General features: G+C 41.1%; 3 protein-coding genes across 6 annotated transcripts; 2 read left to right on the top strand and 1 right to left on the bottom strand.

Annotated features, from left to right (window-relative positions):
• Positions 1 to 12,624: 12,624 nt before the first annotated feature.
• Positions 12,625 to 100,894, bottom strand: CCNB3 (cyclin B3). Of its 4 annotated transcripts, none has more exons than XM_015443647.3 (13): positions 100,692 to 100,894; positions 77,908 to 77,981; positions 77,265 to 77,397; positions 73,822 to 73,929; positions 69,645 to 69,775; positions 60,366 to 63,288; positions 59,238 to 59,336; positions 57,927 to 58,019; positions 24,974 to 25,111; positions 17,699 to 17,854; positions 16,728 to 16,877; positions 13,170 to 13,300; positions 12,625 to 12,934 (listed from the first exon to the last, which is right to left on the bottom strand). In XM_015443647.3, the coding sequence occupies exons 3-13, from the start codon at positions 77,358 to 77,360 to the stop codon at positions 12,865 to 12,867; spliced, it is 4,095 nt and encodes a 1,364-aa protein (XP_015299133.3). In that variant the 5' UTR covers positions 77,361 to 77,397; positions 77,908 to 77,981; positions 100,692 to 100,894; the 3' UTR covers positions 12,625 to 12,864. The 4 variants fall into 4 exon arrangements, with proteins under 4 accessions (XP_015299133.3, XP_005593641.4, XP_073885583.1 ...); XM_005593584.4 differs by having other exon boundaries at positions 59,238 to 59,333; XM_074029482.1 differs by lacking the exon at positions 77,908 to 77,981.
• LOC123570897 (small ribosomal subunit protein eS10) lies at positions 82,627 to 83,250 on the top strand. Its single transcript, XM_045383347.2, has one exon. The coding sequence runs from the start codon at positions 82,665 to 82,667 to the stop codon at positions 83,160 to 83,162; it is 498 nt and encodes a 165-aa protein (XP_045239282.1). The 5' UTR covers positions 82,627 to 82,664; the 3' UTR covers positions 83,163 to 83,250.
• A 5,870-nt stretch (positions 100,895 to 106,764) lies between the features above and the next one.
• On the top strand, positions 106,765 to 114,839 carry AKAP4 (A-kinase anchoring protein 4). The gene is made up of 5 exons (XM_005593583.5): positions 106,765 to 106,973; positions 108,039 to 108,089; positions 108,637 to 108,738; positions 111,186 to 113,318; positions 114,487 to 114,839. Exons 1-5 carry the CDS (start codon positions 106,878 to 106,880, stop codon positions 114,640 to 114,642), a joined length of 2,538 nt encoding a protein of 845 aa, XP_005593640.3. The 5' UTR covers positions 106,765 to 106,877; the 3' UTR covers positions 114,643 to 114,839.
• The last annotated feature ends 18,855 nt before the right edge of the window (positions 114,840 to 133,694 follow it).

Below are 133,694 nucleotides of genomic sequence, written 5' to 3'. Positions count from 1 at the left end.
GGCTTTATGAGGGGAAACAGCCTTGTTGTTGAGGCGCTACCATCAGGGTGGGCCCTGTAATCCACATTAAGAAGTCTGTACTGCACCCTGTAGGCTAGTGAAGGACCATCAGAATTAAATTTTAAGTCTATTTTTCAAATGATCATACAATTGCCCTTTTCTTTTGGTGTAGAGTTCCATGAATTTTAACACATGTAGACATTCATGTAACCACCACCACTATCAGGATACAGAACAGTTTCCACTGCCCCAGAAATCTCCTTTATATTATTTCTTTATAATCACACCTTAACCCTATTTCTAACCACTGATCAATTTTACATCACTATGGTTTTGGGCTTTCAAGAATGTCATAGAATATGTAACCTTTTGAGACAGACTTCTTTAATTCAGCGAAATGCCTTTCATATTCTTTCAAGATGTCATGTGAATCAACAGTTTGTTCCTTTTAATTGCTGAATAGAATTCAATTACATGGATCCACCAGTTTATCCATTCATCCACTGGAGGTCCTTTGGGTGGTTTCGTTTCTTTGACTCATGGATTAAAGGTATGTTATTTCCAAGTGTTTGGAGATTTTACTATTATTCATCTGTTACTGATTTCTAATTTAATTCAATTGTGGCCAAAGAACATACTCTGTGTTTTCTATTGTTTTTAATTGGTTAAAACTTGTTTTATGACCTAGGATATGGTCTATCTTGGAGAATGTCCCATGTGCACTTGAGAAGAATGTGTATTCTGCCGTTTGTTTGGTGAAGTGTTCTATAAACATCAGTTGGATTCAGTTGTCTAATGGTGTTCATTTCTTCAATATCCTTTCTGATTTTCTGTCTGCTAGCTTCCATCAATCACTGAAACTATAATTATGGATTTGTTCATTTGTTTCAATTCTATCAGTTTTTGCTTCTAGTATTTTGAAACTGTTATTACGACACATTTAGGATTGCCGCCTTCTTGGTGAATTGACACTATCAATATATAACATCACTCTTTATTCCTGACACTTTGCAGTGAAGTCAAGTTTATCTGATGTTAATATAGCCACTCCAGCCTTCTTTTGGTTTTCAAATGGCATTTGTTTTCAGGCTTTTACTTTTAACTTACCTATATCATCATATTTGACATGAGTTTTTGTAGGCAGCATGGGGTCATGCTTTTTTAATCCATCCTGACAATATGTCTTTTCATTTGTATGTTTAGACCATTTAATGTAATTACTGATAAGACCGGATTGGGGTTTGCCATTTTAAAATTTTCTGTTTGGTATCTGTTTTTTTTTCCTTCTCTGTTTCCCTTTTCCTGCTTTTTTTAGATTATTTGAACTTTTGGTATTACATTTTAATTTATCTATTGTGGCTTTGATATCTCTCTGTATAATTTTTTTAGTAGTTGCTCCAGGGATAACAAAATATATACTTTTCACAGTCTACTTAAAATCAACATTTTACCACTTCAATTGCAATGTAAAAACCCTACCAGCATATTGAGCCCTTTGTTCTCTCCACTTTATGCTATTACTGTCTTATGTATTACATTTACATACATCAAAAATCCCATCAAAATGTAATTTTTGCTTTCAATCAACAAATATGTTTTAAAAACTTAAGAGAAGAGTAGTCTATTATATTTAGCCAGCTACTTACCAGTTCTATTGCTCTTCCTTCATTCTGGATGTTCCAATTTCCCTTCTGGTATTTCTTTTTTTAATTTGTATTAATTTATGGGGTGCAAGTGCAATTTTATTACAAGCATAGATAGTGCAGTGGTCAAGTTGGGGCTTTTAGTATATCCATCGACCAAATAATGTACATTGTACCCAAGTATTTTTTCATCACCCACCCTTCCGAGTCTCCACTATCTATCATTCCACTTTCTATGTCCATTTCATTTCTGTATGAATAAATTTCTTTAGCAATTATTTTACAGCAGATATGCTTGCTGTGAATTTTCTTAGTTTTCCTTCATCTGAAATTGTGTTTTAAGTTTTACCTTCATTCCTTAAAGTTATATTTTGCTAGATACTGAATTCTGGATTGATCATTCTTTCAACACTTGAAAAATTTTGTTTCTTCCTTCTGGTCTACAGAGTTTCTGATGGTAAATCTATAGTCATTCAAATTGTTGTTCCCCTATGCAGTACATAATGCATCATTTCTCTGTTTTTCTTAGTCTTTTCCAGCAGTTTGACTATGATTTATCTATTTATCCTGCTTGAGGTTCACTTGTTTTCTTAAACCTACAGGTTGGTGTCTTTAACCAAACTTGAGAACTTTTCAGCCATTGTTTCTTCAAATATTTTTTCTGCACTGTTCTCTTTCTCCTCTCCTACTAGGGCTCTAATAGCATGACTGATAGACCTTTTGTTATTGTCCTACAAATCCCTGAGGCACTGTTCATTTTTTTTCAATCTTTTTTCTGTCACACTGCATAATTTCTATTTATCTACCTTCAACTTTACTCTTTCCTTTGTCCCCTCTCTTCTGTTGAGTCCACCCAGTGAGTTCTTAAATTTCAGTTACTGTATTTTTCAATCCTAAAATGTCCATTTGGCTCTTCTAATTCCTATTTGATGAGACTCTATAGCTTAACATGTATATTTTAACATTTGTTCCAAAAGTGTTTGCAATTGTTCATTTTTTTATGGTAGCAGACTTAAAGACTTTGTTGGATAATTCCAACACCTATATCTTTTTGTCCTTGGCTGTTGTCTTTTGCCATGCAAGTTGAGATGTCAATGGTTCTTCGTATGCCTAGTAATTCTGGAGTATATCCTGGATGGACATTATAAAATTGTAGATCTGGTTTAAATTTTATGGAAAATGTATGTTTGCTTTTGCAGTCAATTTGATTAGGTTCAGGACACAGGTTTCCATCTGCCTTCCGTGGGCTGAGGGTTCAACCTCAGTTTTCTAAGCCTTTGCAGTGCTATCTGGATCTGTCTGCTGTGTATGTCATGAAATGGTCAGTCTAGAACCCAGATGGGTGTCAGCTCAGTTCTCAAATTATTTAGTATACTAATTAGGATCTGGATCAACACACGTACAGGTTGAGGATACACACCAAAGAGCACATTAAAAAAAACTTTATGGGGTTACTTTCCCAAGCTCCTACTTCTCCACATTCTCCCCAGTACTCCCCAGTTCCTAGTACTTCCCTTTCAGTCCACTAGTCAGAAACTGTTCATGTCTGCAATTGTGCCACGTCTGGAGATAAGCATTGAGAGAACAGAAAGAGAAAAAAAATCAACAGAATGTGCTTTGCTCTCTTGGGGTCCATCTCTACCTCAAATAGAGATCATGGGTCCATTCCCTGAGAGTATTGGTTGTCGAAGGCTCCCATTGCTATCATTGTTGCTGTTGCTGTATGATTGCCTGAGGGTTGGGATGTGAAGGAAGAGAGAAATAAAAAGATGGGGATTTCCACCTCCCCAACCGCAAGCTTTAGGAATTCCTTCTCTCACTTCTCAAGCCAGAACTAGAAAGCTTCTTCTGGAGCTTTCTGTCTGTACCATAGTGCTCCCTTCAAGGTTTCTGACTGGATTAAGTTGCCAGAGAAAAAAATGTGGGAAACTCGCCATGAGTTTGTTGCTTCTTCACATTCTGCTGTTTTCCAATCTGCTTGCTGCTATTTACTTTTCAGAATTCTCAAATAGCTGTGCCATGCATTCTTTCTGGGTTTTATGATAGTGTTCAGTGGGAAACAAAGGGTAACAGATGCTTAAATATCTTACCCAGAACTGTAATCCTAAAATTGAATTTTAAATAAATCTTTCTGGTGCTTGTATGGAAGGTGAATTTGAAAGGAACAAGATTGAAGATAGGGAGATCACGTAGGAAACTACCACAGTAATCCAGGCAGTAGAATGAGATCTCAAACCTGGGTAGCAGTAGGAGAGATTCTCTATGATGAGAATGCCAATCCAAGAAATATTTGGGAGGTAAAATCAGCAAGACTTAATGATGGCACCCTCTTATAAGGCCATAATTGAAACATGGAAGTCTAAGACATGAGTGGTCAGGCTTTAAGTTAGGAATTGAAGGTAAAAAATCAGTATGATTGAATAAGAGATTATTAGGGAGGGAAAAGAGAGCCCAGATGAACTCCTGAGTGTCTGGTTTGGGTGACTAAGTGGATGGTGATCAAGATACAGAATATAATAGAACCATGTTAGCAGAAAGAAAAAATTCACTTTTGGACATGTTCAGTTTGAGGTAACTGTGTGACGTTCCGGTAGACATGGCCAACAGAAGACAAATATAAGCCTGAACCTAGGACCACAGGTTTGAGCTGAAGACTAAGCCTCAAAAGTTAATGGCTTGGTGGCACTTGAAACTATGGGAGTAGCTGAGATCACTCAAGGAGATAAATCAGAGAGCCAAAGCTGGAAACCAACAGAACACCAAATTTTGAGGGCAGATGGTACAAAAACAGCCTACAAAGAAGATAGAAAAGGAAGGTCAGAAAGATGAGAGAACTAGAAAAACCTAATGGCCCAGAAACCAAGAGGCTAGAGAGTGCCAAAAGGAATGAAAAGACACCAGTGTCACAGGTAGCAAAAGGGTTCCAGTAAGATAAAGCTCAAAACTGTTGACTAGATTTGCAAACCAGAAAATCATCAATGTTTCCGCTAAAGGCCCATCAATGAAGTGCTAGGGGACAAAAGCTACATTACAATGGGTTAAAGGACTGAATGGAACATGAGTTAAGTACAAACAGTGAGTCAGTGTACTTAAAAAGAAGTTTAGTACAAAAAAGAGATGAACTGGACAGCAGGTGGGAGGTGGATGCAGATAAAGAGTTTTATTTTGGCCGGGCACAGTGGCTCATGCCTGTAATCCCAGCACTTTGGGAGCCCGAGGTGGGTGGATCACCTGAGGTCAGGAGTTCGAGACCAGCCTGGCCAACATGGTGAAACCCCCGTCTCTACTAAAAATACAAAAAAAAAAAAAATTAGCTGGGAGTGGTGGCATGCGCCTGTAATCCCAGCTACTCGGGAGGTTGAGGCAAGAGAATCACTTGAACCCAGGAGGTAGAGGTTGCAGTGAGCTGAGATTGTGCCACCGCACTCCAGCCTGGGTGACAGAGTAGGACTCCACCTTGAAAAAAAAAAAAGGTTTTATTTTGTTTTGCTTTTCATTTTGTATGCATGTGGCAAGAGTGTCTTGAGCATGTTTTTAAGCTAGAAACGGAGATTACAAAAGAGGAAGAGGATGAAAGTACAGGAAATGGTGGCAGGGAAAAGCAAGGGAAGGGCTAAGATGAGGGAGAAAAATTGATGGAGAGAAGTCCCAAGGTAGTTGAGTTGCTTTGAACAATAGGTGGGTCAGTCCAACCTTTAAAACAGAAAATAAAGATACTTGAGATAGGTGAAGAGGTAAGTATGTCTGTGGGGAATGAAGTAGGAAATTGAAAGTGATTCAAGACTGATGGCTCAATCAAAAAATACTTAGGATATACTTAGGAAAAGAAGAACAAAACTTATATACTGAAAACTACGAAAAACTGTTGAAACGAACTAAACATGACCCAAATAAAAGGAAAGATATCCATGTTCATAGACAGGAAGATTTAAGATGGTTAAGATGAAAATACTCCCCAAATTGACCTATGAGTTAAATGTAAGCCCTATCACAATCCCAGTGGACTTCTTTTCAGAAACTGACATGTTGATGCTAAAATTCATATGGAAATGAAGGGACCCAGAATAGCCAAAATAAACTTGAAAAGGATCAAAAAATTGGAGGACTTATATCTTTTTTAAATTTTAAAACTTACTACAAAGATACAGCAATATAATTTTTATTTGTCATTGTTTTTAATCTTTGAAAAATTACAGTACTAGCATAAGGCTAGATATCACATAAGTAAATGGAATAAAACTGAGAATCCAGAAATAAGCTCTCATATTTAATTTTCAACAAGTGTATCAAAATAATTATGTGGGGAAAACATAGTTTTATTCAACAAATAGTGCTGAAGCAACCAAATATCCATATGCAAAAGAATGAAGTTGGAATCCTACATACCATATATAAAAATTAACTTAAAATGAATTTAAAACCTAAACATAAGAGCTAAACCTATACAATTCTTAGAATAAAAGGGATAAATCTTCAAGACCTTGGATCAGGTGATGGTTTCTTAGCTACAACACCAAAAGTAAAAACATTTAAAAATGGATAAATTGAACTTCATCAAAATTTGAAACTTATATGCTTTAAATAACACTATGAAGGTAAAATTTTCAAGACAATTGGTATAATCAAATGTTGCTAAATCATATATATGACCCAGAATATATATTAAAAAACTCTTACCACTCAATAATAAAGAGACAAATAACCCAATTAAAAATGTGCAAACAGGAGCTTGAGACCAGCCTGGGCAACACAGCAAGACCTCGTCTCTACTAAAAATAAAAATTAAAAAATTTAGTTGGGTGTGGTCGCAAGTGACTATAGTCCCAGCTACTCAGGAGAATGAGGTAAGAAAATTCCTTAAGCCAAGGAAATTAAGGCTGCAGTGAGTCATGTTTGTGCCATTGCACTCCAGCCTGGCCAACAGAGCAAGACTGTTTCAAAAAACATATATATGGGCAAAGGATTTGAATAGATATTTCTGTAAAAAGGATACACAAATGGCCAATATGCACATTAGAATATGCTCAACATAATTAGCCATCAGGGAAATGTAAATCAAAATCACAAGATATCACTTTGCACCCACTAGGAGGGCTATAGTAAAAATATAATAACAAGTGTCAGAGAGGGTGTGGAGAAACTGGAATCCTCACATACTGTTTATGGGAATGTAAAATGGTGCAGCCACTTTGGAAAAGTATGGAGGTTTCTCAAGTTAAACATAGAGTTATCACATGATCCAGCAATTCTGCTCCCAAGTATATACCTGAGAGAAATGGAAACTGAGGCCCACACACTTATACATGAATGTTCATAGCAGAATTATTCCCAATAGCTGCCAAATTTCTACCAACTGATGACTGGGTAAACACAATGTATATATATCCATACAATGGTATATTACTCAGCAATAAAAGGAAATACTGATACATGCTACGACATGCATGAACCTTGAAAACATTGCTATGTGAAAGAAGCCAGACACAAAGGCCACATATTGTATGATTAAATTTATATGAAACGTCCAGAATAGGCAAACTGATAGAGACAGAAAGTAAATTTCTGGTTGCCTAGGGCTCATGGGGTGTGGGAAAGGAGATTGATTGCTAATAGGTTGGAGGTTTAATTTGAGGGGTGATGAAAATGTTCCAAAATTGGATTGTGGTGATGATTACAAAACAGTTAGGTTTTTTGTTTTTTTGAGACAGAATCTGGCTCTGTCACCCAGGCTGGAGTGCAGTGGCACAATCTCAGCTCACTGCAGCCTCCGCCTCCTGGGTTCAAGCAGCCTCCACCCCCTGGGTTCAAGTGATTCTCCCGCCTCAGCCTCCTGAGTAGCTGGGATTACAGGCATGCACCACCATACCTGGCTAATTTTTGTATTTTTAGTAAAGACGAGGTTTCACCATGTTGGCCAGGCTGGTCTCAAACTCCTGACCTCAAGTGATCTGCCCGCCTCAGCCTCCCAACATGCTGGGATTACAGGCGTGAGCCACCGTGCCCAACCACAAAACTGAATATACCGAAAACTTGAATTACATACCTTTTAGTTTTTTTAAATATTTTTAAATTTTTTGTAGAAACAGGGTCTTACTATGTCGCCCAGGCTGATCTTGAACTCCTGGGTCCAAGCAATCCTCCTACCTCAGTCTCCCAAAGTGTTGGGATTACAGGCATGAGCCACCAAGCCCGGCCTGAATTATACACTTTAAGTGGGTGAATCATATGGTATGTGTAAACCCTGAAGACTCGTCCAAAAAGCTCCTAGATCTGATAAATGAATTCCGTAAAGTTTCAGTATACAAAGTCAATGTACACAAATCAACAGCACTGCTGTACAACAACGACGACCACGCTGAGAATCAAATCAAGAACTCAATCCCTTTTACAACAGCTGCAAAAAATAAAAATAAAATACTTAGGAATATACTTAACAACCATACTGCCAAAAGCAACCTACAGATTCAATGCAATTCCCATTAAAATACCACCATCACTCTTCACAGGACTAGAAAATACAATCCTAAAATTCATATAGAACCAAAAAAGAGCCCACAGAGCCAAAGCAAGATGTTCAAAAAGAACAAATCTGAAGCATCACATTACTCGACTTCAAACCATACCATAAGGGTATAGTTACCAAAACAGGATGCTACTGGTATAAAAATAGGCACATAGACCAATGGAACAGAATAGAGAACCCAGAAATAAAGCCAAATATGTACAGCCAACTGATCTTCAACAAAGCAAACAAAAACAAAGTGGGGAAAGGACGCCCTATTCAACAAATGGTGTTGGGATAATTGGCAAGCCAATTTGAAGAATTAGAAGAATAAAACTAGATCCTCATATCTCACCTTATATAAAAATCATACATCTAAGACCTGAAACCATAAAAATTCTAGAAGTTAACATCGGGAAAAACTCTTCTAGACGTTGCTTAGGCAAATAATTCATGACCAAGAACCAAAAAGAAAATGCAACAAAAACAAAAATAAATAAATGGGACCTAATTAAACTAAAAAGCTACTGCACAGCAAAAGAAATAATCAGCAGAGTAAACAGACAACCCATAGAGTGGGAAAAAATATTCACAAACTACGCATCTGACAAAGGACTAATATCCCGAATCTACAAGGAACTCAAATGAGCAAGAAAAAAACAACCCCATCAAAAAGTAGGCAAAGGACATGAATAGACAATTCTCAAAAGAAGATATACAAATGGCTAACAAACATATGGAAAAATGTTCAACATTGCTAATTATCAGGGAAATACAAATTAAAATCACAATGAGATGCCACCTTACTCCAAAAAAGTCAAAAAATAATAGATGCTGGTGTGGATGTGATGAAAAAGGAACACCTTTACACTGCTGGTGGGAATGTAAACTAGAACAACTACTATGGAAAACAGTATGGAGATTTCTTAAAGAACTAAAAGTAGAACTAACGTTTAATTCAGTGATCTCACTACTGGGTATGCACACAAAGGAAAATAAGTCATTATATAAAAAAGACACTTGTACACGCATGTTTATAGCAGCATAATTCACAATTGCAAAAATATGGAACCAACCTAAATGCCCATCAACCAATGAGTAGACAGGGAAAATGTGGTATATATATGCCATGGAATACTACTCAGCCATAAAAGGGAACAAAATAATGGCATTTACAGCAACTTGGATGGAGTTGGAGAAAAATGGAGACCATTTTTCTAAGTGAAGTAGCTCAGCAATGAAAAACCAAATAGCATATGTTCTCACTTATAAGTGGGAGCTAAGCTATTAGGATGCAAAGGTACAAAAATGATATAATGGACTTTGGGGAGTTGGGGGGAAGAGTGGGAGTGGGTGAGGGACAAAAGACTACCCACATAGGGTACAGTGTATACTGTTTGGGTAACAGGTGCACCAAAATCTCAGGAATCACCACTAAATAACTTATCCATGTAACAAAAAACCACCTGTTCCCCAAAAACTATTGAAATATAAAGAAGTAAGGCTATTTCCTTTCTCACTCTGCCTCCAGCAATAGGTCTGGCAGTAATTTTGTTTCCTTCCTGGCTCCAGCCTTCTTTCATCAGTCCTACCCTCATTGGTCCCAACTGATCACCGGTTCCAAATTCAGCTTATATCCCTGGCATCTGGGGCTCTGGTGACACCACCTCTTGGCTACTGTTCCTCCAGCCCTAAGTATAACAGAAGCTTCACGCTGTGCGTGTGACTTCTTAGCTCTTCTGTCCTTGAGTAACCAATTCCCTGTATTAAATTTCCTCTGTTTGAAATATAACTGGAGTGGTTTCTGTTTTCTGACTGAACCTTGATGGATTATGTCTCCCAAATCAAAACTCTTAGCATAAAAACCTTCAACATACCGATTAAGCCTTTTCTTTTTTTTCTTTTTTGAGAAGGAGTTTCACTCTGTCACCCAGGCTGGAGTGAGTGGCATGATCTCAGCTCACTGCAACCCCCGCCTCCCGGGTTCAAGCGATTCTCCTGCCTCAGCCTCCCAAGTAGCTGGGACTACAGGCGCCTGCCACCACACCTGGCTAACTTTTTGTATTTTTAGTAGAGATGGGGTTTCACCATATTGGCCAGGCTGGTCTCGAACTCCTGACCTTGTGATCCACCCGTTTCAGCCTCCCCAAGTGCTGGGATTACAGGAGTGAGCCACCGTGCCCAGCCAGGCCTTTTTTTTTTTTTTCTTTTTTTTAACAGTCTCACCCCTCCTTACCTCTGTAGCCACTCTGTGCCCCTTCTGCTACCAGAGAGTACCACCACCATTTATTAGATATTTATGCTATGTGTCAGGCATTTTTCTAAGCATGTCACATTATTTCACAAGCTATGTTTGTTTTACTTATGAATTACTGGGCACATTTCTCTACCAGAGTGTTTTTATGACCTATATAGATGATTTTGTGGTTTATTTAAACTTTTAGCATTTTTTAGATTTGTTTTTTAAACTGTTATGATCTTAAAGATATAGGCAGATATAAAGTTATATATATATACAGAAATAAAATAATTTGCATCCAGTTAAGAAAATAAAACTGTTAAAAATACATAAGGTTACAAAGAAAGCTAGTTTTATTTATATGTATAGAGAGAGTCATCAAAATATAAAAGCAAATTTTTTTTTGAAGCAGGATCTTGCTCTATTGCCCAGACTGGAGTACAGTGGCATGATCATGGCTTACTGCAACATCTGCTTTCTGGGCTCAAGTGATCCTCCTGCCTCAGCCTCCTGAGTAGCTGGGACCACAGGCATGAGCCACTATACCTGGCTAACTTTTTAACTTTTTGTAGAGACAGGGTCTCACTGTATTGCCCAGGTGGGTCTCGAACTCCTGGGCTGAAGTGATCTTCCCTCCTTGGTCTCCCTAAGTTTTGGGATGACAGGTGTGAGCCACCTCACTGGGCCAGCAAATTCCTGATAAAGAAATAGATATGCTTATTTAATAAGGCACTAAATATTAGGTTGGTGCAAAAGTTATCCCGGTTTTTGCCATAAAAACCACGATAACTTTTGCACCCACTTTTAACAAGATCCAGTTCTAACAGCTATCTTAATTTTGAAGTAGTGATGAGTGTGTGCAAAATAAATGTTGACGCATTGCAAAAACAACAAAAAATACTGATGGTTTCATTAGCACCTTTAAAGAACAGGGTTGGTAAAAAGGGGGAAATAATTCAACCGGTTAATTTTTTTTCCCTTGACGTAAAGCTCCAGAATTCAAAAGCAGGTACACGACACATCCTTCTAGTAAGGCTGGAGACTTGCAAGATGGCTTCCAGCCTAATGCTTTTAGCATGTTCATGCAAAGTTGGCTGTGCCCGCAGAATCACTGCTGAGCAGCTTGGACCTCTCTGGCTGTACCTTTAGTCATCTTGCAACACAGTGGAATGGGGCAGGAGGAAACCTAGTGATGTCTGGTCTCCAAGGCAAAGCAAGTCAGGAGAAGAATGGGAAACTGATTCAAAGGGAAGGAAAGCGCTGAGACACCTAAGGGCTTGGCATGCTCATCCATCTGTCTCTAACCCATCAGAAAAGGTGATGTAATTACAATAGCATGGAGAGTCTTGGGACAGAACTGAAGAGGCATTTTCCCCGTAACTGCTTCCTTGATTGTCCTCTCCACCAAATGTCCACCCTCCAGGACTGATATTCAAAATATTTGACAAGTGGTAACAAATGGTCACAGACCAATCAGCATAACTGCCAGCTACAATACTAGAATAGAGTACTAGAGGTCTCCTGCTGTGGTAGACTTTACATGTTGGATTGTGGGGAGGTCCTGGGGTGAGACTGAGGAGCGGCTCTTGAACAACTGGCATACTGGATGTTCCACTCCTCCATTAACAACTTAAGTAACTGTCCCAGTACACATCACCCCAAAGGTAGGGCACAGTGAAAAAGAAAGCAGAACCTCTTAATGCTATATGAGTTAAAGATTGGGCAAGTCGTTGATGCTTGCATTTATGGGACACCTTGCCAATTTCACAGGTAGGAATTTCTTCTCTTGGCAGAAGACAAGGGCCAAAAATGATTTCAGCACATACCACTCCAAGAGTGTTTTCAAATTTGGACTCTAAAAAGCTGCCAAACTGAAAGCAAGGCTACATTTGGATTAAAATCCTGATCCCCAACTTTTCATCATCTAGGAAGAAGCAAAGAAAGCAAAATACCTGAGATTGAGACCAAAGGGTATTAGCCTACACTGCCAGCTGCCCAGCTCTGAACAGAGAGGCCTGCCTGTCAGGTAAGGAGCTTTCTCCTTGGACTGGGCACCTCCTTCTGTAGCACCATCCATCAGTTCACAGTTAGCTCAATTCCTCTTCCCATGAGGAGAAGGCTTCTAAACAGAGGAGGGAATTGGGAAACCTAGGCCCTGGGGCCCAGCCTTGACTAGGAAGAAGAAAAGAATTATTCAGCTGTGCATGGGATTCCTGAACAATAAGAGGGGAGATGAGCCATTTTAACAATAACTATTAATTTTTTATTAAATTTGTAGTCAAATATGACAATATTTTTTTCTTTCATAAAAACAAACAACATAAATATTTATAACATTATCAGTTTGGGAAAAGACAAAGAGAGGAAAAATGAATAAAAGCAATCAAAAGACAAATTCAAACACAGAATAAATATACCCTATTAACATGCATGCCTAGTCCTGTGGCTGCTGCTAGAGTACCACGCCCTTGGCCTCACAATCAGCAGTTCAAAATCTCCTCCAGCTTCAACACATCCAAGGCGGGGATTTTGGCGACTTCAAAGAAGACCCTGCAAAAGGAAGAGGGGTCTCCTCAGTATAGAATAGGGCAAATACAATCAGGCTCCATGGAACAAGTGGGACATATGGCCCTTAGTTCCCTATCTTGCTTTAACCCTAGAGTAGAAAGGAAGGTGAAAAGTGCCTGAATCTTTTTCTCCTAAGTGAGGCTAGTCTGGGTCTAGTATTTTAAAGCTTCCCCATAAATGAACACAAACCCAACCTCATCCGGGGCTTGGTACTTACGGGTGAGAATACTTGTAATACACAGCCTTGAGACTATCGTAAGAACTGAAAGTCAGCAGTTTGTTCAGCCGTCTGACCAAAGGGTGAAGCTCAGAGATACTGTAGCCACTGTAATACTCCAGGAAGGGAACCTGGAAGAAGCAGCATGAATAGTGATTTCTACTATAGGAAGCACAATCCTCCCTCCATCTCTGCTATCCCAAGTCTAAGCTTCCCACACATGGTTTAAACAGAGATGACATTCAAAACATTTCAAAGACTCACATAGTATGGATGCTGATCAATAATTATACTATGCTTTACAGAAGAATAGGTTCCAGCCACAAACTACTGAGATGGCTATATCCATACGTACCATTTAGATATTAGCTCTTGGCCAGGTGTGGTAGGGATCATGCCTGTAATCTCAGCACATTAGAAGCCCGAGGCAGGAGGACTGCTTGAGCCCAGGAATTCAAGACCAGCCTGGGCAACACAGCAAGACTCTATCTCTATAAAAAAATTAAAAAATTATCTGGGCATGGTGGTGTGGACCTGTAGTCCCAGCTACTTGGGAGGCTGAGGCAGGAGGATCACTCGAGCCCAGGAGTTCGAGGCTGCAGTGAGCTATGATCGCACCACTGCACTCCAGCCTGGGTAACAGAGCAAGACCCTATCTCTTAACAACAACAACAAAAAAGATATTAGCCCTGGTCACAGATGTTCATGTAAGCAGAAATCCACCAGTCCTAAGGAATAGGACTGATTTTGTAATTTACTCACTCTCAGGTCCAGAGCTAATGGCCAGGTAAACCCTAGAACAAAGTTTAGGTGCCAACTCAACTGCCAACGTGAACTTAAGGCTGATCCTCCTCTCCGACTGTAACAGCTATCATTGCACAGGTTCATTTTCTCACTCAGCTAAGAATGCCTATTATGTGACAGAAGCAGTATAGCAGTGTTTAAGGGCAGAGGTCCTGGAGGCAAAATGCTTCAGGTCAAATTTCAGTTCCCCTAACAGCTTGGCCTGGAGCCAGTTAATTAACCTCTTGGGGCCTCAGTTTCCCAATCTGCCAAATGGGGATTATTACAGTAATTCCATCATAGGGTTAAATATGTGTGTGTGTGTGTGTGTGTGTGTGTGTGTGTGTGTGTGTGTATGTGTGTTTATCATACATAGAACAGAGTCTGGCATATAGTAAGTGCCCAAACAATGCTAACTAGGATTACCAAGCCCTATACGTAGGATCCTGGGAACACAAAAATGAACGAGGGACCTGCCCTTGAGGAGTTTGTAGTCTAGTAAAGGAGACAGATGTGCAAACAGAGTTAAAAATGTGGTAAGTGCTAGAATGGAAGTGAGCATAGGACACTGGAGGAACACAGCAGCAGGACCCACAAACTCTGTGGGGAGAGTCACAGAAAGCTTCACAGAGGAGAGCATGTCCACAATGGTTGGTGAAGTGGGGAGCTCAACAGACAGAGAAAGGAAGAGGATTTGGTGGTTTCCTCAAAATGTCTTATTTTCCTTGAACTCCTCTTTTTCAAGTATCTTACCTGGAAGCCCAAATAGCTTACCTGGAAGTGAGGGTGGGAGCTAAGAAGCCCACGAATTTGGATCCCTTTATCTTTCACATGGTACCTGAGACACTTCTGCAGGAAACCCAGGACTCCCCCAAATACTGTTTGGAAACTACCACCACCACAGGCAAAGGGCGGTCATTGGCGTGCTGAGTAGGGGAGTAACACAAGGGGGTAATGGAGTAGACTGGATGTGTTAAATAAGATTAAAAGGCCCCAGTGCCACTGTGTCAGTTCAGACTCTCAAATGCTTCACCTTGACTATGTTATAATAGCCTGCTCACTGGTGTTCTCTCTCATCTACTCTATCTTCTATTTTGCTACACCACTACTGTTTCTAAAACACACAAACAGGAGCAGGTCAACCTCCCTGCCTAAAAAACCTTCAATGCCTTAGTGTAGCCTTCAAGGCCTTTCTTTCACAATCGGACCATGATCTACCATTCTGGTCTCATCTGTCACTATTAACATCATTAGCACCTCTCCTTTTACAATACTCTCTGCTGTATCCACAGGGGATGCCTTATTCTGCCCTAAACACAACATACTCCCTCCTCAATGCCTTCGTGTCTTTTTAATTATTGCTCCCTCTACCTAGAATGTCTCCTCTCACAAGTTCCTACACACCTTTCAAGACCCAGCTCAAAAGTCACCTCTTCTGTGAAGCCTTCCTTATCTATAGGAGAGGCAGTATACTAACATGGAGGATTGTGGAGTCAGACTACCCGAGTTCAGATTCAGGATGACATTTAGCTGATAAGCCCTGGTTTAGTCACCAAGTGTGAAAACACTGAAATATTTCTATCTTAGTTGGCACACAGTTTGCTGCCCTGGACCCATCAGCTGTCCCCTTCTTGGCCCACTGGATTTCCATGGGATCCAAGGGTCAAAGCTTGGTTCAGCATGGGGCCTCCAGGCCCTTAGCTCCAGAGCTGTGGCCATGCCCATTCTGATTACACAGTTGGTTTAGATTGTGAACACCACTCCTAGTTTCCAAAGCCTAGCTCCACCTCTCATCAGCTGTGTAAACATGGGAGTTATTTCTTATCTGCAAAACAGGGATAACAGTACTATCGTGTGGGGTTATTGTGGAGATTAAATGAGTTAATATGCAAAGTGCTTAGATCACTGTCTAAGCACTCAATAAATGCCAGTCATAATTATTATTTATTCTTTTTCATCATCACTATCATCTATTGAATGCTTTCTCTGTTTCAAGAAATTTTAATATGGCTTGTCCAAGTTCACATAAGTACTTTATGTGGTTCTTTCTCAGCACACAGAGGTTCTTCCCTCAGTGGCTCCAGGATTTTTAGGTAGGAGGAGCTCAGAAGTGGTTGAGCAGAGGGGCTGCATTTGTGAGCATACTCCTGCTACTTGGATTACATATTATACATATCATCAGTAAGAATGCAAAATTCACTAAAGTTGATTTTACCCCCAACTTTTCATACAATTGAGAAAGCATCAAATATGAGTTTTATTTGTATTGGAGCAGGAGGCTTTGTGAGGGCCTTCTTCACAGAAGAACACTATAGTCATGCCCAAGTGCCACTTTTATAGACACAGACGGTTGCTTTCACTACTCTTCTCTGGCTCAGTGCTTTTCAAACCCTGTTCCAACAAGCTCCCTCAGGGGCCAGCCTTGCTGAGGGGATTGCAAGAGACAAGAGGGGAACAGGGCTGGGGATAAGAAGTAGGATCACACTACTCCCTATGACAACCAGAATACCTTCACAGTAATCTGGTGTGTAATATTTGGCTTTCAGGTGAGCTTTCTTTGGAACAAAGGGTACTTTGATTATGAAAAATGACATAATTCAAAACTATTGCTATAGAAGCCCTTGTCCGGTTGTCCAGGTGTTAGAGTTCATAATTGTGAGTATGTGTCAGTTTTGTCCCCAAGAGTTTCCCATGGCCCTAATTTACACCTTCCCCCGAGCTGACCTTGTGCTTTTTAAATCTCTGCCCCCACACCCCTATCTTGCAAGCGTTTACCCAGTATCCGAGCTTCTTCATGTAGAGGGCCAGTAGTAAGGAGGCAGCAGCTAGCTTGGAAGCCTTCTCCTGGACATAGTTGTATTCCTGCAGGGTCATCTCACAGATGTAGCGGGACAAGGTCAGTGTCTTCATGTTGGTGTGGATACACTAAAGGCAATGAGAAGACTGGCTCAGAAATCAATTTAGAAAGCCGGTACCAAGCAGAGGACTCCCTCTCCAGTTACGTCATCCCGAGCCTCAGTGGCCCTCTGTTTGAGTAATGTGCCTTTCTCCTGCAACCATAATTCACCTCATTTTCCCTACCCACAAAAACAGACTCTTTAGGGGGCATTCTGAAACAGTCAGTGGGATTTGCCACCTTTAGGATTTTAATCAAATTATCAACTGTATGTATGGTACTGGCCTACATCCCCCCTTGCTATATAGGTCATTCTTTAAAGAGCCAAAGTTCCTCCCACCGTGACTCTGTTCCCGGTCCTCCCTATAAGGTGTTCCATACTTCAAAACAACATTTTCCCTTTTCTTGTTTAAACTTATTTTTTTTTTAATTACAACCTATCACACACACAAAGAGAAAAGTACATTGTACACATTTGCACAATACAATGAATTATAAAGTGACCTCCCTTGTAACCAATACTCAGGCAAAGAACGAGAATATTGCCAGTGTCCCCCCACAAAGCTTTCCACGTGTCCCCCCCACCGATCAAAGAAACATTTCCCCTCCCCAACTCCGGCCTCACCTCAAAACCTTATAGACACACTGTGGAAATCTGCAACTCACCCCCGCCCACCTCCCATTGTTTCATAAAGATTGCCAAGCTTTAACCTAGGAGGTTGGATGGAAGGAGAATGCTCCCTGCTGCCTGTTGTCTCTTTCCCCTTTCCTACCACTCAGGCAGCTACTCTGGGTGTAAAGGAGACTAACTCAGCAGTGGGAGAATGAAGATGTGTCTCTTCTCTCTTACCCTAGCATATCTTCGCAGAAAATGATAGGCGACCGGAATGTTAATGTCAAATTTGAGGACGTTCAGGATGTCGATTTCCACGTTGAGCATCTCATATCGCTGATAATTATCATCACAGATGTACACAAAGTCATCCACACAAGGTGGGTGGTGCTCCTATGGGTGGAGAGGAGAGGAGGTGACAACCAGGCAGACAGCCCCATCCTTTCTGCTTAGAGGTAAAAGCCAGCGGGAAGAAGGGTGAAGGATTTCCTGGCATAAATCTTCAGGGTAGCTCTGAGACTCAGCTTCTGGTTGATGTGAGTGGCTCATCAGAAAAAGTAAACCAAAGAAAGGACAGAAGAGGCCTGCCCCAAAACTGTACCACCACCACCAGACAGAGGATAGGACCTCCTGGGGGTGGATTCTTACAGTGCCAGAAGCAACATAATGGGGCACAGGATCTAGGAGTAGCAATCTGCCCTCTGAGAACCACGAATGGGAAATCTAAGGCCTGCTCTGGAGGGAGGAACAGAAGGAAGCCACAGAAAGGGGAGCTAGAGATAGAAAATAAGCCTGTATTTTGTGTCCTAGGGTAAGGAATGAGTAAGGATGTTTGAAGAGGGCAATACAAGGTATCCGGCAGTGAGAGAGGGGGAGAGGCAGACAGGCACAGAGGAAACATAAGCAGAAACAAAGGTCTGCAGTGGGCAGAGTGTGCGGAGGTGCCCAGAGGTCAGACAAGGGAGGGCCAGGCCAGGCTGAGGGTAAGAAGAACCTCTGTCCCGGGAGGTTCTTCCAGCGCTCTGCCCTCTGGAGGTCAAACATTGGTTTGGAGAAACAATGAGGACACAGGAAGGCCCCTAATTCTTCTCCCTACCTGCAGCTTACTGCCCACCACAGCCTTCTTCCCCCACCTTTTCCCTATTTTTGGATCACAGACAGGACCAACCCTTTGGTTTGGCAGACAAAGAAACCTAGGCTCAGAGAAAAGTGATGTGCTCAGGTTCACACAGCAAGCTAGTGGCAACACCAGGGCAAGAACCTCTCTCTTCCACTGCTCTGTGCAACGGCTACTGTCTCCTTTCTCTCCTCATGCCATCTCCACACCTCCCCTAAACAAAAGGCTTTCTGTACTTCTTAATCCTGTGAGAGGAAGACACCCCTCCTCCATAGGACTTGGTAGGGGCGCTCTGTCCTAGCCAACAGAGGAGGGGTGCTCCAACTCCCAGGATTTGCTAAGAAGTGCCCACCACTCCCTCCCTCCCTCTCTTTCACTTCCACCCTCCCTTCCCCTTTCTGTCAGCCAGGGACCACCCGCAGTGTTCTTAACACCACTGAAGCTAAGGCACAGCACAGCTCTCCAAGACACAGAGAGAGCCAGCCAGGGAGAAAGCAGGAAACAAAGGGAGGGAACAAGGGAGGTAAGGAAAGAGGAGGGGAGGTGGGCACAGGGTGGGGAGGGAGGGGCAAGAACTGAGTGAGAAAAGCCACCGAGAAAGAGAAAAAGAAAAAGAAAAAGATTGAGTAACTGAGGAAAGAAAAGATCAGTTGAGGAAAGATGGAAGAAAGGAGGAAGGAAAGAGGGAAGGTAGGAAGGAGGGAGGGAAGAAGGAAGTAGAGAGGGAGAACAAAGGGAAAATGGAGTAAAGGAAGGAGAAAAAAAGAAGGGAGGGAAAAAAGGAGGGAAGAAGGGAGGGAAGAAGGAAAAGAAAGGAAGGGAGAGACTGAGGAACAAGGGAGGAGGGGAAGGAGGGAGGGAAAGAAGGAGAAAGCAGGGAGAGAATAAAGGAGGGAGTGAAGGAGGGAAAAAGGAGGGAGAAAGGGAGGGCAGGAGGAAGAAGAAAGGAAGGGAGGCAAGAAAGCAGGGAGGGAGGGAGGGAGGAAGGGTAGAAGGAAAAAGAGAGGGAGGGAGGGAAGGAGAAAGGAGGGAGGGTAGGAAGAAAAGGGGAGGGAAGGAGGAAAGGAGGAAGGAGGGAGAGAGGTAGGATAGAAGGAAACAGAAACAGAGGGAGGGAAGTGGAAAATAGGGAGGAAGGGAGGGGAGGAGGAGGGAGGGAGAAGAGGAGGAGGAGGGAGGGAGGAGGAGGAGGAAGGAGGGAGGGGAGGAGGAGGAAGAAGGGAGGGAGAAGGGGAGGAGAAGGGAAGGGAGGGAGAAGGGAGGAGGAAGGAGAAGAGGAGGAAGAGGGAGGAGGGGGGAGGGAGGGAGGGAGAGGAGGAGGGAGGAGGAAGGAGGGAGGGAGAAGAGGAGGAGGAGGAAGGAGGGAGGGAGAAGAGGAGGAGGAGGAAGGAGGGAGGGAGAAGAGGAGGAGGAGGAAGGAAGGAGGGAGGAAGAAGAGGAGGAGGAGTAAGGAGGGAGGGAGGGAGGAAAGTAGGAGGAAGGAGGGAGGAAAGGAGGAGGAAGGAGGGAGGAAGGGAGGAAAGGAGGGAGAGAAAAAGGAAGGAGGGAGAGAGGGAAGGAGAAAAGAGGGAAGGAGAAAAGAGGGAAGGAAGGAGGGTAAGAGGAAGGAGGGTAAGAGGAAGGAGGAATGGAGGTTGGGAAGAAGAAAAGAGGAACAGAAGGAAGGAGGGTATAGGAAAGAGGGTGGAAGAAAGGAGGGAGGGAGAGGAGGAGGAAGGAGGGAAGAAGGGAGGAGGGACTGAGGGAGGGTAGGAGGAAGAAGGGACAGAGGGAAACAAAGAGAAAGGAGGGAGGGAAGGAAGGAAAGAGGGTGGAAGGGAGGGTAGGAGGAATGAGGGAGAAAGAAAGGGAAGGAGAAAGAAGCGGGGGGAGAGGGTAGGAGGAAGGATGGAGGGAGGGAGGGATAAAGAAAGGAAGAGAAGGAAGAAGAAAGGAGGGAGGACAGGAAGGAGGAAGGGAGAAAAAGAGAAAGAAGGGAGGGAGGGAGGAAGGGATGGAGGGAAAGGGGGGTGCAGAAGGAAAGAGGGTAGGAGGAAGGAAGGATAGGATGAAGAAGGAGAATGGGAGGAAAAGAGGGAGGGGAAAGGAGGGAGGAAGAGAGGGTAGGAGAAATTAGGGACTAAAGGAGTGTAGGAGGAAGGAGGGGAGGAAGGAAGGGAGGAGGAAGGAGGGAGGGCTGAAGGAAGGGTAGACAGGAGGAGGGTGGGAGAGAGGGTAGGAGGAAGGAAGGAGAAAAAGGGTAGGAGGAAGGAGAGAAAGAAGGAACAAAGGAAGGAGAAAAGGAGGGAAGGAAGGAGAAGGGGAGGAAGGAAGGAGTAAGGGAAGGAAGGAGGAAAAAAGGAAGGAAGAAAGGAGGGTATGAAGAAGGAGAGTAGAAGAAAGTAGGAGGAAGGTGGGAGGGAAGATGTGTGGGAGGAAAAAGGGAGGAAGAAAGGGAAGGAGAAAAAAGGGAGGGAGGGAAGGAGGAAACGGAGAAGGGAAGGAGGAAAAGGAGAAAGGAAGAAGGGAGAGAAGGAAGGTAGGAAGAAGGGAGAGAAGGAAGGTAGAAAAAGGGAGGGGGAAGGAGGAAGGAGGGTGCAGAGGGAGGGTAGGAGGAAGGAGGGACAAAGGGAGAGTAGGAGGAAGAAGGGAGATAAGCAAGGAGGGAGGGAGGGAAGGAGAAAGGGAAGGAAGGATGGAGGAAGAAGGGAGAAAGAAAGGGTAGGAGGAAGAAAGAAGGGAGGGAGGGAAGAAGAAATGAGGGAGGAAGGGTAGGAGGAATGAGGGACAGAGAGAGAAAGAGGAAGGAGAGAAAGAGGAAGGAGAGAAGGAGGGAGGCAAGGAGGGAGGGAAGAAGGAAGGAGGGAGGGAGGGAAGCACAAAGGAGGATGAAAGGGAGAATAGGAGAATGGAGGGTGAAAGGGAGGGTACAAGGAAGAAGATAGGGAGGGAGGGTGAGAGAAAGAAGGGAGGGAGAGGAAGGAAGGAGGGAGGAAGGGAAAGAGGGAAGGAGGAGGGAGGGAGGGAGAGGTCCTGTGGGATAGGGAGGAAGAGATGGAGCTAGCAAGGGAGAAAGGGAGTGTGCCAGGGAGAAAGCAAGCCAGGGAAAGGAAAAGAGAGGGAAAGAAGCAGAGAGTGAGCAAGCCACATAGGGAAAGAGGGAGAGAGCAAAGGAGGGAGGGAAGGAGGAAGGGGGAAAGGAATAGAAGGGGAGGAGAAGAGGGGTCCTGTGAAATTCGGAGGAAGGGAGGGAGCAAAGGAGGGAGGGAAAGCAAGCGAGGGAAGGAGAGAGGGAAGGAGGGAATGGGTAAGAGAAGGAGGGAGGGAAAAAACAGGCCAGGGAGTAAAAGAGGAAGGGAGAGAGTGAGCAAGGAAGAAAAAGAGGGAGCCTGGGAGGGAAGAAAGTAGGTGAGGAAGGGAGAGAGCAGGTGAGGGAGCAAGGGAAAGAGAGGAAAGGAGAGAGCAAGCCACGGAGGGAGGGAGGGTGTAGACTAGCCAGGGAGAGAGGAATCTATCCACCAAGTAAGAGAGGGAGCCTGGGAAGGAAGCAAGAGGGAAAGAAAGAGGGAGCCAGCAGGTGAGTGAGGGAGGGAGGAAACAAGGGAAGGAGTGAGCAAGGGAGGAAAAGCAGGAGGAAGGGAGGAGGGAGCAAGCAAGCTGGCATAGGAGGAAGGGATAGAGTGAGGGAGGGAGGGCTCAAGTGAGCAGGTGAGTAAGGGGCAACGAAGGAGGGTGGGGTGGTGAGTGAAGGAAAAAAATCACTGGAGGGCAGGTGACAGGGAAAGAAGGAGGGGAGGAAGGGAGCAAGTTAAGGAGGGAGAGAATGAGGCAGGGAGGGAGGGAGAGGGTAAGAGTCAGTATGTGTCTGGGGAGGAGAGGGAGGCAGGAGCTGGGGAGTGAACCAACACAGAAACAAGGCCACAGTTCTAAAGTTCTTTGAAATCCTTGGTAAAAGTTGCCACTTCTCTGCTCCCAAACCCTAAGGCTTCCTACAACTAGCCTAGCTGAAGGAAAAATGAAAGTTGAACAAGATCATTTAGCACCTAGGGAAGGGGAATCAGAGAGGTTAGTTAGATGGATAATGGTCATGAAGAAAAGGTCAGCTACTCACTTTTATACTGCTACTTCCCAAATTACTATTTCACCTGGACCATTTAGACTCACTGCCATCAACACCAGGCCATTTTCTCTTAAATGTCTCCAGCACCCTGGTTAGGCAATGCTTTGTTATATAAGCAGATTGAGACTCCACCAGATGGGAATGGAGTTGGTAGAACAAGAAAATGGTGGAGGCAGAGAATCATGGACCAGAAGGAAGCTGTAAAAAGAACTGCCCATTTAATTAGGTGGATGCCCACATAATACATCTTCAAATAGAAAATGGAAGAACTTTGCTGATGCCAGGAAACAAATACACCACCATTGCCAACCAACACCAGCTTTTCTGCTTTGGGAAGAGGGACAAAAAATGTGGCAGAAAAAAATTATTTGTATGTATGTAACTGTATACACACACATCAGTACACATATACACAAGTGTATACACATGTGTATATATGTACATATAAATGTATGTATTCACAGTTATGTGTCACTTAACAAGAGTGATACGTTATGAGAAATGCATCATTTTCATCATTGTGGGAAGATCACAGATAAGAGTGTACCTCCAAAAACCTAGATGGTACAGCCTATACACCCAGGTTATATGGTATATAAGCCTGTTGCCCCTAGGCTACACACCTGTACACACGTGACTCTACTGAATTCTGTAGGCAATTATAACACAATGGTATTTGTTTAGCCTATCTAAACATAGAAAAAGTACAGTAACAATACAGCATAAAAGATTTAAAAACAGTACACCTGTATTGGGCACTAACCATGAATGGAGCTTGTGGGAGTAGAAGTTGCTCTGGGTGAGTCAGTGTGTGAGTGGTGAGTGAATGGCAAGGCCTGGGACATTCCTGTACACTGCCATGGACTTTATAAACACTGTACCTGTACAATTAGGCTACACTAAATTTATAAAAAATATTTTTTCTTCAATAATAAATTAACCTTAGCTTACTGTAACTTTATTTTATAAAACTTTGACTCTTTTGTAATAACAGCTTAAAACACAAACACAGTATAAAGCTGTATAAAAATATTTGCTTTCTTTATATCCTTATTATATAAGCTTTCTTTGAGACAGGGTCTCGTTTTCTCACCCAGACTGGAATACAGTGGCTTGAACAAATCTCACTACAGCCTCAACCTCCTGGGCTTAAGGGATCCTCCTGCCTCAGCCTCCTATGTAGCTGGGACCACAGGTATGTGCCACAATACCCAGCTAATCTTTTTTATTTTTTTGTAGAGATGGGGTGTCACTTTGTTCTCCAGGCTGGTCTTAAATTCTTGGGCTCAAGCAGTCCTCTTGCCTTAGCCTCCCAAAGTGCTGGGATTACAGGCATTGAAATACCATGTCCAGCTTTACTTTTTACTTTTTAAACTTTTTTATTAAAAATGAAGACACAAACACACACATTAGCCTAGGCCTAGAAACGGTCAAGATCATTAATATCACTGTCTTCTACCTCCACATCTTGTCCCATTGGAAGCTCTTCAGGGCTCATAACATGCATGGAGCTGTCATCTCCTACAACAATGCCTTCTTCTGGAAAACCTCCCTAAGGACATGCCTGAGGCTATTTTACAGTTAACTTTTTTTTTTTTTTTTTTTAAATAAGTAATAGTATACTGTAAAGCGGGTCAGGCACAGTGGCTCACACTTGTAATCCGAGTGCTTTGGGAGGCCAAGGCAGGAGGATTGCTTGAGGCCAGGAGTTCAAGACCAGCCTGGGCAAAATGAGACGCCACCCCTACAAAAAAATTTCTGAAACTTAGCCAGGCACTGTGGTGCATGCCTATAGTCCTAGTTACTCGAGAGGCTGTGGTGGGAAGATTCCTTGAGCCCAGGAGTTTGAGGTTACGGTGAGCTATGATCACATCATTGCACTCCAGCCTAGGCAACAGAGCGAGACTTTGTCTCTAATACAATAATAATAAAACAATTAAAAGTATAGTGAACACATAAACTAGTAACAGTTTATATCATTATCAAGCATTATGTACTGTATGTAATTGTATGTGCTATACTTTTATGACTTGCAGTGCAGTAGGTTTGTTTACACCAGCATCACCATATGAGTAATGCATTACATTACAACGTTACAAAAGATAAGATGTCACTAGGTGATAGGACTTTTTCAGCTCCACTATACTCTTACAGGACCACCATAGTATAAGCAGTCCATCATTGACCAAAACATTGTTATGCAGCACATAACAATGAATATATATGAATATATATTCATTCACTGGGTTGGACGGAAACTTGATTAGTTCTCCAGGCCATAGGGACTCAGGCTCACCTCAAATTTTGCTGCAATCATAAAGGCAGTGGCTCCAAGGAGTTGTAACTTATCCTTCTTGCATACTGCCTTCATTAGGTAGAGATCCACCAGCTTCACCGCCAAGTACAGGGTCTCATGGGTCATCTCAAAGGACACCTGGAGGAATACACACATGACACAGATCTGCATATTGTCCAGCTCCAAAGTCACCTCCAGACAGATCTAGCTACCTGGACTGTCTGCAACATCAAGAGCAGTCCTGGCTAGCTGGGACTCTTCTACGAATACAGAAACTGCTTTAGCTAGATTCCTGTGTATATCTCCTGTGCCTCTGAGGACACTGGCATTATCTATCCTTACACATTTGGGTAGTTGACCAGCCTTACAAATCAGAGAGAAATGCTCTGCCTTCTCTATAAAAGCCTTGAGTGGACACATCCTCTCCCTTTGATCTCTGATACTTAGATTCTTGCTTTCTCCATTTGCTGCCAACTTGTACAGTGACCTCCCAAAGGAGATGTTTATTTAGCTCTGAAATATGGAAACTCATTTATTAGTTTATTCATGTACTACTTTCTCTTCCCAACTAGATATGCTATTAGAATATATCAATTGGGAGTAGCACAATTCAGAAGTGAGCTAAGGGACTGGAGAAGTCAGACTGGGATTAAAGTATTAATAATATAACCCCCTTCCCTTCTTTTCGTTTTCTGACTCATTTGGTTTCTCTCTCGCTTTTTTCTTAGTCTAGCTTATGGTTTGTCAATTTTATTTATCTTTTCAAAAAACAACGTTTTATTTTGTTGATCTTTTGCATTTTTTTTTTTTTTTTAGTCTATTTCATTTAGTCTTGCCCTGGTCTTTATTCTTTCTTTCCTTCTACTAATTTTGGGTTAAAGCAGTTCTTGCTTTTCCAGTTCCTTAAGGTGCCTTGTTAGATTGTTTGATATTTGTCCACTTTTTAAAAATTTATTTTTAAATTTTATTTATTTATTTATTTATTTATTCATTCATTTATTTATTTTGAGATGGAGTCTGGCTCTGTCCCCCAGGCTGGAGTGCAGTGGCATGATCTCAGCTCACTGCAAGCTCCGCCTCCCGGGTTCATGCCATTCTCCTGCCTCAGCCCTCTGAGTAGCTGGGACTACAGGCGCCTGCCACCACGCCTGGTTAATTTTTTGTATTTTTAGTAGAGACGGGGTTTCACCGTGTTAGCCAGGATGGTCTCGATCTCCTGACCTCGTGATCCGCCCGCCTTGGCCTCCCAAAGTGCTGGGATTACAGGTGTGAGCGCCCGGCTGATATTTGTCTACTTTTTAAATAAAATTTTGCTATAAATTTTCCTCTTAGTACCACTTTTGTTTTATCCCATAGGTTTTGGTATGTTGTATTTCTATTTTCATTTGTTTCAAGAATTTGATTTCCTTCTTAATTTCATTGACCCATTTGTTATTCAGGGGCATGTTGTTTAATGTCCATGTATTTGTACAGTTTCCCAACTTCCTCCTGCTATTGATTTCTAGTTTCTTTTTCTTATGTATCCTTGTCTTGCCTTCACCAACTCCAAGAAACCATCTCCTATAGCCCTAGTCCCATGGTTTGTGCTGGCCCGTGCAGTACCTTTCTGCAAATTAGAAAAAAAGTGCCTTCTTTGGGTGAATGCAGCCCTTCAAGCATACATCTTATCAAGTAGATAATACCTTTATATGAATTAGCCAAAGGCTACTGCTACCTCAGGGCACAGCAGCCCCATAGCCAGAATGCACAGCTTGGCAAACAAAGTGTGAGCTAGATTCTATTGGCGGTTTCAGTCTTGGCTAGAGACGCTGTACAGGAATAATTTGCACATCTATACACAAGAGTCCCCAATCTTCAGTGATGCTTCTTCCTCACAACCCCTTGGGTTCTTAGGATTCAAGAATAAAATCTGTCCTCATCCAACAACTCAACCAATGCATGAATATTCTCTTTAACATCTCTACCAAGTAATTGTTTAGATCCTGCCATACAAACCTCCAAATATAGCCCAATGTCTTTTTGAATGGCTTTAACAGAAAATTCTCCCTTATATTGAGTGACATTACCCTCTCTGTAAGTTTCACTTAATTGGACCTCCCCTTGTATAGGTTACTCTTAATGACTGATGAGTAACCTAGATGATCCAAATCTAGTACATCTAGTACCTAGATGATCCAAAAAATAGTCAATGAGAAGCACTTGAAATTGACATGTATTTTCATGGATGAATGATTGTCTGAAGATGGTCAAATACAATGGTTCAGCAATACACACATTAAATTTCTGAATAACAGAAATACTAAGAAACAGTTCTTATTGTTTCTGGAATATGGCCTTGGATCTACTCAGAAACCTGTTCTATGTTAGTTTCCTATTGGTGCCTGATATAGTTTGGATGCTGTCCCCTCTAGATCTCACGTTGAATTGTAATCCCCAATGTGGGAGGTGTGGCCTGGTGAGATGTGTTTGGGTTATGGGAATGGAGCCTGCACAGCTTGGTGCTGTTCTGGCAATAGTGAGTTCTTGTGAGATCTGGCTGTCTAAAAGTGTGTGGCACCTTACCCCACCCTCTTGCTCCTGCTTTTGCCATGTGACAGCCTACTCCTGCTTTGCCTTCTGCCAAAAGTACAAGCTCCCTGAAGGGGCCTCCTCAGAAGCCAAGCAGATAGCAGTGCCATGCTTATACACCCTACAGATCTGTGAATCAATTAAACTTCTTTTTTTTTTTTTTTGAGAGACAGGGTCTCACTACGTTGCCCAGGTTGATCTCAAACTCCTGGCCTCAAGCAATCCTCCCAAAGTGCTGGGATTACAGGCATGAGCCACTATGCCCAGCTAAGCCTCTACAAAAGAAAAATAAATCTTGGGACCCCAAAATCACTAAGCTAAAGAGAAAAGTCAAGCTGGGAACTGCTTAAGGCAAGTCTGTCTTCTATTCTATTCAGTCATCCCTCTGCTTAATGAGATAAATGAATATCTGATTGGTTCCTTTGATAAGGCTAATCAGAAACTCAAAAGAATGCAAACCATTTGTCTCTTATCTACATATGACCTGGAAGCCCCCTCCCCACTTCGAGTTGTACCACCTTTCCAGAGTGAACCAGTGTACATCTTACATATATTGACTAATGTCTCATTTCTCCCCAAAATGTAAAAAACCAAGCTGTGCCCTGACTACCTTGGGCACATGTCATCAGTACCTCCTGAGGCTGTGTCATGGAAGCAAAATAAACTTTCTACATTGACTGAGACCTGTCTCAGAGATTTTGGATTAACATATCTTTTTAGAATAAATTACCCAGTCTCAGGTATTTCTTTGCAGCAGTGCAAAAATTGCCTAACACAGAAAATTGGTACCAAAGAATGGGGTACTGCTATAAAGATACCTGAAAATATGGAAGCAACTTTGGAACTGGGAAATGGGCAGAGGATAGAAACATTTGGAGGGCTCAGAAGAAGAGAGGAAGATGAGGGGAAGTTTGAAACTTCTTAGAGACTGGTTAAATGGCCAAATGCTGATCAAAATGCTGATACTGACATGGACAGTGAAGTCCAGGCTAAAGAGGCCTCAGATGGAAATGAGAAATTTATTAGGAACTACAGCAAACGTCACCCTTGTTATATGCCTTAGCAAAGAACTTGGCTATATTGTTAAGGGAGGAGACCACCCCTCATATTGTCTTATGACCAATTTCTGCCTCAAAGAAAAAGTAGGAGTTAAAGAAAAGACAGAAGTGAAATCAGTAGTCAGGATGCATTCCAGGCCTGGTAGTTAAAAATTGACCCCTGACCTAGCCGGTTATGTTATCTATAGATACCAGACATCGTATGGAAAAGCACTGTGAAAATCCCTGTCCTGTTCTGTTCCATTCTGATTACCGGTGCATGCAGCCTCCAGTCACATACCCACTGCTTGCTCAATCGATCACGACCCTCTCACACGGACCCCCTCAGAATTGTAAGCCTTAAAAGGAACAGGAATTGCTCACTCAGGGAGCTCGGTTTTTGGAGACATGAGTCCACCAACGCTCCCAGCTGAATAAAGCCCTTCCACAACTTGGTGTCTGAGGGGTTCTTGTGCGCGGCTCATCCTGCTACATTTCTTGGTTCCCTGACCGGGAAGCGAGGTGATTAATGGATGGTCGAGGCAGCCCCTTAGGTGGCTTAGGCCTGCCCTGTGGAACATCCCTGTGGGGGACTCCAGTCAGTTTGAGCGACGTGGATCCTGAGAGTGCTGCCGGGTAGGCAATTGCCCCAGTGGAACGCCTCACCAGAGCAGTGCATGGCAGGCCCCTGTGGAGGATCAATGCAGTGGCTGAATACCAGGAAGGAACTGGCACTTAGAGTCCGGACATCTGAAATTTGGTAAGACTGGTCTTTGGAACTTAGCCACTTCATTTGAGTGGAAGCATGGCCTAATCACCCATGACGTGTCTGTACTGGCACTTTGGTTTTTGTTTTTGACTTGACTTGGATTGCTTGATACTTTGGTTTTGGTTTTGACCTGGCTTGGATTTCTTGATACTCTGATTTTGGTTTTCATTCTGGTTTGGTGCAAACTGTAAAAGTGTGTGTGTGCCCTCTTTACCCGTTCTTTGTTTTGTGGTGTGCATGTGGTGTGAGCGTGGTGTTTTGTCTCAAGGAAACATGGGTCAGGCACAAAGTAAGCCTATCCCACTAGGAACTATGTTGAAAAATTTCAAAAAGGGATTTAAGGGAGACTATGGAGTTACTATGACACCAGGAAAACTTAGAACTTTGTGTGAGATAGACTGGCCAGCATTAGAGGTGGATTGGCCATCAGAAGGAAGCCTGGACAGATCCTTTGTCTCGAAGGTATGGCACAGGGTAACCTGTAAGCCAGGGCACCCAGATCAGTTCCTGTATATAAAGTCTTGGTTACAGCTAGTTTTAGATCCCCCATAGTGGTTAAGAGGACAGGCAGCAGCAGTACTAGTAGCAAAGGGACAGTTAGTTAAGGAAGGTTGTCAGTCCACCCACCGAGGGAAGTTGGCGCCAAAAGTCCCGTCTGAGCCAACACCAGAAGAATCATGGCAGGAATTGGTATCAGCAGTGCCTCCTCCTTATTGAGAGGAAGGGCTCCCCACTCCTGAGCCCACAGCACCTCCACCTCCACGAGATATCCATACTCCCAGACCACCCAGAGTAGACAAAAGAAGAAGTGAAGCCGTGGGAGAAACTCCTCCTTTGGCAGCTCACTTACGGCCCAAAACTGAAATCCAAATGCCCCTGAGAGAACAGCGATATACTGGGGTAGATGAGGATGGACACATGGTGAAAAGGCAGCCTTTGTGTATCAACCTTTCACCTCTGCTGACATCCTCAATTGGAAAAATAATACTCCATCTTACACCAAAAAGCCTCAAACTTTAATTGACTTGCTCCAAACTATTATACAGACTCATAATCCTACTTGGGATGATTGCCACCAGCTGCTCATGTACCTCTTTAATACAGATGAAAGGCGAAGGGTGCTCCAGGCGGCAACTAAGTGGCTAGAGGAGCACATCCCAGTCAATTACCAAAACCCCCAAGAATATAGAAGAATTCAGCTGCCAGGAACAGACCCCCAATGGGACCTGAACGAGGGGCCAGACATGGAGAGGCTAAGGCAGTACCGTGAGGCATTGATATAAGGTCTAAAGAAAAAGACTCAAAAGGCTACAAATGTAAATATGGTCTCTGAGGTCATCCAAGGAAAAGAGGAGAGTACAGCGCAATTCTATGAACAACTGTGTGAGGCTTACTCTATGTACATTCCTTTTGATCCAGATAGCCCTGAAAATCAGCACATGATTAATACGGCCTTAGTTAGTCAAAGCGCGGAAGGTATCAGGAGAAAGTTGCAGAAACAGGCTGGGTTTGCAGGTATGAATACCTCACAGTTACTGGAAATAGCCAATCAAGTGTTTGTGAATAGAGATGCAACAAGTCCCAGAGAAAGCCATAAGGAAGACAAACGCCAGGCCAGGTGAAACATTGACTTACTGGCCACGGCCATTAGGGGAATTCCCCTGAAAGGACAGGGAAATGGGGGTTCTAGGAAGAATACCCAATCTAATTGCCCACGCTTGCAATAAAACCAATGCACCTATTGTAAGGAAATAGGACATTGGAAAGATAAGTGTCCCCAACTGAAGGAAAAGCAAGGTGATTTGGAGCAAAAGACCTCAGATAAAGACGAGGGTGCTTTGTTCAATCTGGCTGAAGGGCTATTAGACTGAAGGGGGCCAGGCTCAAGTGCCCTCAAGGAGCCCACAGTCAGGATTACAATTAGGGGCAACGACATTAAGATTTTGGTTGATATTGGTGCTGAACATTCAGTAGTGACCACCCTGGTTGCCCCCTTAGAAAAAAACAAGAAACCATTGATGTAATCAGAGCAACAGGAGTTTCCACTAAGCAGGCTTTCTGTCTACTTCAGACCTGCTCACTGGGGGGACATGAAATAGTTCACCAGTTCTTATATATGCCTGACTGTCCCTTGCCTTTGCTGGGAAGAAACTTGCTTAGAAAGCTGAGAGCCACCATCTCCTTTACAAAACAGGGCTTTTTACAAGCTAAAGTTACCAGGAACAGGAGTTATCATGGCCCTTACGGTCCCCAGGGAAGAAGAATGGAGACTTTGCTGACCAAGCCAGGCCAAGAGATTCAACCAGCTCTAGCTAAGCAATGGCCCCAAATATGGGCGGAGGATAATCCTCTGGGACTGGCGGTCAACCAAGCCCCTGTACTCATAGAAGTTAAGCCTGGGGCCCAGTCAATTAGACAAAAGCAGTATCCGGTTCCCAGAGAATCTCTCAAAGGAATCCAGGTTCATCTCAAGCACTCGAAAGCCTTTGGAATTATAGTTCCTTGCCAGTCTCCATGGAACACCCCCCTCCTCCCTGTCCCTAAGCCAGGGACCAAGGACTACCAGCCAGTACAGGACTTGTGCTTGCTCAACCAGGCTACAGTGACTCTGTACCCTACAGTTCCTAACCTTTACACATTGTTAGGGCTGCTGCCAGCTGAGGACAGCTGGTTTACCTGTCTGGACTTAAAAGATGCCTTCTTTAGCATCAGACTAGCTCCTGAGAGCCAGAAGCTGTTTGCCTTTCAGTGGGAAGATACGGAGTCAGGTGTCACTACTCAGTACACTCGGGCCCGGCTTCCCTAAGGATTCAAGAACTACCTTACTATCTTTGAGAAGGCCCTGGCTCGAGACCTGCAAAAGTTTCCTGCTAAAGACCTAGGCTTGCTCCAGTACGTGGGCGACCTTCTGCTGGGACACTCCACAGCAGTTGGGTGCACAAAAGGGACAGATGCCCTGCTTCTGCACCTGGAGGACTGTGGGTATAAGGTGCCTAAGAAGAAAGCTCAGATCTGCAGACAGCAGGTACACTATCTGGGATTCACTATTCGGAAAGGGGAGGGCAGCCTGGGGTCAGAAAGAAAGCAGGTCGTCTGCAGCCCACCGGAACCCAAAACCAGAAGGCAAGTAAGGAAATTCCTAGAAGCTGTGGGGTTTTGCAGATTATGGATTCCAAACTTTGCAGTACTAGCCAAGCCTTTGTAAAGGGTTACAAAGAGGGGCAACCAGGAGCTTTTTGAATGGAGGCCTCCACAACAGCAAGACTTTTGTGAGTTAAAGGAAAAACTTATGTCAGCCCCAGCCCTAGGACTACCAGATTTGACAAAGCCCTTTACAATCTATGTGTCAGAAAGAGAAAAAATGGCAGTTGAGTTTTAACCCAGACTGTGGAGCCCTGGCCAAGGCCAGTGGCCTATCTCTCAAAACAACTAGACGGGGTTCCCAAAGGCTGGCCCCCATGTTTAAGGGGCCTGACAGCGACGGCCCTGTTACCACAAGAAGCGGATAAACTAACCCTTAGGGAAAACCTCAACATAAAGGCCCCCCTATGCTGTGGTAACTTTGATGAATACCAAAGGATATCATTGGCTAACAAATGCTAGATTAACCAAGTACCAAAGGTTGCTATGTGAAAATCCCCGCATAACCACTGAAGTCTGTAACACCCTAAATCCTGCCACCCTGCTCCCAGTATGAGAGAGCCCGGTTGAGCATAACTGTGTAGAAGTGTTGGACTCAGTTTATTCTAGCAGACCTGACCTTTGGGACCAGCCATGGGCATCAGTAGACTGGGAGTTATTCATGGACGGGAGCAGCTTCATCAACCCACAAGGAGAAAGATGTGCAGGATATGCGGTGGTAACTTTGGACATTGTCATTGAAGCCAAACCGTTGCCACAGAGCACTTCAGCCCAGAAGCCTGGGCTCATTGCTTTAACTCGGTCTCTAGAACTCAGTGAAGGTAAGACTGTAAACATCTACATTGACTCTCCATATGCCTTGCTAACCCTCCAAGTGCGTGGAGCATTATATAAGGAAAAGGGCCTTTTAAACTCTGGGGGAAAGGACATAAAATATCAACACGAAATTCTACAATCATTAGAGGCAGTGTGGAAACCTTAGAAGGTGGCAGTCATGCACTGCAGGGGACACCAGCGAGCCTCCACCTCAGTGGCCTTAGGAAATTCCCAAGCTGACTCAACAGCTCTAAAAGCAGCATCTACCCCTTATCAGACATCAGTAGCAGCCCCCTTACTCCCTCAAACACCTGACCTGGTACCTACCTATTGTAAGGAAGAAAAAGACTTTTTCCACACAGAAGGGGGGCAAGTAATAAAAGAAGTATGGATCAGACTGCCAGATAGGAGGGTAGCTGTGCCACAGTTGCTGGGAGCCACAGTCGTACTGGCTGTGCATGAAACCACTCATCTAGGTCAAGAGTCACTTGAAAAGTTGTTAGGCCAGTACAGTGAGATCACTTGCCAGCCCTTGCCAAAGCAGTAGCACAACAGTGCATTACTTGCCGACAGCACAATGCGAGGCAAGGCCCCACTGTTCCACCTGGCACACAAGCTTATGGAGCAGTTCCTCTTGAGGATCTTCAGGTAGATTTCACAGAAATGCTGAAATGTGGAGGTAACAAGTATTTGCTGGTTCTTGTGTGTACTTACTCTGGGTGGGTGGAGGCTTATCCAACACGAACTGAAAAGGCCTACGAAGTAACCCGTGTGCTTCTCTGAGATCTTATTCCTAGGTTTGGACTGCCCTTACAAATTGGCTCAGATAACGGGCTGGTGTTTGTGGCTGACTTGGTACAGAAGACAGCAAAGGCATTAGGAATCACTTGGAAGCTACGTGCCACCTACCGACCTCAGAGTTCTGGAAAGGTAGAGCAAATGAATCGGACTATCAAAAATAGTTTAGGGAAAGTATGTCAGGAAACAGGTTTAAAATGGATGCAGGCCCTTCCTATGGTATTGTTTAAAATTAGATGCACCCCTTCTAAGAAAACAGGATGATCCCCTTATGAAATACTGTATCATAGGCCTCCTCCTATACTATGGGAGCTTCCAGGCACTCCCCGAGAGTTAGGTGAAATTGAGTTACAGCAACAGCTACAGGCTTTGGGAAAAATTACACAGACAATCTCAACTTGAGTAAATGAGAGGTGTCCCGTCAGCTTATTCTCCCCAGTTCACCCTTTCTCTCCAGGTGATCACGTGTGGATCAAGGACTGGAACGTAGCCCTTTTGTGGCCACAGTGGAAAGGATCTCAGACCATAATCCTAACCACTCCCATGGCTGTAAAGGTAGAAGGAATCCCAGCCTGGATCCACCACAGCTGTGTGAAACCTGCAGCCACTGAAACCTGGGAGGCAAAACCGAGCCCGGACAACCCCTGCAAAGTGACTCTGAGGAGGACAACAAGACTTGCTCTAGTCACACCCAGAAGCTGACTGGTCTACGCACGGCCAAAGCATGAGGGGAATCATCGTGGGACTCATTTTCCTTATAATTTGGACTTGTATAGTAAAAACTTCCACCGATTTTCCCTGCATGGAGGACTGCTCTCAGTGTATATACATCAGGTTACTGAGGTAGTGCAACAAGTTAAAACAATCTTTCTGTTCTATAGTTACTATGAATGCCTAGGAACTTTAAAAGGAACATGTTTATAAAATGACACCCAGTACAAGGTATGTAGCCCAGGAAACGACCACCTAGATGTGTGTTATGACCCCTCTGAGCCTCTCATATCCAGAGTTTTTGAAATAAGATTAAGGACTGAAGCCTGGTGGGGACTCGTAAATGATACAAGTAAAGTATTAGCCAAAACAGAAGAAAAAGGAGTGCCCAAATGCACAATCTTGAAATTTGATGCCTGTGCTGTCATTAATAATAGAGTTAGGAAGGGGATGTGGCTCTTTTGATTGGGAAAAAGGCTATATGACTGAAAATAAGTACATTTTTCATGAATTAAGACTGTGTGGAAACGAATGTAGATACTGGTCTTGTGTCATTTGCGCCACTTGGATAAAAAATGAAAAGGATCCAGTCTACCTTCAGAAAGGAAAAAGTGGCCCTTCCTATACTAAGGGACAATGTAACCCTTAGAGCTGGTAATAACCAATCCCCTTGATGCTCGCCAGAAAAAAGGGAAGCATGTGGCCTTAGGAATCAGTGGGGCCAGACTGGATCCTTGAGTAAATATCTTAGTTCGAGGAGAAGTTTACAAATGCTCTCCTGAGTCAGTGTTTCAAACTTTCTATGATGAACTACATGTGCCAGTACCAGAAATTCCAGGAAAAACAAGAAATTTGTTTTTGCATTTAGCCAAGCATGTAGCCCAGTCTCTCAATGTCACTTCATGTTATGTATGTGGAGGAACTGTAATGGGAGATCAATGGCCATAGGAAGCCCGAGAATTAGTACCTACAGACCCAGTTCCTGATGAATTCCCGGCTCAAAAGAATCACCCTGATAATTTCTGCATCCTAAAAGCCTCAATTATTGGACAATATTGCATAGCTAGAGAAGGAAAAGAATTCACTCACCCCGTAGGACGACCTAGTTGTCTGGGACAGAAACTGTATAATGGTACCACAAAAACAGTCACTTGGTGGAGTTCAAATCACACAGAAAGGAATCCATTTAGTAAATTCCCAAAGTTGCAAACCGTGTGGACCCACCCAGAGTCCCACCAGAACTGGACAGCCCCCACTGAATTATACTGGATATTTGGGCATAGAGCTTACACCAAATTACCCAACCAGTGGGCAGGCAGTTGTGTTATTGGCACTATTAAACCATCTTTCTTCCTACTGCCTATAAAAACAGGCGAACTCCTGGGCTGCCATGTCCATGCTTCCTGCAAAAAGAGAAGCATAGCTACAGGAAATTAGAAAGATGTTGAATGGTCCCAAGAGAATCATACAATATTATGGGCCTGCTACTTGGGCACAAGACAGCTTGTGGGGATACTGGACCCCCCATTTACATGCTCAACTGAATCATACAGTTACAAGCTGTCTTAGAAATCATCACTAATAAAACTGGCAGAGCCTTGACTATTCTGGCCTGGCAAGAAACTCAGATGAGAAATGCTATCTATCAAAATAGATTGGCTCTCAACTACTTGCTAGCAGCTGAAGGAGAGGTCTATAGGCAATTTAACCTTACTAATTGCTGTCTACATACAGATGATCAAGGGCAAGTAGTTGAAGACATAGAGATATGACAAAACTGGCACATATGCCCATGCAAGTGTGGCATGGATTTGATCTTGGGGTCATGTTTGGAAAATGGTTCCCAGCGCTAGGAGGATTTAAAACTCTTATAACAGGAGTTATAATAGTAATAGGAACCTGCTTACTACTCCCTTGTTTGCTACCTGTACTTCTTCAAATGATAAAAAGCTTCATCGCTACCTTAGTTCACCAAAATGCTTCAGCACAAGTGTACTATATGAATCACTATCAATCTGTCTTGCAAAAAGACACAGGTAGTGAGGATGAAAGTGAGAACTCCCACTAATGAGTGAGGTTCTCAAAGCGGGGGAATAAGGGAGGAGACCACCCCCTCATATTGTCTTATGACCAATTTCTGCCTCAAAGAAAAAGTAGGAGTTAAAGAAAAGACAGAAGCGAATCAGTAGTCAGACAGCGCGGCACTGCATTCCAGGCCTGGTAGTTAAAAACCCCTGACTTAACCGGTTATGTTATCTATAGATTCCAGACATCGTATGGAAAAGCACTGTGAAAATCCCTGTCCTGTTCTGTTCCATTCTGATTACCGGTGCATGCAGTCCCTAGTCATGTACTCACTGCTTGCTCAATTGATCATGACCCTCTCATGCAGACCCCCTCAGAGTTGTAAGCCCTTGCCCTTAAAAAGGACAGGAATTGCTCACTCCGGGAGCTCAGATTTTGGAGACCTGAGTCCACCAATGCTCCCAGCTGAATAAAGTCCTTTCCTTCCACAACTCCGTATCTGAGGGGTTCTTGTCTGTGGCTTGTCCTGCCACATTGTGTCCATGCTCTAGGGATCTGTGGAAGTTTGAACTTAAAGTAACAACCTAGGGTATCTGGCAGAATAAATTTCTAAGCAGAAAAGTGTTCAAGATGGGGCCTGCCTGCTTCTAAAAGCCTACACTAAGATGCAGGAGCAAATAAATCACTTAAAGTTGGAAGTTTATATTTAAAGAGGAAGCAGAGTGCAGAAGTTTGGAAAATTTACAGCCTGGCCATGTAGTAGAAAAGAAAATACTGTTTTCAGGGGAAGAATCCAAGCAGGCTTGGGAACAACCAATGGCTAGAGAGATTTACATAACTAAAAAGGAGCCAAGTGCTGATAGACAAGACAATGAGAAAAAGGCATTTAAAGCTTTTCAGAGATATTCAAGGTAGCCCTTTCATCACAGACCCAGAGGCCTAGGAGGGTGAGTGGGGGGTGGCTTCCATGTGCAGCCTCAGGACACTGCTCCCTGCATCCCTGAAGCCCCAGCTGCAGCTCAAAGGGGCCCAAAGGGGCCCAGGTACTTGGGCCCACTGCTCCAGTGGGTGCGAGCCATAAGCCCTGGCAGCTTCCATGTGGTGTGAAGTCTGTAGGCACAGAGAGTGCAAGAGTGAAGGAGGCTTGGCCCCCTCCACCTAGATTTCAGAGGATGTATGGAAAAACCTGGATGTCCAGGCTGAATCCTGCTGCAGGGGTGGAACCCCCCCAGAGAACCTCTATGAGGGCAGTTAGGGGGGGAAATACGGGGTTGAACCCCCTCACCAGAGTCCCCACTGGGACACTGCCTAGTGGAGCTGTGGGAAGGGGGCCACCATCCTCCAGACCCCAGAATTGTAGAGCCATGGGCAGCTTGCATCCTGAGCCTAGAAAAGCGACAGGAACTCAACTCCAGCCCATGAGAGAAGCTACCAGGGCTGAACCCCATAAAGTCACAGGGGCAGAGCTGCCCAAAGCCTTAGGAGCCCACCCCTTGCAGCAGTGTGCCCTGCATGTGGGACACGGAGACAAAGGAGATTATTTTGGAACTTTAAGATGTAATGACTTTATTACATTTAAGATTAAATGACAGGGCTTAAGATTTAAACCCTACTGGGTTTCAGACCCCCTTTTGTTCATTCTCCCTTTTGGAATAGGAGTATTTACCCAATACCTGTACCTCCATTGTATCTTGGAAGTAAATAACTTGTTTTGATTTCATAGGTTCATAGGTAAAAGGAACTTGCCTTGTCTCAGATGAGACTTTGGACTTGATGCTAGAATGAGTTAAGATTTGGGGGGACTATTGGTAGGGGATTATTGTATTTTACAACGTGAGAAGAATGTGAAACTTGAGGGGTTGGGGTGAAATGATATAGTTTGGATGTTGTCCCCTCTAAATTTCATGGTGAATTGTAATCCCCAGTGTTGGAGGTGGGGCCTGGTAGGAGGTGTTTGGGTCATGGGGACAGATCCCTCATGGCCTGATGCTGTCCTCATCATAGTGAGTTCTTGCAAAATCTGGTTGTTTAAAAGTGCATGGCACTTCCCCTACTTGCTCCTGCTTTTGCCATGTGATGTGCTTGCTCCTGCTTCACCTTTTGTGATGAGTAAAAAGCTCCATGAGGGCTCCATGAGGCCTCCCCAGAAGCTGAGCAGATGCCAGCATCATGCTTATACAGCCTGCAGAACTGTAAGCCAGTTAAACCTTTTTTGTTTAAATACATTACCCAGTCCCAAGTATTTCTTTATAGCAATGTGAGAATGATCTAACACAGTGCTATAATAAATTACCACAAACGTAATGCCTTACACCACCACCAATTCTTTATATTACAGATCTAGAGGCCAGAAGGCCAAAATGAGTCTTGCTGGGTTAAAAATCAAGGTGTCATCAAGGCTGTGTTGCTTTCTGGAGGTTCTAGTAGAGAATCCATTTTCTTGTTTTTTTTTTTTTCTAGCTTCTAGAGGCAGCCTGCATTCCTTGTTCTGTGGGCCCTTCCACCTTCAAAGCCAGCAATAGCCAGCCAAGTTGTTCTCACATTATATCACTCTCTGCCTCCCTTTTCTATATTTAAGGATCCTTATGATTACATTGGGCCCACTTGGGTAATGGAGGATAATTGCACTATCTTAAATTAAGCTGATAGGCAACCTTAATTCCATCTGCTACCTTAATTCCCCTTTACTAGGTAAGGTAACATATGTACAGGTTCTATGGATTAGAAAATGGACATTTTATTCTGCCTACCACATTGTCTAAAGGAATGTCAGGAGAAAGGGATGGAACGAGCTCATGCATGTGAAAAGTAATGACTACCATGTTAAGTATCAAGAAATTACAGTAAGGTGATTATGAAAAATAAAAAGAGCATAGGAATGGAAAGCAGCAGTTCTCTAAGGATAATGCCTCTGTGAGCAAATGGCACAGCCAGTGCTTGCATAGCCTCCTAGTACCTCACATAGGCACTTGGCCACTTATGCATGCATTCATGCATGTTGGTATCAAGTGGTAACATCAAAGTGTGTGGGTTATATCTGAATGAATGTTTGAAATCTAGAGGCAATAAATATTTAAAACACCAGCTGTGTCAGTTATAGCAATTCTCCTTCCTTGAATATAAGATGATACCCTTCTAACATAATTCTACCACTTGGAACCACATAAAACAAGTCTAATCCTTGTTGTGACAACCCTTTAACTTCTGAAGATAGTTATTATGTCTCCTATAAACCTTTCCCATTCTAAAACAAATAACTTGACTTCGTCTAACTATTCTTCACATGATAATGGTTTTCGGCCCTCTCAGCATCAGGCTCCAAACAAGCGTCTCTGTGCTGGTCAGAAAACAGGGGCAGTGCTGCAGGTAACTTCAAGCAGCTACAACAAATATGGACAAGAAGCCCTTCAGCACATTAGCAAGATTCTCTCCTTTCCTCACAAGTGCCTCTGGTTATGTAACACTCTCCCAATTCTTCAGAAACAACTGCTCTCCCTATCTAGAGATGGGTAAGAAGAAACAAAAGGGAAGTAACAAATAAATCAAAACTATAGAACATATAAAGAATACTCTTAGTCTTGAACTAGGAGACAAATCTGATAAAATCCGCCTCAAATTCCAAAACTCAAAGATCTACCACCTTCTACAAATACAGAGAAAATCAACCAGATGTATAAAAAAAAAGAACAAGTAATTTTTAAAGGAGAAAAATCCTGAAGAATCAGAGTAAGTGTCTATCTACGCAATCTTTTTATTCCAAAGAACTGAAATACACTTTTAAAGAGTACACCCTCAACAAGGTCTGAGAGGACACTGAATCTATGAAAAGAGGACATTCTGGGATCCAGAAAGACTGATTTCTGATGAAAAAAGGAACTAATTTAAACAATGTAACGGAGGCAATGAACAGCATATTAGATACTGCCAAAACCAAATCAGTTATTCCAATGGCTACCTTAAGAAATTCTCCCAGAATTAAGAGATAAAAGAATATTGAAGATAATGAATAAAAACTTGAGGGAATAAATTCTGGAGACACACACACGAAGAGAAAAGGCAGAAGGGTAATAATGTCAAAAAACAAAAGATAAAAATTTATCTGAGTCAAAGAAATAATGAACTTTAAGATTGAAAGGACTCACAATATACCAGACAAAATTAAGGAAAACAGGCTCACATCCAGAAATGTCAAAAATAATTATCCATAGGGAAGACAATATATTACATATAATCTGGATCTAAAAGCCTAGACTATTTTAACTAAAATCAGAAGAAGGAATGAACTAAAATATGCAAATTATCTCAGCTTACTTGAGGGGAAATTAACAGACCAGGTCTATCAAAAGAGTTCGTTAACTAAATACAGACTATATTCACATAAAAAGATATCATGCCACAGTTTAAAAGAATGTTGTAGATCTATACTTATATGGAAAGATGACTAAGACTTATTCCTAAAAAAGCAAGGTGCAGAGCAATGTGTACAGCATAACCTATTCATATTATTCATACAACAAAAATATGTAACCCACACAATTAAAAGCTATATTTCATGTATTGCTCATATAACCTAGGATTTTAAAAGGATAATAAAAAAACTTTAAAAAAAAGTGGTAAGACATACAATAAAGGATCTGTAAGAATACACCCAAACAATTTATAGTTGTTACCCCACAGAGTTAGGAGAAAAGTGTTATTATGTACACACACACAAACACACACACACACACATATATATATATGAACACTTACACATATACACTGTGAACAAATGTAAACCTGAAACAGCCAATCTTTCAGGATGGATCCTCAGTAACTACCTGGGTCAAAATTTGAAATACAGCCAAGTGACCATTTGCTGACTAGAGGTCACAAGGTGCTCAGAGGTCTGTGTAAAACTCACACATTTTTAATTTTGAGACTTTCGGAGTTCACTTGCCTTGGCCAATCAGAGTTACCAGCCAATGAAAGTTCCACTGTATCAACCAATCAGAACTCAGCTGTGTATACCATATACCAATCAGAACTAAGCAAGTTTGAATTTTTCATTTGCATAAATAGACCTGATTGGCAATCTGGGTGGGAATTTTTGCTGGAAAACCTAAACCCTTAATTTTTTTCTCAGGAGCACACCTTTATTTTACACTGAAGGCTGTATCTCCTGGCTTGCAAACTGTTCACTGGAATAAAGTCTCTTTCCTCAAAATTCCTTTTCAGAATTTTTCAGTTAAAATATTGTATAAATCAAGGAGGTTAAGGTAGGATGGCAGAGGTGAAGAAATGCCAGGAGAAATTAACTAAGCAATAGTATTTGTGGGTAGTTACCATACTGCTCTTAGGCTTTGATAAATTAGAAAAAATAAATTAGCATATGAATTATGTAATTATTAAGCCAAAATTGATATAATGATCATTGCCCTATAGAGAATACAGTTCTTCAGTGAATCATTTATACAAAATTATTATACCTGAAACCAGGAAGAAAACCTTATTAACTTTAAGAAAGAAATTATTCAGGTCACATTTTCAATACACAATGAAATAAATCTAGAAATTTATAATAAAAGGATAAATCAAATAAAGAAAAGGAACATATTTTTAAAATGTTAAGCACTGAAAACACCAAAAAACAGGGTCAAAGAGGAAATAAAAATTGCGACTGCAGATTATTGAGAAAAATCAAGATAGCTACAAAACTATTTTTCAAAATTAATGGGATATACTCAGAACTAAGAAGAAAATGTATAGCTTTGGATCTTTTGTTATGAAGTCAAGAATAATTAAAACAGACTTAGCATTCATTTCAAGAAGCTAGGGAAAACAACAAAATAAACCTTAGTAAAACAAGAATAAAATAAAAATAAAAGCAGATGTTAAATGAATTTTTAAAACAGAAAAGGTATCTATTTACCCATGAGCTGGTTCTTTGAAAAGACTAGAGGATTTTAAAAAAACTGCTTGTGAGGAACATTGAGGAAAAGAACATGTAGATATGAATGCAAGCACATGTGAGGAAGATAACACATCATACAATGAGAAAAGAAATCATTATAAAGGGTTATAAAATATTATGTACAATCTATGATAATAACAATATATCCAAGAAATGGATACATTTCTAGGAAAATATAAACTACAAGGCCAGGCGCGGTGGCTCACACCTGTAATCCCGGCACTCTGGGAGGTCAAAGTGGGTGGATCATTTGAGGTCAGAAGTTTGAGACAAACCTGGCCAACATGGTGAAACCCCGCCTCTACTAAAAGTGCAAAAATTAGATGGGCAGTAGTGGCACACACCTGTAATCCCAGCTACTCTGGAGGCTGAGGCAGGAGAAGAGCTTCAGCCTGGGAGGCGGAGATTGCAGTGAGCCAAGATTGCGCCACTGTACTCCAGTCTGGGTGACAGAGTGAGACCCTGTCTCAAAACAAAACAAAACAAAACAGGAAAATATAAACTACAAAAACGACTCAAGAAGGGCAAGAAAGCCTTACTAGGCCAATAGCCATTGTTATTAGAAAAATTTCTCAAAGAATCACACACAAAAATGGCACTATACACATTGATGGGTTCATGGAAAAGTTCCTCAAGGAAAATACAATTCCTGTGTTAAATTTAGTACTGCCAGAACATTTCCCTAATTAAATTAAAAAGCTAGAGTAATCCTTTATAAAGACCTTTATTAAATCTTTATTAAACCACACTTAATAATGACAGCATCCTTCAATAGAAACTTAAAAAGGAATCTGATTTATGAGCAAAGATGCAAAAATTCTAAATGAACTATAAGCATATCAAGCCCAAGAGTAAATTAAACAAATCATGACTAATTTCAGCAAAGTAGATGAACATAAAATACATTAAGAAATCAACTGTTTCCCAATATACTAGCAATAAATCTTGGAAAAAGGATAACACTAATAACATTTTAAAAATTCTCAATACTCAAGAAAAACATTTTTAAGTTAGTGGGACCAATATGAAGACAATTTTTTCAAACTTGAAATTCTAAAATACCTGGGAAGTAAATAGACACAACATAACTGACTTAGTAAGTTCGATATTATAAAGTCTGCGAATTTTTCCTGAATTAATCCTAACGGGCTATTTTTGAAAACTTGACAAAATTATTCTACAGCTCACCTGGAAAAATTAATATGCAAGAACAACCAGGAATATTTTATAAAAGATGAGTAAAGAGGCAATAACTGTATTACAAAGCCATAATAATAAAAACAGCATACTACTGATGTTGGAGTGGACAAATAGATCAATGGAAGATAACTGGAAAGACTACAAACAAACTCAAGTATATATGATAAAGGTGTCATTTCAAACCAGTGTATAATGAAAATAAATGGTGTTAGAATAACTGGATAATCATTGGAGAAAGGTGTTTAGATTCTGACACCAAACAGACTAAGGATTTAGAAGTAGAAATGAAACTATAAATATTCTAGAAAAAAATTTGGAGAAATATTTATATAATTCTGGACTAATGACTTTCCTAAGCAAGAAACAAATCTTAAAGCTATAAGGGAAAGAACTGATAAACCTGACTACTTAAAATGCCAATGCTTCTGTACATCTAACTAAAGTAACACATTAAAATGTTTCACTTATCAGATGGTAAAAAATATAAGTTCTTGTGTTGATAAGATTATGGGAAAATAAGCATTTTCATTCAGTAATGGTAAAAGCATAAGTGGTCATGACATTTCAGAAGGACAGTTGTCAACATGTACAAAAATTTTTCATGTGCATGTTTTGATCTAATAACCCTATTCCTAGTCATTTGGTCCAAAGAAACAATAGTAAAATTATAAAAAATGCACATATATGTATATTCACTACAGGGTTATTTCAAAGAGCAATATTTGAAAATAACCTAAATGTCCATTAATAGCAGGATGGGTACGACAGAAGAGAAATACCATACTGCAAACAAAATGGATATAGAAATATGTCAGTTTGACTGGAAAGATGTTTGCAATCATATAACCATTGTTATATGAAGAAAAAGTCAGAAATAAATATAAAGAAGATATAATAATCCTAAATGTGTATGTTCCTAACAACAGAACTTCAAAAAACACAAACCAAAAAATGACAAAACTTAGAAATAGACAAATCCACAATTATCGCTGAAGACTTCAGTACTCCTGTGTCAGTAACAGAGTTAGTACATAGAAAATCACCATGGATAATAAAGAAATTAAGACATAAGCAAGAAGAAAGGGAACTATTTTTAAAACTATAAAAATTAGAGCAGATATGAAGAATACTAAAAACAGAAAAATAAGGAAAAATGGATGAAACCAAAATCTGGTTCTTTGGAAAGATGAATAAAATTAACAAACCTCTAGCAAGACTGACAAACAAAACAAGAGAAGACACAAATTACCAGTATCAGGAATGAAAGAGGGAACACTATGAGCAGCTCTATGCACATAAATTCGACAACTTAGATGAAAGGGACCAACTCCTTGAAAACTGCAAACTACCAAAAGTCACCAATATGAAATAGATAACTTAAATAACCTTATAACTATTAAAGAAATGATATTCTTCACTGAAAACCTTTTGGGGGAAAAAACCCTCCAGGCTCCAATGTTTTCACTTGCAAATTCTACCAAACATTTAAAGAAGAAATGACATCAGTTCTACACATCCCTTCCAGAAAACAGAAGGGTTGCGGATAGTTCCCAACTTATTTTACAAGATCACTATTATTCTGATACCAGAACAAAAAACAAACAAATAAAAAACCCAACCAGAACACTACAGACCAACATCCCAACATCCATCATAAACATAGATGTAAAAATCCTCAACAAAATATTGCAAATCAAATCCAGCAATACATAAAAAGAAAAATATACCAGGACAAAATAGGGCTTATCTCAGGAATATAAATATAAGGTTGCTTCTATTTTTGAAGATCAATTGATGTAACTTACTATATTAGTCTAAAACAAAAAAAAATCATATCAATAGATGCAGGAAAAAAGCATTTGACAAAGTCCAACATTTATTCATGATAAAAAATATATTACACAGCATCAAACTAGAAATAGAGAGTAACTTTCTCAACCTGATCAAAGGTGTTTACAAAAGTCCTACAGTTAAAATCACACTAATAGTTAAAGTCAATGCTTTCCTCCTAAGATCAGGAGCAAGGCAATGCTGTCCATTCTTATTGCTTCTATATCAACATCATAATGGAAGTCTCAGGCAGTATAATAAAACATGAAAATGAAATAAAAAGCATGGAGATTAGAAAGGAAGAAATAAAACGGTCCCCATTTGCAGATGACACAATTATCTATGTAGATAACCCCAAGAAATCTACAAAAAAAGAACTCCCGAGTTTTAGCAAAGTCACAGAATACAAGGCCAACACACAATTATCAACCGTATTTCACACTGGCAATGTACAAATAGAAAGCTAAATTTAAAAAACATCGTTTACAATAGCTTCAATAAAAGAAAATATTTTTTCTAAATCTAACAAAACATGTATAGGATCTGTATGATGAGAAAAATAAATCAAAGAAAATTTAAATAAATGTAGAGACATACCATAGGTTGGAAGATTCAACATAGTAACATGTCAATTCTATCTGAATTCACCTATAGATGTGTACTGGGGTTCCCTAAGACCCCCTCAAGCACAATGATTTCCTAGGAGGGCTCACAGGACTCAGCATATAGTCATACTCATGACTATGATTTATTTCAGTGAAAGGATACAAAGCAAAATCAGCAAAGGGATAAGAAGCATGGAGCAAAGTCTGGACAAAGCCACAAGCAAGCTTCTAAGAATCCTGTCAGTAGTCACGTCAGGATGCACTTAATTCCTCTAGCAATGAGTTGCGACAATACGTGGAAAGTGTTGTCTACCAGGAAGCTTACTATCACTCAGTGCCCAAAATTTTACTGGGAACTGGTCAAGTAAACACTCTGTGCCTAGCATGTTCTGAAGTTCCAGACTCCCAAAAGGAAAGCAGGTGTTCAGCCTAAACCACATTGTTTGCATAAAGAGTTTAAGCACAGTAAGCCACAATTATCATTCGGGGAAATTTTACATTAGTGTACGGACTGCTTACCGGCCACGTTTCCAGATTACCAGCCAAGGGCCAACCTTGAGAATAGACCTTTCTAGGGACAGCAGTATCAGGCCTATTATTTTAACTCTTTTCTGCACAAAATATATCTCAATTCCAATCAAACTCCTAGAAATATTTTTAAGATATAAACTGATTCTAAAATTTATATAGAAAGGCAAAGGAACTAGAATAGCTAAAATAGGTGTTTTTTTGTTTTGTGTTGTTGTTGTTGTTGTTTTGAGATGGAGTCTCGCTCTATTGCCCAGGCTGGAGTGCAGTGGTGTGATCTTGGCTTACTGTAATCTCCGCCTCCCGGGTTCAAGCGATTCTTCTGCCTCAGCCTCCTGAGTAGCTGGGATTACACGTGCGTGCCACCACACCTGGCTAATTTTTGTATTTTTAGTAGAGATGGGGGTTTCACCACGTTGGTCAGTCTGGTCTCAAACTCTAGACCTCATGATCCACCTGCCTCAGCCTCCCAAAGTGTTGGGATTACAGGCATGAGCCACGATTCCCGGCCAGTTTTTTTAAAAAAAAAGAGTTGAAAATATCACAATATCCAGTTTTAAGACTAACTATAAAACTACAGAAATAAAGACAGTGTGATATTGGTGAAGGAAGAGACACAGAGATAAAGGAAACAGAATATTGGTATAGACCCATAAAAACTGTTTTTAGCAAGGTGCAAAAACAATTCCATGAAGAAAGTATAGTTTTTAATTCTAACACATGGTGTTAGAACAATTAGACATTCATATGCAAAAAAAGAACCTTGACCTAAATCTCACACCTTATACAAAAATTAACTAAAAATGGACTATAGATTTAATGTAACATGTAAAACTATAAACCTTTTAGATAAAATATAGGAAAGAAGTCGGGCACAGTAGCTCATGCCTGTAATCCTGGCACTTTGGGAGACCGAGGCAGGCGGATCACCTGAGGTCAGGAGTTTGAGACCAGCCTGGCCAACATGGTGAAACTTCATCTCTACTAAAAATTAAAAAATTAGCTGGGCATGGTGGCAGGCGCCTGTAATCCCAGTTACTTGGAAGGCTAACGCAGGAGAATCGCTTGAACCCAGGAGGCAGAGGTTGCAGTAAGCTGAGAACATGCCATTGCACTCCAGCCTGGGCAACAAGAGCAAAACTCTGTCTCAAAAATAAATAAATAAATAAATAAACAAACAAACAAACAAATAAATTTAAATACACACACACACACACACACACACACACACACACACACACACACGAGAGAGAGAGAATATTCCTGACCTAGGTTTAGGCAAAGAGTTCTTAGAAGCAAGTACAATCCATAAAGAAAGCATTGATAAACTGGACTTTATCAAAATTAAAAAATTTTGCTCTGGGAAAGACACTGGTAAGAGAAAGAAAAACTACAGACTGAGAGAATATACTTATAAATCACATATCCAACAAAGGATTTGTATCCAGAATATGTAAAGAACTCTCATAACTTGACACTAAGGAAATGAACTAACCTATTTATAACTGGGAAAAGACTTGAACAGACATTTCATCAAAGAGGATATATGCATGGTAAGTATGGTTGTCAACATTATTAGAACTTAAAGAAATAAAAATTAAAACTATGAGGAGATTCCTCTATATACCTATTAGATGGGTAAAATAAAGTACTAGCAAAACTAAGTGCTGACAAGAATGCAGAGTAACCAGAACTCTCATGCACTGGAGGTGAGAATACAAGATGTACAGCCACTCTGTGGCAATTTCTAATTAAGTTAAACATACACTTATCGTACATCCCAACAATCCCACTCCTGTGTGCTGACATTAGAAATTAAAACATATCTTCACATAAAAACCTGTACATTAATGTACAGTTCTTTTCACAGTTATCAAAATCTGGAAACAAACTAAATACACTTCCACAGGAGAATGGATAAACTGTGATATATCTGAACCACAGAATACCACTCAGCAATAAAAAGAATGAATTAATGATATCTGCAACAACTTGAATAAATTTTAAAGGCATCATACTGAATGAAAGAAGCCAGTCTCATAAGGTTACATATAATGCAAATCATTTATACAATATTCTTGAAAAGGCAAAGATAGAGAATAGATCAGTGGTTTCCAGAAGTTAGGGGTGGGAGGTGGGTGTGACTCTAAACAGATAACATAAGGAAGTTTTTATGGCATGATCAAACTGTTCTATTTCCTAATCCTAGTGGTGGTTACGCAAATCTATACATATGCTAAAAATTAATAGAACTGTCACACTCTTCAGTATTAATCCCAGAGAAATAAAAACTATAGTCACAAAAAATCTGTATTCAAATATTCATAGTAATTTTATCCTTAATAGTCAAAAACTAGTAACAACCCAAAAGTCCTTCAGTAGGTGAATGGTTAAACATACCATGTGTATTAGTCCATTTTCATACTTCTATGAAGAAATACCTGAGACTGGGTAATTTATAAAGAAAAAGAGGTTTAATGGACTCACAGCTCCACACGGCTGTGGAGGCCTCACAATCATGGCGAAAGGTGATGGAGCAGCAAAGGCACATCTTACATGGTGGCAGGCAAGAGAGTGTGTGCTGGAGAACTGCCTTTTATAAAACCATCTGATCTCGTGAGACATATCCACTATCACAAGAACAACATGGGAAAAACCCGCCCCCATGATACACTTACCTCCCACTGGGTCCCTCCCACAACACATGGGGACTATGGGAACTATAATTCAAGATAAGGTTTGGGTGTGGACACAGCCAAACCATATTACCATGGTACATCTGTACCATGGAATACTACTTAGCAACAAAAAGGAATGAACTATTCATACACACAACTTGGATGGATCTCAGGGGAATTATGGTGAGTAGTAAACATCAAGCTCAAAAGGCTATACACTGTATGATTCCATTTATATAACATTCATGAAATGACAAAATTATAGAGATGGAAAACAAATAATTTGTCAGGGACAGGAAGGAGAGGGAAGGGAGATAGTTGTGGCTAACAAAAAGTGGCATGAGGGATCCTTGTGGCGACGGAACAGTTCTGTACCTTAACTATGGTAGTGATTACAAAATTAACACGTGAAGAAAATAAACTAAATATTTATTTACACATGTGATCAAATAGACTATACACACCCCCAAATGAGTGCATGTAAAATTGCTGAAATCTAAACAAGGTCTGTGGATTATAACAAAGTCCATTTCCTGACCATGACACTATACTATAGTTATATCAGATGTCATCTTCGGGATAAACTAGGGTGAAAGGTATACAAGCTCTCTTTGTCCTTTTTTTTTCAATTTCTTATGAATCCATTATTTCAAAACAAATGTTAAAATTTTATGGAACTAAGATGGCTGAATAGGAACAGCTCCAGTCTCCAACTCCCAGTGCGAGCGACACAGAAGACCAGTGATTTCTGCATTTTCAACTGAGGTACTGGGTTCATCTCACTAGGGAGTGCCGGACGATCGGTGCTGGTCAGCTGCTGCAGCCCGACCAGCGAGAGCTGAAGCAGGCGGAGGCATTGCCTCACCTGGGAAGCGCAAGGGGGAAGGGAATCCCTTTTCCTAGCCAGGGGAACTGAGACACACAACACCTGGAAAATCGGGTAACTCCCACCCCAATACTGCGCTTTAAGCAAACAGGCACACCAGGAGATCATATCCCACAACTGGCCGGGAGGGTCCCACACCCACGGAGCCTCCCTCATTTCTAGCACAGCAGTCTGTGATCTACCAGCAAGGCAGCAGCGAGGCTGGGGGAGGGGTGCCCGCCATTGCTGAGGCTTAAGTAGGTAAACAAAGCTGCTGGGAAGCTCGAACTGGGTGGAGCTCACAGCAGCTCAAGGAAACCTGCCTGTCTCTGTAGACTCCACCTCTGGGGACAGGGCACAGTAAACAATAACAAACGCAGCCGAAACCTCTGCAGACGCAAACGACTCTGTCTGACAGCTTTGAAGAGAGCAGTGGATCTCCCAACACGGAGGTTGAGATCTGAGAAGGGACAGACTCCCTGCTCAAGTGGGTCCCTGACCCCTGAGTAGCCTAACTGGGAGACATCCCCCACTAGGGGCAGTCTGACACCCCACACCTCACAGGGTGGAGTACACCCCTGAGAGGAAGCTTCCAAAGCAAGAATCAGACAGGTACACTCGCTGTTCAGAAATATTCTATCTTCTGCAGCCTCTGCTGCTGATACCCAGGCAAACAGGGTCTGGAATGGACCTCAAGCAATCTCCAACAGACCTACAGCTGAGGGTCCTGACTGGTAGAAGGAAAACTATCAAACAGGAAGGACACCTACACCAAAACCCCATCAGTACATCACCATCATCAAAGACCAGAGGCAGATAAAACCACAAAGATGGGGAAAAAGCAGGGCAGAAAAGCTGGAAATTCAAAAAATAAGAGCACATCTCCCCCGGCAAAGGAGCGCAGCTCATCGCCAGCAACGGATCAAAGCTGGACGGAGAATGACTTTGACGAGATGAGAGAAGAAGGCTTCAGTCCATCAAATTTCTCAGAGCTAAAGGAGGAATTACGTACCCAGCGCAAAGAAACTAAAAATCTTGAAAAAAAAGTGGAAGAATTGATGGCTAGAGTAATTAATGCAGAGAAGGTCCTAAACGAAATGAAAGAGATGAAAACCATGACACGAGAAATACGTGACAAATGCACAAGCTTCAGTAACCGACTCGATCAACTGGAAGAAAGAGTATCTGCGATTGAGGATCAAATGAATGAAATGAAGTGAGAAGAGAAACCAAAAGAAAAAAGAAGAAAAAGAAATGAACAAAGCCTGCAAGAAGTATGGGATTATGTAAAAAGACCAAATCTACGTCTGATTGGGGTGCCTGAAAGTGAGGGGGAAAATGGAACCAAGTTGGAAAACACTCTTCAGGATATCATCCAGGAGAACTTCCCCAACCTAGTAGGGCAGGCCAACATTCAAATCCAGGAAATACAGAGAACGCCACAAAGATACTCCTCGAGAAGAGCAACTCCAAGACACATAATTGCCAGATTCACCAAAGTTGAAATGAAGGAAAAAATCTTAAGGGCAGCCAGAGAGAAAGGTCGGCTTACCCACAAAGGGAAGCCCATCAGACTAACAGCAGATCTCTCGGCAGAAACTCTACAAGCCAGAAGAGAGTGGGGGCCAATATTCAACATTCTTAAAGAAAAGAATTTTAAACCCAGAATTTCATATCCAGCCAAACTAAGTTTCATAAGTGAAGGAGAAATAAAATCCTTTACAGATAAGCAAATGCTTAGAGATTTTGTCACCACTAGGCCTGCCTTACAAGAGACCCTGAAGGAAGCACTAAACATGGAAAGGAACAACCGGTACCAGCCATTGCAAAAACATGCCAAAATGTAAAGACCATCAAGGCTAGGAAGAAACTGCATCAACTAACGAGCAAAATAACCAGTTAATATCATAATGGCAGGATCAAGTTCACACATAACAATCTTAACCTTAAATGTAAATGGACTAAATGCTCCAATTAAAAGACACAGACTGGCAAACTGGATAAAGAGTCAAGACCCATCAGTCTGCTGTATTCAGGAGACCCATCTCACACGCAGAGACATACATAGGCTCAAAATAAAGGGATGGAGGAAGATTTACCAAGCAAATGGAGAACAAAAAAAAGCGGGGGTTGCAATACTAGTCTCTGATAAAACAGACTTTAAACCATCAAAGATCAAAAGAGACAAAGAAGGCCATTACATAATGGTAAAGGGATCAATTCAACAGGAAGAGCTAACTATCCTAAATATATATGCACCCAATACAGGAGCACCCAGATTCATAAAGCAAGTCCTTAGAGACTTACAAAGAGACTTAGACTCCCATACAATAATAATGGGAGACTTCAACACTCCACTGTCAACATTAGACAGATCAACGAGACAGAAAGTTAACAAGGATATCCAGGAATTGAACTCATCTCTGCAGCAAGCAGACCTAATAGACATCTATAGAACTCTCCACCCCAAATCAACAGAATATACATTCTTCTCAGCACCACATCGTACTTACTCCAAAATCGACCACGTAATTGGAAGTAAAGCACTCCTCAGCAAATGTACAAGAACAGAAATTATAACAAACTGTCTCTCAGACCACAGTGCAATCAAACTAGAACTCAGGACTAAGAAACTCAATCAAAACCGCTCAACTACATGGAAACTGAATAACCTGCTCCTGAATGACTACTGGGTACATAACGAAATGAAGGCAGAAATAAAGATGTTCTTTGAAACCAATGAGAACAAAGATACAACATACCAGAATCTCTGGGACACATTTAAAGCAGTGTGTAGAGGGAAATTTATAGCACTAAATGCCCACAAGAGAAAGCAGGAAAGATCTAAAATTGACACTCTAACATCACAATTAAAAGAACTAGAGAAGCAAGAGCAAACACATTCGAAAGCTAGTGGAAGGCAAGAAATAACTAAGATCAGAGCAGAACTGAAGGACATAGAGACACAAAAAACTCTCCAAAAAATCAATGAATCCAGGAGTTGGTTTTTTGAAAAGATCAACAAAATTGACAGACCACTAGCAAGACTAATAAAGAAGAAAAGAGAGAAGAATCAAATCGACGCAATTAAAAGTGATAAAGGGGATATCACCACCGACCCCACAGAAATACAAACTACCATCAGAGAATACTATAAACACCTCTACGCAAATAAACTGGAAAATCTAGAAGAAATGGATAATTTCCTGGACACTTACACTCTTCCAAGACTAAACCAGGAAGAAGTTGAATCCCTGAATAGACCAATAGCAGGCTCTGAAATTGAGGCAATAATTAATAGCCTACCACCAAAAAAAGTCCAGGACCAGATGGATTCACAGCTGAATTCTACCAGAGGTACAAGGAGGAGTTGGTACCATTCCTTCTGAAACTATTCCAATCAATAGAAAAAGAGGGAATCCTCCCTAACTCATTTTATGAGGCCAACATCATCCTGATACCAAAGCCTGGCAGAGACACAACAAAAAAAGAGAATTTTAGACCAATATCCCTGATGAACATCGATGCAAAAATCCTCAATAAAATACTGGCAAACCGGATTCAGCAACACATCAAAAAGCTTATCCACCATGATCAAGTGGGCTTCATCCCTGGGATGCAAGGCTGGTTCAACATTCGCAAATCAATAAACATAATCCAGCATATAAACAGAACCAAAGACAAGAACCACATGATTATCTCAATAGATGCAGAAAAGGCTTTTGACAAAATTCAACAGCCCTTCATGCTAAAAACGCTCAATAAATTTGGTATTGATGGAACGTACCTCAAAATAATAAGAGCTATTTATGACAAACCCACAGCCAATATCATAGTGAATGCACAAAAACTGGAAGCATTCCCTTTGAAAACTGGCACAAGACAGGGATGCCCTCTCTCACCACTCCTATTCAACATAGTGTTGGAAGTTCTGGCTAGGGCAATTAGGCAAGAGAAAGAAATCAAGGGTATTCAGTTAGGAAAAGAAGAAGTCAAATTGTCCCTGTTTGCAGATGACATCATTGTATATTAAGAAAACCCCATTGTCTCAGCCCAAAATCTCCTTAAGCTGATAAGCAACTTCAGCAAAGTCTCAGGATACAAAATTAATGTGCAAAAATCACAAGCATTCTTATACACCAGTAACAGACAAACAGAGAGCCAAATCAGGAATGAACTTCCATTCACAATTGCTTCAAAGAGAATCAAATACCTAGGAATCCAACTTACAAGGGATGTAAAGGACCTCTTCAAGGAGAACTACAAACCACTGCTCAGTGAAATAAAAGAGGACACAAACAAATGGAAGAACATACCATGCTCATGGATAGCAAGAATCAATATCGTGAAAATGGCCATACTGCCCAAGGTAATTTATAGATTCAATGCCATCCCCATCAAGCTACCAATGAGTTTCTTCACAGAATTGGAAAAAACTGCTTTAAAGTTCATATGGAACCAAAAAAGAGCCCGCATCTCCAAGACAATCCTAAGGCAAAAGAACAAAGCTGGAGGCATCACGCTACCTGACTTCAAACTATACTACAAGGCTACAGTAACCAAAACAGCATGGTACTGGTACCAAAACAGAGATCTAGACCAATGGAACAGAACAGAGCCCTCAGAAATAATACCACACATCTACAGCCATCTGATCTTTGACAAACCTGAGAGAAACAAGAAATGGGGAAAGGATTCCCTATTTAATAAATGGTGCTGGGAAAATTGGCTAGCCATAAGTAGAAAGCTGAAACTGGATCCTTTCCTTACTCCTTATACGAAAATTAATTCAAGATGGATTAGAGACTTAAATGTTAGACCTAATACCATAAAAATCCTAGAGGAAAACCTAGGTAGTACCATTCAGGACATAGGCATGGGCAAAGACTTCATGTCTAAAACACCAAAAGCAACGGCAGCAAAAGCCAAAATTGACAAATGGGATCTCATTAAACTAAAGAGCTTCTGCACAGCAAAAGAAACTACCATCAGAGTGAACAGGCAACCTACAGAATGGGAGAAAATTTTTGCAATCTACTCATCTGACAAAGGGCTCATATCCAGAACCTACAAAGAACTCAAACAAATTTACAAGAAAAAAACAAACAACCCCATCAAAAAGTGGGCAAAGGATATGAACAGACATTTCTCAAAAGAAGACATTCATACAGCCAACAGACACATGAAAAAATGCTCATCATCACTGGCCATCAGAGAAATGCAAATCAAAACCACAATGAGATACCATCTCACACCAGTTAGAATGGCAATCATTAAAAAGTCAGGAAACAACAGGTGCTGGAGAGGATGTGGAGAAATAGGAACACTTTTACACTGTTGGTGGGATTGTAAACTAGTTCAACCATTGTGGAAAACAGTATGGCGATTCCTCAAGGATCTAGAACTAGATGTACCATATGACCCAGCCATCCCATTACTGGGTATATACCCAAAGGATTATAAATTATGCTGCTATAAAGACACATGCACACGTATGTTTATTGCAGCACTATTCACAGTAGCAAAGACTTGGAATCAACCCAAATGTCCATCAGTGACAGATTGGATTAAGAAAATGTGGCAGATATACACCATGGAATACTATGCAGCCATCAAAAAGGATGAGTTTGTGTCCTTTGTAGGGACATGGATGCAGCTGGAAACCATCATTCTTAGCAAACTATCACAAGAACAGAAAACCAAACACCGCATGTTCTCACTCATAGGTGGGAACTGAACAATGAGATCACTTGGACTCAGGAAGGGGAACATCACACACCGGGGCCTATCATGGGGAGGGGGGAGGGGGGAGGGATTGCATTGGGAGTTATACCTGATGTAAATGACGAGTTGATGGGTGCAGCACACCAACATGGCACAAGTATACATATGTAACAAACCTGCACGTTATGCACATGTACCCTACAACTTAAAGTATAATAATAATAAATAAATTAAAAAAAAAAATTTTATGGAACTGTATATCCAAAAAGTCATTTTTGTTATTTGGTTATTTTAAAATAAAAAACCCAAAGAGTTATAAAAGTACTACATATAACTACAGTTATGAAAACAATATGGTATTTTCTAGAACTGAGATTCTCTTTCAAGGGTATACATTAACATAACTTGCGGAGCTTTATAAAAATATGTGTGCCTGGGCCACATCCCCACAATTCTGATTGGATAAGTCCGGGATAGGACCTGGGCATCTGATTCTGAGGTGCACCCCTAATGGATAACCACTGTTTAAGATGGGGAGATAATATATGCAAACAAATGAGAACAGCAGTTTAGGGTTGTGGGATCACAGGTAATTATAATTTCTTTTTGCTATAATGTACATTTTTATGCAATAACAAAAACTTTAAATAAAAAATATTTAGTTCATCATTCCAGCTGGCAGAGATATTTTTTCTCTGTAAGCCGTTTATTTCCTATCCCTACTCCTAGTTTCATGCCATCCAGGAATTTAATGAATACATCTTCTCTGTTCCCATTTACATCACTAATGAGAATGTTAAGCAGAATAAAGTCCAATAGCAGTCACTAGAAATTTCTTTCCAGCTTGGCAATGATAAGTAATCTTTGGGTTCTATTTCACTTATTTAAGATCTACCCAAATTTTACTCTTATCTGATTTACTGTTCTCTACCATTTTCATAAGACGAGAGACATTTTCATGCTTTTCTGATGTTCAGATATACTGTGTCCACCACAATTCCTTGGTCTGTCACTCCAAAATGAGCCTGAACCACTCCTCTGATATTTAACAAAGGATATAAAACTATATTGTCTTTTCTTCCTAATTACATACTAAGACTGCTGGGCATAGACTGACCATGCTGTATGTTTCCTTGCAAACTACATAGCAATTCTCTCACTTCCATTCATTCAACAAATACTTACTGAACCCCCACTATATGCTATGTACTACTCTGGGCTCTCCTTCCTTAGTATAAAATAATAACTAAGTATTCATAGCAGTATTCCCTCAATGTCTAACCTTGGACAAACAGCTACCTGCGATGTCCTGTGCCACACTGTACTTCCTATTATCCATTCCACCCAAAGCTTGAAAGACTTTGTCATCGACTCCAATCCAAATCACTAGATATACTTTTACAAGACTTTAAGAATGATAAAACGACCATACCGTCACTGCCTTTTCTAGAAAGTCTCTCCTTACAATTAGTTCTCACAGTATTTTATTTGAAACACTCTTAGAGTACTTAGTATATTCCACTTTCTATTATACTAATTTGTCGGCATATCTTATCTTGCCTCTTAAATCATGAGCTCCTTGAGGGCAGGAACCACGGCTTATTCAACTCTATAGACCCAGTACATTTTTACCATGCTTCTGGCCTGGCAGCCCTGAATGAGAAAGAGAACAGCAGCTCCTTAAAGCAGGAGTTGTCAGGCTTACCTGCACCTCCACCAACCAGTCCACAAGAATGGCCCTCATGTCACTGGTGATTTCAATCTGCTTGTTCATGTAATCTGTAAGTATAAACTGTTCCTGGCATCGATGAGAAAGAAATGTTAATAAATAAACTCTTCTTGTAGTTCAAAATTGTAACTTAACAATTAACTTCTCCCTCATAGTTCTAACTCCTTATTTTCAACTGGTATTAGATAGGGGCAGATCAAAGTATCCTTTTCCAGGCAAGTTGCAGTTATCCTTTGGGAAATAGACACATGTGATATTCAAGTGTCAGAGTGGATATTGAAGAATCCAGGGGGAATAAGGGCAGAAACATACCTATAGCTGTAGACAAATGCCAAAAAGGTTCTGCCCCTTCTTTGCAATTCAATCTAAAGCACAATACCATGCTATGTAGAACAGCACTTCTCAAACTTTAACATACATATGCACTACTTGGGGATCATGTAAAACTTCAGATTTTGATTTAGAAGGTCTGGGATGGGGCTAGGTATCTGCATTTCTAACAAGATCTCAAGTGAAACTGATACTGCTGAACCAAGGCTCACACTTTTATTATAACAAAGATGTCCCTTACTTAGGTATGCCAGAAAAAGTGTGGGCTTTGGAGTCAATCAGTTGTACTCTCTCTATAAAGAGGATAGGTGGATCTGTAGGTGGGTTTCCATCCACCCACCCTCTTATACATGACATGCTAAAAATTCTACTTGGTAGATAATCTTGGTCCCATCTATTCTGTTGAGAGAGATAGAAGAAACTTTGGAATTGATGAATATTAGTGGTAAAGGAGACTGGCAGATTTCAAAGGAGAAATAAAATTTCACCAGTTTGGAGAGATGAAACAAAGAATACGATTTTGCATACAATGCCAGAAACATGCATAGGGAAGGAAAAAGATCTCTAAGAACAGCCACTCAGAGACTACTTGACCATTTTTATGTCCAAGACTGTCTTCTTAGCAATTAGATGTACAGGATTATGGTCTTCAAGGTAATCAGATTTTAGCTCATATCCCAGCTCTACCATATACCACTTACATGACTCTGGGCAGTTTCCTCTATAAGAGGGAGATAATAATGCCTATCATCATGAAGTCACTGAGAGAATTAAGATAATATCTACAAATCTGTTAGTACAATATCCAACTCACAGAAAGCTACTGTTAGTTGTTGCTATTATTATTTTTATCATCATTATTACCAACCCTTTCAACTTGCATACTGAAGGATGGAATGATGAGGAAACGAAAACTAGAAATCATTGCCCACCCCCAAATCCAAGAAACCTACATACCTCTCTCTCCTTCATGTAACTGAAGATTTCCTTGGCATACATTGGGTTGAAACTTGGATCACTGCTGTCCTCGTCAATATCTTCCCATGGGGTTATCTGCTTAGAAATCACCAAAAAGATACATTATGAGGAGAATTATTCCAAGGAAGACTTAGCACATACATATCAAGGATTAGTCCTTTCTCTCCACTGTCTTCTTCTGCTAAGGTGTCTCAAGCCTTGTATATGTTGGGCCACAACACAGTACTCCTTGGCCGTGCAATCCTCATATGGTCCAGTGATCAAGAAATGCCTAGTTTTTGTTGTATATACCTTCGCTGCCCTTGGAACAAGGGACCCTTTTTATAGGTAAGCTCAAGATTCTCCAAGATGGACATTCTTATTTTATTATTTCAGCTGTGTTACCTGTCTTCTTAGGTCCCTAATTATGTCAATGCTTTGATCTGGCCCAATTCATTTTGGTAGTCTTTTCCTCCCTTCTATACCTTTACCCAGGTTGTTTTGCTACAAAAAGGACATTTCTCCTCCTGCTTGCTAAATATCATCCCTTCATTATTCAAATTTACAATGTAAAGACCACCTTTCTTGGGAGATGCTCCTATGAACTTTGCCCATTTTTTTTAACCAAAGCCCATTGTGATGCAAATTACAATTACTAAGAAAGGCAATTTCCTGAATGAAATTACCTGGCCACTACTGCAAAGCCCAAGTATACAGCACAGTAGTCCAGACCCTTGTGGTATTACTGGAATAAATACTTTCTGATTGCTTAGATCTATCACTGTGCCAATCAGGAAGTCAAGAGATTCTACAAGGCCAACTTGATTTAAGAGAAAAATGCCAAAGAACCTGGGAAATATATTCCATATCATGGGTAACCTCAGGCTATAAACGGTGAGAAGAGATGATTCTGCATCACGTATCATTAAATAAAACCAGAAGTAAACCCAAGAAATATCACCCTCTCACTAGGTAGAGGGATACTCTCAATAACTTACTGTATATGGCTCAACTGCTTAGGAAGGCAAAAAACAAAAAAAAACAAAAAAAAAAAACACTTTGCTAGCAGCCACGTCCAGGATATCAAAGAACACTTTATCTAATTTAAGAAGAAAGAGAGATGAATACCTCCTTTGGTGGTCCCTTGGCCTGTGGTGAGAAAGGTTTATCAGAAGCAAATTCACATGCACTGGACTCGGTGGTGGTACTGGACTTGCCCACGCTGGTCATGGTAGCAATGCTGGACTTGCCTGTTATGGATTCAGGGGTGGTGCTAGATACATATGGGCTGGTTCCAACTTGGGGGATCAAGAATGTTTCCAGAAAGGTGTCTTCCTTGCAGGCGGGACTCTTTTGTAAGGCCAATGGCTCCTTGAAGGACAACTCTTTCCCAGTGGTGGGTTTTTCATTCAGAGTTATCATATCTTCGAAGAGGAATGCCTCGTTGATGGTACCAGATTTGCCCATGCTGGTCACGGTAGCAATGCTGGACTTGCCTGTTATGGATTCAGGGGCAGTGCCAGACACATTTGGGCTGGTTCCAACTTGGGGAATCAAGAATGTTTTGAGAAAGGTGTCTTCCTTGTAGGTGGGACTCTCTAGTAAGGCTAATGGCTCCCTGAAGGACAACTCCTTCCTAGTGGTGGGTTTCTCATTCAGAGCTATCATATCTTCTAAGAGGAATGCCTCATTGATGGTAGACATCTGCAAGGCTAATGGCTTTTTGAGGAGGGTCTCCTTCTCAATGCTGGGCTTCTCCTGCAAGTCCAAAGACTCTTTGAAGATGGTCTCCTTCTCAGTGCTGGGCTTCTCCCACAAAGCCAAGTGTTGCTTAAAGAGGGCCTCTTGCTCAATGCTGGGCTTCTCCTGCAAGGTCAAAGTTTCCTTAAAGTGAGCTTCTTTGTCAACAGTGGGCTCCTTGAGGACAGCCTCCTTCTTAATGCTGGGCTCCTCTTGCATGGCCAAAAGCTTCTTGAAGAGGGTTTCCCCCTCCTCGATGCTGGGATATCCCTCCAAGGCCAGTGGCTGCTTAATAAGGAACTCCTCTTCACTGGTGTTCTCATTCAAAGCCAACTGCTTCTTCAAGAGGAACGCTTCTCCCTGAGCAGTGGACTGCTCCTTTAAAGATAATTGCATCTCTATGTTTGTGGCTGCCTCAGCAGAAAGCTCCTTCTTCAGAACCAATAGCTTATTGATAAAGGACTCTTCTTCCATGGTGCTTTTCTCCTGCAAGGCCAACAGCTTCTTCAAGGAATCCTCTTTGGTATTAGTCTTCTCTTGCAAGACCAAAGCCTTCTGGAAGAGGGACTCACTTTTGTTGGTATGCTTAACATGCAATGAAAATAGTTCCTGAGAGAATTCCTCCTCAGTGGTAGTCTTCTCCTGGATGGCCAATGACTCTTTTGAGAGGGACACTTCCTGCAAGGTGGTGTGCTTCTCTTTCAATGCAGATGGTTCCTGGAAGAGGAACTTTTCTTCAGTTGTAGATTTCATTGTAAAGGGCAACAGCTTCTTATAGAGTGACTCCTCCTTGGAAATTATCTTCTGCAAGACCAGTGGCTTCTTTAAGTGGGACATCTTCCCCTGAGTAATTTTCTTTTTCCGTACAGACAATGATGTCTTGGTAAGTACTGTCTCCTCAGCTGTAGGGTTCTTCCTAAATGACACTGGCTCCATAAAGAAAGAATTCTTATCTTCACCAATCATATCCTGAAAGTCCAACAGTTCTGGACAGATGGACATCATCGCTTGTATGGTACACTTTTTCTTTAAAGACACTTTTTCTTCTTTAAAGGACAGTGGCTCCTTAATAAGTGACTTCTCTCCAGAGGTGGTCTGTAATACTAGTGGTTTCTTCAAGTGGGACATTGTCCCCTGAGTGGTGTGCTTCCTCTTTAAAATTAAAGGCTTCTTGGTAGAAGGTGCCTCCTCAATGGTACACTTCTTTGTAAAAGCCAAAGTCTCATCAAAAAGTGACTCTTCGGTTAGAGACTTTAACAAGGATGAGGGCTCCTTTAAGATGGAAACCTCCTCCTGAGTGATGTGCTTCTCTTGCAATGCAGATGGTTCCTCGGCAAAGGACTCCTTCTCAGTAGATGGCTTTTCTTTAATGGACAATGGCTTTGTAATGAGCGACTTCTCTCCAGAGGTGATCGCCTGCAATATTAATGGCTTCAGGCAGGACCTCTTCCCCTCAGTCATGCACTGCTCCTTTAATATTAATGGCATCATGATTGCCTCCTCAGTGCTAGGCTTCTTCTTAAAGACTAATGGCTCCTTAACAAGGGAATCCTCTTTAAAGTTGGTCTTCTGCAAGGTCAATGATTCCTTTAAGATGGACATCTCATGCTCAGTGGTGCGCTTCTCTTGAAATACAGATGGCTCTTGGAAAAGGGTCGCCTTCTCAGTGGTAGGCTTCTTCTTAAAGGACAATGGCTTCTTAATGGAGGACATCGCTCCGGAGATGGTTGTCTGCAATACTGGTGGCTTCTTAAAGTGGCACATCTTCCCATAAATGGTACATTTCTTCTTTAAAGATGATAGCTTATGGATTGGGATTGACTCCTCAGTTTTAGACTTCTTAAAACTCATTGACTCCATAAAGAAGAAATCCTCTTCAGTATTGACATCCTGCAAAGCCAACAACTCTTCCTGGCAGGACTGCTTCCCCTGACTTGCACACATCTTCTTCTTTAAGGATAATGTCTTCTTGGTGATGGCTGCCTCCTCAGTTTTATGTGTCTTCTTAAAAGTCATTGGCTCTATAACAAACTCATCATCACTGCCACTCTCCTCCTGCAGGGGCTGTGGCTTTTCCAACAGGGACAACTCCCCATGATTTGAGCACTTCTTTAAAGATAATGACTTATTGATAAGGGTTTTATCCTCAATAGTGGGTTCCTCTTTTAAAACTAATGGCTTTCTGAAGAGAGATGCCTCTTCAGTGTTGGGTATTTTGGAGGTGGTGGATATGTCTGGAATGAGTGGTTTCTCCATAATGTTTGGTACCATGGTAGTAGAGGCTACTACTGGTGTGACTTCCAGCTTATGCCTGTGAAGGAAACAATGTCTGGGTAAGAAAAATGTAGTTCCTAGAGTCCTCACCTACCATTTCCTTTTGTTGCTATATTTACTAAAGGTATGAAAGGGGAAGAGGCTTCAACCCCATAAGACAGATTAGAGGGACAAAATCAATAGGTACCATGGTGAATCAACTTAAATAGTACACTGTTTAGTTTCTATGGCCTAGATTCCTACACTTTTCTATAATTTTTCCATTGAAATTCATGTTACGTTTTCTTATATATGCTTCATTACCTTACATACAAAGGCTTTTATTATAATACTTATCACATTGTATGAGTTATCTGTTCATACATCAGTCTCCTTCACTAGCTGCATTTGTCTTTGTCTATCAACCCAAGGCATCTGGTAAACTTCAGGTTGAAATTAACATTGTTTGAAGGCTAATGAGAGAGGTGGGCTGATAATTAACATTGGTAGTATCTAACTACATTCCCCTCACCCTGGGCTATTAAGGAGATGCTTTCCCAATGGAGGTAATAAAAAGCTCAAAATAGAAACTTGTCACATGTGTCAGATGCAAAGCTTTGTTTTGAATAGGATTGTATATTCAATTAGAGTGATGAATCTAGTGAAACCAAATCACAGGAAGACTAAAGATCAGAATAAGAAGAAAGAGAATTTCAGGCAGATATAATCACCAGTCTCAGCAGGAGTAAATACCTTCAAAAGACCAGATATGATATGATTTAGTTCAATATGAAATATGCAGAATGGACATATCCATAGAGGTATACCCATAGCAGAAACTAGACTACTGGTTTCCTGAAGTTGGGACAGTGGTAGGAGTAGAAAGGGGGATTGGGAAGGGAAAGGAACTCCTAATAGGTATGGATTTAGTGGACGGAGGGCGTTGAAAAAGTTCTAAAATTAGATAGTGGTGATAGTTGTACAAATCTAGGAACAGAATGAAAACCAACTGAGTTGTTAAGGAAAAAAAAGTGCTTCAAAAGGTTCTGCTTGACCAGATAAGAGTCCAGGTCCCTCCTGATAACTTTTAGAGATCTTTAGATAGTCTAGCTATGGTAAGAACATGCACTCTGGAGCTAGACTGCCTGGATTCAAATCCTGGCTCCTCCACTTACTGACTGGGTGACCTTGGGCAAGTTAACTCTCTGTGCTTCAGTTTTTTTCACCTATAAAATGGGGATCATACTGTCTCCTTCGTAGGCTTATTGTGAAGATTCAACAAATTAATATGCTCAAAAACACTTAAAGGAACGTTATAAACAACTGAATGTCAATAAATTAGATAATTGAGATGAAATGGACAAATTCCTAGGAGGACACAAACTACCAAAACTGACTCAAGAAGAAAACAGAAAATCTGAATAGACCTATAACAAGATATCAAATCAATAATCAAAAACTACTCACAAAGTAAAGTCCAGGCCCAAATGGCTTCAATTCTATCCAAGCATTTAAACAATAATTAATACCAGTTCTTCATTAACTCTTCCAAGAAATACAAAAAGTGGGAAGTTTCTAACTCATTCTATGAGGTCGGTATTACTCTGATACCAAAAACAGACAGACACCACTAGAAAACTACAGGCTGATACCTCTTATGAATATAGATACAAAAATCCTCAGCCAAATACTGCAAACCAAATCCAGCAACATATAAAAGGATTATACACCACAACCAAGTGGGATTTATCCCAGGAATGCAAGATTAATTTAACACCCAAAACTCAATTTGTGAACTACATCATATTAATGGAATAGAAAACAAAAACTACATGATCATCTCAAAAGATCCAGAAAAATCATTTGACAAAATCTAACCCTCTTTCATGATAAAAAGCACTTAACAAACAAGGAATAGAAGGGAGGTTCCTCAACCTCACAAAGGGCATCTACAAAAAACCCAAAGCTAACATCGTACTTGATGGTGAAAGATTGATACTTTCCCCCTCAGATCAGAGAGAAAACAAGACTGTCCAACTCTTGATACTTCTATTCAACATTGTACTAGAGGTTGTAGCCAGGGAAAGTAGGCAAGAAAACTAAATAAAAGGCATCCAGTTTGGAAAAGTAAAACTATCTGTATTCACAGATGACATGATCTTGTACAGACAAAATCCTAAGGAATACACACAGAAACTATTAGAATGAATATCTTCATCAAGATTCCAGGACACAAAATCAATATACAAAAACCAAATGTGTTTCTATATACTTGCAATGAATAATCTGAAAATGAAATTAAGTAAACAATTCCATTTACAATAGTGTCAAGAAGAAGAAAATGCTTAGAAATAAATTTAACAAAATAAACATAAAACTTATACTCTGGAAACTGTAAAAACCACTGAAAAAACTAAATATCTAAATAGATAGATATCCATATTCATGAATTAGAAAACTTAATATTGCTAAGATGTCAGGCTGGGCACAGTAGCTCATGCCTGTAATCCCAGCACTTTGGGAAGTTGAGGTGGGCAGATCACTTCAGGTCAGGAGTTTGAGACCGTCCTGCCCAACATAGTGAAACCCTGTCTCTACAAAAATACAAAAAAAAAAAAAAAAAAAAAAAAAAAAAAGCCAGGTGTGGTGGCGCACACCTGTAATCCCAGCTACTCGGGCAGGCTGAGGCATGAGAATCGCTTGAACCTGGGAGGTGGAGGTTACAGTGAGCCAAGATTGCACCACTGCACTCCAGCCTGGGCGGCAGAGCAAGACTCTGTCTCATAAATAAATAAATAAATAAATAAATAAATAAATAAGAAAAAAAACATATCAATACTTCCCAAGTTGATCCACAGATCCAAGGCAATTTATACAGGAATCCCAGCTAGCTTGTTTGTAGAAATTGACAAGCTGATTCTAAAATTTATATAGAATTGCAATGAGCCCAAAATAGTCAAAACAATCTTGAAAAACAAGAACAAAGTTTGGAGGAGTCACACTTCCCAATTTCTTTCTTTTTTTCCTTTTTTTTTGAGACAGAGTCTCGCTCTATCATCCAGGCTGGAGTGCAGTGGCGCAGTCTCGGCTCACTGCAAGCTCCGACTCCCGGGTTCACGCCATTCTCCTGCCTCAGCCTCCCGAGTAGGCGGGACTACAGGCGCCCGCTACCACGCCCGGCTAATTTTTTTGTATTTTTTAGTAGAGACGGGGTTTCACCGTGTTAGCCAGGATGGTCTCGATCTCCTGACCTCATGATCCGCCCGCCTTGGCCTCCCAAAATACACTTCTCAATTTCAAAACACAACATGAAGCTGCAATAATCAAGACAATATGGTACTGGCATAATGATAGTTAATGAGAGGCATATGGATTGATGGAATAAAATTAAGAGTCCATATATAAACACATGTATGGTCAATTGATTTCCCACAAGGGTGCCAAGACAATTAAGAAAGGTTAGTTTTCTCAACAAATAGTGCTGGAAAAACTGGATATCCACACTCAAAACAATGAAGTTAAGGCTCCTAATACACACCGCCAACAAAAATTAACTGAAAATAGATCAAAACCCTAAGTTAAGAGCTAAAAATTTAAAACTCTTAGAAGTAAACAGGTATAAATTTTCTTAACCTGAGATTTGGCAGTGGTTTCTTAGGTATGACATCAAAATCATAAACAAAAGAAAAAATAAATTAGACTTCTTCAGAATTAAAAATTTGTGTACTTCAAAGGACATCATCAACAAAGTGAAAAAGATAACGCAAAAAATGGATGAAAATATTTGCAACTCATATCTGATTAGGGACTTGTATCTAAAATATATAAAGAACTCTTACAACTCAACAACACAAAGACCAGTAACTATTTACAATTATTATATGTCAATTAAAAATAAAATTTTAAAAATTAAGAAATAAAAGCATAAAAACTGGGCAAAGGATCCAAACAGACATTCCTCCAAAGAAGTATCAAATAGCCAATAAGCACATAAAAGATGCTCAACATCATTAGTCAGAGAAATGCAAACCTAAAAACCACAATGAGATGCCACTTCACACCCACCACGATGGCCATATACATATTAAAAAAAAAAAAAACACTGTCAGCTGTGCATGGTGGCTCACTCCTGTAATCCCAGCACCCTGGGAGGCCGAGGCAGGCGGAATATCTGAGGTCAGGAGTTTGAGACTAGCCTGGCCAACATGGTGAAACCCCATCTCTACTAAAAATACAAAAACTAGCCAGGTGTGGTGGTGGGCGCCTGTAATCCCAGCTACTTGGGAGGCTGAGGTACGAGAATTGCTTGAACCCAGGAGGCAGAGTTTGCAGTGAGCCGAGATCACGCCATTGCACTCCAGCCTGGGTGACACGAGTGAGACTCTGTCTCAAGGAAAAACAAAAAAAAAACAAAACACTGCCACCATTGCACAGTGGTTATACCATTTTACATTTCCTCAAGTAAATACACTACTGGAGGAAATGTAAAATGGTGTAGCCACTATGGAATACAGTTTGGCAGTTCCTCAATGCATGGAGCACAGAATTACCATATGACCCAGCAACCACACTCCTAAGTATATACATAAAAGAACTGAAAACAAGTGTTCAAACAAAAAGGTATACACAAATGTTCATAGCAGCACTATTCACAATAACCAAAAGGTAGAACAAATAGAAATATCTATCAACTGATGGATGGGTAAACCAAATGTGTTGTATATATGCAATGAAATATTACTTGGCAATAAAAAGAAATGAAGTACTAATAACCTGCTATGACATGGATAACCTCAAAAACATGCTAAGTGAAAGAAGCTAGACACAAAAGACCACACATTGTCTAATTCCATTTATATGAAACATCCAGAATAGGGAAATCTATATATAGACAGAAAGTAGATTAGCGGTTGCCCAAAGCTGGGCAGGTTGGGGGTATTGAGAGATGACAACCAAAGGTACAGGGTTTCTTTGGAGTTAATGAAAATGTCCAAAAATTGATTGTGATGGCTGTATAACTGTGACTATACTAAATACCATTGAATTGTATACTTTAAATGGGTGAACTGTATGGTATGCAAATTATATCTCAATAAAGCTGTTACAAAAAAAAAAAGACTTAATGATTATACTTGTGTGATTACAGTGAGCTCTCAATAAATGGCAGCTATTACTAGTTTTCCTACTATTATTAGGGTCCTTTCCACTGAACCCTGAGTGAAGAGAAGAATGTTTACGGCATTTGTGAGGATTACCCTGCTAAAGTCAGAATGATAAAAGAAACTCAAAATAATGCAGAGAATTAAGGTCAAAATATGCATGCAAACTCCAGAATTCCATTTTAGCAGGAAACCAAGTAAAGCTAAATGCTAATCTTCTTTCTGCTGGGTAATTAGCAAAATATCCTGTGGACTGTGCATGTTATTTTCTAGAGTTACTCAGTCTTTTTAGCTTACCCTTTGGTGTTCCCAGGAGTGATAATCCAAACATCTTACAACCAGTATGGCACTGCGCCAACCAATCACAGTGGAAGCTAGCATCAAACAACCGGTACAATAGTACTGGTATGTGTTGGCTAAATAGCAGCCCTACATGTTTCCAAGAGACACAGGATGTAGTTCTGTGCTCTATGCCAGGCCTTCTGGCTAGCAAATAACTGAAAAGATGTTGTGTTAATATCACTACACCTTGACCTCGTAAGATTTTCAGAGGGGAAAAAAGGCAGTATAATTGACTTTAGCCCGGTAATAGGTAATAGGCATCTATCTAATCTATTCAGATGTAGATTAGTCAGTCCCTGAAGAATAATTCTCACTGGAATGAGGAGGGGATATAGAAAGGTCTCATTCCACTATCTAAGTCATCTTTCAATAACAGTCTTCCTAGAGGTAAATTCTTTTTTCAGTCCTAAATGGGAATGTGCATCTGTACTTGTAGAACCTGTGACCGGTACCTGTAACAGCTGAAAAACACATGTTTTTGCTCTAGGGAGATAGTAATTTATCTCCAGTAACAAGGTACAAACCTCCCCTAAAGCTTCTAATGGAATAAGCAGACTGGCAAGCTACCAGTCAGCTGCTGAGAATCCCTGAAAAGTTAAGTTGTCTCCACACTATAAAGCACAGACTAGCTCAAACAGGTACTGAATTACTAGAAGACAGGAAAAAATGAGCACGAAGTCTTTTGGTAAATTTTCCAATGACAACAGCTCTTTCATTATGCACACACATAATGAAAGAGGAGAAACAGAAGAGGCCTATAACACTTCAGCAACCACAGCTGAGCCCACCTCAGCACCCAGGGTTAATGTGGTAGTCACCATTGTGGCTTGCTAAATATGTTCTCAATGGGGACAAAAGGATGTCACATACTCTACCATCTAAAATAATGCCATCTGAGTCCCCTCTCACTCACCATTTTAGATTCCGCTTATTCTTTTTGGCCAATCCAAGAGCACGTGTACTCCTGCTTATCTTCTTAGAAACATCTTTTACAAACTCTTTATTGGCTTCTTTCTTGGGCTGGACAGGTTGACATTGAGAAGCCTGCAAAAAAAAAAAAAAAAAAAAAAAAAAATGGGTACGGGACGGGGGAAGGAGGAGGCAGGAAAATGAAGAAAACCACAAATTACCTAATAGGTGGCTCTCATAGGAAAGTCCTGATCCACATAAGTTGGTTGGGTGTTCCCAGGAGTGATAATCCAAACATCTCACAACCAGTATGGCACTGGGCCAACCAATCACAGTGGAAGCTAGCATCAAACAACCAGTGCGGCAGTACTGGTATGTGTTGGCTAACTAGCAGCCCTATGTGTTTCTAAGAGATACAGGATGTAGTTCTGTGCTCTATGCCAGGCCTACTAGCTGGCCCACAACTGAAAAGATGCTGTGTTAACATCATACTCCACTTTGACCTCATAAGATTTTCAGAGGGGAAAAAAGGCAGTATGATTGACTTTGCTGTCTGGGTGTGCCTCTTCAGGATACACCTCTAACACAATACTACCTGTGATATATCTATCCCATCTCACTAAGTGGCATTCATTTAACACATGGCTTTGGGGAGTTCCATACAGACTCTAATCCTGACTAACACTTTTAACAGTAGGAAAGATCATGGGACTGTTAATAATGTCAGTAAAAATACACTTAAAGTTATGTCTTTAAAATGAAACAAACAGGCTAGTCACAGTGGCTCTTGCCTGTAGTCCCAGCATTTTGAGAGGCCATGGTGGGAGGATCACTTGAGCCTGGTAGTTCAAGACCAACCTGGGCAACATAGGGAGACCCTGTTACCACAAAATAATAATAAAAAAAATATAGCTCGGTGTGGGGGCACATGCCTATGGTCCCAGTCACTTGTGGGGAACGAGGTAAGAAGACTGCTTGAGTCTGGGAGGTTGAAACTGCAGTGAGCTTCGATCACGCTACTGTACTCCAGATTGGGCAACAGAGCAAGACCTTGTCTCAAAAAATTTTTTTAAATTAAAAAATTAAATGACACAAATGAACCTAATTATATTTCAAATAAGTACCATAACTATGTTAAATGATTTTTCCTTTCTTTTTAGAAAGCACAAGAAAAGATCAGAAATAACCAATCCAAGTCACTTATAAATAGTATTTGACTGCCACCTTCAAAGTATACATCCTCAATTAGGATAGCTCTGCAGGGGGGTGTAGATATTGCTAATAAATCTGGAACTCTTTTTAGTAGGTTTGTTTATTACAGTGGTTTGGATGAAGCCATTTTGAAACTCTTTTAGCTGTATTACAGTATTAAGTAAATGTGTTGATGTTCTTAGGAGCCAGGGTTCTCATTATAGAACATACAAATAAGGATTAGTGAACCCAAGAAAGAATTTTATGTATTGAAATTGAAGTTGCATGAATTCATGATTTCCTAAATAGGTATATGTGTATACAAATACTAAATGCCCACATCAAAAAGCTAGAAAGATCTCAAATAGAGGCAGGAGGATTGCTTGAGCCCAGGAGTTCAAGACCAGCCTGGGCAATATGGAAAAATCCCATCTCTACAGAAAGAATACACAAATTAGCTGGGCATGGTGGTGAGCACCTGTAGTCCCAGCTATTTAGGAGGCTAAGGCTGCAGTGAGCTGTGATCACGCCAGCTTGGGCAAAAGAGCAAGACTTTATCTCAAAAAATAAAATAAAATAAAATGAAATAAAATAACATATATAAATAAACAAAAGTCCTACCTACACAAAACCATTTAGGCAAACATGGATATAGGCCCTATCTCCCTGTCTAGTGGCTTAGCACCAGCTCTTAAATATCACAAGTCCTTCCCATGCTAGAAATGATAAGGGAGAGGAAAATAAAAACTCACAGCAGATTAACTAATTAAAACAGATTAACTCTTTTTGGCAGGCCAGGATCTCACTGTGGCAAATGTTGAGAAGAACACAGGGATGAAGACATGGAGACCTAATAATACTGACTGTTAAGAAGCAAATTATCATATAGGGAACCTCCAAAACCCAGAGCGAAAGGAGCCCTCAACTGTCAAATAGATGAGTTCGGATATCTGCAGTAATGCCCAACCTTAGGAATGGCTTAGGTACATTGTAATGATGGAACTGTCTCTGGAAGGCACCAAAGACCATTCAAGGTAACCAAGGTAAATCTTCAGAACTTGAGTGCAAAAGGGAAATGGGCTTTCTGAGCAGCTAGAGAGCTAGAGGCAGAAACTCTGCTAATGATGCCTTGCTCCCCTGCCCCCTAGCCCCATGCAAATATGGCCAAATGGATGCTCAATTCAGTTGGAGAATCAGGAGGGTCCTAGATATCTGCATGGATTTCCCATTATTGATACAGTTCATGTATGTCTGTTCTTTCTGAATGGTAAGATAAACTCATGAAAAAGGGACTCAGATGTCACAAGAAAGTTTCTCATATGCTGTGATACTTTACTGCTGTGATCTGAATACTTGTGTCCCTTTGAAATTCATTATGTTGAAACCTAATCTCCAATGTGATGCTATTAAGAGATAGGCATTTTGAGAGGTGATTAAGCCTTGAGAGCACAGCCCTTGTGAATGGGATTAGTGCCCTTATAAAAGAGGCCCGAGGAAGCTTGTTTGCCTCTTCCACCATGTGAGGGCACAGGCAAAAGATGTCATCCATGAGGAATGGGCCCTCACGAGATAGCAAACTTGCCAGCACCATGATCTTGGACTTTTCAGCCTCCAGAACTGTGAGCAATAACTTTTTGTTGTTTATAAGTTACCCAGTTGAAGGTGTTTTGTGATAATTGCCCATATGGACTAAGACACTTCCCTTGCATTATTGTCACTGTACTCCCATCAGGGACTTGGAGGGACCAAGGGAAGTTACACTAAGATAGGCTGCATCTGCTCCTGATTCATGGCTACCTTATTTCAGCCAAATTCCGCATCCATGGTTAAATAAGTCAGGAGATGAATCTAACCTTACAAGTGTGTGTGTGTGGGAAGGGGCTCTTTCTACCAATTGATAGTAGGTCTGAAATTATGCAGAAAGTTATAACTTAAAAAAACTATGTTGTAATCTGTATAGGGAAGAGATTGTATTTGCAGAAAGGTGGTCATACAGAATCTAAAGGGCAGGGATCTAAAGGAAAGAACTTTGCCAATGCCTATCCAATTATGCCCAAGGGAGTAAAACACTATTTAGTAGATATAAGTATTCTGGTAGCTACATAAGTACACTATATAAGGCAGGGCAAGAATAGTTCACCAGGATTATCTATAGCCTAGATAACACAGACTTCAAAACCAACATTGGCAAAGTCCTCATCTATCAAGAAGAGATTATAGTATCTACCTCATAGGATTACATGAGGATTAAGTGAGCTAATACAGGATAACATGCTTAGCATAGTGCCTGACGTATGGTAAGCACCCAGTAGGTATATCAGTTATTATTATTTTTTAAGACAAAGATTGCCTTTGGCTTGATTCTATATTCATTTAACAACATTCTATTAATTCTGATTTTTACTGGCACCTTAGTAACACCAGAAGGGAGGTTACTTGAAAGAATTCTAGCCAAAATTGAATTTCTAGATCCTCATAGTTAAAGACTGGATCATGGAACTGTGGTTCTCAACAGTTCTGTATATCTGGAGGCATTTTTGATTCTCACTATGACTGGGCTGCTGGTGGAATTTAATGCCTGAGGACCAGGGATGCTAGCTGAGATCAGTCCTGCACAACAGAAAAATTGTCCTGTGTGAATTGATAAACACTGCACTAGACCACAATGATTCCACCGAAATACTTACCTCGAGGGCCTGGGCAGTCACCTCTGGACTTCATCTAAATGCAGTTCCATAGTTCTCATAGTTATCTGCAATTTCATATCTGATAATCACTGTCTGCTGCTTCCCGAGAACTCCACCAATTGCTCCAGATGGTATGTGCCAGGAGCAGAGCCCCTGCAGTTTCTGAAACTGGGTCATTGATCCCAAATAAAATTTGCTGTCGACATTCCCGAGAGGGTCTGGTAAAGTGGAAAGGTCCCTCAAGAAAGAGGGTGTCTAAGCCTTATGCAAAACCATAGCAAAGGATTGGACTAGCATACTCACATTAGTGAGATCTTCAAAAGCTGATCTCTTTTTGAGTGCTCCCTGAAGTGAAGATGGAGACTCCTGAAGTGAAGATGGAGATATCTTCATTTGGCAATTCTCCCCTGTCTAAAAAAGTAAAAGAGGTAAATGAGTATATCCAATTGTGAATAGTCTCTTCAGGGACTCTGGGTCCTCTTTAGGGCTTAGGGGAACTCCAGAATCTCAGAGTAACTGGGGATGCATATAATAACCCCCAATAAACTGTAACAAAAGGAAATTCTGGCACTCAGAGCTGTTTATTAAGTCCCTAAAGGTGGTAGACATTGATAATGGGTAAGTCTATGAAGAGGCAAGATGACCTTCAGTGTAACTCACAAAATGAGCAAAATATAGCTCAGTAAAGCTCATTTTTCCTCTTACTTCTCTCATACTTATGGTTATCCTATCCAAGGTGGGCCACTACCACCCCTACCATTCCTAGTCATTCCTTTAATATAGATGCTTTCAGGTAGATCACTTTAATAATTTAACAAATATCTACGTGTCTCTTATGTTAAGTAGCTTTTAAAACAGCAGTCCCCAACCTTTTTGGCACCAGGGACCGGTTTCATGGAAGACAAATTTTCCACGGACACTGGGGTGGGCTGGTTTTGGGATGATTCAAGCACATTACATTTATGGTGCATATTTATTATTACATTGTAATATATAATGAAATAATTATACAACTCGCCATAATGTAGAATCAGTGGGAGCCCTGAGCTTGTTTTCCTGCAACTAGATAGTCCCATCTGGGGGAAATGGGAGACAGTGACAGATCATAAGGCATTAGATTCTCATAAGGAGTACACAACCTTGATCCCTCACATGCGCAGTTCACAACAGGGTTCATGCTTCTATGAGAATCTAATGCCCCTGCTGATGTGACAGGAGGTGGAGCTCAGGAAGTAATATGAGTGATGGGGAATGGCTAGAAATACAGATGAAGCTTTGCTCACTCACTGCTCACCTCCTGCTGTATGGTTGAGTTCCTAGCAGGCCACAGACTAGTACCGGTCTATGGCCCAGAGGTTGGGGACACATTTTAAAAGACATTACCACTAAGGATAATAGCACACACATCTATATACTGCTCCAGGATCAGTTCTTTACTAACTGTTGACCTTGGACCAGTCACTTAATCTCTGAGCCTCAGTTTTCTTATCAGTAAAACTGGATAACTTGCCTTACAGTCCTTGAAGATTAAATAAGACAACACATGTTTTTTAAAAGTTTGTATGAACTGTAAATGGGCAGAAATAGTATTTAAAATAACGAAGTCTGATATGATTGTAAACCGCAAAGGAAAATTTTATATTAAGAAAAAAAGTTTAGTAATCCAGATTAATCTCTGATTATTAGTATACATAAAGGAGGGGCTGGGGAAGGGAAGGGGGATGAATATTTTGAAGCAGAAGGGGCTTTCTTTCCACATATTCTGTATCTGTGCTTGCCTTAACCCATTCCCAAATGAGTAAGACCATCTCTATAGGGTTAGAGGTTAGGGCAAATCACACTATAGGAGTCTTCTACCCTCTAAGAGCTTTACGTGGTAAAAATCTCCTAAGTCTCAGACTGCCCTTATGAAATTCTGAGAACAAACCTTCCCTACTTATATCAGAGAGTTGTTGTAATGTGAAGCAGGACACTGGGATCAGACCATTTGCTCTGTTCTCCAGCTGTACCATTAACAGTTAATACATGGCACAGTGAGTTATCAGAATTGGATTCATGACACAATAAACTACTCCAGCACAGAGAGCAATCTTAAAAGAGCTGAGGCTGGACGCGATGGCTCACACCTGTAATCCCAGCACTTTGGGAGGCTGAGGCAGGCGAACATGAGGTCAAGAGATTGAGGCCATTCTGGCCAACATGGGGAAACCCCGTCTCTACTAAAAATACAAAAATTAGCTGGGCATGGTGGCGCATGCCTGTAGTCCCAGCTACTCGGGAGGCTGAGGCAGGAGAATTGCTTGAACCCAGGAGGCAGAGGTTGCAGTGAGCCGAGACCATGTCACTGCACTCCAGCCTAGTGACAGAGTAAGACTCCAACTCAAAAACAAAAACAAAAAAAATACGAGCTGAGGGCCAAGCATAGTGGCTCAGGCCTGTAATCCCAATCCCAGCACTTTGGGAGGCCAAGGAGGGTGGATCACGAGGTCAGGAGTTCAAGACCAGCGTGGCCAAGATGGTGAAACCCTGTCTCTACTAAAAATACAAAAATAAGCCAGGCATGGTGGCAGGCACCTATAATCCCAGCTACTCAGGACACTGAGGCAGGGAATTGCTTAAACCCAGGAGGTGGCGGTTGCAGTGAGCCGAGATCGTGCCACTGCACTCCAGCCTGGGCGACTGAGCAAGACTCCATCTCAAAACAAAACAAAAAAAGCTGAGAAAAATTACTTCCATTTTCTAACTGATTAAGCCAAGACATAAGTAAGCTATTAGCCTTTCATCTAGCTGATGATAAATAATCCTACTAGAAATTAGCCAAAAATGAAACATTATTTTCTCGGAAATTAGCTAAGAAATAAACTGTTATCCAACTCCTATTTAATATTACTGGTAGAAATAATTGACCCAAAATAAAATTACAGCTGAAACTGAACTCAATAAAACTTAGATTTGCAAAATGTACTCCAAGAAAGTTGGTTTTGGAAAACTAATTGCCACTAAAGGAAAGTTACAATGGCAGAACACTAATCCGAAAATTTGATGTCGACAAAAATCTAATCAATATATCAAATCTTTCTTGAAAAATTTACATAGGAAAAAATTTGGCACCTCTGTGAAAATCATTTTAGTAAAATAAACAAGATTAGAAAATGTTTATCTGTGCTCAGAGAAAACCAATCAAGGAAATTAAATTCACCTAATGATGTTTTGCTCCAGGAAATACTCTCTTGATGCCAATTCATCAGTGCTAGTATAATTCTGATTAAAATATGTATGATGATGAACACAGAATATCCTAAGGTTAGAACATCAAACTATCAATAAAGTCAAAACAGCAGAGTCAAAATATACCCATTCTTCAAATTTAATAGCTATAAAAAGCATAATAATAAATGTGCTGATATAATCTTCATACTCTCCCCAGAATGTACCAGTCTTTCAGCAAGGTGCTTGGAGCTTCTCAGAGAAAGTAAGGACATAGACATGATCATTAATGAGGACTGAGTGTTGTTCAGTTTTGAGGGTTATGGAGGGTGGCCTTCATTCGAGCCCTGCATTTATGAGAAAGAAGAGTCCAAAGTTCTCATTTGCTGGCATTCTCCAACTACAAGGGCTGCCACCCCTCCCCATTTTCTCAGGTTAAACCAGACATATTTCAAAAGACTCACAGGTGAGGATAGGTACTGAGCCAACACAGGAAGAAACTACCAAAGATATTGTCAGGGAAGACAGCTTGCTCTAACCTTTTCAGACTGGTCATGATGACTGGGCACAATTTTGCTGGACTGAGATTTCGTAGGCTCAGGTTTGGAGCTCTGGGGTGGTAGTGGCAGTAGCATCTCTTACAGATTCAGCTGTGTCTTGTCCAAGGCAGGGCTGCAATCAGAAAAAGGCTCTTTAACACCATTCACCAGAAACACCATGAATTCTCTGAAAATTCTTGAGAAAACCCAGTCTATCTATAGCATCCCTAGGAGAAAACAGACTTTGATGTTGGGCAGATCTGGATTAAAATCTTGGTTTTATCACAATTAACCTCAGGCAAGTGACTGACTTAAAATCTCTGGACTTCAGTTACCTCATCTGTAAAATGGAGATAAGTATACCTACCTCTGCAGGGTGTTTTCAAATTAAATGAGATACTTTATGTAAAAAGCCGAGCACTGTGCCTACCATCCTCTGTGAACACTGGGATGTTGTCTAGCCCCTAGTTTAGGCCTAGCAGCACTGGGAACAAATTACATAGGAGTTTTGCATTGAAAACAATGAAGAACATGACGGCTCATATAGTATGGAGGCAAGCTGGTAGAGCTAATGTTCTTTAAAAGGCATGGGGTCCTGACAAAGCAATTATGACCCTACAGAGAAAACAATAACTGCACACACATGTATTCGCGATAGGCCAGGCAGCATTCAAAGACTGCATTCAACAGAAGAAACTGTAATCCAGTTCCAGACACCTGGAAGGAACAAAAAATTCAAAAGATGAGATTATAGCAAAATAAACTAACTTACTAAAAAACCACTTGACATAAGAACTTGATCTTGGATTCCCAGTCTCCAGAACTGTGAGAACTAATGCCACCCAGTCCATGGCACTTTATTATAGCAGCACAAACTAAGCGCTATAGAAACATAATGGAAAGTCAGTAATCTTGTTGGGGACAGGGGCTGGAGGAAGGCTTCACAAAGGAAGTAACATGTGATCAGGACTTAAAATGACAAACAGGTTCCCAAGTTGACTGGGAGGTTTCCAGGCAAAGAAAGCCTGAGACCAGGTAAAGGCATGAACATACAGAGTTCAGGGATGTCCTAGCTGTCTGGAGTAGGGAGCGTAAATAACATGTTGGGGAGGGGTTAGAATGAGGCTGAAAAGCTAGGCTGGGGCCAGGTTGGTAAGAAAAGGAAACAGAAAATTCTGCAGCTTGAGGGGAAAGTTTAAGAAAGGGGAAAGGCTGACTTGGGTTTTGTTTTGGATGGAGAAGGATGAAACATTTTGTAGGTGAGGAAAAGCCAGTATAAGTATATGCATTCACATATATTACCTCAGTTGATTCTCACAACAAAACCATGAGGCTAAGCAAGGCAGGTACAATTCTATTTTACAGTCTCAGATGAATTAAGTAACTTACTACCAGGACAAACTATTAAGGAGCATAGACTTCCCAGCTTTTTCCAGGGCAATTTCTAAAATACCATGAAGTCTCTTTGATCACACTCAAAAACATTCCAAAACAGTGAAAGGCCATAGTGTGAGGAGGTAGAATGAGCACAGGTCTTGGAGTCTGAATAACTGGACTTCTAAGCCAAACAAGTTAGCATTTCTGAGCCTCAGTTTCCTCATTTTCAAAACAGCTATAACACCACTTACTTGCAGAGGACTTGTGTGGCTCAAATGCAAATTTACATGTACGAAACCTGATACACGGCAGGCATTTAATAAATGCTGTCTTACTCCCCTCTTCTATCAAATCCAAACCTATATTCCATCTCATTCCTCAAACCTCAGCCAAGCAGCAATAAAGTTAAATTGGGTGCACCCACCCTTAACTGCACTGTATGAAAATCACTTACTCCACTACTATTATTTACACCTCATAATTTTTTTTTTTAATGGACAACCAAAGACTCACACTCTGAAACCTTTACCTTTTAAAAGGAAAAAGAAATATGGAGTCCACAGGCTAGAAAACTCCCAGTTGATAACATACAGGTTAACTAAATCTCAGAGAAAATAAGGTTACTTAAATGATGGTCATATACCCCATTTATTATCCTGAACACTAATCATTTGCATTGAGGGAAAGACGCACTGACTTGGGTAAACTAATTTTCCCAGGGGGAAGGGGAGGAGAAGGGATTGACATCATCAAAAAGATCCTTTCATAAAAGGACACGCTCTGCAGAACACTCTCAACTTCTGCCACCTACAGAACCCTGAGCCTTGGGCAAGAAAATTAGAATCCTTTCCCCTTTTCAGACTTTCCATGTCCCCTATATACACACTGGCAAGTGTTGCAGACTCCACTGGACCTCCCAGGGCTGGTGCTGAAACCAACACAGGGGCAGCAGGGCTAAGCTGATCAAAATAGTCTACAGGAAGTAGTAGCAACTTCATTTTTTATATAAAGACAGGTTACAGACAGCAAGGCTCTGGGGAGAGAACACAGCACTGTGTCAATAAAGCAGCACTGGGCTGGGAAGGATGGCTAAGGTCTAGTTCTGGCCCTGCTCTTAGTTGGCTGGGTGACACTGAGGCAAGTGGCAAGTGGCAAAGAGGCAAGTCCCTTTCCCTCTCTGGGCCCTAGTTTTCCCACCCAATAAAACGAAGCAGTGGAACTAGAGCCTCCTCGCTATTCAGTGTGGTCAATGGACAAGCAACATTAGCATCACCTGGAAATTTGTTAGCAATTTAAAACCTCAGGGCCCAAACTAGACCTATCAAATAAAAATCTGCAAATTAACAATGTCCCCAGGTGATTTCTATGCACGTTAAGATTTAAGCCCCGCTGTTCTAGGGTCCCTTCTACCTCTGATCTTCTACGATTCTAAGTGGGCCGTAGCAGAGGGTGGTGAGAAAGCCAAAGCTGAAGGGGGTTGCAGGTGGGAACAGAAAAGAGCCAGTGAAGATAAAGGGTTAACAATAGAGTGAGGACACATGTGTCCATCCTCCCTTCATGTCCTTCAACCTGTAGCTCAAAAGACATCCTGCAAGGAGCATTCTATGACTTAAATATGTCTGATCCCTCTACACTTGTAGATGAAATTAATCCTGCACACTTTCACTTGTGAAAAGACGTTTTGTAAAAGTACTCTGATTCAGGCACGTGTACTAATTGCTCCATCTAAAAGCTGGGACCCAGTCTTGTTTGCTTTGCCATCTCACTCCTTAACAAACACTCCCCCTGCCCAACCTTGTACAGGGCTCACTCCACAGGCTGCTGATCGACAGGAGATTGAAAAGTTTCCTTACAGGAACACCGCGCATCCCAGTAACAGAATTCAGCAAGGGGCTGGAGCGATGCCCAAGGACCCACTGGTAGGCGACAGAGCCGGACACTGGAGCCAGCAGTACTTGCCCAAAGGCGCCTACCTCACACCGAGATTGAGGACAGACAGCAAAGACCATGGACGCACCCCTGGACCAGGAGAGGCCAGGGAAATGAACTGAGCTCCTTACTATAGCGGCTCGAGTTCCTCTCAACCTGGCTCCTGCGCCCCTCCACCAGCCCAGTTGGGATTTTGAAAACTACAGTCGTCACTAAGTGCAGTGATGATTGGCCAGCAGAGGACCAATCAGCGTGCACAGCTGCAACACGCGAAAGCCTAACAGGAAGGGGTGGAGCTGGGTAGTTTAAAAAAAAAAAAAATCGAACTCTGTCACTAGGGACCTCGCAGTAGGGTGTTGTTTCTAGTATAATTGGTTGGACCAGGCTGGGCTGACACGCAGGGAGTATCGGGTTTCTTTAAAGAAGGGTTTTTGGCCAGGAGCGGTGGCCTACTCCTGTACTCCCAGCTCTTTGGGAGAGCGAGTTGGGGCGGATCGCTTGAGCACAGGAGTTGGAGATGAGCCTGTGCAACATGGAAAAACCCCGTCTCTATGAAAGATAAAAAATTAGTAAGGGCGTAGTGGCGTGTGCCTATAGTCCCAGCCACTTGGAAGGCTGAGGTGGTAGGATCACTTGAGCCCGGGAGGCAGAGGTTGCAGTGAGCAATGATTGTGCCACTGCACTCCAGCCTGAGTGACAGACTAAGACCCTGTCTCAAAAAAATAAAATAAAATAAAATAAACGACGTGTTTTCATTTAAATAATCTTGCCAGAGGATGGGAAGAGCAGAGCAGGTGTATAATGCAGGCACAGGCCTATTAAAACATTAATATTAATAACCACTTATAGAGTCAAGCCTTAACTCCTGCAGGCTTCACAAATAGCCTTGTGAAGGAAGCAAGGCAGAAGTTACTGCCCCTATTTTATGAATGAGCACCCGAAGTGCAGAGAGCTAATAGTAGTTAAGTTAATTCAGCATGTGCTACCTGCTATAAAATTTTTTATTGCTTTAAATCCTGTCCAAAAACCAGATACTCGTATTATTGCCATTTTACACATGACAAAATTGTAGTTTGCTAATAGCTCAATGTCTCATTCATTTCATTCATACATTAGTTCAATTGTTTAACAAATATTTATTGATCACCTGCTTTGTGCCAGGAACTAGAATATATATATATATTCTATATGTATGATCCCAGGCCCTCTTCTCTTTTTAATCTCCCTGGGTTATCTCATCCAGATACATGACTTTAAATATTATCTAAAAGCTGGCCCTAAACTCCACGTTCATGAATCCAAATTACTACTCCACATCTCCACTTGGATGTCTAATAGACAACTCAAATTCAATATGTTCACAATAGAACTCTGAATTGTCAAGCCCCTCCCCAAACCTGATCCTTTTCTCAGTATCCCCCATTTCAGAAATTGATACCACATCAAACCTGTTATTCAAGCCAGAAAGCTGGGTATCATCTATGATTCTAACTTTTTTCCATCACCTTTGTTGATTTGACCTCAAAATATATCTATATCCATCAACATCTCTCCATCTCCACTGCCACCTAGGCTCTCATTTGGCTCACTGTCAAGAGCCTCAAAGCTGTTTCTCCCATTTCCAAAATTTACCTTTCTCTGATACAAATATAACACAACAACAAGAGTGATTTTTTTGGCCGGGCGCGGTGGCTCAAGCCTGTAATTCCAGCACTTTGGGAGGCCGAGGCGGGTGGATCACGAGGTCAGGAGATCGAGACTATCCTGGCTAACACGGTGAAACCCCGTCTCTACTAAAAATACAAAAAACCAGCCGGGCGTGGTGGCGGGCGCCTGTAGTCTCAGCTACTTGGGAGGCTGAGGCGGGAGAATGGCGTGAACCCGGGAGGCGGAGCTTGCAGTGAGCCGAGATCACGCCACTGCACTCCAGCCTGGGAGACACAGCGAGACTCCGTCTCAAAAAAAAAAAAAAAAAAAAAATGATCTTTTTAAAAAAAGAAAAATGGTATTGTGTCCCTCCCTTCTTCAGTAATTTCCCACAGAATTTAAAATAAAAGCTTTCCAGCCCCGGCCCCGGACCCTGCAGCCGCCGAGATGTTGATGCCTAAGAAGAACCGGATTGCTATTTACGAACTCCTTTTTAAGGAGGGAGTCATGGTGGCCAAGAAGGATGTCCACATGCCTAAGCACCCGGAGCTGGCAGACAAGAATGTACCCAACCTTCATGTCATGAAGGCCATGCAGTCTCTCAAGTCCCGAGGCTACGTGAAGGAACAGTTTGCCTGGAGACATTTCTACTGGTACCTTACCAATGAGGGTATCCAGTATCTCCGTGATTACCTTCATCTGCCCCCGGAGATTGTGCCTGCCACCCTACGCCGTAGCCGTCCAGAGACTGGCAGGCCTCGGCCTAAAGGTCTGGAGGGTGAGCGACCTGCGAGACTCACAAGAGGGGAAGCTGACAGAGATACCTACAGACGGAGTGCTGTGCCACCTGGTGCTGACAAGAAAGCCGAGGCTGGGGCTGGGTCAGCAACCGAATTCCAGTTTAGAGGCGGATTTGGTCGTGGACGTGGTCAGCCACCTCAGTAAAATTGAAGAGGATTATTTTGCATTGAATAAACTTACAGCCAAAAAACCTTAAAAAAAAAAATAAAAATAAAAATAAATAAAATAAAAATCCTAACTACCTACCCTGGTCTACAAGGTCCTGCCTACCTCATCAACCTCATTTCATAGACTGCATTTCCCATTCCCTGCTCTCCAACCATAATAGTCTTCTTTCAAATATTTGAACTTACCAAACTCTCTCTACCTGGTATTTTTGTACAAGATGTTCCCCCAGCCTGGAACATTCTTCCCTCTATTTTTAAAATTGCAAGTTTTTTCTCAAGGATCAAGTCTCAGCTTAAATGCCCCTCTTCAGAGAGGCCTTCCCTGCCCATGTTATTTAAAGGATTCTTCTCCCACTCCATTATACTCAGCCCCTTAACTTTTTAAAGAGTAATACTGCTATTTGTAATTTTTAATTTCTCAAGAATGCAAAGTTCATAAAGAGTAGGACCATACATGTTGTGCTCTATCTTCAGTAGTGAGCATTAACAAAAGCTCACGTTTATAAATTATTTACTATATGTTAGAAACTGTTCTAACATTCACAAAAATCCTATAAGGTATTAATATCCCCATTTGCTGATGAGGATCCTGAGACATGGAAAAGTTTAGTAACTTTCTCAAGATCACACAGCTAGTAAGTGATCAGATTGGAATTTAAACACAGGCCGTCTGATTCCAGAGAACAAACATAACCACCACCCCATATTTGCCTCCTTGATAGATAACTGAAAAATATTTGTTCACTAAGTAAATGAGTATCTTCTTGTAAAGCTCATCATTGTAGACAAGTATCTCACTGGGATGCACATAAAGGAAATGTAGCATTGACACAAGTCACCGTAAGTCTTTAGTCATGAGAGGAAAAGGTCTATCCACCAAAACAACAGCAACACAAAAATCACAAAACAAGCAATTTCATTTATGTTATTTTTTCCCAGCTTTTCACATCAACAACAAAAACTTATTGAGTAAAAGTTGTGATTTTTCCAAAAATTTTTAAACGTATTTTTCCCTTAGCTGGCATACCTGCAGTTGACGTAAACTTTTCTTTGGGTACCATCCTGAGAAGACACTGAGAAAAGAGAAGACAGCCCTTTGACTCCACAATTTGTCAATATTTCACTCGTCCCAGGTATACAACATTCTCATAAACTCTCCTTTCTCCTCCCTATACCTCTGTATTAAAGTGTAATAGAAAAGATCTATTATAATGTACCTTACTTTTACATGAAAATATATTACAGATGGATCCAAGATTTGAATTTAAAATGGAACCATGAAAATACCAGACAAACTATAAAAGAACATTTTTATAATTGTGCAGAAGGAAAAAAACTTTCAAAACAGGATGATAAATTGTTAGTAGCTAAAAATTTAAAAATTCATGTTTGGCACAACAAACAGCAAAGCAAGGTTAAAAAAAAAAACCTAACAACAAATGTGGGAAAAAAAATTGACAATACAAATGACAAAAGAATACTTCCCAAAATGTAGAACAAGCTCTCTAGATTCCTCCTCTCTGGGTAGGGCATCTCTGAAAAAAAGGCAGCAGCCCCAGACATGGACTTATATATAAAACTCCCATCTCCCTGGGACAGAGCACCTGGGGGAAGTGGCAGCTGTGGGTACAGCTTCAGCAGACTTAAACGTTCCTGCCTGCTGGCTCTGAAGTGAGCAGCGGATCTCCCAGCACAGTGCTCAAGCTCTGATAAGGGACAGACTGCCTCTCAAATGGGTCCCCGGCCCCCATGCCCCCTCACTGGAAGACACCTCCCAGCAGGGGTCGACAGACACCTCATACAGGAGAGCTCTAGCTGGCATCTGGCGGTTGCCCCTCTGGGACAAAGCTTCCAGAGGAAGAAACAAGCAGCAATCTGCTTTTCTGCAGCCTCTGCTGGTGATACCCAAGCAAACAGGGTCTGGAGTGGACCTCCAGCAAACTCCAGCAGATCTGCAGCAGAAAGGCCTGACTGTTAGAAGGAAAACTAACAAACAGAAAGGAATAGTGTCAACATCAACAAAAAGGATGTCCACACAAAAACTCCATCCAAAGGTCACCAACATCAAAGACCAAAGGTAGATAAATCCACAAAGATGAGGAAAAACCAGTGCAAAAAGGCTGAAAATTTCAAACCCAGAATGTCTCTTCTCCTCCAAAGGATCACAGCTCCTTGCCAGCAAGGGAACAAACTGGATGGAGAATGAGTTTGATGATTTGACAGAAGTAGGCTTCAGAAGGTGGGTAATAACAAACTCCTCCGAGCTAAACAAACACGTTCTAACCCAATGCAAGGAAGCTAAGAACTTAGATAAAAGGTTACAGGAACTGCTAACTAGAATAACCAGTTTAGAGAAGAACATAAATTACCTGATGGAGCTGAAAAATACAGCACGAGAATTTCGTGAAGCATACACAAGTATCAATAGCCATATCGATCACGAGGAAGAAAGGATATCAGAGACTGAAGATCAACTTAATGAAATGAAGCGTGAAGACAAGATTAGAGAAAAAAGAAAGAAAAGGAACAAACAAAGCCTCCAGGAAATATGGGACTATGTGAAAAGACGAAACCTACGTTTGATTTGTGTACCTGAAAGTGACAGGGAGAATGGAACCAAGATGGAAAACACTCTTCAGGATATTATCCAAGAGAACTTCTGCAACCTAGCAAGAGAGGCCAACATTAAAATTCAGGAAATATAGAGAACACCACAAAGATACTCCTTAAGAAGAGCAACCCCAAGACACATAATCGTCAGATTCACCAAGGTTGAGACGAAGGAAAAAAATGTTAAGGGCAGCCAGAGAAAGGTCAGGTTACCCACAAAGAGAAGCCCATCAGACTAACAGCGGATCTCTCTGCAGAAACCCTATAGGCCAGAAGAGAGTGAGGGCCAATATTCAACATTCTTGAAGACAAGAATTTTCAGCCCAGAATTTTATGTACAGCCAAACTAAGCTTCATAAGTGAAGGAGAAATAAAATCCTTTACAGATAAGTAAATGCTAAGAGATTTTTGTCACCACCAGGCCTGCCTTACAAGAGCTCCTGAAGGAAGTACTAAATATGGAAAGGAAAAACCAGTACCAGCCACTGCAAAAATATACCAAATTGTAAAGAACATTGACACTATGAAGAAACTGCATCAACTAACAGGCAAAATAACCAGCTAGCATCATAATGACAGGATCAAATTCACACATAACAATATTAACCTTAAATGTAAATGGGCTAAATGCCCCAATTAAAAGACACAGATTGGCAAATTGGATAAAGAGTCAAGACCCATCAGTGTGCTGTATTCAGGAAACTCATCACACGTGCAAAGACACACATAGGCTCAAAACAAAGGGATGGAGGAATATTTACCAAGAAAATTAAATGCAAAAAAAAAAAAAGCAGGGGTTGCAAACCTAGTCTCTGATAAAACAGATTTTAAACTAACAAAGATAAAAAAAGACAAAGAAGGGCATTACATAATGGTAAAGGGATTGATGCAACGAGCAAACTATCCTAAATATATAAGCATCCAATACAGGAGCACCCAGATTCATAAAGCAAGTTCTTAGAAACCTACAAAGAGACTTAGACTCCCACACAAGAATAGTGGGAGACTTTAACACCCCACTCTCAATATTAGGCAAATCAACGAGACAGAAAATTAACAAGGATATTCAGGATTTGAACTCAGCTCTGGACCAAGCAGACCTAATAGACATCTACAGAATTCTCCACCCCAAATCAACAGAATATATACTCTTCTCAGTACCACATCACACTTATTATAAAATCAACCACATAATTGGAAGTAAAACACTCCTCAGCAAATACAAAAGAACGGATATCATAACAAACAGTCTCTTAGACCACAGTGCAATCAAATTAGTACTCCAGATTAAGAAACTCACTCAAAACCACACAACCACATGGAAACTGAACACCCTGCTCCTGAATGACTACTGGGTAAATAACAAAATTAAAGCAGAAATAAATAAGTTCTTTGAAACCAATGAGAACAAAGACACAATGTACCAGAATCTCTGGGACATAGCTAAAGCAGTGTTTAGAGGGAAATTTATAGCACTAAAATGCCCACAGGAGAAAGCAGGAAATATCTAAAATCAACACCCTAACATCACAATTAAAAGAACAGAAAACCAAATACCGAATGTTCTCACTCATAGGTGGGAATTGAACAATGAGATCACTTGGACACAGGAAGGGGAACATCACACACTGGGTCCTATTGTGGGGAGAGGGAAGGGGGGAGGGATAGCATTAGGAGATATACCTAATGTAAATGACGAGTTAATGGGTGCAGCACACCAACATGGCTCATGTATACATATGTAACAAACCTGCATATTGTGCACATGTACCCTAGAACTTAAAGTATAATAAAAAAAATTAAAAGAAAAACAACAACAACAACAAAAAAGAACTACAGAAGCAAGAGCAAACAACTTCAAAAGCTAGCAGAAGACAAGAAATAACTAAGATCAGAGCAGAACTGAAGGAGATAGACACATGAAAACCCCTTCAAAAAATTGAAGAATACAGGAACTGGTTTTTTGAAAACATTAACAAAATAGATAAACCGCTAGCCAGACTAATAAAGAAGAAAAGAGAGAAGAACCAAACATACACAATAAAAAACAATAAAGGGGATATCACCACTGATCCCACAGAAGTAGAAACTACCGTCAGAGAATACTATAAACACCTCTATGCAAATAAACTAGAAAATCTAGAATAAATGGATACATTCCTGGACACATACACCCTCCCAAGACTAAACCAGGAAGAAATAAAATCTCTGAATTGACCAACAACAAGTTCTGAAATTGAGGCAGTAACTAATAGACAACCAACCAAAAAAAGCCCAGAACCAGACGGATTCACAGCTGAATTCTACCAGAGGTGCAAAGAGCAGCTGGTACCATTCCTTCTGAAACTATTCCAAACAATAGAAAAAGAGGTACTCCTCCATAACTCATTTTATGAGTTATCAGCATCATCCTGATAACAAAACCTGGCAGAGACAGAACAAGAAAAGAAAATTTCAAGCCAATATCCCTGATGAACATCGATGCAAAAATCTTCAATAAAATACTGGCAAACCAAATACAGAAGCACATCAAAAAGCTCTTACAAGAGCTCCTGAAGGAAGCACTAAATATGGAAAGGAAAAACCAGTACCAGCCACTGCAAAAATATACCAAATTGTAAATGCTAATCAAAAAGTGTATCCACCACGATCAAGTCAGCTTCATCCCTGGGATGCAAGGATGGTTCACCTCAACACAGGCAAATCAATAAACGTAATCCATCACATAAACAGAACCAATGACAAAAACCACATGATTATGCAGAAAAGGTCTTCGATAGAATTTAACACAACTTCATGCTAAAAACTCTCAATAAACTAAGTATTGATGGAATGTATCTCAAAATAATAAGAGCTATTTATGACAAACCCACAGCCAATATCATACTGAATGGGCAAATGCTGAAAACATTCCCTTTGAAAACTGGCAAAAGACAAGGATGCCCTCTCTCACCACTCCTACTCAGCACAGTATTGGAAGTTCTGGCCGGGGCAATCAGGCAAGAGAAAGAAATAAAGGGTATTCAAATAGGAAGAGAGGAAATAAAATTGTCTCTGTTTGCAGATGACATGACTGTATCTTTAGAAAACCCCATCGTCTCAGCCCAAAATCTCCTTATGCTGATAAGCAACTTCAGCAAAGTCTGAAGATACAGAATCAATGTACAAAAATCACAAGCATTCCAATACACCAATAAGAGACAAACAGAGCCAAACCATGAATGAGCTCCCATTCACAATGGCTACAAAGAGAATAAAATCCCTAGGAATACAACTTACAAGGGATTTGAAGGACCTCTTCAAGGAGAACTACAAACCACTGTTTAAGGAAATAAGAGAGGACACAAACAAATGGAAAAACATTCCATGCTCAAGGATAGGAAGAATCAATATCGTAGAAATGGCCATACTGCCCAAAGTAATTTATAGATTCAGTGCTATCCTCATCAAGCTACCATTGACTTTCTTCACAGAATTAGAAAAAACTACTTTAAATTTCATATGGACCCAAAAAAGAGCCCGGATAGCCAAGAGAATCCTAAGCAAAAAGAACTAAGCTGGAGGCATCATGCTACCTGACTTCAAACTATACTACAAGGCTACAGTAACCACAACAGCATGGTACGGGTACCAAAACAGATATATCGACCAATAAAACAGAACAGAGTCCTCAGAAATAATGCCACACATCTACAACCATCTGATCTTTGACAAACCTGATGAAAACAAGCAATGAGGAAAGGATTCCCCATTTAATAACTGGTGTTGGGAAAACTGGCTAGCCATATGCAGAAAACTGAAACTGGACCCCGTCCTTACACCTTACACAAAAATTAACTCAAGATGGATTAAAGACTTAAACGTAAGACCTAAAACCATAAAAACCCTAGAAGAAAACCTAGGCAATACCATTCAGGACATAGGCATGGGGAAGGACTTCATGTCTAAAACACCAAAAGCAATGGCAACAAAAGCCAAAATTGACAAATGGGATCTAATTAAACTAAAGAACTTCTGCACAGCAAAATAAACTATCATAAGAGTGAAAAGGCAACCTACAGAATGGGAGAAAATTTTTGCAATCTATCCATCTGACAAAGGGCTAATATCTAGAATCTGCAAAGAATTTAAACAAATTTACAAGAAAAAAAAACCCCATCAAAAAATGAGCAAAGGATATGAACAGACACTTCTCAAAAGAAGACATTTATGTGGCCAACAAACATATGAAAAAAAGCTCATCATCACTTGTCATTGGAGAAATGCAAATCAAAACCACAATGAGATACCATCTCATGCCAGTTAGAATGGCAATCATTAAAAAGTCAGGAAACAGATGCTGCAGAGGATGTGGAGAAATAGGAACACTTTTACACTTGGTGGGAGTATAAATTAGTTCAACCATTGTGGAAGACAGTATGGCAATTCCTCAAGGACCTAGAACCAGAAATACCATTTGATCCAACAATCCCATCACTGGGTATATACCCAAAGGATTATAAATCATTCTACTATAAAGACACATGCACATGTATGTTTATTGCAGCAGTATTCACAATAGCAAAGACTTGGAATCAAGCCAAATGCCCATCAATGATAGACTGGATAAAGAAAATGTGGCACATATAGTATACCATGGAATACTATACAGCCATAAAAACAGATGAGTTCATGTCTTTGCAGGGACATGGATGAAGCTGGAAATCATCATTCTAGGCAAACTAACACAGGAACAGAAAACCAAACACCACATGTTCTCACTCATAACTGGGAGTTGAAAAATGAGAACACATGGACACAGTGAGGGGAACATCACACACTGGGGCCAGTCAGGGGGTGGGGGCCTAGGGGAGGGATAGCATTAGGAGAAATACCTAATGTAGATGACGGGTTGATGGGTGCAGCAAACCACCATAGCACGTGTATACCTATGTAACAAGCCTGCACCATCTGCACATGTATCCTAGAACTTAAAGTATAAGAAAAAATGTACAATGAGAACTCTATGATCAATAAAAGAGATGAACTTCCCATCAAAAAAGTTGGCAAGAAGATGAAAAATTAAAAAAGAAATACAAACAACCAATAACCATGAAAATATGTTCAATTTCACTAAAAACAAATGCAGATTAAAACAACAATAGATTATTTTTGTTTAGGACACTGACAAAGCTTTAATATATTGATAATAACTTCTGTTGGTGAGGGGGTGGGTAAACAGTCATTTGTATTCACTGTCAATGGAAATAAAAACTGCCATAAACTTTGGGAGGGTTATTTGAAAATATCTATTGGATTTCAAATGTTTGAACCCTTTTACCCAGAGATTCTACTTCCATTAATCTTTACCACAAAAATACTTAAGTCTCAGAAATAAGACTGAAAATTTCCCAAATCTGGGAGAGATATAAATCTAGACTGAAGATGCTAAGCAAATCCTAAACAGGATAAACCCAAAGTAATTAACATAACAAACACATCATAAAACTTCTGAAACTTAACAACACAGAAAAAAACTTTGAAGGCAGAAAGAGGGGAATGAAATATTTCTAATAGAAGTAAAAATTTCTGAGTAATAGTAGATTTCTTATTAGAAACTGTGCAGCCCAGAAGGAGGTGACACAATATTTTCCAAAAACTAAAAGAAAACAGCTCTAAACTCAGAATTCTATATCCAGGGAAAATATCCTTCAAGAGTAAAGGGAAAATCAAGACATTCTCAGATGAAGGAAAATTAAGAGAATTTGTTGCCAGTAAATCTACCCCAATAGAATAGAAAATTCACAAATTAAAAAAAAATAAAAGGTATAAAAGAAGGAATCTTAAAACATCAGGAAGAAAGAACAATAGAAAGAGCAAAGTATGGGTCAATTCAACAGACTTTCCTTCTGATCCTGAGTTTTCTCAAATATGTTTGACAGTTATGGCAAAAATTAGAACATTGTCTGATGTGGTTCTCAATGTAGGTACAGGAAATGTTAAAAACAGTAATATCAAAAAATAAAGGAGGATAAAGAGATATAAAGGAAGGAAATGTTTCTATACCTCTTGCAAACTGGGAAATGATAACTCCAGTAGAATCTGAAAATACACAAAAAATACACACATACGCGCGCGCGCGCACACACACACACACACACACACACACACACACACACAGTAATACCCAGAGCAACCATTATGAAAGCCATATGAAGAGAGGCACTCAAAACCACTACAGATGCATCCAAATGGAATTACAGTGGATGTTCATGTAACTGCCTGGAAGGCAGAAAAATAAAATAAAATATAAAAATGAAAACTAGAAGGAATAACCAGAGAACAAAAAATAAAAATGGCAAACTTAAGGTATGACATATCAATAATCATATTAAATGTAAATAAATTAAGTAAAACAATTAAAAGACTGATACTGGCAAAGTGAATTTTAAAAAGCACACCCCAAGCTGGGCACAGTGGTTCATGCTTGTAATCCCAGCACTTTGGGTGGCCGAGGTGAGCAGATCATGAGGTCAGGAGATAGAGACCATCCTGGCTAACACCGTGAAACCCCATCTCTACTAAAAATACAAAAAATTAGCTGGGCATGGTGGCCTGCCCCTGTATTCCCAGTTACTTGGGAGGCTGAGGCACGAGAAATGCTTGAACCTGGGAGGCGGAGGTTGCACTGAGCCAAGATTGCACCACTGCACTCCAGCCTGGGCGACAGAGTGAGACTCTGACACACGTACACACACACACACAAACACACACACACACAAAAGGCCTGGTGTGGTGGCTCACACCTGTAATCCCAGCACTTTGGGAGGCTGAGGCAGGTGGATCACAAGGTCAGGAATTCGAGACCAGCCTGACCAACATCAACATGGTGAAACCCCGTCTCTACTGAAAATACAAAAATTAGCCAGACATGGTGGTGCGTGTCTGTATTCCCAGCTACTCAGGAGGCTGAGGCAGGAGAATCACTTGAACCCGGGAGATGGAGGTTGCAGTGAGCCGAGATCGCACCATTGTACTCCGGCCTGGGTGACAGAGGGAGACTCCATCTAAAAAAAAAAAAAAAACCAGAGAAAAAAGAAAGAAAGAAAAGAAAAGAAAAAAAAAAGCACACCCTAGTGACACGCTGTCAACAAGAAAACCCCCTTCAAATACAATGATATAAGCAGGTAGAAATTAAAAAGTGGAAAAAGATATATCATGCATACATTAATTTTAAACAAACAGGAGTGGCTATATTAATATCAGTTAAAGTAATATCAGAGCAAAGTAAATTAACAGGGTCAGGGAGAAACATTACATAATAATAAAAGGGTCAATCGACCAAGAAGATACAGCAATCTCAAACGTGTATGTACCAACCAACAGATCTGCAAAATACATGAAGCAAAGACTGACAGAACTGAAAGGAGAAATAGACAAATCCACATTTGCAGTTGGAGACTTCAACATCCCTATCTCAATAATTGATTTTTTAAAACCAGCTAGATAAAGAAATCATCAAGGGTATAGAAGAATTCAACCACAACAGCAACAAACAGAATCTAATTGACATTTATAGAACACTTCCCCGCTCCCAAGAAAAAACAAAATACACATTCATTTCCAGTGCCCATGGAACTTTCACCAAAATAGATGATACCCTCAATTGTAAAACAAATCTCAGCAAATAAAAAAGATTGAACTCATAACACAGTATGTTCTCTGACCATGATGGGATCAAACTAGAAATCAGTGACAAGAATAACAGAACAATCGGGCCAGGCGCCATGGCTCATGCCTGTAATCCCAGCAATTTGGGAGGCCGAGGCGGGTGGATCACGAGGTCAGGAGATCAAGACCATCCTGGCTAACACGGTGAAAACTCATCTCTACAAAAAGTACAAAACATTAGCCCGGCATGGTGGCGGACGCCTGTAGTCCCAGTTACTCGGGAGGCTGAGGCAGGAGAATGGCTTGAACCTAGGAGGCAGAGTTTGCAGTGAGCTGAGATCGTACCACTGCACTCCAGCCTGGGCAACAGAGCAAGTCTCCATCTCAAAATAAATAAATAAATAAATAAATAATAACAGAACAATCTCCAAACACTTGGAAATGAAACGACATACCTCATGGATCAAAGATGAAGTTTTAATCAAAATAAAAACAAAACACTGAACTAAATGAAAACGAAAATACAACACATCAAAATTTGTGGGTCAGGTATGGTGGCTCACACCTGGCAAACATGGGGACAATCACATGAGGCCAGGAGTTCAAGACCACCCTGAGCAATATAGGGACATTCTATCTCTATTTAAAATATATATATTCATTTTTAAATTACATATATGAAATATACATGTTGTATACATAAAAAATATATTATATATTATATTTCATTATATATTTTATTATACATAAAATATAATATCATATATTATATACTACTATATGTAATACAATATATATTGTACATATACATAGGGAGAGAGACCGATGATATATATAGAATGGATGATACCCATATATACATATATACAGGGGTCACAGCTAAAATATATACATATATATATGGGCCACAGCTAAATCTGAAAGGGAAATTTATAACACTATTTAATATTAGAAAAGAGGAAAAGTTTAAAAGTCAATACTCTAAGCACCCACCTCAATACTAGAAAAATAAGAGAAAAATAAATCCAATGCAAGCATAACTTAGGAAAAAATAATGATAAAAGCAGAAATCAATGACATTAAAAACAGAAAAACCAATAGTAAAAATCAATGAGACAAAGTCTGGTTCTTTGAAAAGATTAAAAACCTGGCAAACCTCTACCAAGATTGACAAAGAAAAAGAAGACACAAATTAGCAATATCAGAAGTGACATAGATTAATAAATTTTACAGATCTGCTATACAACAGAGTGCCTAAAGTTAACAGTATTGGGCGCTTCAAAATTTGTTAAGAGGGTAGATATCATGTTAAGTGTTTTTACCAAGAAAACACCCAACAACAACAACAACAAAGGAACACAAGGAAACTTTGGCTGATGTTGGATATGTCTACTACCTTGATTATGGTAATGGAATCATGAGTGTTTATATTTGAACAAGCTTGTGAAATTGTACACATTAAATATATGCAGTTCTTTGTATTAATATATCAATAATACCTCAATAAAAGTTTTTTTAAAAGAAATAAAACAGGGGATTCTGCTACAGACCCTACTGACATAAAAAGGGTAAAGGAATACTTTAAACAACACTACACACATCAATTTGACAACTTAAAACAAATGGATAAATTCCTTCGAAAGCACACTGCCACAACACACCCAGTAGTAAATACATCATTTGAATAGCCCCAGTTTTAAATAAATTCAATTATTAATTTTAAAATTTCCCAAAAGAAAAATATCCAGGCCCAGATGATTTCACTGGAGAATTAAACAAAATATTTAAAGAAAAATTAATAGCAATTCTACATATGTCTCTTCCATAAAATAGAAAACGGAACAATTCTCAACTTCTTATATGAGAACACTTTTATAGTGTTGCCAAAAACATCCAAAGATAATACAAAACAGGAAAACTCCATGGCCAATATCCCTCGTGAACATAGAAACAAAATTCTTAGCAAGATATTAGCAAACAAATTTGAGCAACATATTAAAAGTATTATTTAACATATACCATGACCAAGTGGGATTTATCCCAGGGATGCAAGGCTAGTTTGAAAAATCAATCCATGTAATCCAACATAGACATTGTCTTGTACACCGAGAACTACAAAACATCATTAAGAGAAAGACCCCTAAATAAATGGAAAGATGTCCCATGTTCATTGATCAGCTTACTCAATATTAAGATGGCAATACTGCCCAGATTGATCTACAGATTCAAGACAATCCCTATCAAAATCTGTGTGGAACAGAGATAATATATTAGACCTAAGAATATTGTCATTTGAAAATCCTGCTTACAAAGGTTGGCCCTTGGCTAGCATCTGGGAACTTGGATTTGAAGAGGCATTTACTAATATATATGAACCTGTGCTACCCTTAGCAGGGTAAGTGAAAATGGGTAAAACACAGTAATTTGCTACCCTTAGCAGGGTAAGTGAAAATGGGTAAAACACAGTAATTCTCCTCAAGAAGTCCTGTTTTTGGAAAGATAAAGCTCACAATGAAACAAATACACCACAAGGCAGAATGTGATATGTGAATTATAAACTCACTAGGTGAATGTAAAACTGTTGAGAATTTCAGAAGACACGTATGATTGAGTCCACTCTTATTATCAACACCATCACTATTGTCATAATCATCTCAACATCACCAAAAGTTACTGAGTGTGTAAACACATGAGCCACTGCTAGGTTGTACAAAGAGACAGTTACTGCCTTCCTTGAACCTATACACATCTTCATGATGGAAATATTAAGGAAATGTATCAATAAATACGACATACACAAAAATGCAGTTTTTAGGATGGGGAGTGCTTCTGTCAAAAGAAATCACCAATTTCCCTTTTAATTGGAGGGATGCCTTCTCAAGACGCCTTTTGTACAGGGTGTTCTTCTACTGCATGGGAAAACGTTTTCCAACAGCTGCGACCTCCTAGTGGCCACATGAAGTCATTACCCCGATTCATCATCCTGACTTGAGAGCAAGAGGCACAGGAGGCTGGAGGGCAGTTGGTGAGATCACGGCTCACTGCAGCATCAACCTCCCATGCTGAAGCGATCCTCCCACCTCAGCCTCCTGAGTAACCGGTACTACAGGCACGTGCCACAACACCAAGCTACTTTTTTGTTTGTTTGTTTGGTAGAGACTGAGGTTTTGCTATGTTGCCCAGGCTGGTTTCAAACTCAAACTCCTGTCCTCAAGCAATCCTCCTGCCTCAGCCTCCCAAAGTGCTGGGATTACAAGTGTAAGCCACCGCACCCCGCTGTAATGTTTAAAACATGCATTCACTGATATACTACGCACAGGGCAGGATAAAGATTTTTTCACCAACTAATACTATAGTTAAGGTTTTTGTGTTTTGTTTTGTTTTGTTTTTTCTTTTGAGACACAGTCTTACTCTTTCACCCAGGCTGGAGTGCAGTGGTGCGATCTAGGCTCACTGTAGCCTTCGTCTCTGGGTTTCAAGTGATTCTCCTGCTTCAGCCTCCAGAGTAGCTGGGATTACAGGTGCCTGCCACCACACCCGGCTAATTTTTGTATTTTTAGTAGGGACGAGATATTGCCATGTTGGCCAGGCTTGTCTTGAATTCCTGAGCTCAAAACAATCCACCTGCCTTGGCCTCCCAAAGCTAGGATTACAGGTGTGAGCCACCATGTCAGGCCTCAAGTACTCTTTAAAAGGTTATTTTGCCAGATGTTCCAGACAAGTTCGTTGGTTTGACAGGGAGGAAAAAAATCTGATTAAAGGCTACATTCCCTCAGTCAGTTTTCCACCCACATCTCCAGCTTGATACCTTATATTTCTATATTTATAATATATAATCAATATGTAAGGCAAAAAGCTCTTGTCACAGGTAACAAAACAAAATCTTCATCATTCCCTGCAGATAGTATATCAGTGAATGAATGTTTTAAATATTACAGTCAGAATTTAAACACAAGCAGTCTGATTCCAGAAAACAAACATGACCAGTACCCCGTATCTGCCTCCTTGATAGATAACTGAAAAAATACCTGTTCGCTAAGTAAATGAGTATCTTCTTGTAAAGGTCATCATTGTAGACAGTATCCTACTGGGATGTACATAAGGGAAACGTAGCATTAACACAAGTCACCCTAAGTTTTTAGTCATGAGAGGAAAAGGTCTATCCACCAAAACAACAGCAACACAAAAATCACAAAACAAGCAATTTCATTCTATTTTTTTCTAGCTTTTCACATCAACAACAACAAAAAAACTTATTCAGTAAACGTTGTGATTTTTCCAAAATTTTTTAAACGTATTTTTCCCTTAGCTGGCATACCTCCAGTTGACTTAAACTTTTCTTTGGGTACCATTCTGAGAAGATACTGAAGAAAGAGAAGACAGCCCTTCGACTACACAATTTGTCAATATTTCCCTCCTCCCAGGTATATAACATTCTCATAAAGTCTCCTTTCTTCTCCTCCCTATACCTCTGCATTAAAGCCTAAGAGAAAAGATCTGTTATTATCTACCTTACTTTTACATGAAAATAGATTACTGATGGATCCGAGATTCGAATATAAAAATGAAACCATGAAAATACCAGACAAGCTATAAAAGAATATTTCCATAATCTTGCAAAAGGAAGAAAAACTTTCAAAACAGGATGAGAAATTTTTCAGTAGCTAAAAATTTTTAAATTTCTGTTTGGCAAAAATCAATACTCTAAGCACCCACCTCACTACTAGAAAAAGAAGAGAAAAGTAAATCCAATGCAAGCATAAGGTAGGAAATAATAACAACAAAAGCAGAAATCAATGAAATTAAAAACAGAAAAACCAAGAGTAAAAATCAATGAAACAAAGTCTGGTTCTCTGAAAAGATCAAAAACCTAACAAACCTCTAGCAAGACTGACAAAGAAAAAGAAGACACAAATTAGCAATATCAGAAATGACACAGATGAATAAATTTTAGAGATCTGCTGTACAACACAGTGCCTATAGTTAACAATATAGTATTGGGCCAGGCTCAGTGGCTCATGCCTGTAATGCCAACATGCTGGGAGACCAAGGCGGGTGGATCACTTGAGGTCAGGAGTTTAAGACCAGCCCGGCCAACATGGTGAAACCCCATCTCTACTAAAAATACAAAAATTAGCCAGGCGTAGTGGCGGGCACCTGTAATCCCAGCTACTCAGGAGGCTGAGGCAGGAGAACCTCTTCACGGAGACAGAGGTTTTGCTGTGCTGCCCAGGCTGGTCTCAAACTCAGACTCCTGCCCTCAAGTAATACTCCCGACTCAGCCTCTCAAAGTACTGGAATTACAAGAGTGAGCCACCGTGCCCAGCTGTCACCAAGTAATACTATATTTAATTTTTTTTTTCTTTTGAGACAGTCTTGCTCTGTCGTCCTGACTGGAGTGCAGTGCCATGATCTCGGCTCACTACAACCTCCCCCTCCCAGGCTTAAGTGATCTTCCCACCTCAGCCTCCCGAGTAACTGGGACTACAGGCGTGCACCACAACACACTGCTAATTTTATTTTATTTCATTTATTTTTTGGTAGACACGGAAGTTTTGCTATGTTGCCCAGGCTTGTCTCAAACTCAAAGTCCTGCCCTCAAGCTATCTTCCCGCCTCAGCCTCCGAAGGTGCTGTGGTTACAGGAGTGAGCCGCTGCGCCCAGCTGTCACCAATAGTATATTTAATATTTTTATTTTTTATTTACTTTTTTTTGTGTGTTTTTTTTTTTTTTTTTTTGAGATGGAGTCTCGCTCTGTCACCAAGCTGGAGTGCAGTGGCGCGATCTCGGCTTACTGCAACCTCTGCCTCCCTGACTCAAGTGATTCTCCTGCCTCGGCCTCCCAAGTAGCTACAGACACGTGCCACTATGCCCAGCTAATTTTTGTATTTTTAGTAGAAACGGGTTTTCACCATGTTGGCCAGGATGGTCTCGATCTTTTTTCCCTGTGATTCGCCTGCCTCAGCCTCCCAAAGTACTGGGACTACAGGAGTGAGCCACCTCGCCCGGCTATTTATTTTTTTTTTTTTCTTTTGAGACAAGAGTCTCATTCTGTCGCCCAGGCTGGAGTGCAGAGGCATGATCTCGGTTCACTGCAACCTCTGCCTCCTGGACTCAAGTGATTCTCCTGCCTCAGCCTCCCAAGTAGCTACAGACGCATGCCACCATGCCCAGTTAATTTTTGTATTTTTAATAGAGACGGGTTTCACCACGTTGGCCAGGATGGTCTCGATCTCTTAACCTCATGATCCGCCGGCCTCAGCCTCCCAAAGTCCTGGGACTACAGGCGTGAGCCACCGCGCCTGGCTATTTAATTTTTTTTTTTTTTCTTTTGAGACACGAGTCTCACTCTGTCGCCCAGGCTGGAGTGCAGTGGCGCCATCTTAGCTCACTGCAACCTTCACCTCCCAGTTCAAGCCATCCTCCTGCTGCAGCCACGGCGCCCAGCTATAATGTTTAAAACATTAATTCACTGATATACTATCTGCAGGGCAGGATAAAGATTTTGTCACCAAGTAATAGCATATATATTTTTTTTCTTTTGAGACAGAGTCTTGCTCTGTCACCCAGGCTGGAGTGCAGTGGCGCCATCTTAGCTCACTGCAACCTTCACCTCCCAGTTCAAGCCATCCTCCTGCTGCAGCCAGTGCGCCCAACTGTAATGTTTAAAACATTCATTCACTGATATACTATCTGCAGGGCAGGATAAAGATTTTGTCACCAAGTAATAGTATATTTAAGTTTTTTTTTTTCTTTTGAGACAGTCTTGCTCTGTCACCGAGGCTGGAGTACAGTGTCGCCATCTTGGCTCACTGCAACCCCCGCCTCCCAGTTACAAGCGATTCTTCCACCTCAGCCTCCCGAGTAGCTGGGACTAAAGGCGCGTGCCACCACGCCCAGCTAATTTTTGTCTTTTTAGAAGAGACGCGGTTTCGCCATAGTGACCAAGCTGGTCTCGAATTCCTGAGTTCAGGTGATCCGCCCGCCCCGGCCTCCCAAAGTGCTGAGATTACAGGCGCGAGCCACCACGGTCGGCCTGAAGTACTTTTTAAAGGTTATTTTGTCAGATGTTCCAGACAAGTTTATTGGTCTGACAGGGAGGAAATAAACTACTTAAAGGCTAGTTCCCTCAGCCAGTTTTCCTCCCACATCTCTAGCCTGACACAGGATATATTTCTATATTTATAATACATAATCAATATACAAGGCAAAAAGCTGTCGTCACGACTGACAATACACGCTGTACCTTTAACACGCCACAGATGGACTGGAACAAAAGCTTTTAGCAGAAAGTTCTCCACCAATCGGAAACTGAAAGAAAACAATACAAAAATAAGCCAATCAAAATGTAGATGAGGGACGGAGGGAGAGGGGACCAACCGCCTCAGCCCAACTGCCTCAGAGTAACGGAAAAGCTTCCACAGAAACGCACATCAGCATAACCGGTACAAGAGGCTGCCGGACTGACCCCACCATTCTCACCAGCAGGGGGAGATCACGAATCAGCGCTTTTTTTTTTTTTTTTTTTTTTAAAGTCTGACTTGAAACCACCAGATGGGGCCAGAAGATCAGAGTAGGTACCTTTCTACTTTTCTTTTTCTCAGGGAATTTCTCTTCTATCTCCAGACCCTGAATGAAATAAAAGGCATATTAATCATCACACACACAGACACACGCCCCCCAACCCCCAAGACGATGGAAGTGGCCAGTGCTCCCAAGCACCCCACCAGTCACGTGGCCTCTGCGCGCGAGCTAGTCGTTTATAATTAAAGTGGTAGGCATTTCATAAGGCTGTGCGTGAATTAAATGAGATAATGCATGTAATACACAGTACCAGGTAAATTCTCAGCCCCGACTCCAAACCCGCAGAATGAGAAACCGAAGCCCTCCAGGTGATTCTGATGCACACCAAAGTGTGACAATTATTGCTCTGGGAAAGAAGCCTGCCCACTCAGATAGCTAACCAAATTTTTTGGTCATTTTTACAGCTCTCATGACGCTGTGATTTCCGAATTATGTTTCCTGCCCTAAAAATTCCAGAACCTTGTGTCTTGAGCCCACCTGTGTGCCCAGTATTGTGGTGGATGCAATGGAAAAGAGATAGATAACCTTCTAGGCTTGTAATGTAAGTAATCTAGGAATAGGAAAAGGTAATTAACTCCACAAGGTCAGATTTAGTAAATGTCAGATGAATTATCCTGACAATAAGCAAATGTTCTAGGAAATCAGGGGAAGGAAATTTCATAATTATAAAGGGGAAAAGCCTGACCAGAAATAGCCACTGCCAAGCCAAGCCCACACCTCAAAATTAGCCATAAGTCATTTTCTACCACAAGGTTATGGAACAGAACTTTAGCTGCCTAATTAAGCCCCTGCCTATAAAAGAACCCCTAACATACCTAAGACTCCACTTATCTTTAGCAGTTGCCCCCTGAAATTTTTTTATGATAATGTTCATAGCCTTTAAAAGTCCTTTATTTTCCCCCTCCACTCCTCCAATCACTCATAGGAAAGAACAAATTTGTACAATGCAGACAAAACACAAATACTTGACAGAAGTAATTATACAGTACCATTGCCAAGATGTTCAAAATGACTAATTTTTCACTTTGGTTGCATGAAGCTGCTCTGAATGTCAGTGTGCACTCTCATGGCAGGAAAACAAATCAGGAGAAAAAGAAGTGGTGTTCCCAATTTTATTGGTCCACAGTAAATGATGTCTGATAATCATTGGCATCACTGCCCATTTTCTAAATGATCATTGTGTCATCACATAAAAGGTAGGGTAAATCTGAGACTGGAAGATACCCAGCAAGACTACCAGACAGTGATTTCATGAAGGCTGATGGTTCACTTCATTCAATTTCCTTTTGCCATTATTCATGGTAATGTTATAAACACAGGTCCCATTTTTATTATCTTCATAGTTTTTTCTAGCCAAATGCAAACTGAGAGTGTATTTAAAGTGTTGATTTGCACAATTATTCACAAGTTTGTGTGAAAGAGAAGATGTTTGGGTAGAATAAACAAGGTTACAAAATAGATGATGGTGCTTAGAAAAAAAAATGATGACCAAGGCTTTTGTGTTTAATATCTCTATATTTGGCTCTTAAAGGCAAACCTAAGTGCAGACTATTCACATGTATTCACACACTAATACAATATATTCCTTACTTTGACTGTTTGAACATCCCTTATCCCTCACCTGCCCTCCACCCCCTCTACTCAGTACAGACCAATTTGAGAGCCTCATGAAGAGAAAGAAGAGGCAGTAAATGTACTGTGACCTATGACTGAGCCAGGTCTGCCTTGATTCTTCCCTTACATTTTGCTCATTGGTTTCACATCCAAATGCTGCTCTTACCTGCTCCTGGTTAGCCTCCAGGAGGACAGGATTCAGGTGCTCTGGGAGAGTGCTCTAATCATCCATAGTAGTTCTCTCTTTGTCATTTGGGGATTACTAAGACATTTTCTAGGCATGAATCATGGTTGTTCCTTTCTGGGCTGCGAGACACAGAATTTTTGTTTTTGTTTTGTTTTGTTTTTAATCTCTTAGAGATATGATTTCTTGTGTTTGGAGAATATGTAAACATTTTCTTCCTTTGCTTCATATTCCACAGGGATGAGCCAGACACAGGAGCTCCAACTTTGTCTTTAATCATCGAAAGTTGCCCCTTGACAAAAGGATGGTATAGGAAAAAGCAATAAAGACCCTCTTCATGACCAAACGTTAGTCAGGCTTCTCTGAGCCCATTTCTCAACTAGGCCTCAACTTTGGCCTGTAAGAACTGCAACTTTCAGCACAATTTCATCCACCTGCCCCCAACACATACACACACTAAGAGACTTGAACAAACACTAGCATAGTTTCTATCAGCTCAAGGCCATTTCCCTAGGATGACAACCTCAGCCCCTTTAAAATGCCTTCCTGAGACTATTCAATGCTGCCAAAAGGCCATTTCCCTAGGATGACAATCCTAGCCCCCCTTAAAATGCCTTCCTGAGACAGTTCATTGCTGCCAAAAGAATTTACTGTTTGTTCAGACCAAAACCTGACTACAGCCCCTGACTCCCTTTCCTTACAGCGTGTACTTTAGAAAACTTGCAATTGTAAATTCTTTCTCTCTTCTTTTAAGATGTATCTTCTACAACCCAGGACTGTCTTTCTCAACAACCTGGAAGCCATCCCTTTGTAATGTAATGATCAAGAAAAACAAGGTCCATGTCTCCCTGTCTCTATGGGAAGGCAGGAGCTTAGCTTTCTTTTCTCTTCTTTTCTTTTTTGGATTTTACTCTGTTTATTTCATTTCTTTTTTTATAGTTCTTAATTATGTTTTTCTTTATAAACCTGACATTGTGAACGTAGAGAACCTAACTTTAATAAGCACCCATTAGCAAACACAGATGCCTCAATACATTGACCAAGCTCACCCCCACTCAATGTCCTTCGGTACTTTTCCTTAGCACACCCTGCCTTTTGTTTCAGTGGAGTTGACATCTGTTCATCAGAAGTCTCTCTCCTCTACCGCAGTGGCCTGAATAAAATCTGTCTTGCCACCTCTAACAAATTCCAGGCTCTGTTTCTCTTTGACACCATGAGCTAACAGGATCAAAATCATATAGCAGAGTTAGAAGATGCAATCTCAGGGGCAACAGGAAAAAGAATAAATGGAGGTAGAACCAAGAATATGGAACTCTTTTAGGGGATCATCTCAACTGATTGTTAATTCAGATACATTTATTTACATGCATGCAGTATTAAAGTGGAGATGTGGAGGAAAGACAAGGAAAGACGAGACTTGGGCACAGTGAGAGCCATTTGGTTGTGGGATAATATTTCCAAACTGGGGCTAAACTCAGTAAGATGAGATGAAGGCATCTCAAAGTGTGATGGATAAACCTCTAACACATACTGTAGCCAACAAACCAGCACTGACCAGATTGAAAAGATTAAGTGGAGCTTAAGTCTTTTCATGGCCTAAGGAGTCTGTAAAAGAGACCCTGTCTCAACTAGATCAGCCTTTCTCTGGACAACTTATTTCTCATAGGGAAGGTCAGAGCCTGCTAGACCACTTAGAGCACACAGAATCCTTAGAGCCCTCCAACTTTGTGCTGTCACTGTTCTCTATAGAAACAGTGATGTCATGAAGAAGTAACTCTGGTACCAGCTGGCAGTCAAGGCTGTAGGAGGGCATGGAGAGTTGAAGAAAAGAGCAGTATCTTGAGGCAGACTGGAAGAGTCATCACAGCATCCAAATCGACAAGAAAACATCATTCCAGGGTCCTACATGATGGCCTACTCTGATACTACAACGGTAGGGACATCTAACTTCTTTTTGACTAGCTAGGGGGGCATCTTAATGGTGACGTGAAACTACAGAAGCTGCTAAGGCAGCCTCCAAGTTTCTATTTTCATACTTTTATTTGGGATACCCAGAAAAGATTTTGATTAACATTTCTCTGTTTCTTTGTAAATCTAAAGATCTCTTGCAACATAACTCTGATTCTCTAGTAGGGATATGATTAGATTGTTCTGGAGGTCTAGCAGGAAATGAAAAGAGAAGGGCTATCTTGATGGACTGTGAGCCGGAGAAAATGTGAGAAAAATGGTGTGTACCCTCATAGAGATACCAGAAAAAGTTTGTCCCACAGCAGGCAGCCTGATGTGCTTTTGATGGGAATAGTTTACTGAGTTTGCCAACATGCCCACCTTTGCTTAGGTTGTGACAGTTTCAGGCATTGTGACCCAACAAACTCTGTTGCCACACCCCAGGGTCAGAGGCAGCAGGGGAAAGCCTGGCCCCTCAGTCTGGTCCAACAGCTGGCAGGGGTGGCAGCCAACTGCAGGTGCCCAAGAACTTGGCACTTCTCAGTTCCATCTAAAGGGGCACATCTCCCTTCTGGGTGTCACGTTTTCAGCCAAACGTCTAAAAGAACTTCATCATCAAGGTAATGAGTTCATAAATTTTGTTTTTCACAGTTCTGTTGGACTTGGACGTACGCTGTTTCTGAATCACATGAGGGACTCTGCCTCCACCTCTTTTTTTACTAGGCTAGTGTTCTCTATCTAGCTCTTGGAAAAAAAGAAACTCCCTCTTCAGAGTGTGTAGGAGTCTTTTCCTGTAACTTTTTCAAGGTTTCACAGAGATTCCTGAAGGAAGAGTTCAAAAAGATCTTGGTTGGGGCAGGGATGGTAAAGAGCAGGAATGTAGTATTATCATGTGAAAGGATAGCCATTAGAGAATAGCTATTATTAACATGCTGTGGGGGAATAGAGAAGAGGTGGAAGGAAAGAAGGAAGAAGGCAGAAAGAGAAGGGGAGGGAGGGGGAGGGAACGGGGAGAAAGGGGAAGGAGAGAAAGAGGGGATGGGAAGGGGAGGGAGGGAGAGGAGTGGGGAGAGAGGGGAGGGGAGGGGCAGAAGGGAGAGTGGGAGTGGGGAGGGTGGGAAGGGGAATTCAACAGCCCTCTAATACTTGGCAAAAAGGATTTCTCTGGTTAAAATTTGAAAAGAAATCAAATTCAAGCCCCAGATACCAAAACAAGTCTACTGAGCTCTTTACTGTGTGTTCTGAGTATAAATCTCAGGTCTTACGTAGCAAAAATCAGTCACTGGCTTCTGTCATTTCCTTTTTACTTTTAGTTCCAGACTGGGTTGGGAGATGATGGCCGGGGTGGGGTGATGGTGGAAGGAAGTTGGCAGAGATTATTTTTTCTTTCTAAAATAAATTAAACTTGATCCTATTGGATCAGGGTCTGGTCTTCTCTCAGATTTCTGTCTCTTGGTGTTATATTTATGGTTATTAGACTGGGTTTTCTCACCATTCAGAATCTTGTTCTATATATTGAAATTATATATGTTGTTTTAATAAAAGGGCTATTTATTTACTGCTATTGACTTTAGTCTTTTCCAATGGCTTTGAGTGATGTGTTATAGCTGTTTATCTAATTTCACTTTCTTTAGTGTAATGGGAAAGACTGGTTGAACTGGAGTTAGCTAGAATTAAGTTAGAGGGGGTAACGTGAGCTGGAGTTTTTTGAAGGTACTTGAGGGGGTAAAGAAATGTGGAGATCAGAGAGATTTAGTTAGTAGAGTTGGGTAGAAGTAAATCACTAAATGTAATCCCCAAAGTCACTAGATTTCCTTTTAAATTTGATTCCCAGGTCATCATACTCTCATGATTCCAAGTACTTGGTGTGGGGAGTCTAAATTAAAGGAGACTATGGATTTTGCTAAAAGATAATGATCCTGAGCATCAAGTTCAAACATCTTAATGTGTCCCCCACTGCTCGCCCCACCAGTCCCTAACCTAAACCTATATATGAAACACAAAAATGGATTTCAGAACCCCTCCAGAGATTCTTATCCAAACTGATCCGGTTTCCAAAAACCATATATAAGCATTTCAGCTTTCTTTTCTTTCTCTTTCCAGATGTCTGATGATATTGACTGGTTACGCAGCCACAGGGGTGTGTGCAAGGTAGATCTCTACAACCCAGCAGGACAACAAGATCAGGACCGGAAAGTGGTAAGATAAAAAATGACTCATGCCGAGGAGTAGGAAAAATTGGCATATGGGTATACATATCCCTGGGACCCAAGATAAACTAATGGACGATGATACCATGACTTCTCCAAGCAACCAAGCTCAACAAGGTCTGTCAGGGGCCAGCGTGCTCATACATCACACAGAGATAAAAATCAAGGGAGGGGCAGGGTGTGGTGTGATGTAAAGGACCTAGGGAGGGGAGGCTGGGGAGGAGCCTGAGGGGAGGGAGGAGTGGTGGTTGCCTAGCAACCAGCCCCTATTAGTTAAGACCTCTTAAGTCATAATAATATTGCCTAGCTAACAATGTTACCCTAGGACCCCTCAGGAGGGCAAAATGCTTCATGGTCTATTTCCCAAACTTCGAGTAATTTCATAGGGCTTCACAGTCTTCAATCATGTTCAAATGCCACACATATTATTATTTAATTAATTTATATTTTTACAATGTTTTAAAAATTGACTTACATTTTAAAAATTGCAATCATGCTAAGAAATATTATCTATAATATCCCAGGTTTGATGTTCTAGTATATATTCTCCCTAATGCACAATAAAATTCGCGTATTAAATGCAGAAATGTTTATCCATATACTACTTAAAATATTCTATATTAATGATAATAAAATAAATTTTGAGAAACACTAGTGTAGTAGCAAGTGCCCTAAACTGGAAGCCAGGAAAATTGAGTTCTAATATAAGCTCCACATTTAAGTTTGTCAGTTGGGCAAGCCATTTCTCTTCTCAGTTTTCTCAATTAATACATGTGGATATTGTACCTTGGGCCTCGCTCTGACAGGAGGTTGGTATTCTCCTTTAAGAAATGTACTAATGCTAAGATTCTGTCTGCCTAACAATAATCACAGTATTAACATTTATTGGGTACTTACTATGTGCCAGGAAATCTGCTTTTACATGCTTTCCATATAGTGTCTCAGTTAATCCTCACAAGAACCCTCTGAGGTAGGTGCTATTATCATCTCCAAGAAAGAAATTATGCCCCTTTCTCTAGAGTTTTTCTAAATTCACCCTTCTAATTTGATGCAGATATGTTTTGTCGATGTGTCCACCCTGAATGTAGAAGATAAAGATTACAAGGTGCGTATTCTCTGCTCAGAGTCGGAATCGGTCAGAAGCTGCTGAGAAGGGTTATCAGTGAAATATGAAAAATGGAAAATGTTGGGGGAGAGAGGGGAAAGGTGGAGGGGACTCAGGGGGAAAGCCAGCATTCTCATGAGCCCAAGATCCCTGGTTCTGAATTTACTGTCACTCTTGATATCAAGTCTCATTTTAGAAGCCACTTAAGTTGCTGGTAGGGCTGATGAAGATAAAACATGGAAGACAGCATGTCAGAAAAGTTGTTTTTTATTTTTTATTAAAAAAAAACCCATCCAAAGGGTGATGAATATGGTTCTTGAGATTGATGGCTTTGTGAGCATCTTCAGAGTGGGGAGTAGTAATTTGTGGAGGGAAAGTCATCTCATTCTTCAAAGACTAGATAGCCTCAGAAGCCTACCTCTCCTGCAGAAAGAAAAAAGATAAAGAAAGTCATAACATTCACAATTTGAAGTAATAGCCTAGGTGGGGCAGCTTGGAGAAATCTCCAAAAGCAACTGTCTAAGAATCTCACCATTTAATTCCATAGGATGCTGCTGGTTCCAGCTCAGAAGGCAACTTAAACCTGGGAAATCTGGAAGAAAAAGAGATTATCGTGATCAAGGATACTGAGAAGAAAGACCAGTCTAAGGTACACTTAGCCTCTGAGATTCCACCACTTCTATTCTCAGAGCTCAATGATGAGTCTGCAGACTCTGGATCAGACATGGTAAGACAACTACTGTCAAACAGGCTCATCAATTTGAATACTATGACATTCTAGAGAACACAGGCCTAAGTTCAAGACCACAGTAAGTTCAACACACAGGTACTTAATAATGGCACTAATCACAGAGGCTCAGAATGCCCTCTCCTGATTTCCAGCTACGCGTCCAATCAGAATCACGCAAGACTATTTGTAATGTTCTTTGCTGGTTGGTAATGGACCTGTGTGCCCCACATTGCCCAGCATCCAGCAAGGAAGAAAGAGGGGTATGGAGCAGAGACAATCCGTAACCAGCAAGAATTTGAGTGCCTCGTCCTTACCCTGTTGTCTAAGAGATTACCTAGGCTGTTGAGTAGCTTAAAGTTAGAAGCAATTAGACTTGCATGCCACTGTGACATACAAACTCCTTTTGGTTTTGTTTAAGTATCCAAAATTACATCTGTTTAGGGTTCTGGCTTTGGGAGGGCACTGGAGCATACAACAAGTCACCCTCTCATGCCTACAAGCCTGGAGTGGCTGGTAATGGGACAGGATATTTGACTTTAATGCACAGGAATCAAATGTTTCTTGTTCTGTGTCTCTAGGCTCATATTATAACCAAAACATTATTTCTGACCCCAGACTCCTTTGGAGTGAAAGGAGTGGCCCCTAAGGAAGGAAAAACAAGTTTACATTACAGTATCCAAAGAGTTTTCAGTTTATTTCGGTATAGCCAACTCAATTTTGGAGTCTTAAGAAAGGGATAAATTATACCTGGCATTGATTTTTGGAAAAGCAGCCCATGTTTCCTACATACAGTGCAGATCTGCTTGATTGTAACTTAAGCTCGTTTGCAAAAAGTTGACTTTATCATGACCTCACATTTCTAGAAATTCAGTGAAAAGAGAGGAGATGAAGCAATAGAAGGAGCAGAGGGCTTGGCAGTTAGTGTTGGGTGGAATATGTGTATATAGTACATATACACATATCTGGACATGGGCATACACAGTCACAGGCATAGATATACACATATAAATTTATACAAAATGATACACACATCAACATATACATTTATATACATTTACAAAAAAATTTATACAAGCAATGATAAATACATGCTTGGCTACATTTGATATTGACACACATAAGCATTGATGTAGCAAACTTAATCTGATCATAAATAATGACACACATATGCAAATATATACAAAGTCATACAGCATCAGATGCAGTGACATGCCCACACACAACACACATAAACACCCATATTACACAATGCATGAACATACATTCACACACATTACATGCATAAGACTTGATCAAAACATAGTGACCATGCAGACTCAGTTATTGGTATACATGCTTATAAATATACATATCTATGCAAAGACATATATGGTCATACACAGTCATGCTGACATACACACAAACTTACACTAAGCGACACATATTTACTAATGCACTTGTTTGTATGCATTGATACATACACTGTTGACACAAATGCAATAACACACCTATTCACACACATACTCAAATACCAGGGTATGTACAACATTGACATACACATGGTCAAGCATTGACATATAAATATAGCATAAATTGATACCCAATTTATGAATATACATAGTCATTATACAATCACCTGTTTACACATACTCATATTTTAACATACATATACATTAATATATTAAAATTGTATCTTATATTAATGTGTGTGTTAATATATGAATTTATGCTTTAACATATATAAATGCATTTATAGCTGCATGATACATACTAGTGAATTTATATACACACATATATGCAGATTACTCAAATTGACTTATTTACATATTCAGAGACACACGGACATAGACACTCATATTTTGACATTCACACATGTACAAATATGCATACTAACATGCACATGTCAGCCTATACAATAGACATATACAATAGGTAATGATGTCAACACATTGTTACACATGCTTAGACACAGTCACACATATGCACACACACACAGAGGTGCATTTTCACACACTAACAATACAGAATGGCACATTCTCACATCTATTGAGATGTTCACACATGTTAACTGCTATATTTCCATGCATATATACACACACAACAGACACACTGACACATTTTTGACCCATTGAGATACAACATATTCATATGAGTTGGCAGACGTATATTGATAACACTTGTATATAGTTAAGTATACACATGTATATACTTTGAACTTTTGTTGCTGCCACTTCTGCTTGAATGTGTACTAATGGATATAACTGGATGTTATGTTCCCATACAAACTCTAAAAGGTCAAATCCCTAATCTGATACATCTTCTAAATAAAATAAGGGAAATAAATAGCCTACCCAAACTCTTATGGATAGGTCTTCTTCTTTTTTTAGACGGAGGGATCTGTGTGCCTTTTCAAACAAGCTCCCTCTGATCCCGTCAGTGTCCTCAACTGGCTTCTCAGTGATCTCCAGAAGTATGCCTTGGGTTTCCAACATGCATTGAGCCCCTCAACCTCTACCTGTAAACATAAAGTAGGAGACACAGAGGGCGAATATCACACAGCATCCTCTGAGAACTGCTACAGTGTCTATGCTGATCAAGTGAACATAGATTATTTGATGAACAGACCTCAAAACCTACGCCTAGAAATAGCAGCAGCTAAAAACACCAACAATAATCAAAGTCCTTCAGCTCCTCCAGCCAAACCTCCTAGCACTCAGAGAGCAGTCATTTCCCCTGATGGAGAATGTTCTATAGATGACCTTTCCTTCTATGTCAACCGACTATCTTCTCTGGTAATCCAGATGGCCCATAAGGAAATCAAGGAGAAGTTGGAAGGTAGAAGCAAATGCCTTCATCATTCAATCTATCCATCCCCTGGGAACAAAGAGAGAATCAGTCCCCGAACTGCTGTGAGCAAGATTGCTTCTGAAATGGCCCATGAAGCTGTGGAACTGACCGCTGCAGAAATGCGTGGCACTGAGGAGGAGTCCAGGGAAGGTGGCCAGAAAAGCTTTCTATATAGTGAATTATCCAACAAGAGCAAAAGTGGAGACAAACAGATGTCCCAGAGAGAGAGCAAAGAATTTGCAGATTCCATCAGCAAGGGGCTCATGGTTTATGCAAATCAGGTGGCATCTGACATGATGGTCTCTGTCATGAAGACCTTGAAAGTGCACAGCTCTGGGAAGCCAATTCCAGCGTGTGTGGTCCTGAAGAGGGTGTTGCTAAGGCACACCAAGGAGATTGTGTCCGATTTGATTGATTCCTGCATGAAGAACCTGCATAATATTACTGGGGTCCTGATGACTGACTCAGACTTTGTCTCAGCTGTCAAGAGAAATCTGTTCAACCAATGGAAACAAAATGCTGCAGACATCATGGAGGCCATGCTGAAGCGCTTGGTCAGTGCACTTATTGGTGAGGAGAAGGAGACTAAGTCTCAGAGTCTGTCATATGCATCTTTAAAAGCTGGGTCCCATGATCCCAAATGCAGGAACCAGAGTCTTGAATTCTCCACCATGAAAGCTGAAATGAAAGGGAGGGACAAAGGCAAAATGAAATCAGACCCATGCAAGACGCTGACTAGTGCTGAGAAAGTCGGTGAACACATTCTCAAGGAGGGCCTGACCATCTGGAACCAAAAGCAAGGAAACCCATGCAAGGTGGCTACCAAAGCATGCAGCAATAAAGATGAGAAAGGAGAAAAGATCAATGCTTCCACAGATTCACTGGCCAAGGACCTGATTGTCTCTGCCCTTAAGCTGATCCAGTACCATCTGACCCAGCAGACTAAGGGCAAAGATACATGTGAAGAAGACTGTCCTGGTTCCACCATGGGCTATATGGCTCAGAGTACTCAATATGAAAAGTGTGGAGGTGGCCAAAGTGCCAAAGCACTTTCAGTGAAACACCTAGAATCTCACAGAGCCCCTGGACCATCCACCTGTCAAAAGGAGAACCAACCCCTGGACTCCCAGAAAATGGATATGTCAAACATCGTTCTAATGCTGATTCAGAAACTGCTTAATGAGAACCCCTTCAAATGTGAGGATCCATGCGAAGGTGAGAACAAGCATTCTGAGCCCAGGGCAAGCAAAGCAACTTACATGTCCAAGAGATCTGACAAAGGGGAAGAACAATGCCAGGACCATCAAGAACTTGACTTTATCAGTGGGATGAAGCAAGTGAACTGGCAATTTATAGATAAACTGGTAGAATCTGTGATGAAGCTCTGCCTTATCATGGCTAAGTATAGCAACGATGGGGCAGCCCTTGCTGAGTTGGAAGAACAAGCAGCCTCGGCAGATAAGCCCAATTTCAGGGGCACCAGATGCATTCACAGCAGTGCAATGCCACAGAACTATCAAGACTCTCTTGGACATGAAGTAATTGTCAATAATCAGTGCTCTACAAATAGCTTGCAGAAGCAGCTCCAGGCTGTCCTGCAGTGGATTGCAGCCTCCCAGTTTAACGTGCCCATGCTCTACTTCATGGGAGATAAGGATGGACAACTGGAAAAGGTAAGTAATGTATTAAGGCACAAAAAGAAAGTTGGAATGGGCAGAGGCAGGGAGGCAGCATTGTACTTTGAGCCCAAGATCATTCCAGTTTCAAGTCTATTCTTTACCGTGTGCTTCATGAATTACTTTCACCTCATAAAAAGACACAAAAATGGTGAACCACTAGCTAAGTGGGCACCTCAAGGCCTGTGCATTTCCACCAAGAGGAGGAGAGTGAGATTAACGCATTTCATCAGTGACCCTTTTGACAAACTATCTGGTAAAACATTAGGGAATGATTAAGTCTCATGTTTTCAGTTTTAAGATCCCCCAAAGTACTCTAGAGAGGAGGGAACAAAAAAGGAAAATGGAGTTCCTCCCTCCCTCTTGAGGTGTTGGAAGTATCATAGACTAATTTTGTGTTTGACCTACCAGAAACAGTTTGAAACTTGTCTCTTACTATTTTCCCTATGCTCCTCCCCCAAACTCATGGGTCCTGCAAGTGCCCTGAGAGTCCTGTCTCCTTAAATTTTATGCCCTAGTTGCCTCACTTGCCTGACCCTAGTCCTGGCCCTGCTCCTCAGATTCCACGGAGGCCAGCATTCATACATTCATACACATACACGTGCACATTCTCTCTGTCTCTGTCTCTCTCTCACACACACACACCCCTACCTGACAGCTGGGTTTCCTGCATTAGATGGATTCCAGAAACATCAAATACTTAACCAACTTATTTTCAGTCCAGGAGCCAAGGCCAGACAATCCTCTGTACTCCAAGTCTCACACTTTTTTAGGGAGTTGGGGGAATGGCAACCCCAAACCTTGACCTAGCAATCAGCACAGACTAACTGAAGGGTCCAGCATCTGGTGAAAAGTATTTAATGAACACAACTAATTTCAGAGTGTGTTTTTGAAGCTCAAAAAATAAAGTATCTTTTGGCATTTTGATCTATGACATTAGAGAAGGTTCAAGGAAAAAGGAAAGATGTGTCAGCAGCCTCTAGTCATGGATCTATGATATGCTGTACCCTAATCCTAGAATCATGGGCGGGAAGGTGGTGGGTGTGGGTGAGGAGGTTAGGAGTTGAGGGGGTTGGCTGGTAGAAGGGTGTTAGTTCACTTTGTCCAGCAGGTCTTTCCTCTAAAAAGCATCACGCAGCTCACACTAGCTCTGTTTTCCCCACAGCTTCCTCAGGTTTCAGCTAAAGCAGCAGAGAAGGGGTACAGTGTAGGAGGTCTTCTTCAAGAGGTCATGAAGTTTGCCAAGGAACGGCAACTGGATGAAGCCGTGGGAAAGGTGGCCAGGAAACAGTTGCTGGACTGGCTGCTCGCTAACCTGTGAGCTGACAATTTCTTTGACTCGTCTTCATCTTAGCCCCCCTAGCAGCATTCCATCCCAGCCAGAGCACCACCACCATCAGGCCAGTCAACTGCACAATACACAACTGTGTTTCCCAATACACTTGAGCAGTTGCCTGTGAATGTAAGAGGTGTCAACAAACTGGGAAAGAAAATGAATAAAAAAAAAAATTAAAAAAATTGTGTCGTTTTTTTGGTCAGCTATTTCCAAGACAAGGGAAGGGAATTGGTCCATTTTCCAGGAATGGTGACACAGTGTTGGAGTTGTATTCCGATCTCACCCTGGATTATTTTCTGAGCACCAAAGACACAGGGATATAATCCATGTCAAGGTCCCTAAGTAATCTGGTTTGTCCAAATAATCTCAATTCACAGTCTATTTAGAGTTTTCCCACCTGTGGCCTTCCTATTTCTCCCTGAACTGCACATCTAACTTGATAATCCCCTTTCTAATCCCAAGGATACAGCTTTCTTAGTTTAGTTGAAGAAAGTGTATAACCATTACCCTGCCTCGCTACACACACATCCCTCAAAAGTGTTCACCGCACATAGCTAAATACTACCCAGAACTACAATGGGATCTGATCCTCTCCCGTGTGTGAATAAAGCTTCCTTATAAGGAATTTCCTTCAATTGATGAGATTTCCTTATCTTCTTCCAGTCTGAAAGAAAAATTTTCCAAGAACATAAACCTCTAAGATGGGTAAATTCCTTTGGGGCCCAATGTCCCAGTGTCTTCTCTGGGAATAACAGTAAGTTCCCAGATTTGTTCTATGTGTCCTATAAGTCAATCATAGTGCTAGCATTCACTGCAAATCAGATCAAGACAGTGGTTTCAACCCTGTGGACCTTGTTAGCTAGTTTGGTGTGTGCTCTCATGGCATGTTTTGGCACCCTTGAAGCGTTGCGGCTTAGTAGAACCAAGCACAGGATGGGGTGTCCTTCTGGACTCAACAGTCAAAGCTTTACCTCTTACTAGTCACATGGCCTTAGGCAATCCTGCAGACTGAGCCTGTTCATCTGCAAAGTGTAGCTAAAAATTACCTTACGTTGTTTATAGGTTAAACTAGAGGAATGGATGTGATGGTGTTTTGCACAGGGTGGATTTTGTTGCAAATGTAGATATGTGAATGATACGTGACTTTCAATGCTAGTCCTAACACAGGAGTGCCCTCTTGATACATTTCAGAACTGAAAGCATATCCTCTGAGTATGGGACCCAGAGAGACACTTTTTGGGAGAAGTTAAGCACACAGACAAACTTTGCCAACTTCTCCACAATGCCTGACCCAGTCAGATAGAAGAAGTAAAGGCAGACTTCTTCAAAGCAGGATGTTTAAAACTCTCCAGCCCGGCTGAAAGCTCATCGAATGTTTTTCAGTCTCACCCCACACCATTAAAATCTTTGGAGTTGAGCCATCACAGATCCTTCTCTTTGCCCTTGAAGAAAATCCTTAATAAACAAATCTCAAGGCCAGGGCTACATGTCTAATGACTCAGTCCTCCCTGAGCACAGCTGGGTCCCATAGCAGTTTACTTCCTTGATTAACTTGGCTCTTACCTTGCTCCTGATTTTTATTATGAGGCAGCCTTGGGGATTCCTTGAAACATGGAAATAGAGCAAAGGAAGTTACATGTTCTGTTAAATGAAAGGGGTTGGGGCAAGATGGTCTCTCAGGGCCTTTCCAGTTCTGACATTTGAGAATTTTATGAACAAGTTTCTTTTCCATAATTTCTAAAGGAAACTTGTGTGGATGGAATAAGCTCAGGGTGAGGAAACTTGATTTTTGCCAGAGCTAACTGACAGATTCCAGCAGAGAAAGGAATGCTTTGGGCCACAAGGACCCTGACAAGGGTCTGAAGGAGCTCAATAGCCCTTGGGGTTTATTTCTGGAGAATAAGACCCTGGCCTTTGACCTCTCTAAATGAAGAAGTAACCCCGGGCATCCCAATAGCAATGCGGCCGTGCTCAATGCCAGCAGCTGGAAATGGACAAGGACTTCTGCTGAGCTGAGAGTCTGGCATATAGTAAGAAAGAGGCGAAAGGAGCAGAAAAGGAAAACACGATTCTCTCCTGGCAAGCGGTACAATTGGCTTAATAACAGTTTCAGTCTCTCTGATATCAGGCTTCCATCTCAAAAGAAAATTATAAGCAAAACTTGTCTGGGAGGTTATTACAAGGCCAGGACTAGACTGGAATGAGGTGAGAGAGGTACTTGCCTCAGGGATCAAAAACTCCACAATCAAATAATATTTTAATAAATCAAAATGAATGCCAAAAAACCATGATGAACAAAATATCAAAAATTTTTATACACAGGATCAGTAACAGTGCCATGCCAAGCCATAATGGAGCCTGAGGCAAAAGGAAAAATTAATTTGTAAAACTGTTCATGGGAGTAATGTTAGAGAAACAGGAGCCTAGGAGAGCCAGGGTGACACCATTTTAAAATCAATTCCATGTTAAAACTAGCAAGACACGTTCCTTGCCAGTCACCGCCCGTGGTCATAAGATGTTTATGGCTGAGAAAACAGCTTAATAATACCCGTAAGGATAAATGCCCACGACAGCAGAATGTCCAGATGTCCCAATATCGCATAACAATATATGCTTTTAAGTTGATTATAGTCATGCTTTGATGTGCTTACACGCTAAAATGCCAAGAATAGTTTTCTTTACATCAGCAAAATAATAAATTGTCATGCTGTCAGCCCACCAGCACATAGACATAACTTAGTTTTACATAGAAAACAAGACCACTAGATAAGAAAACTTAAAGACAAGTCGTTCCTCCTCTTGCTTCCTGAGGACGCCCTACTCTGAGTAGGAGCTGAGGAGGCTTTACTCTGTAACTGAGTAGCAGCGTTCAATAAACTGTCTCTTCTCCATGCGCTCTACAACTTGCCTTGAATTCCTTCCTGCCTTAGATCCAAGAACCCTCTCTTGGGGTCTGGATCAGGACCCCTTTTTCTGACAACAGTAACACTTTCTGGGAGATTGCCAAGGCAGCATTTAGAGAATATGTTCCCCTTAAAGCCTATATCAGAATAAAAAAAGAAACAGTGACATCCTGCCTAAAGAACTTAAAATCTTTAAAGAAAAATAAAATCCAGGTTTAAAATCCAGTGTAAACTCAAATCCAGGTTTGCCTCATGTCAAATAACAAATTAAAAGTTTAGAAAAGGGGAAATAAAATTTGGAACAAGGAAAAAGACCAAACAAGGAAGGCAGTTTTGCTTAAGTCCTAAGAAATCAGAAATCAGAGACGGAGTGGGGGAGGGTGGGTGTTGCAGTGTTTTCTCTCTTGTTTAACATGATAAGAGTACAGCCTTCCGCCCCCCCCCCCCAAAAAAAAAAACAAATAAAAACTCAGATTTATTCTGGGTAAAAACAGGAACCACACTAGATTACCCGTGTTAAAATTCTACCTTAAAACAATTCTAATAATGAAAGAAGAAAAATAAACAAAAAGTAGAAATACAGGAGAGAGAGAAAAAAAATGCCACTTTTGCAAATCATATATTTGTACATCAGTGAAAATCAAATCCCCAAATACCAAAGGTAAAGAAGGAGTTTTGCAAAGGTATTAGAATAGGAGATACTGGTGAGCTGCAATAATTTGCCGTCAATTAAAACAGGTCCAGCTGCTTTCTCCCCAGTGACTCAGAGACATGTAAAAAGTTCACTGCTTCTCCTGAGCCAAAGCCTCTGTGGTGTCAGAACATAAAATAAATCTAAAAGAATCTGTTGAATTCCTATATCCTAAGGCCACCCTGCCAGAAAGAGGAGTCTACGTACAATTGTGACAACAATATTAAACACTTGGGTATTAAAGGAGGCAAGAAATGACATTTACACAGCACTTATTGAGTGCCAGATACTACTCATTGCTTTAATGTTTTCAAAAACCTTGTGAGACGGTTTCTTACCAGCCGCGTTTTATGGATGAGAAATTAGCGAATCAGGCCTTTTGCAAGGTCATCTAACCAGTGAGTGGGAAAGTTGGGATTCAAATCCAGGTTTGCCTCATGTCGAATACTATGCTGTTTCCATCCTATCACACTGTCTTCCCATTAATCCAGATCCATGTTTATTAAAGAACAAACTATAAAACAAGAATGAGAAAAATAAAAACAGGCGAATAGTAAAAATAGACCATGCTCTTGACTAGTAAAACTAAATTCAACAAAACAACACTCTCTAATTCAATATATAGGTCTTATATAGTGCTAAATCAAATATTTATGGGATAGTTTCAGTGTCTCTCCCAAGATACTTATTAATTGCAAAGGGAAAAGTAGTAACTTTGCAATGGAGAAATCTGTTAGTCACATCTTAATTAGATGATCAAGGCCGGTATCACCAGGAAAGACATAATGATATAATGTATCTCCCAATATAATGTGATAAGAAGGGCATATCGCTTCTGTGGTATTCTTGCAAAAAACACATAACCCTAGTCTAATAATGAGAAGCCATCAGACAAACCCAAATTGAGGGACATTCTACATAATACCTAGCCAGAAGTGACTGTGAAGGTCTCAAGGGAACAATTTAAGGTGATGGAAATGTTCTATATATCTTGAGAGAGGCAATGTTTAACACAGGAGTCTATGTTTCTCAAGACTCATTAACCTGTATGCTTAGAATCAGTGAACTTTATTCTATCTAAATTATATCTCAATAAAGTTAATTTTAAAATGTTTAAACTTAATAAGTACCTATAAGGAAAAAAATTCCCTTTCCACTGCTAAAAGTTTCTTTGCTCTCCTGCCTCTTTCCAGAAAATCTCAAATTTAGCAAGTCTTTCTGACTTTGGGCTCTGAGCAACCCTTACCTTGCAATCCTCCTTCCTGCTACAGCCACTTGTCTGTGGTGGCCCCGAGTAGGACCTTGGAAATCCCCTCCTCATGAGGACTTCTCTCCCAGAACCTAGCTACATATCCAAAGTGAGAAGGTCTCCAGCTCATCTCCTGCTTGTCATGAAAGTCACCTCCCCAGAAAAACCCTTCTTTATTCACTACCTTATCGCCCATAATTACTTTGTATCCCACTGCCCTGTTTAATTTTTATTGCACTAACTGATATATACCTTTTATTGTTATTTACTTGCTTATTGATTGTCCCCTTCCACTAAAATGGTAACTTCAGGAGCAGAGGGACCTGTCTGTCTTGCTCACCACTGTACCCTCAGTGCCCAGCACAATGCCTGGCACATAGTAGTCATTCAATAAACTTTTATTGAATAAATAACAATCCATCTAGTTCAGTGTCTTCTGGTGGACAAGAATAACATTACATGGGAAATCATAAAACTTCTCATTAATCATGGCCATCTCACTTCATATAGCCAAGTCTTAGTTTTCTTACCTCAAAAATTGGGATTCTAACCAATAGTCTTTTATACCTACCTCTTTAGAACTGTTATGTACATCAAAAGAGGCAATTATGTTTGAAAATATACCTAAATGTGCCCACTAAAGCTTCAATGTGGTTGGGCACGGTGGCTCAGACCTGTAATCACAGCACTTTGGGAGGCCAAGACAGGTGGATCGCTTGAAATCAGGAGTTCAACACCAACCTAGGCAACATGGTAAAACCCCATCTATATAAATGCAAAACTTAGTCAGGCACAGTGGCACTCGCCTGTAGTCCCAGCTACTTAGAAGTCTGAGGTGGGAGGATCACCTGAGCCGGGAGGTTCAGGCTGCAGTGAGCCAAGATTGCACCACTGCACTCCAGCCTGAGTGACAAGACCTTTCTCAAAAAAAAAGAGCTTCAATACAAAATAATAATAATAACAATGATAATAATGTCTAACATTTGTTGCACTTTTACTGTGGGTCAGGCATTCTTCTAAGTGCTTTTCAGTATTATATAATCCTCCCAAAAGCCCTATAAGGTAGGTATTACTGTTATCCCTTTTTGCAGATGAGATGATGGAGGCCTGGAAAGGATGAGTAACTTGCCTAAGGTCACAGAGCTAGGAAGTGTTAGAGCTGGGATTAAAAAACACAGATAGGCTCCAAAGCTTCCACTCTATACTACTTCACAGGACACCAGGACCTTGTCCATAACATCATAAGTCAGGATAAATCCTGGCACAGTTCAGGTAACACTGATAGAATGGAGTAGGAACATCTAGGAGGTGACAGGAACCTCTGGAGTAGAGTGGATGGTTGGCTGGAAGGAATCCACACTGGTGGACAGGCACAGGTTTTCAAAGGATATTGCTGCCATAGACCATGGCCCAGAAGAAGGCCGAACGGGGCATCCCCCAAAGCAAGCCGACACAGCTCCTGGGACTCACAGAGCAGGCAATATCCCCAAGGAGAAGCATACGTAATGTTGAAAATGCAGTCTCGCAGAACAAGGTATGGAGTTTGCATTTGCTCAGAGGGCTCAGGGCTGCTGCTTGTTGGGGGTTGAGGGGAAGCAGAGCAAAAGAGCAACAAAAGATAGGCTGGCTCCCTTGCACCCTGGCAGGAGAAAAGGACAGTCCCTGATGGTATCCGACCAATGCACACCAGAATGTGTGAAGTAGAAGGAAAGGAGGGGTTACAGACAGTTGGGGTGCTCAGGGCACTTGCCAATCAGTAGGAAAGGATTTCAACATTTGAATAGCTGTGGGGCTGTGCTGGTGCCTCAAGTTTGAAATGCCTCTCCCAGAGTAGAAGTTTTTTACTTTCTCTTATCTTCCTCAAGTCTCGGGCCTGGCTAAGAATTGAATTCTAGGTAACAGCTTGGGCAAGCCCAGCTGAAGAAAAGGTACAAACCCACATAGTTCCAATGCCACTGGATCACACTGTCTTATAATGTCTTGTTTTCATGTCTACCTTTCCACCAGACTACAAATAGTTTGTAATAAATGAACAGATAAGGGCCTCCCACCTACTGGGCACCCAGCCAATCAACGTTTGTTGAGCAACAGCTAATTGTGTGCTGAACCAGGCCCTCCACTAGGCTCTTCTTACAGATTGTCACATCTAATCCTCAAGGTGCCTCTGTTGGTAGCCCCAATTCGCAACTGAGGAAATGAAGGTACAGAGGATCAGAAAGTTGCCCACATCTGGGATGAAGCCCAGGCAAAATGAGACTTGAGTCTGTACTCTTCACCACCACACTTGACTTGAGTGGCTGGTGGGTGCCTATCCATGTGCAAAACATCCGAGGTGAATAAAGGCATGGCTTGCTTAGGAATCCAGGAGACATAGCACAGGAGTAGAGGGTGCATGAAGGGGAAGTGAAGGATGACAAAGCTAGAAAAGTCAGCTGGCATCAGAGTGCTATGTGCATTCACTGCTAAGTTCAAGGAGAAACCATTAGAAGGGTTTGAGCCCCGCAGTTTCAGAGTAAGCTTTGTGTTCTGGAGTGCTCACTCAGTCTGCTATGGGAAGGATACATTGGAGCAAGCCATGTGCTGCTTAACTGTTCTTTATTTCCTTTGCTTATTTATGCTTTTTTTCCTTCCTTTCATTTTTCCTTTTTTAAAATTCCAGCTTCATTGGACTTCACTAAATGTTAAAAGATTCCAGAGCTGAACCAACACACCTCTTGCGGGGCAGATGGGGAAGGTGAGGGGTGTCCTAGAAACCCCAACTGTGATGGAGACAGTTGATGAAGAGGAGAGTGGTAGGTTTTCATTTTCCTTCCCTAAGGTTACACTTGACCTCCAGGCCTTTATTTGCCACTGTCACAACCATCAGATGCCAGAAACAGTAGAAGGCAGACTCCATACTCTCCCACACCTCCAAATACCAAATGCATACATTTTCAATGACCTTGACGTGGTTTAACACTGCACCTCCCAAAAGATGATAAATCACGTCCCAGAACTCAGCAAGAGAGGAAAGCAAAATAAAACACCCTGATCTGCTAACTTTCCTCTAGGGGGTTGACAGCATCTGGCTCCCAAAAACCCTGGTTTTGGAAAAGAAATTTCTCTTGTTGGAGACTTCGATGCCTTTGTCAATGAGTCCTGTGGCACAAACCATCTACTAAAGGGAAGGGAGGATTTGCCAGGAAAATCTCCTCTGGAATCAAATGGTCCACTTCTGAACTGACAGTGGAACTTAGCTCTCCCCATCCTGATGCAAATTCCAAGCAGGCACACCTAGAGTGACTTTTCATATCTCTCCATCCTCCTTTGAGGCGATTCTTGGGGTTTCCTTCTTACTTCCCTGGCCCTTTCTTCCCACGCTCTTTCAGAGAACCCTCTTTCTCTGCCCATCTGATAACTGGTGACCTACCCAGGATCTATCTTTCTCTTGGTGCTCTTCCCACCAGCCCCACTATCTAGCTGCACCCACTTTACAGAGGGTGGGTGGACAGGCCTCGCTGGGACATTGCCAAAGAGAACTCGTGCCAGAGTTTGGATCCTGGAGGACGGCAAGGACCAGAGGAGGTAGAGGAGGGGGTGAGATGAAGTTCTCTCCGTGGTGTTTCTTCGCTGGGATCCTGCAACTTTTAAAATACAGATTCCCAGCCCATCTGTCCCACCCCAACTCCAGAGAAATTCTCAATTCCTTTGTTTGGGGTTGCAAAACAAGCATGTATATTTTACAAATCTGCAAGTGATGTCATATTACTACGTTCTATTTTTAAGAAATTAAAACTTATGGAAAAGTTGTAACACTAGCATCATGAATACCCATATACCCTTCATCTAGCTTCATCAATTGTTCATATTTTGCCATCTTGCTTTATCTATCTGTCACACAACTAAAATTGTATGTATATATATAATTATTATATGAAATTATTATTATTTTGCTGAACCATTTGAAAGTCAGTGAAGACATCATGATATTCAACCCTAAATACACCAGTGTGTATCTCCTAGGAACTAGGACATTCGTCCACATACAATTCATAGTCAATTGTCCTAAAAAATCCTAATACTAGCCTCAATAGCTGTTCCCCTCTGCTCTATCCACTATCCATGCACTGTATTTAGTTATCATGTCCCTTTAGTCTCCTTTAAACTAGAAAGATTCCAGACATTTTTTCCTGGTCTTTAACGACATTGTCACTTTTTTAAGAGTCTAGGCCAGGCCTTTTGCAGAATGTCCAAGAGGTTTTGATGCACAAAGAAGAATGAGAACAGCTTAAAGAACAGCTTGGAGAGGTCATGACCAGTCAGGAAACTGAAGGCCAAACTGGAGATGGCACTACAGGTTAGGAACTACATGAAAACTGGAAAGCAGTCAGGAGTGAAGTGAGGAAGATTGGTGGCTGGGTAGGTTGCATGGCTTAAAAACATAAGATCACAGCATTTGTCCTATGGCTCTAAATACGCAACTATACACAGCAGTGACTGGCGCAGTGATTTCTTCCATCCTCTCACCAGTTTCCTGAACCCCAGGCCCTTACACTGAACTGGCTACTGGACATATACAGACATTTCTTAAGCAAACACTATGTCTCAGGCACTGCCTAAGCACATTATGTGTATTATCTCATTTAACCCCCACCATAACAAACTCTCCAGGAGGTAGAAACTTGGATTGTCTCTGTTTGAGGGAGAGGAAACTGAAGCACAGAGGGGTGGAAACTTGTTTGGGGTCAACACAGCTAGTGAGTGGTGTCACCAGAAATTGAACGCCAGACCCTTCACACTTTTACATTTTATTTTTTAAAGTATTATTCTGTAGAAGTGGCTTTTTACCCTTTTGGTTCACAGTTCTATAAATTTTGACACATGTATAGATTCATGTAGCTACCACCATAATCAGGATACAGAACAGTTCCATTACACCCAATAAACTCCCTCTGCTGTCCCTTTAAGAGTCATCACCCCACCCCCAACTACAAAGAATGTTATTTCTTTTCTTCTTCTACAGTCTATATTTCCAATGTCAGTTAAGCTTTCAAAAATTTCGCAGTGCTAATCCGTTCTTTCTCGCGTGACCAACCAGTAGGTCAGTTGGTTCCGTTGGGAAGACCGCCTAGCTCAGTTCTCAGTTCTGACAGCCTTCGTTATGCTAGTTAGGATCAGAAAACGGACGCAGAGGTCAAGGATGAACCTTAAAGGTCATAACAGCTCTTTAGGGCCGCTTTCCTGAGCTCCTCACTTTCCGTTATCCTTCCAGTACTTTTCAGTTCCCTGCAGGCTCTCATTGTTGGAGGTTGCCTAGGCCACGTGGGCGGAGATGCCTTGCACGGGGCGGGGACGGAGCAGGGGGGCGGGGATACAGGGCGGCTGGGAGGAGGCAATGGGTTTTGGCCCCTCCCTCTTAAAGTTGCAGCTTCATTGAACAGAAAAGTAAGCTTCTTCCTTTTCATTCACTTTTGGCTTCTGCAGTTTCCCATCCCCGGTTACTCTTTGCCTCTGCCACCACCTCAACTGTGGGACTGCCTGCTGACAGGGGTGACAGACCACAGGGGAAAAAGTAAAAACAGCACCCGTGTATTTCCTCCACTCTCTCTGAGCATTTTGGATCTCCCCTTTCCACCCCTCTAACCAGAAGTAGAGGGTTTCTACTGAATCTCTGTCTGCACCAGAGAGCTCACTTCTGAGTTTCAGGTTGTCTTGAGGTCCTGCTGGGGGATGCTGGAGGAACAAAAATAGTAAACTCACTACCAGTTTGGTGGCACTTTTAATTCTAGCCTCCTCTGGTCTGTCTGCTAATATTTACTTTCCAGAATTCTCAAATAGTTTGGCATGCATTCTGTACAGGCTTTGTACTCAAGTTCAGTAGGCAGTAAAGGGAGGTGTGTGTTTATTCCATCACGTACGGAATAAAACTCAGCCCTCACTTTTAAACCCATGCCATTGCGCCTCTCCACATGAATGTCCATAGACACTATGAACTCATCATGTGCTAATTGTATTCATCATCTACTCACCTGCCTTATCTCTTCCAGTGTTCCCTGTATCAACCAGTCCCACCATCCTCATTTACCCAGTTGTCCAAGCTGGAATCCTGGGCATTGTCGAGGACTCCTCTCTCTGTCTAATGTCTACATCCAATCATATATTCCCTCTCCTTATTTCCACTACTTTAAATTATTCATGCCTTCATTCTTTCTTGCCTGGATTATTGCTTGTTGTCAGTTAATTGGTGTGAGTAGGAAATTGTTTTTCTTTTGTTGACTTCCTACTTTGTAAACACTGTATTGGCTATACAGAGAAAACTGAACAAAGTTATAAGTTCAACACATTATCAATAAATCACCACAAACTGAGCCCACCCATTGTCAAGAAACAGAACATTCAAAGCACTCAAAAGCCCCTCTTGGTTCTGCCTTATTTTTTTTTAGACAGAGTCTGTTGCTCAGGCTGGAAGGCCGTGGTGCAATCACAGCTCACTGCAGCCTCAACCTCCAAGGCTCATGTGAGGTGGGCTCTTTCCACCTCAGCGTCCCAAGTAACTGGAACCACAGGCATGCACCAACACACTGGGTAATTTTTGTTTTGTTTTGTAGAGATGAGGCTTCACTATGTTGGCCAGGCTGGGTTCTGCCTTTTACAACACTTCATAGCTAAATAAAATCACACTGTATGATTTTTTGTGCATTTGCTTTCCTTTGCTCAACATTATGCTTGCGAGATTCAACCGTACTGCTGTTTGTTGTTTTATCCTAATATTGTATAATATTCCATTATATATCATCCATTGTATAGCTGATGTACATTTATTTAGGTTGTTTCCAGTTTGAGCCTATTAGGAAGAGCGCTGCTATGAATGCGCCTATGCATGACTTCTGTTAGCCACAAGCACTTATTTTATTGGATACATACCTACAAGTGATATTCCTGATATGACTGTATTCAACTTTAATAGATCGTGACAATTCCTGCCACAGTGTTTGTACAAATTTACTCTTCCATCAGTGGTATAGGAGAGTTTCTATTGCTCTATATCTGGATAATATTTTAGGAGATTAATATATTTATTTATTTTTTTTCTTCCTGTACATTCCTCCTTTTCTTTCCTTCCATCAAGTGGATAGCTGGTTCAGGTCCTCTTGGCTACCAGGAGGTTTGTAGCAGGGTAGAAAATATGGCAGAAAAGTGACTTTTCCTACAGCACTTAAAAAAAATAGAGATGAGGTTTCACCATGTCCCCCAGGCTGGTCTGGAACTCCTGGCCATCCACCTGCCTCAACCTCCCGAAGCACTGGGATTACAGGGGTAAGTCACTAGGCCTGGCACCCTACAGCACTTTCTGATTTTGGATCACAACAGTCTTGAGCCTCAGAGAGGGGAAAGTTTGCCAGTAAAGAAACAAAACAAAAACCATCTTGGAGGAGACATGAAGGGAAAAGGATTTTTTTCCACATCAAAAAAGTGATTTCCCTGATAAAAGGGGAGACGTGAAAGTTCCAGAGCAGCAGAGCCCGGGCTGGCTTCTGGGCAGTGTGCATGGGAAGGCAGCAAGACGCCAGAGAGAAATGATGAGGTGGAATCTAGGAGGGTGGGATGTTAAGCAGAGGACTTTTGCAGAATCATCAGAGTGCTGTTGGGCCTGAAGGGTCCTGCACAGGGGCCAGTAGCTATCTCAGCATTAGCCACTGTGAGTAGACGACTTGATGACCAGAGAGGGCCATACCCCTATGTCCTGGTACATACAAAAGTCAGAACTCAGGCACAACTCTGAGTGAAGAGTCCCAAGAATAATTGAGGTTGAGTTTCCCTCCAGACTGTGGGTGCTAGGAGCTCAAAGTAGAATTCACTCTGATTTGTAAAACGATGTGCCACTTCTTACCTGAGTGGTGGACTAATACGTGTACCTGCTACATGGGCCTAGCTTTTCCCCAAGGCTAGTGCTAGCACATATAGCATCTTCGTGAAAGTTGTGTTTGTTGTTGTTGTTGTTGTTATTGTTGTTGTGGTTTTTCTGAAAGGAACTACCTCTGGGCTGACTCATCAGGAAAAGGCTCACTTTCCTCTGAGCTGGCAGTGTTGTGCCGGGGTGCTTGGCTTCATATGTAGAATTATTGGGCTGCATTGCAGCCCACATTCACGTCCATTATACCACACACGATCTGCAGAAATACACATAGCAATCTTGAGTGGCTGGCTCCTTTTCTTGCTCTGCTCCGCATTGCCTAGGTCTGCACTGACAAATACACTAGTCCCTAGTTACATGTGCCCCTTGAGTTACATGTGGCCTTTGAGCATTTGAAATGTGGCTAGTTCAGATTAAGACGTGCTGTCACGGTAAAACTGCACACCAGATTTCAATGACTTTGTATTCAAAAAAGAGTGCAAAATGTCATTAATCAGTATTCATTTTGATTACATGTTAAAATGATAATATATTTGATATAGTAGGTTAAATGAATTACAATATTAATGTTGATTTTACCCATTTTTTTCATGAGGCTGCTAGAATATTCAAAATTGTGTATGTGGATCACATTATGTTCTTAACGGACAATGCTGATGTAGGTAAAGTTCAAACTCCTGACTTTCACAGGAAAGCGCATTGTATGCTGGTCTTTCCTTCTTTGATAGCCTTATCTCCCCTCCAGTTTCCTCTTTTTCCCTCTCGCTCTGAAGCGTGTACATGCACACTAACTCATCTGTTCTTGCAGCCACTCAAAAATCTCTTATAATTCCCTTTCATGACGTTTGCTTTTGCACAAGCTTTTTCATTTTCCTCTAATGCACTTGTTTCCATTGGGTATTGGGTTCCTCATGTGTCAGACTAAGAGAGAGCAACAGATCTGGAACATTCTTTTCACGCCAGTGTTTTTATAATTTGGTCTTAAAGAAGTACACAGTTGCCTGGATGATCCAATGGTCATTTGCATTTGCATTTTCATTCAGTGGGAGGAAATAAGGATAGATACTCTGCACTGGTGGCCTACTGTGTGTTAGGCTCTGTTCCCATGGCTTTCCATACCACTTAATCTCATTAGCATTCCTATGGGATGGGTACTATCATTAACCCTGTCACTGTCTGAACTTCCTTCCATGTTTCTAGTCCTGTAAAAGCTCAATCTAGAAGCTCGGCCTGCACTCCAGGTGGACGCTTTTGGATGCTTTCTCCCCATTCTTGTTCAGCTGTCCCAAGAATCCAAAGGGTCTGGCAAGAAGGGGAGTGTCAGTGTGCCTCAGACCCTCTCTTCAAGTTTCAGGATTTCCCTGTGTTCTCTGGGGTTAGGTTTCTCAACAGGAAGAAATACATTCACCTGAGAATCCCACCAAGTCATAGGTAAACATGGGAGAAATATGCACATACAAGAGCAAAAGTCCATCCATGCTAACAAGGCCTCTCCTCAACACACCCTCACGTGCTCTCACACACACTCATACTTTCTAAATAACATTCTAAAACCAACGTAATGGCAACATTAAACAGGAGATGTGGAGAAAATCATCTTGGATGATATAATAGAAAGGCTGTGGAATCCATCAAACATGGGCTCCACTCCTGGTTTTGCCACACACTAGCTCTGTGACCTTGAGCAAGATGACCGCTCTGTCTGAGCTGCTTTCTAAGGGACACATGTGGCCTTCCTCTAAACTGTGAAGCCCCCATCATCCCTTCAATCTCCCACCATGTCTCCAATCATGTAGCCCCTCCTGTTTTGGATTCTTTCCCAAACCCAGGCCTTCCTTTAGCTTTTTTTTTTTTTTGAGACAGTCTCACTCTGTCACCCAGTCTGGAGTGCAGTGGCATGATCTTGGCTCCCTGCAACTCTGCCTCCCGGGTTCCAGCGATTCTCCTACCTCAGGTTCCTGAGTAGCTGGCACTAGAGGCAGGTGCCACCACGCCAGGCTAATTTTTTGTATTTTTAGTACAGATGGGGTTTCACTGTGTTAGACAGGATGATCTTGATCTCCTGACCTCATAAGGCACCCGCCTTGGCCTCCCAAAGTGCTGGGATTACATGCGTGAGCCACCATTTCCGGACTCATTCAGCTTCTTTTTTCTCCTTCAAAGAGTTTCAGGCTTCACCTTTCCCAAGACTGAATGAAGTGTGGGATCCAGGCCTGAAGGTCCCCCCTTCCTTGCTGCCCCCGAACACAAGCAGCTATGGCCTGGCACATGGGAAATTCTGACGAATCCAGTACTTTTCATCATTTTCATTCAAGGATTTGGCTGTTAGCCCCTTCAAGAAAATACAGAGGGATTCACAAAAATCAATAACACTGGAATTTGGACAAAATTTCCAGAATAATAAAAAGTCTCGACATCACATCCTACACCTTAAATATATTCAATACAAATAGACACAGATAATGGATGTTTGGATGCATAGAAAAGGGGAAAATAGACACATGTATTTTTTTAAAAGAAAGCAAGAAAGCTCCCTGAGTTTCTGTCCCTATAGTTTTGTCTGTGCTGCTCCTGCTAGATGCTACCTTGAAGCTCCAGGAGCCTTCTGTTCAATTCTATTTCTCAAAATAGAGTTCGGGAATTATCTCATTTGTCACTGACTAGCTGCGTAATCTTGAGCAAGTCACTTATCCCAAATCTCAGTGGACGTAATATCTCCTACTGCTTATTTCCATTCACGCTTTCTTCTTTTCTCGAAAACGATATTTCTCTATTTCATTGTTCCCCTCATGTGGAACAATCACCCCAACTCGTATTCCCAGTCTTTGCACTTCTAGCAACTTCATCTTTAGGTCTCAATTTAAATATCTACTCCCCAAAGAGGCCTTCTCTGCGTGCCAAGTCTAAAGTGCACCCTCTACCCTGTTAATTTCTCTCTGTGTTTTCTTCCTAGCAATTATCACAATCAAATAGCATCAAAGTTTGTTGTTGTTATTGTTGTTGTTGTTTTACGTAACTGGGCCAGGCATGGTGGCTCACGCACGTAAACCCAACACATTGCGAGGAGAAGGTTTGCGAAGGCTCAAGGTCAGCAGTTCAACACCAGCCTAGGCAAACTAGGGTGATGCTGACTCTATGAAAATTTGTTTTAAAAATTAGTCAGGCATGGTGGTACGCAGCTGTGGTCCCAGATATTCAGGAGACTGAGATGGCAAGATCGCTTGAGCCTAGGAGGTCAAGGCTGCAGTGAGCGATGATCCTGCCACTGCACTCTAGTGTGGGAGACAGAGGCCCTGACTCAAAATAATAATAATAATAATAATAATAATAATAATAATAATAATTGGTGGTGGGGAGTAGAATTTCTTGAAGATGGAGAGACTGAAGGAAACGTCATACTTTCTCCTCTCTCCCTTACTGTTTCTCTCCTGAGCTATATGCTCTGGCTGCCCCAAGCTCCAAATTCTTCTCTCTCTCATCAGAATTGCCCCTGACCCCCACCTTTACCTCAATTTTACAGCTTCTGGAGAGTCTTTTTTATCCTGTAGATAACTATGTTAAAACGAACACAGCTTCATTTGCTTCTTTCCTCTGTCGCATTTTCCCTACCCCACCAGAGGCAAATGTTTTGGGCATCCCACATGTAATATCCCATCATGTAACAAGACTGTGGGCTTCCTGAGGACAAGGACTCAACTCTTTCACCCTCCACATCCCCCACGCCAGGCACAGGGCTCAGTCAGTATTTGATGGATGATGGGAAGAGTGGACTTTCTGTTTTCCCTCGCACACTCTTTGTTGGTTCTCCTCTCACAGGGGCAGGGGAGGGTGGGCTCATTCCTGCGAGGGACACAAGAGCAGTGCCTGCCCTTGAGGTACTTAGGATTAATTGAGGAGAGAAGAGAAATGCACAAGGCAGCATATTCTAAGGGCCACATGAAGGCACCAAGTACTGTTTGAGTTCCGAGGAAAGACTGGGCTAGGCCCAGGAGGCCTCAGAGCTGAGATAGGATCTAAGTTGGGTGTTAAAGGAAGGGAAGGTTTTAATTAATTATCAGGTAAGTAGGGAGAGTATTAGAGGACAAAAGCAACCCAAGCAAATATGTGGAGGAAGGAATAGAAATACTTCCTTGGACACAATGGTGTCTGGTAGTTTTCTCTCTGATATATCATCATCTACAATTAACTGCTGATCTATGCCTGGAGTTCCCAAGGGAGCCTGTTATTCAAAAGTAGCTCCTCTGATCACCATTTGGGGATTCTGCAGGCCAGCTCACAGGTCACTAGTTTCATAAGAAGCGCTAAATTGTATTCTGGATCTGTTGTATGCGTCCAGTGGATGTGTACCGAGGTATATGATGGGCTGCTGCACAGGCAGTGCCTATCCAGGAGTGTCTGTACCAGTATGACTTGATATTTTATTTAACGAACACTTATATATTTATCTATAACATAAACATACAAACACATGGCATTTATTAGTGCTAGACATTGTTCTAAGTACTGTAATAGATTAACTCATTCAAATATCAACCTTAGCCAAGCATAGCAGATCACGCCTGTAATCTCAGCACTTTCAGAGGCTGAGGTGCGAGGATCACTTGAGACCAGGAATTTGAGACCAGCCTGGGCAATATAGTGAGACCTCTTCTCTACAGAAAATACAAAAGTTAGCTGGGTGTGGTGGTACACACCTGTATGTCCAGCTACTCGGGAGGCTGAGGTGGTTGGATCACTTGAGGCCAAGAGTTAGAGACCATCCTGGACAATATAGTGAGACTTCATGTCTACAAAATTTTTAAAAAAACTATCCGGGCACGGTTGCAGCTGCCTGTGGTCCCAGTTACTCAGGAGGCTGAGGTGGTTAGATCATTAGAGCCCAGGTGTATAAGGCCACAGTGAGGTGTGATCGCTCCACTGTATTTCAGCCTGGGTGACAGAACAAGATATTGTCTCAAAAAAAAAAAAAAAAATTAGGCTGCTCCAAGTGCAGTGGTGTTTACAACTAATTGACCACAGCCAGTCACAGATTTCTTTGTTGCTTCTTCACTCCCACCGCTTCCGTTGACTAGCCTTAAAAAAATAAACCTTGTAGTGGCCTGTAAGGTAGTTGCTATTATTGTCCTCATTTTAGAGATGAGTAAACTGAGGCACAGGGTGGTTGAGTCACTTGCTTACTCATAGTCACACAGGTAGTAAGCAGTAGAGCTGGGATTCAGTCAGTTCTTAACCGTTACACTGTAGCACCCCTCTCTACAAAAATCTTTGATGAATGGTTGAATTAAGGTCTTTTAAATCCTATTAATGGAATCTTGACACTATTCCTTTTCTTTTTCTTTCTTCTTTGTTTTTGGTCAACTTAATTACCAATATTCCTCTCTTTAACTAAACTTCTTATTTCAGAATAATTTTACGTCTACATAGAAATTGCAAAGATACCACTGAGAATTCACGTATACCCTTCACCCAGTTTCCACTTTTCATAACCTGTTATATAACCATGATCCTTTCACCAAAATTTAGAGATCAACATTGGTGAATTACTGTTAACTAACTACGGACTTTATTTATATTTTACTTGTTTTGCTACTAATGTCCTTTTTCTGCTCCAGGATTCAATCCAGGATACCACATTTCATTTAGTCTTCATGTCTTCTTACTCTCCTCTGGTCTGTTAGTTTATCAGTCTTTCCTTGGTACTCACGACCTCCACAGTTTTAAAATGTATTGGCCAGGTTTTTGTGAAATATCCCTCAATTTGGGTTTGTCTGATGTTTTCCTCATAAGTGGACCAGTGTTACGGGTTTGGGGAAGAATACCAGAGAGGTGAAATGCCCTTCTCATCGAATCATGTCACTGGGTACATAAGATCCACGTGACTTGTCACTGGTGAGTTAACCTTGATCACCTGGCCAAGGTAGTGTTTGTACGGTTTCTCCACCATAAAGTTACTCTGTTTCCATTTCTATATATATATTTCTATTTTATGGATGCATTAGTTTGAAGTGAGTTATTAAGTCCAGCCCACACTCAAGCGGGAGGGTAATAAGCTCCGCCTCCTGGAGGAAGGGATTATCTGCGTATATTATTTAGAATCATTCTATAAAGATTTGTTCTTTCTCCCCCATTTATTTATTTGCTCAATCATTTATTTATATAATCACGGGCTCATGTATTTTATACTTTAGGTTATAATCCAATACTATGTTATTTCTTCCTCTTTGTCCTTTCTGTATCTTTGAAAGGTTATTGACTTAAAATCCATAAGTCCTTATTTTGGGGTTTGTTTAAAACAGAAAC

Source organism: Macaca fascicularis, chromosome X (assembly GCF_037993035.2).
Source record: "Macaca fascicularis isolate 582-1 chromosome X, T2T-MFA8v1.1".
Lineage (NCBI taxonomy): Eukaryota > Metazoa > Chordata > Mammalia > Primates > Cercopithecidae > Macaca > Macaca fascicularis.
This window is presented reverse-complemented; position numbering and strand designations above follow the sequence as displayed.

Excerpts from the sequence above, each read along its gene's own strand:
- CCNB3 (XM_015443647.3), bottom strand. The coding sequence starts at position 77,360 with ATGCTACTGCCACTACCACCCCAGAGCTCCAAACCTGAGCCTACGAAA. Across the intron at positions 73,930-77,264 it reads ATCATGACCAGTCTGAAAAG|ACAGGGGAGAATTGCCAAAT; the intron begins GTTAGAGCAAGC and ends TTACTTTTTTAG. Across the intron at positions 58,020-59,237 it reads GTTACATGAAGGAGAGAGAG|GAACAGTTTATACTTACAGA; the intron begins GTATGTAGGTTT and ends CATCGATGCCAG.
- LOC123570897 (XM_045383347.2), top strand. The coding sequence starts at position 82,665 with ATGTTGATGCCTAAGAAGAACCGGATTGCTATTTACGAACTCCTTTTT.
- AKAP4 (XM_005593583.5), top strand. The coding sequence starts at position 106,878 with ATGTCTGATGATATTGACTGGTTACGCAGCCACAGGGGTGTGTGCAAG. Across the intron at positions 106,974-108,038 it reads AAGATCAGGACCGGAAAGTG|ATATGTTTTGTCGATGTGTC; the intron begins GTAAGATAAAAA and ends AATTTGATGCAG. Across the intron at positions 108,739-111,185 it reads AGAAGAAAGACCAGTCTAAG|ACGGAGGGATCTGTGTGCCT; the intron begins GTACACTTAGCC and ends TTCTTTTTTTAG.